We start from the raw sequence: 107500 nt of genomic DNA, 5'->3' as shown, positions 1-107500 counted from the left end.
TTATTTCACAGCTAAGGAGGCCCGTGCTCATAAACGCTTTGCTCTCTCACCACGACTATTTTCAAAGGCCACAGAAATTACTTGTCCAGAGTGTTTCTCCTGTTCATACATTACATAAGGAGGTAGTTTCAGTGATTTTGGAGCTTGGATTATCGTGTGAAGCTAACTTTTTTTTCCTCTCTCTCTTCCACTTATAAGCTGCGGGGAACAGTTACTAAAATGCATTTATAAAAAATAAAAAAAAAAAAGTAAAAATAAAAACAAATTTATCAATTCCATTTTTTCACACGATTTTCAAGTTTTTATATGCCTAGAGAGAGAGAGAGAGAGAGAGAGAGAGAGAGAGAGAGAGAGAGAGAGAGAGAGAGAGAGAGAGAGAGAGAGAGAGAGAGTGGTATGTCAGACAGGATACGAACATAAAGTAATAAGACCAAGACCAACCACACAATACGAACCCTGAGATAATAAATAAATAAATAAATAAATAAACAAATAAACAAACCACTAAATACCCTAATAAATTCCCTGGAGGTAAAAGGAAAACAGACACAAGTACCCTCTTCCCAGTTGCAACCCGTGTTTCCTTGGTGTTCGTTGGTGATGCAGAGGAGGATAAGAGCATCACTTCCTGTGCTTTGGTAAACTGCTCACAACTTCCTGTCTATGGTCGATAAATCACAGCTACTTACCGCGTACACGACCTGAAATTCACACTTGTATTCAGGGCAGCGTGTTCCGTTTCACTGCAAAGTTCACAAAGTCGCGGTAATTTTGCTAGTTGAGGTCAGGTTGGATATGGTACCGCTGCCACTGACGCTCGCTCACCAGTCATGTACTCCCGGCTTGCCTTTAAAACATCCTGCAAATTTACATTAATCTTGCCAAAAGCGTTGACGAATAGCAAGAAACCAAGTTATTTTATTTAATCTGGACAATCAAGGACTTCGGTGAAAATATACACAATGTTAGTTTACCGCACGTTTCAAAAGGAGAGAACGGAATCCATGACCGATCGAGTGAGAGCATCAGTGTTACCAAGTCCGCAAGTACGCAAGTTCCTCAGACACAAACAAACACAGACAGATAGAAAACAGTATCCCACGTATATATATAAACACAAAAGAAGAAAAAGAAAGTAACAGCGCATATAGGAGGAAAAAAAAAAGAGCACGAGAAGACCAGAGACGGTATGAATCATTAACAGCGATGATAACAAGCCGGGGAGCCTCGGTATTTTACACAAGGGAGCAACACATTAACGCAAATAAAGCCAATTTTTCAGCACGTAATCATAGTGTAAGTGGATTACTACGCTAAATTGTGACAGCTAAGAGTTCTGGGTGCGGGAAGCTAAGAACAACCTGTGAAACTAACGAGTGTAAATCTTCGTGTAAATATTGCGCCAAATAATACGGCATGAATTCCAACCTGACACATCCGGGCGGAAATTATGTGCAAGAGTAGCGGATGTACGTACAGCACAAGGCTCAAGTACCACAGAGATGCAACACAACCCAGCCCGCACTCAAAAACGCATTGCCCTCTCACCACGACTATTTTCAAAGGCCACAGAGATGATTACCCGTGTTGATAATGTGGAAATCTTAATAATTCGTCATTAGAACCGTAGAAACACCCTTAAAAACCCGTGTCATTTCAACCAGAGGCTTTTGAAAGTAGTGAAGATACAGCGCAGAAGTGTATCAGCATACGGTCCTGCGGCACTAACAATACGGCTACTGCACAACGCTCTTAGGTCCAATTGTGGCAACAACTACTTGGCTAATGAGATAATAGGGGATGAATCAGTATGCAGCCTCCTCAACAAAGATGCTGCAGCCGTCTTAACTACCCTGGTTGATGGAGTGAATAGCTGCTGCGTGGCTGCCTCGCCTGATCTGGCTCACTCACAGCAGAATACGCACCATAAGGAAGAGCATTCTGTGGCGTGGTACTGCTGCGTGCGTCTTCCTGTGGCTTACCTTACCAAGCGAAGGAGTGATAGTACTTGATGTGCAATAATATACAATGAAGCTTTGTTTTTTTGCTTCTGAAGAACTAGCAAATAAATAAAAGTCCTGCATAAGAACTATCACAATCAATGATACTAACAACAACAACAAAAACAACAATAATAATAATAATTGTTTTTTCCTTTCTAAATTGTTTAAAAGTTTAACAACAACAACAACAACAACAACAACCAAAAATAATTTTTTTTTATTCTGTTTAAAAGTTAAATATTCATGAAGTCAAATATTACTACTGACATACACAGAATGCCTCAATTTTAAGTAGGGAACATATCTGCATTATCAGATCAAAAATTTTTATCGAAATCTTTTCTTTTTTCTTTCTTTTTTTTTTTAAGATCCAGACGTGAATAAAAAATACAAGAAATTTTGCAACTAAAATTTTTTTTTTTTTTTAAATTAGTCAGTCACAGTCAGTCAATGTGTTGTAGGCACAAAGGCTGCACAGTATCATGAGAAGCACAATGACAAACAATACATTACTTACTACACACATTCACATTAAAGGCAACACAAGACCATCACACGCTGACCATCCAACCCATCACCCTGAAAGGCTGAGCAAGCAACACTGACATGGGGCATCTGGCACACTTCCTCCCCTGCTAAGAGAGTCCTGTGGTGGAGAATGCTCTACAATCACCAAACACCTTGAACTGAACAACTATTCCAGCACAACATTTATCTAAGTCCGATTTTTTGCCACAAACCAATAAAATTGTTCTTGATTAACCTTCTTAACCACAAACCAAGAGAACTGTTCATCTTGGTGTATTTTCTAAGCCACAAACCAAAAGAAAATAATCTTAGTAAAATCTTTTTGACACAAATTAAGAAAACTGTGATTTATTAAACATTTTAGCCACAAACCAAGTGAACAGTTCATCTCAGTGCACCATCCCAAGCAGAATCCAACCAGACTCATCTTGGTGTATCTCCCAGCCACACATCAGGCACTCTCCTTGGGGTACTCACCCTAAGGAGCCGGCACGTCGTTTTCTGCCATCTATGCTGCCTGAAATGAAAATGTATGTATGAGGTTTTTTAAACACAGATGTCTTTATAGCTTTTTTACCTCCCCACTACCAAAAAACCCTGCAAAATGACAAATCCTGTGCAGTTTCTCTAGTAATTTGGATCAAAATCATGACAATCCAGTGGTAGTTACTGTACTCTTACCTCTTGTTTTGCATGTCACTAACAGCCCAAGAATTGTAGTCATTAAGTGAGGGAGTACATTCTCTAGTGCTAAAAAGATGCAGCCAGCAATATACTACATTACAATGTACTTCCCTTTCCTTGACTGATTCATACATTTTAATCTACAAATTACTTTCTTCCTCAATATCATTTAAATTACTTTCTTCATACTAGTCATATTAAGGTTTTTTTTTAGCAGTTTATTTATATGGACATCTGGAAACATGCATACACCGGCAACCACTTTAGTCATTCATACTTATGTCCTAATTCAAAGTTCTTGAAGCTGTAAGGCAAGGCATATTAAAAACAGCATAATTCCTAGACCCACTTCCATCCTCATCACCTCACAAACTTGCCTAACCTTCAGCTTGATTTCTCTTACCACTCATCTTTTCCTGCTGATCTAATTTTTGTTATCCTCTTCATACAGGCTGAAGATCTTGATATACAATGAAACACCACCAGTTCGACAACAAGCATAGCATTGCACACACATTGAAGCAGTTTATATACAGAATACATATACCCTAAGTGCCAGGTCTAAATTACAATAAGGTCAGAAGAGATATGTTGCCCTGCACTGCATCACCATCTCACCTATACACCTGAAAGAGATTACGAGAGGTGATAACGGCAAAGCACGCGTACACCAAAGGAGCAAACTGGACTAATATAGGCAGAGACAGATCACAAGTGTAGCTCAGGGGCTGTATACTACAATTAAGAGTATATATCCATATATATATCCATATATACATATATATGTATATATGAAAGTAGTGTATGGTTACAAAGTTCCATATTTCAACAAATCATTTTACTTTCCTGTACTAATGTATTTTTTTTATCATATTTAATCTCAGCATGTCTGCACATTACAAATATTTGAAGCACTGTGTTTCCTCTATCACAGCACCTGCTAGCTTTGCCATCCTGACAGTATATCTCATAAGTGTAGATCTTAACATCAACAATAAAATGAGGCACACATTATCTAAATCCATAAAGTTTATTAAGTAACCAAGAGTAAAATTTCCTTCTCTTTATATTGAGTGACACCACAACAACCTCACACTGATGTCATAAGGGAAGCTGCAAGAAGCCATCAGACTTGCACGTGGCCAGTCCCTATCAGGCCTCACAACACTCCTGAACCCATCACACCATCACCACACACTTGCAGACCACCACTCACAATTATTGAACACTACACTTCAAGCTGTTTCCCACACGTCTGATAACTTTAAGCCTGCATCGCTGCCTTCACTCTAGTGTTACTGTTACCTTATCCATGATGATATGTAATTCTGAATGTTTTTTACAAGTCACAGACAACCCATCTACTCATCAGCATGTATAAGTAATATTCACTCACCTTACTCGTATTTTTTTCTGTTCCCAGCAGCTACACAGAACCAGACTCTAATCTAAGCTTGTTCCATATTTGGTGATAGAAGACTGTAATATCAGCTAGTCTCAGAAATTTATAGTCACATATATGCCAATAAATATGAACATGGATAAGGATATCCTAAAATTCACTCAACCAGTTTACATTTTTTGCCTTTTTTTTTTTTACAATTGTTTAATATTAAAATGTCTGCTCCACATCAGGAGCATAGACATATCCTGACAGAACACTGATGGCTGAGTAACACTGGACTAGCCTAAAGCGAAGTTCATTTCTAAGTCACCATCTGAAGTGCCGTTAGCTGACCACACCAGCCAGTTGTCAGAACACACCAATAGGGCAAACAGACTAGAACAGCCTAACTAAAGCACACTGCCAAACTACACAAACCTTGCCCATTCACTACACTTAACATTATAAACCAGTGAAAATACACTTTCAGTACATTTCATCACCAAAACAAAATAACCAACTCAATTTCAATACCCAAAATTATTTTCTTAAGTAAAATTCTACCTTTAAATAATCAATTATAGTTGGTCTAAACTGAGAAAGAACTTAAGTCATATTTAAATAAACATCTTCATGTTTGGGGTAAGATAAAAAAATAAAATGCAAAATCATTAAGTGTCTTGCCTCTGGCTGATGGCCAATAACTGTCACATCTATCACAGCTGCCACTGTTATTCAACATATAATAATTTACATAATATAATGAATATGCAGTATAAGTGGGTGTGGCACATCACAGACTGGTTGCACACTCACTGGCTGAGTCCAAACACTGCCACACCACTCCTTGCATGTCACACATGCATGTCACACATGGATGGATAGTGGGCATCATGGACCTCATTCTGTGCTCGTATTTCTAGAGTGAGATCAGCAAAATACCAACCCGCCACAAGGCATAAAAGCACCCATGTTTTTCAATGAGTTAATGAAAGCCTGTTCCACTCACAAGCAAAACCCACATCCAGGTTTGGGTTGAATCCTGAACCAGGTCTGTGGCTACTGTCAAGGGATAGGTGACCTGAATCAGAATCCATCTTTTACTTATAAACAAAGATAAATGTTTACAAACTGAATAAAAAATTATTCTCTAGATGGAGAAGACTAAAGACAGGGCAAAGAATATTCCTATGCATTATGACAGGTAGGATAAGGTACTGTAAAAAATGGGTATTATCTGGATGTCTTTTCCATGTTAGGATGCATTCATAATTCTCCAGTTCTACTTGATGTGAACAAAAAACAACTTCACTGGAGCTAGAAGGCCTTGTTTTTGTTGGTGTGTACCTGGACCACCACTGCACAGTACACAAAAACCCTCTCCACCTCAACCACCAATAATGCCACTCATGTCACACATTCTCCTCAATTTTCAGCACATATCTATTCTCAAACAAACCAATTATCCTTATTCTTCATCAAATATCTTCTTCCATTACTATAAAACATAACTAAAGACAACAAAATCCCTGTCCATCCTCAGATATTCTCTACTATTACGAGAAAACACACATAACTGAAGCCTTGATAAGACAGCAGAGAGTGATGCACTGTGGCCACAAGCATCACAGCATCTAGACCAACTACCTACCCATAAGAACTCCAAATCAAGGGTCCTACTAAGCCATTACAATCTTGGATGACTTGAGTTTGGTCACTAAATGAAACCTCCAAAATCACTCCAACTTGTGAACTGTAACCAGATCTAGCTAAATGAGAGAGGTTATAACGCCTTCAATAAAAAGCATAGCCTACAAGATCACTCCAACTCATGAACTGTAATCAGATCTAACTAAATGAGAGAGATTATAATGCCTTCAATAAAGAGTATATAGTTTAAGTTCATGGTGACCAGCCAGTAGGTTCAGCCTTCATTCTTTCTATATCAATTACAAAAGAGCAGTTGGTTAGGTCACAACTGTTCTGTAATAACACATCTTTTACATCACAAACACACATAAAAGTATTATTTAAAGCAAACTTATTTTTTTTATACTTTCACTCTTTCCCTCTCTTCTTTTTGTGAGAGAAACGCATGTACTGTAAAGACATTTGCCTCGATGCAACATAACAACACTTCAGCTTCAATAAAAACAAAATAAAGGGATGAAGTACAGAGGAATGTGAAATCAATATTTACTGTCTATCACAACCACAAGAAAAAAAAAAAAAAGAAAAAGAAAAACTCCCCAGACAAGGAGCGTGTATCAGGATCCTTGTTTACGAGAGGCACAGCAAGCACTTCTCACCTGCCCAAATTCAGGCCAGTCAGGTTTGGGGGATCCCGCACACGCCCCATATAAGTGTAGGAATGTACAGATGATCATGGACATTGAGTTTTTTTTCCCCTCTACACCACATGATATATAGGTTAGGTTATATATATATATACATATATATATATACCAAGCATTATTCCTTTTATGTTCTTGTCTTCCTTCATTTTCCCGAGCCAGTGATTCACAAACTTCTAACCACCGCCTGCAAGGAGAAACTGCCAATATTTTTGGAGGATTATGGAAGGGTAGTGTAAGCAATAAATGTGAAAATTTTTCTCTCTCTCTCTCTCTCTCTCTCTCTCTCTCTCTCTCTCTCTCTCTCTCTCTCTCTCAGGTACTGTTCAAAATTCTGCATTATACAGTGCTAGTTTTTCACTTCTGTATAAACTCAGACTGCACAAGCACACTCTATTCCTTATAGAGTGTGTGTGCCAACAACACGAAACTGAGGTGTTTATAAGATCTGGCGTACTTATCAGATGAGAGAGAGACTGGAGGAGATGAAAGAACTTAAGTATCTGGGAACAACGTTATGTAAACATGCCAAGATGGATAGCAGAATAAGAGAGAAGGCTGCAAAAGGTTACTGCATGTAAGATTCATCTGCAAAGGGTTATTAAAGGGAGAAATGTAGGAAGCAAAGTGATGTTTAAGTATTAGTATTATGCCAATATTGACATCTGGATATTGACATCAATTTGAGCATGGAATAAGCCATAGTGTTCTCTGGCAATGAAGGAGGGCATGATAAAATGAGACTGGAGAATGAGAGAAATGGAAATGTACAAGAGATGCAGTAAGATCATCTGTGCAAATGGAATCAAGTGTGAAATGATGAAATTTTGGCTTCCCTCAGATTTCAATATTTACATGGAGGAATCTTATATAATTTCCCTCCATGTATAAGACTGCCTTCCTAGTAAATTCTCTGTGGCAGTGAAATCTGCAACACTTTTCTCATTTTGGTTAGTCTAGGCCACAGCAAACTTGTGGAGAATCTATCAGTAGTGAAGTGATGGAGGCAGCAAAGCAGTGTCTTGAGATGGACTGAGGACCAGGAGTGAATGAGAGTGACAAGACAAAATGATACACTAGTGCTGGTGTATGTGAGGAAGGAAATGGTAGGAAAGTAGGGAGGCTTGAAGGTAAACAGATTAGGTTCATTCTTATGGCCTCTGATTTGCTGACAATCTTAAAAAACCTGACTAATGATTGATTCTTATCACAAAAAAGGGTCTTACAAGTGAGGCCAAAACACTAATCACAGTGGCAAACTCAGGAAATGCCTTCAGTAACTAACTTTTTGGTAATGTTAAAATCAGTTGTCTTCCCCACGTCTGTTTTGTATTCTTAAACTTGCCAGTATCCTCTCTCTCTCTCACACACACACACACACACACACACACACATTATATAATTACACATCTTCACATATTAATACATTATGTACTATCATCCAACAATTTCTGAAAGGTCAAATGACAAACTTGTTCCTCTCTGACCCAAGTCCTTTCTGCCCGAAGCTCTCCCTACTGCGTGAATATCTAGTGAAACACGACTCCATGAGTGGCAAGGCAGTGCTGCTCTTCAACTCATCAAACATCAGCTATGTACGGTCATGGTCAAAAGTTGAATGACTTGCTGCACTCACTTAATATTCTCCTTTGCTAGCAATTTCTTTAAAACAAAACTTTCAATTAACAAATCATCAAATCACAGACTTGAAATCAACAAAAGTGAAAATGATGGAAGTACATGTGGCAGATTAGTCACCTAATGACCATGACTACACAGATAACCAAGAACTTGAACCTGGTGACGGCAATCAACAGTGCACGTGACAGATGCCTCACAATCCAGTTCCTGTCTGACATGAAGAACAGAAACTCAACTGTGTTAAGTGGTGAGACCATCAGAGTTCCTACAAGCATTTTATAATGTTCACTGTTCTGAAATGAAAAGTCTACAAAAATACAAAAGAAATATATGAAAGAACTTTGATATATCTATCTAACCATATACTAGTCCAGTAATCCCACACGGGTTGGCCCAGACAAAGCACTATACACTCATACACGTCATTCACACTCTTAGCTCCATCAGCCCTTGATGAAATGGAATTCTTTCATGTAAGAGGGCACTGGCCAAGGGCAACAGAAAAGGAAGAATAAAAGGCCCACTCAAAGTCCCAGTCCACAAAACAAAGACAAATGGATCTCCCAGTCATTCAAGTCATAGGAAGGGGGGAATACAGAACCAGACAGGGAGTTCCTGAGTTTACCATAAAAAGGAATGAAAGACTAAGAATACTGGCTAATTCTTGCATTAGAAAGGTGGACTAAATAGGGGTGAGAGAAAGTAGAAAGTCTTATGCAGAGAGGCCACAGGAGGGGAGGCACGAAAACAAGATCAGAAGAGTCCCATCAGGTCCACGAGCCTTCCGAGGGTTAAGGCCAGTGAGGGCATCAACAACATTACTGCGAAGGATCTTAATGGTTAACACGAAGTAGTCAGAGGGTGGAGCAGAGGGAGAAGAACAAGCCCTGAATCACCCAAGGTAGAGTTTTTAGCAAAGCTTTGAACAAAGAGTCCAGCTTTAGATATAGATGAGATGGCAGTGGTGCCATCTGGTTGAAACAAAGGAGGGAAAGATGAAAAAGTAAAGTTACTAGAGATATTTTTGGTTAGGTGCCAGAAGTCACGAGGGAAGTTAGATCTTGAAAGATTTTGATATTTTCTATTGATGAAGGTGTTCTGGATAGTTGGAGAACAAACTTGGCATGATTCTAGGCAAAAATATAAAGTACATGAGATTTAGGTGACGGAAGGCTCAACTACCTTTTGCGGGCCACCTCTCTATGATATATAGCACGAAGACAGGCTGAGTTAAACCAAGGTTTGGAAGGTTTAAGACAAGAGAAAGAGTGAGGAATGTACACCTCCATGCCAGACACTGTTATGCACTCAGTACAGAGAAATGGGTCTCTGACACGGAAGCAGTAGTCATTCCAAGAAAAATCAGAATAATACCTCCACAGGTCCCCCACAATTAAAATGCCTGAGGCACCTCTGCCTTTGGGGATCCTGAGGAAGTGCTGGGACAATAGGTCAATATACAGATGGGGACATTTGTGATCTTCCCAGACAGGGGCTCCAAGGCCAGTGTAAGTCGTCATAAAAGACTTTGAATTTTGAGGGTAGTGTGCGTGTGTGTGTATTAAATGCATGTAGAGTTGTGTGAAGGAAGAGAGTTGTCTTTAGAGGTCAGGCTGTGACTGCCCCCTTGTATTGTGAGACACAAAGGAAAACATTCAGTGTCTCTGAAAAGTTCACAGCCCCCCTTGATCCAGCACAAAGCCAGTGCAGAGCTTGAGACTTCACTGGGAGAAATTGTCGTTTCAGTAGGTGTCTACTGTCTCCTCTACTTAGTAAGCAGTTAGCAAAATCAGAAAAGCAGTAAGTGCAAAAACTCCAATAGAAGATAGGAAGAGATGCAACATTACAGCAAAGAGTGAGAGGCTTAAGACAATCATTCATAGAAGAGGAGTTGATAAAAGGAAATGCTTTTGATTTCACCCTATCTAGGAGAGCATTGTTCCAGCACACTCCATACATAGACAGATAAGGCCCCTGTACAAAGTTAGAAGCTGTAGGAGTGAGAAAAACTGGCAGAGATAGCTCAGAACACCTAACTTCATAGAAGCTGTTTTGGCAAGAGACAAGACATGAAGTTTCCGGTTTAGATTATTAGTAAAAGACAGGTCGAGGATGTTCAGTGTAGATAAGAGGGACAGATGGAGAGGGAATAGCTATCTGGAAGACTGTGTCGAGTTGATAGATGGAGGAATTGGGTTCTTGAGGTAGTGAACAACACCAAATGATCAGACTTCACTAGACATCCAAAACAACAAACTTCTTTTACATGTATAATCATCTTTAAAATGGAAGACAATAAAAGTACATGATACCACAAATTTATGTACAATCTAATCTTATACTAGACAAGTTAGACCCAAGGCAATATAAACAGTAAACTAGGAAAGAAAAAAATCATAACCATCTTTTCTGTAGCTTTTCCCCACAATCACAGACTTGCTGGTAATTGCCAGTCACCCTCACATAGCTCTCCTTCATCTGTCCTCCAGTCAGTGTTGTAACTCCCAAATCTTCTGTGCAGTCCCTCTAATTCAGCCTGCTTTGTCATCTCAGGTACATTCAATTCTATCTGCTCTGCTCTTCACCTTTGCAGTGTCCGTACCATTTTACCTTCTACATCCTTTCCTTTTGCTGTACTCGATCCATCCTTGTCACAGTGAGCTATGACAGGACAGACACAAGCATTCTTCCTTCCTACACCTAAAGTCATTTTGGCACACAATCTTGGGTGTTCCTGAGATTTTCAAAGGTGTTAACAATATTCCAGTGACAGTTTAATAATAAGTACTAATCACCAATAGGAAAAAACACAGAAAAACGTGAATAAGCACTTAAGTAACATAGAGAATACACCTAAAGTGTCCAAAGCATCTGAGAATACTGGCCTATGGAACACAATACGTGGCTTTACAAAATACACACCGTATGAGAAACATGAGAGTTTAAAGAGCGACAGAACACAGGCGTAAGAAACACAGCGAAGCCCAAACAACAACCCTGGCACACAACAAAGGTCATAAACCCTCCGAGGAACAACTCAGGCAAGGAAACCGTATGTAAGAGACAAAAAGATCATGAAGCCCAGCATGGAGGAAGCCCCTGCAGGACCCTGAGGAAGGAACCGCCGGCGAGCCAAGCGGGACCTTAAAATTGGTGCAGGGTCGGGCAGGGGAGCTGGGCCTGGCTGCTCCTCGCACTCCACACACTCCACACACTCCACCTCGTCCTTACCTTGCACCACCTGGGTCGTCGCGGTCGCCATCTCCACCACCAGCTGACACTCACGCCCCCAGCACGCGAAAAGAAGACTACAGACGGGGTTGAGGAATATGAGGTAAACAAAGTCAGTGTTTACAATAAGCCCGACCCGAAATTCTCGCCAATTGCGAGACGCGACAACGAGATCACAGGTAGTGGGGGAGCATGCCGAGTGGAGATGTGTATAAAGTGTTGCTCTGGAATTTTGTAAGTTTTCGTCGTTATTATATATCCTGTGTTATCTTATTTGTATTATAGAATACCTTATAAGCCTTATAAACTGACGTGGTGCATATATGTTATTTATTAGGCCATCATCTGCCTCATCTTGGTGTATGTAAACTATTATAAAGGGATTTCTTTAGATAGAACTCATGCCTATCTACTCAATATTATTTTATTTAATTGTTTTCCACTCCATGATAGGTTATAAGATAATATAGTATCAATATATCAATGATTTGGGTATCCATGGAATTGTTACCGCATATTAGGCTTCTATAAGTTAAAGTAATTGGTAAATTGCTTTCCTGATTCATGGGCCTAATAGTAGTTTGGTCACTGATATAAAGAAGCAACATTTGCACCTATTCGTGATCCTCCTCACGAAAAATTATTTGTTTTATACGGTAATCTGTCGATACCCATTCAAGAAACTATTTCTCCAGTACATTACAATATTTCCTAACATGTTATTCATTATTATTTTTTTTTTCTTGTTGTGTGTGTCTCAAATTTTAAAGAGATACTTTATACTAATACAGCAACTGACGGAAAATAAGATTCAGAGAAAATGAGCAAAGAATATCAGAGACTAAACTAAATCTAAGTATGAGTAAAACTAAATCTAAGTATGAGTAAATGCATGTATGAAGAAAGTGAACTTATTACATTACATGAATGAATAATTAGTGTGTGTGTGTGTGTGTGTGTGTGTGTGTGTGACCAGTGAACACCAGGCACAGGCTTTCCATTACATAATCTAACACTTTATGGATTCTTACCGGATCATAACAGATCGGACCTAAGACTGAAGGAACAAAGGTAAACACAGCAGATCATGGCATACCTTTTATCAAACTTACAATCGAAGGAACAAAGCTGAAGGCAGTAGAAAGGTGTGTGCTCGAGTACTGGCCATGACTACGCAAGTGTCTACATTCCTCAAAACCTTTAGCGCCCCGAAAACGCAGCGATCCTTGAAGATGAGATGACAGTCACGGTATAGAAAGTCAAACATGATGCACGTGGACTGTGTTGGGGATCAGAGTGAGGGATATACTAAAGTGTTTCTCCAAGCATGTGACGGTTTTCTTGACGATAACTTTTGTTCTTTTATAATAAAGGTAGAGATCTGAAGTTACCGTTCATGAAATTATTTGCAGCCTCTTGTTCTAATTCTTGATTTTTGTAGATTCTTGTTGTGAACAGTGGAGAGATTGAGGTTAAAAGAGAGATCACAGGATTTCACCGTGATTATCAAATGCAGTGAAAACTATAGCAAAGATTTTAGGGCATTTTCTCAAACGTTTCGGCATCTCAAAGTAATTTTACTGGTTGTAGTAAAAGTTACTGGGAGTCTCAAAAAATTTTTTTTATTGTTTTGTTTTTATTCTAGTGATAGTTTTCAGAAGGACACTGCATAAGTATTGGAAGAAGCACAAATGAGAGCCCAAGTAATCATCTTCCTGGCTTACAAAAATAATCTTAATGCAAGAACGAAGTGTTTTGTCAATACGGGTCTTCAAGGGGAGTTTTGTGATTCTAATGGCAATATAACAATGACTGCAACACCAACAGGGGAAAATATCCATAAACAAGCTGCAATGGGAGTTTCTGGAGGTTTCAAGGATGTTCTCGTGATTCGAATGGTATAAAGAAGGACTCTGCATCTCCAATATTGAAAAACATCCATGAGAACCCTACACATATATTCGTGGCCTTTAACAAGAGCCCTTAGGAGTACAAAGTGTTTCAGAATATGGACCAGTGTGTTTAACGTCTGCTTTTCGCATTGTGTGATATCCTAAATGTGCGCGGTTTTTTAATACGCACCCTCCAGAGAAAAAAAATCAATAAGAACATAGAGAGCGATCCTCGAGGCAAGCTGTGGAATTCTTTCTTCCAGCACCTGCGTGGCCTTCCAGGAAAAGAGTATTACTTGTAGGAGTCCAGCGCGTTTAAATGAACATTGAGTTATCTTCTGTGTTTTGTTAGTTTATTTTTTTTTTATTTATCTATCTTATTTATGTTTTACGTGTGAAGAAGCTTGATCAAGGGCTTAAAGATTAGCAAAAAAACAAAAAAAAAGAAAAACGCTGAATTGCTGTTCCTAAATTAGATCAAAGGGTTTCAAAGAGGCAGGTCCACTTTGGTTCCAGAGGTGGGTGGTGTCTTGATACTTCTCTCAAAACAGCTCCAGTCAGGGAGAGAAAGAAACACGAGAAAGGGGTCCAGAGTTTTTAGGCACTAGACAAACAGGTGACTTGTATTAAAGTTAGCGTGGGAGATGAGCATAAATTACTCTTAAAGTCAAGCAGTGAACGCAATCAGTTACCTCATTCACCAGCGTCCAAGATCAAACAAAAGCGTGGGCGTAACATTTACATACCCCATGACAAACGGGGGTGAGACTGATGCCACTTTCAGCGAAGGTCTGAGGCATGAAAGGCGAAACAAGCACGATAATTAAAACATTAGAGGAGGAATAAATTTAAACATTATCCAGCAAAGATTTAGTCAAGCAGGGATAAATGACCCAGTTATCTAGAACACCCCTTATGAAAAATGGCAAAAAGGTCATGTACTTTTTTCTATGTAAAAGGGACATTGACCATGAAGAAAGACCCACTGATGTATGTGCCTGTCTCAAAAGCGAGGTCAGAAGGATAATCCAAAATCAGAGGATAAGTGTCTTGCAACTTCCCCTTTAAAAGAGTTCAAGTCATAGGAAGGAGGAAATACAGAACCAGACAGGCAAATTTAACACCAGCTAAGTTCAGAGCTCAACAGGTAAGGGCCACAGTCAACAGCGGTGATGGACAGGATGCAGTGGTCCCCTTTACCTGTGGCCCGCTGACCTGGTCTCGCCCGGGAAGAGATCAGCTTTAAGGAACCGACCAGTAAACCATAACATTGTCTGTCACTTCAGACGTAGAGACCTTTGGGATCAAACAAACACGAATGTCGTTTGAAATACGTGACTAATGCTTTTGCTGACAGACTCTCGCATAATGGAATTTGCTAAGGTATTCAAATGGGTTTTTCGTGATTCCAATAATAGCTCAATAAAGATTTTACGTTGTATTTGGAAGCCTTTTCTAACAGATTCTAGTCTTATAGAAGTTGATAGGGTCTTCAAAGGTGTTTTTCGTGTTTCTAATCATAGTTTAACACGGTTCTTGCATCGTTAATAGGAAGAACACTTATGAGAACCTGACTAATTATATCTGTGGCCTCTGAAAATAAATCTTACGACATCCCAAAGCGTTTATTAATGCTACACTACTTAAAGTGACAATTTAACAAGGATTCTGCGACATCAAAGGATAAAATTAGGGAGACCCGACCAATCATATCTGTAGCCTTTGGCAAATACTTATGAGAACCCGAAGCGTCCCACAAAGTAATTCTACTGAAAACTAGATGAGTATTCTGTGATGGCATGTTGAAATGGTTACCCTGTACTGAATAATGATGACGAAACTCTGAATGCAAACCTGCTCAACGTAAATCCCTTCACAAAAACCTCACTGAACTTTATCAAACATGTAACAAAAAAAATAAATAAATAAATAAACAAAATGAAGTAAAATAGAAATGAAGAAAAAACAAATACTCATAATATACATAAAAAATAGACGATTTACCCTCTCACCCTGATAATAAATGACTAGATAATGACTTGTTGTGTAAGTGTGTATGAATATGTGTGCATAACCTACATTTTTCCCCGTGTTGTGCTGTACCTGATGATCCGCGAGCCGCCAAGTAGCACACAGCCAGATGAGCACCTCGAGGCGTCCTACATTGTACCAGTACGCCTTCACTCAGCCTCACCACGAGATATTGATGGTGGTGGTGGTGATGGTGGTGGTGGTGATAGTTTTTGTTGCGATGATGATGGTGGTGATGCTTATTGTTACAATGATGGTGCTGAGGGGGGGTTCAAAAGATAGATAGATAGATAGATAACTTGAATGCTCGACTGATTGGATGGATGGATGGACACAGATAGATATAAATATAGATGGATAAGTATCGAAATGCATAATAGACAAACAGAAAGATAAACAGGTAGAAAAACATATGAATAGATAAATATATAGATAGATCGACATTTATGAATTGAAATAATATAACAAACAGGGAGATAGACATGTGTGTGTGTGTGTGTGTGTGTGTGTGTGTGTGTATGTGTGGCCGCCTCGCCTCGATAATAGCGTGGCAGTGGGTGGGAAGGCGGCCAGCTCAAAGTAACTGTAAGGAACATGAATGGGGCAATGACCGTGCGTCTTTAGGTGGTGTGGGTGACTAACCTGCCACGCGCTGAAAGGGATATTTAACGGGAACAAACATAGATGGCGCTATCCTTGGGCTTCCTTAACGTTTTGTACTTCTCAGGGCATCACTGAATCATTTTTTTACTAGTGGAGTGTCAATCACGTTCAGAGATGGATAGATGTCATTGTGTTCTCCATTTTTTTTCTCATATATCTTAGTTTCTTTCTTTGTTATTATTATCATTGTCATCATGTCTTACGTTATTTCCATCTACTTACGGACTGTCCTCTTAAAGAACTAGCACCTTCAGTGGGTCTTTTTTTATCTATTTTTCCTTGCCCAGAGTCCCTTCAGGAAAAGAAAGAGAGGAAAAACAACGACTTACGTCTAATGGAAGTTACTAGGGTTTTCAAAGATGTCTTCGTGATTCTAATGATAATCCAACAAGGATTCTACGCTATCAATAAATAAGATAAAATAATAATATTAAAAAAAAGTGCCATGAAAGCATTAGTAATTTATTTACTTTTTTTTTTTATTTATTATTATTATTTATTTTTATTTATTTATTTTTTCATTTTATTTATTTATTTATTTTTTTGCATTTCTTATTTCAGGTTTCCAAAATAAAAGACTTAGCGGATCACCAACAAATAAATTTCTTCTTCCTTTGTATTCATTTGTGTTCCTCTGTGTGTTACGAATGCAGGCCACAGAAGCACGCATTACGAGTCACCTTATTTCTCCTCATCATGTTCTTGCCTCGGGAATGTCCAATGATGTGAAGTGGCACGTCTTAAGGGTTGGTCATCTTTAGGTCTTCTCACGGCGTGAACGCGGCCATCTATACAAGTATCACACAATCGTCCCTTCGCCAACAAGAAGCAATGCGTCACGTGTCTCACTGTCTCTCAATTGTTACAGAATTACGCTTCACTCTGAAAGACAAAAGTTATTTATTGATCTATTTCATCCCTATCAGTAACATTGCAGACTTTATTGTTATATTGACCGTATTTCAAAATATTTGAGGTTCTCATCAGGACTGTCGTCGAAGTCCACAGAGATGATTATACTCAGGTTATCATGCATGCTGCTTTCTCCAGTGACGATGCAGAGTCCTTGCTAAGCTACAACCATTAAAACATCTAGTCACTTCCATTAAAGGCTATTAAAAGTAGATGAAAGAAGACGCCGAACCGTTTAGATATACGATCTCACAGATATCGTCACAAATGCATATTTTCGTAATGAGACGGGAGGCTGTACTTGGCAATTATGTTACGTCACATTAGGTGGAAAAATATAATGATGTTAAGCTCTAATAGAAAAGATCCGCAAACAGATAATGAAGCACTTCGAATGTTTCTTTATATTGATCTAAACTAACCATCACAAACGTAATTTATCCTACAACACAACAGCCAGGAACCCGGATGGCAGTTGACGTAACATCACCCAGAAAACAATGCAAAAAGAAAAAAAATCACATGATCAAGCTAAAAATGCCCTCCTTGATGAAACAGAAGCCAGCCATGACACACTGACACTCATGCAGCCACATACACACACACACACACACACACACACGTACCTGCTTAACTCACCTGGATCGCTGCCTGCATTTCATTAGGTCTGAAAATGAGAGGGTGTATGAAGTTATATCTGTTGTTTTCTTGTTTGGAATGGTGAAAGGGCGAGGTGTGTGGTGTAGTCCAGATCAGGACCTGCTTGTGTAACCTGCTTGTGTAGAACGTGGTGATTGGTTCACGGGTTGAGGGAAGAAAGTGATGAACGGGAGATACTGCTCACTGGTGTGTCGAGCCTTGATTTCGTCCTTGATGTCAGTGTGTCGTTACTCGTGAGGCGTGGAGTGTGTCATAACGCTGCTCCACCACGCTGCATGCGAGCGAATGTGACGCAATCAGTGTCAAAATATTCCATTCAGTATGTGACAGCAACGATGAGTGACGTCGCCATCAATCTGTAGTGTCACAAAGATGGCACACTATTCCGTCCATCTCGGCCCCGTCCTGGGCAGCGGCAGTGGGCTGCGGGAGGCGCCCCGGTGGCCTCAGCCTCGGGACCACTCGTACAGTTACTGCTGACCTTGTTTCAAAGCCGTTGCTCAGAATCTGAGGCAGTCGATATGAATAACAACAATGGGTGTAGTGAATGAAACGTATTTGATTAGAAATTCTCTCTCTCTCTCTCTCTCTCTCTCTCTCTCTCTGTGTGTGTGTGTGTATATATATATATATATATATATATATATATATATATATATATATATATATATATATATATATATATATATATATATATATATATATATATATATATGGACATCTGTGAGACAGACAGGCAAATTATGGAGGAGGCGCCTCACAGGTGGTCGCTTGGGACTACAAGTGAGGCGGGAGGGTAAACAGCGGCTTGGCTCAGGCTATCCCTCTCACCCCTGTAAGTCACGTACTGCATATTGGTTCTCCTTCCTCCTTATACGAAGACCTACGCCCCCTCGTGCATCCCCTCCACCTTGACAAAAGTGTGTTAGGGCGTGAATGAAGAAGGCAAGAAAAACTAAAGCATATTGCAGTAACGTTCCTTTACATTCACGAAAGTTCGTTGAGAACCTGCTATTTATACAATAACACTCACCAAAGCTACACTTAAAGTTCTTTCTTCGCGAACATAATACAAACATTAATTATAAAAGCTCACGTATTCGCATCGCAACAGTGCGTAAAGGCAGCTTCCAGCATTACTGTTATTACATTAGGGATTGCTGTCATGGTATCGACGTCTTGTTGTCTCAGCGCAGTAACCGAAACCAAACTTTGCCTTCTCTCATGTATCACTGAGACACACACATATTTACCAGTCATAACAAAGGAATTTATAAACCATAGGACATCAGCCAGCTTACTCATACCACACCAAGGAGCGCCGGATATCAGTGCAGACGCCCACAGAGTAAAACTTATCGTAATGGGCGTGCACGTACACAAAGACAGGCGATAACACGAGATAAGGGCCACTCACCAACCGCCCCTTCCTCCCTGTGTCACCACCACCGCACTGCTACACAGCCTCACCTACCGGCCTGGTGTTCGGAGCTCCGTGGAGGCCTTGTCAACAGAGGAACGCACCCAGAGGCATCATGGTGTTGAGGTCGTGTGGTTGGGTGGTGGTGGTGTTGGTGGTGGTCTCATCTAATGCCACTGAAATGGGACCTAAGACCTTACTCCCTGATGACGTGTTGTTTAAGGACCAGGCTGCCTTCTGTGAGGGTTGCTACGCCCTCGTGCACGGTAGGCGCTTCAGAGAGCCTTAGCATTGTTGCTGAAAATATAGATAAGTTGACTTGAGTTGGGTCGTTGGTCGGGAGTGTTGTCTTTCTACCAGCGCTGTCTCTCGTGTCCCTTCTCACTGTCTAGGTCTTCTGTTTTCATCCTTCTCTTTCGTTTTCCTTCCTCTTATTACCCAATATTCATGTACCGTTTTTTTTTTTTTTTTTTTTGTTTCTTTAGAATATTTATTTTCAAACAGGTATATCATGAAAGCCCATTTGAAAACTCCACTAACTTCCACGACTACTTATCAAGAGGAAGTAAAATGGGACGCTTAAGTGTCTGAGAAAGCAGTACCGGCCGGACCTAGTGTGCATTGTATCCTGTTGTATCCTAGTGAGCAGATATGGCAAGAGAAAGATTGCAGTACACCTGTCTTGTTTGTGTATTAATATTCAGCCCCAGAGAGCAAATTTGCATGTTGTTGTAACCTAGTCAGTATTGTTGTATTCGTCACCCACAGAGGCGGAGAAGCTGATGACGATGTGGCAGAAGGAGAAAGGTTCCATCGAGGACCATATAGATGCAGCCTTCCTGGCCACGTGCACCACAGACCGCCTCAGGACCTACGTACTCTCGCCGCCCAAGATGGTGCGTCTGTGCTCCGGCATCAGAGGTACGTGCACAATTAAACTCTTTCCCTTTACAGTACATTGAGTTCACCCTTAGGCTGCCCCGCGTCATGGCCGAGACTCCCGTCCCACTGGTGATAGAGGAAGGGTGTCGCCCCTCAGTCGCCGGTAATTGATGGACAGTTAATCCGATTTGAAGCGATGAGGGTTGGCCAGAATCTGCTGGAACGTGAATGCTGGGTTACCACTGCGATCTGCCAAGTCACACAGACGCCAGTAGGCATAAACGAAAAAAAAAAAAAAATAATAATAATAATAATAATTACTATTTTATTTTGTGTTCTTGTTTCAGGCTACATCAAGATTTAAATGATCTTAGTAATGATTTTTTGGGAAGCTTTGAATAACTTTCTTATATTTCTACTCATAATTAAATAACTTGCTGTGTATGGATAAGTTATTTTCAGCACTCCCTTACAAGAAACTGTCTTATGCTCAGACCTAATCTTAATACAAAATAAACCACTAAACCTTACGATACAACACAGGAAGAATATGAAAATTGATAAATGGATATAGAAAAGTAGAGTTACTGAAGGCCATAATGTTGTGAACGTTTGCTAATGCCTTGGTGGCGTGTGACAGCTCACTACATGGATCAGCTGGGCATGGCGGTTCTCAGGCACTACTCAAAGCCCACGGTGCCAGGCGTCGACCAGCTCTTCAAGGACATCTGTGTGAAGGCCATCCCCGCGTGTCCCAAAGGCATCACGCCCATGTCGGTGGCTAGAGAGGTATGTATATATGTATGTATGTGTATAGATATGTTTGTATGTATGTTTTTTTTCTATTATGTAAGAGGGATACTGGTAATGGTGATAAAAAGAGCGAAAAAGTGACTAGTGAGAGTGCCAGTCCCAAAAGAAAGGTTATAAGCATCATGCAGAATTGGAGAATAAGTGTCTTGAAACCTCCCTCTTGGAAGAGTTCACGTCTCACACACACACACACACACACACACACACACACACACACACACACACACACACACACTGAATGTACGTAATGCAAAATTTGTCACGAAAACCTCCCAGTTAGACACAGAAGGTCAACACGCGCTGGATTGACCAAAAGAGATCAGGTCAATAGTTCACGTACTGACTGACCTTTTTTTTTTATGATTCACTCTTGGTAAACGTTAAAAAAGAAAGAAAAAAACAACAAAATTGAGAGTTCCATTACTTTCATAAGAATAACTGAGCGGAAAATCTCTTGTGTTTTTTTTACTGTACAAGTAAGTGGCAAATACTAAATGGTGCGTGCTATGAATCATGGCTTCCTCTACTGAGTGCCAGGTGATAATGACCATGATGGCGATAATGTCCGTGATATAGTGGTATAGTGACGTGTGCCTTTCTTTTTTTTTTTTATACTTGGTTCAAGACACTAACGATTCCAAGGACGGTGGTGGTGATGGTAACAATGACGATGATGATGGTAACGTTAGCTATGGTGATTGGTGTTGACGATTGTTTACGACCATGTGATAATTTCGAGGATATGCAATAGCGACGATTTTAGTGATTTTTAGTGACGATAATAGCCATGCGATAACGATGACGAAGACGGCAACGATAATGGTAACGATAACGACAGTGGCGATGGAAATAAGACTAACAGCAATACATACAACAAAAACAGCGCCTACAATAACCATTCTGGAAGCGACGGGCTGATCATCTCTGTAACCTTTGAAAACAGTCGTGGTAAGAGGGCAAAGCGTTTCTGAATACGGGCTGAAGTGTCCAGCCAAACACGCGCCGCCACTGAGGGTCTGGTATCTCTGGGTGTCTGGCCGAGCGGCGTCGCCCCGCCAGAGTTCAGCAGGTGACATCCGCCCTGAGCCTCCTTGTCCACCGCAAGTATTCCAGGAAGCCACCAGATCAATACTTTGCTGCGCGCTAAGCTACTCACTCCACTATGCAATAATATAATGCTGCAATGTGATGTGTCTATAAGATGCTTAGGAATTACAGCTGCTCATTGGAGGGGCCTAATTAAAAAGTATTACGTGGTCAGTTTGTTCCACCTCCTGTCTGGTGAGCGTGAGTTATCTGTCAGGTTCTCAGATTTTTATTTATCTATATTTTTTGGTGCGCTTCCGTGAAAGTATCATATGGAATTTAGTTTTTCTTGACATCAAACCGAATACCGGAGAGAGAGAGAGAGAGAGAGAGAGAGAGAGAGAGAGTGTGTGTGTGTGTGTGTGTGCGAGCGTTTATTAGTCATTCTTGCTGCTCTCCTCTGCTCTGCCCCTGTGTCCTTCCGTCTCCGTCTCCCAGAACCCGGTGTCAGCTTCCGGGAACGTGATAGATAACCAAGTATTTTCTCACAACTGCATTCCTCTCCCCGGTTCGTGTTGCCTCTATTCCTAATACGTAGAACCTTGATTCCTGAAGGGCTAAGGGTTTCATGGAGTCAATAATCAGGTTGGGTGTTAGAAGAATTTTGCTTCTCAGGAATCATAGCCACCGTAGATTCCTGCAGTTTCTCCTTGTCAGTGAAGAGGGTGACCTATTAAGTGTATGTTTTGTGTTAACATGTGTGACACCTGAGGAGACAGAGCAGAGGTGTGAATAAAGAGGCTGACAGAGAATTGACCACTGTGGTATCCTGTGTGTGGCACTTGAGAAGACAGAACAAAGAGATCTAAATATGACAGAGAAATGTGCACTAAGTAATGTTGTACGTGACACCTGAGGAGACAAAGCAAATTGAACACTGTGTAACATTTCAGGGATGCAATGCTAAACTCACTGTCGTTCATTACATAATTTGCCGTCGCCTTACCAAAGCACCTCGACACAAATACTGAAGAGTTAGCATTCAAAACTTCAAAGTAATTAGAAATGATATCTATCACATTCACCTTCATCTTGCCATTCAAAATTTGCGAAGGGATATTCAGGACAGACTTCCAACGTTACCTTCATACCTGCACTTTGATGTCAATGAAACGCTCTCTGGGTACATCAGCCGCGCATACACACAAGTGAATAGTCAGTGATGTAAATCGTCGACATTTTAGGTCAAGTTAGAGGTCACGAATTAAGCTTACATTACCGTTTCTGATCTATTACCTCAGGCTGAATGAAATTTGGCATCAGCATCAATGGTTTGGGCTATGTTCAATGTCCTTTCGTAAAACTCGATTAGTTCATAGTGCCACCAGTCACTTGTCTATTCAAACACTTCCCTTATGGATATTCAAGGTATACATTGCGCTTAACAGGTAGCTAGAATTAGTAGCACAGCATTATAAGAACTGATTAGAACTGCAGAGGATGGGAGTCACAGATGAAGATGCAAGGGACAGAAACACTGGAAGAGCCTCGTACATGGCGCCAACCCATCACTCTAGGGTATTGACGAAAGGACAAGAAGAAGAAAAAGAAGAAGAACTGCAAAGGATAGGAGTCACAGAGAAAGATGCAAGGCTCAGAAACAACAGGAAGAGACTCATACATGGCGACAGAAGATGACAACTGAGAGTCACAGTGATGAGTAAACTGTGTAAATCAGTAGTGTAATAAGTTCTTTAACAACAACGCACATAAGTTCAGTCGCTAACCTTCCCTGAGACGAGTGAAGGACAGTGGCCAGTGGATCGTCTCCTTACATGGAGGGGTGACTCCTTTCCTTGCATGCGGTGGTAGAGTTGCTTCATTGCTCAAGGTCGTTTCCAGGAGCAGGACAAGCAGTGAGAGAGTGGAGGTGCTGCGCGAGGGGAAGGAGTACCCTGGGTTTTTGTACGAGCTAACCTAACTAAACTGACATAACATAACCAGATTTAACCTAACGTAATTTAACCTAATCTCACCTAACCCAGCCTCACCTCACCTAACCTCACCTACTCGTAGACGATTCTCGCTGGACAGTCGTTTAGTGAGCGGAACTCTGTGTTGTTGTTGTTGTTGTTGTTGTTGTTGTTGTTGTTGTTGTTGTTGTTGTTGTTGTTGATGTTGTTATTATCGTCATCAGATTCGTCATCATCATTACCACCACCACCACCACCATGACCACCACCATTAAAACATAACCATCATTCTCTAACTAATAAAGCTCTTCTCATGAAGCGCGCACACACTCACACACACACACACACACACACAACCTGACTTTCCACATACCAAAACTCCCATCATCATCATCATCATCAACATGAAGGCAAGAATCACGCAGCAGATCTCCCATGACATGACGGCTGTAGGCTCTGATCACCTAATCAATCAGTGCAGGCAGCAGGTGGCAGCGTTGTGGGGAACAGTGGCAGCATAGAAGCACCCGAGGGAACAGTACCGGGGAGAGGTTACGGGGTGTATCCTTGAACGTTGCGCTCTCTCATAAATACTATATCTCAAAGGCCACAGATGCAATAATCCTGGTTCTCATGGTTGTTTTGAATCTTCACAGGGTAGAATATTTGTTAAACTATCAGAGAAATAATAGAAATACCCTTGGAAACCTGTAATTTCCACTACGCTGCTCTCTCTCATAAGTACTACTCTTCAACAGCCACAGATACGATAATTCAGGTCCTCACTATTTTTTTAACCTTCAGATGGTAGAATACTTGTCAAACTATCAAGAGAATCGTAAAAATGCCCTTGGAAACTCGTCATTTCCAGTAGAGCCTGACAAAAGCAGGTGGGACAGCGCTGAAACGTTTTTGAGAATACGGACCTGAGGGCAGAGTGGTGGAGCACATCGCTTGTTCCTGTGAATAAACACACACCTCGCCCACAGAACAGGGCTGGCTGATCTCTCTCTGACCTTTGCCTACACCTCACCTGTCTGCCTGTTTGTTTGTCTACCTGTCTGTCCGTCTGTCTGTCTGTCTGCATCACAAGATTACATTTTTATTCCGTTATATAAAATTCGGTGCGAACTTTTGTCATGAGTCTCAATCCGTCTGTCTGTCTGTTTGTCTTTGTTCGATCGACTCTTCCTTTCTCTGTCTGACTGTGTGGGTATATGTGTGTGTGTGTGTGTGTGTGAGAGAGAACATGGGGGGCCGGGAGGAAGTTGGCAATGAATCTCAATGAGCAAGAAACCAGGAAAAAACAAACACAAAAAAAAAACACAAAAATTATCGCTCTCTGACTGAGAGAGAGAGAGAGAGAGAGAGAGAGAGAGAGAGAGAGAGGAGGTACACCAACGCATTGCCTGTCTTGTGGTTATTGAAACACAGGAACCACGCTGTCAAATGTAGAGTTTTACCTCGACTACATTGAACAGGCAGAAGATGAGATTATTACATCTTTCCAAGGGATTTTCATAAAGAGCAATAGGTAAAAAATCTTCTGTACCTTCACCTGTATTTATGACCTGTCTCGCGTACGTTTTTCACCCTTCAGTGGCTGGTGAGATTCAAAGTGTGACTGAGATTGATGTCAAGGCTGCCAAGGCGCACGCAAGCAAGGAATACGTACAGTATACTTGACGCAAATCGAAACAAAGGAATGAACATTGTATGCAAATTCTTTTACGTGCATACAAAAAGGAGTCTTTACCCAGGCAGAGAAAACAACAAAGCTTTCACCTCCCCCACTCACGCTACTTCACAAAGAACCAAGAGGAGAAAGTAAAAGTCACGTCCAGTTCTGAAGGTAATCGATTTTCTATTTGCTGAGCGAAAACTGTACGTGTGGGAAGATAAAAGATGCTCTCGTTTAGTTTATCCATAGATAGATGGGATGGATGGAAGTTTGACTATGCATAACGTTAATCTTAAGCAGAATAAGGCCAAAATCACGGCTGAGAGGAAAGGTGATGTCCATTTTTTTTTTTTAAACCTTACGTGTGGGAAGATAAAAGATGCTCTCGTTTAGTTTATTCATAGATAGATGGGATGGATGGAAGTTTGACTATGCATAACGTTAACTCCTAAGCAGAAAGGAGGGCAGAATCACGGCCGAGGGAGGTGATGATGTCGATTCCCCCTCCCTTGAGAACCGTACGTGTGGGAAGATGAAAGGTGTTCTGGCGCAGCATACTGATTGATAGATGAAAGCAAGTAGATAATAAAAAAAAAAAATAATAGTAATGATAATAATAATAATAATAATAATACAGAATCTTGGCCAATACTGAAGACGGCAGTATGACTCATAAAAAAATGATAGTAATGATAAAGTGTGGGAAGATTAAAGATGACATTGCGCAGTTTATGAATACAGAGTGACAATATGCGCAAGTGAACTCTCGGGACTTGGATAAAGAAGGCAAAAGAGAAAAAAAAAATGACACGCGCTGGTAAGTGCAATGTAAAAAAAAAAAAAAAATGAATGGAAAAAATACATAAGTTACCTATAAAAATCTAAAAAATAAAGACCTGTTTGGAGATGACAGAGATAAATAATAAAGAAGTAAAAATACGCATAAAAAAAAGAAAGACAGAAAGAACAAGAAAGTGATAAATTATAAAAGTAAAAACATACATAAATTGACATACATAGAAAGCAAACTAGAGCAAAAATGAGAATGAGGTTACGGAGACCCACCCGACGCAGGAGCAACAAGACTCACAAAAAGACTTGCGGCATGAACATAAACGCTGCAGATCAGTAAAGAGATACGTTCAGGGGAATAACGTAAGAAGACTGTGAGTGACGGCATTGTGGAGGGCAACGAGGCGGTGTGAGGAGTGGCGTTGTGTGAGGAGTATTATCTACCCATGACGTGACTGTCCTGTTTGGCTTACAATGATACTTTACGCTGGGATGGGGTTCTCAAAAGTTCCGACTCCTTATCTCGACTCTAGTGGAAGTTATTGAGTCTTTTTGGGGTTTTCGTGAATTAAGTGAAAGTTTATGAAGGATTCGAGTCTTGGCTCACTCGGGTCTCTGCTCATTCGGCCCTTGTCTTGATGAAACCATGTCTTATTTGAACCTTAGCTAAACTAATTCGAACCTATGCATATTTGAATCATATATTGTAGAAATCAAGTTAATCTCTCACTAGAACCGTACCATAAAAACACGCTTAAAACCCGCGTAGCTTCAACTAAAGCCTATTGAAAGCAGAGGAGGTGCTGTGTAGAAGAGTTTCAGAATGTGGTCAGCTTGCTCACCACACCCGTGGACTGATCGTGTGACAAGGTCTTTACACTCAGGCTTCCCAATGTTCTGAAGGACTTTTCCAGGTAGAATGTAGTAGTAGGAAAAGGAAGGAATGAGGAATAGAGGAGGAGGTAAAAGGAAGAGGGAGGAGGGTTTGGAGAGTGGTAGTAATAGTAGGAGGAGGAGGAGGAAGAGGATTTTGAAGAGTGTTTCACATGTTGATAATGTAGAAATGTTGCTAATATGTCACTAGAACCGTAAAAACACTCTTAAATCCCTTGTAATTGCAATTAGAGCCTTTTGAAAGTGAAGGAGGTGTGGCGCAGAAGTGTTTCAGAAGTAGGAAACAAAACAGCGGACTTCTACTGAGTAGAAGGACGAGAAAGGTGTGGCGCACACGTGTTTCAGTGCATGGTCGTCAGTGAGTGGGAAGAGGGGATGTCGAAGCTAATAATACGTTCGTGGTGGAGAAAAGTGACGCATTACAGTGACCTAATAAGAGGGATGAGATGGCGAAGGCGGCAAAATCTCTCTCTCTCTCTCTCTCTCTCTCTCTCTCTCTCTCTCTCTCTCTCTCTCTCTCTCTCTCTCTCTCTCTTCGCATTAAGTAAAGAATAGAAAGAAAAGCAAATGTATACGATATTGCACTCACTTCAAATGACACAACACGTGAAACTTTAACTAACACGAAAACTGACAACTTAACCAACTCTCCCTCCGCCAGGCCCTTGACTCCTTAATTAATCATCCACTCAGTGACCGCTTCTCTTCTCTCCCTTCCTCCCCCGTGACACTGACGCTGTTCGGGTCTCAGGGGCGAGTGGCGCGTGTTTCCTCCAGCGCCTCCGACTCCCGTATTCAGGGACGCTTTGCTCTCTCACCACGCCACGAGAATTTTCAAAGATCACAGGGATGATTACCTGGGTTCTGAAGAGTGTTTCATAATATAGAAATGTTGCTAATCTATCACTAGAACCGTAAAAACACTCTTAAAACTCGTGTAATTTCGACGAGAGGCTTTGAAAGTGAAGGAGGTGCAAAGCAGAAGTATTTCAGAATAATGTGGTCACTGAGTGGCAAGAGGGGCCATTGAAGATAATAATATACCTGGTTAATCGTTCGTGGTAGGAAAAGTGGCGCATTACAGTGACCTGGGGACGTAAGGGGAGGTGGATGGAGTGCGGGAAGAGTGAGTTTCTTACTTAATAAAACAAAATGCCATTAACGTGTTTAAACTGATGTCTGCTTAGTCTGGAGCAGGGTGACGTCATTAGAAGGCTGCGAATAGATTGAGGTGGAATATAGCGATGGTCACACTACCCCACACAAACACACACACACACACACACACACACATCTCGATCTCAATGCCATTCAGAAGGACAGACCGACAGACACGGAATAACTAATAAAGTGATATGCGTAACCTTGCTTGTATGTATGCATGTATGTATGTATGAATGTGTGTGTGTGTTTGTGTGTGTGTGTGTTATGATCATTACGTTTAGAGTTTCTTCTGCGATTTGTTTTAGGTTAAGTTATGATTTTGTGGTCAATTAATTTATACGTTTATGTCTGTCTGCCTGTCTGTCTTGTCTGTCTATCTATCTATCTACCTATTTATCTTAAAACTTAACCATCTACTTATGTATGTATGTATGTATGTACAAATATGTATGCATGTATATATCTATTTATAAGTATGTGTTTATGTATGTATGTATGTATGTATGTATGTATGTATGCAAAAGAAGAGAGAGAGGAAGAGGGACGCTGGGCCAGGATGCCAATAAGCCACACACGAGCGCCTCTCAATCTGATCTTCCTGTCCATTACCACTGAAGACACTAACACTTTTACGGATACAGGCGTGGTCAAGAATCCAGTGGCTTACCGCACCTCCTCCCTCTGAGCTTTGAGTTTCCCCAGTCAGTCTTAATTCCCCTTATTCCATAGTGTCTTTCTGGTGAAGGCAACGATAGGCCTGTACTCTTAAACGTTTTGTTCTTTCATCAGGAATGTTCTCAAAGGCCACAGGGATAATTAGACGGGTTCCAGTATGTGTTTTTTTCAAGATGATGCAGAATCTTTGTGAAACTATCAGTAGAATAATAAAAAAGACCTTGAAAGTCACAATCGCTGTCACTAGGACCTCTTAATACTGTCCAGATGCACGCCGGGAGCTTTGATATTACAGTCCATAACATCTTCTGATACCAAATGTTACACTCTTATGCTCTAATCTATGACGCATCTGTCTATGGTCAGGTTTCGTAAAGAGACTGTGAAGAGATCAGAGGACATGACCTTGAAGAACAATAGACAATACAATGAAAATGCGTGCGGCAAATTACTGTTGAAAATACAGGCAATTATATCTTATCTAATGACACACTGTTACGCTCTCATGTACAAATTATTCATCAGTATTCGTATTTTGTAAGGAGACTGTGCGTAGATCAGAGGTCTTAAGAGTAGGGAACACTGAGAAACACAATGGAAATGCGTGCAACAGGTTACTAGACTAGAATATCTCATAATATCCTACGTTAAACTATTTCTCTTTAACGTAAGAAGCATCTGTTAATCGGCAGGATTCGTAAGGAGACTATGCATAGATTAGAGGACATAAGAGTAAGGAACAAAGGGAAATATAACAGAAAACCGTACAGCACGTTACCAGACTGACGTGGCTTTTCATCAACATTTCGATATATCATAAATTGAGCTAAACTTGTCTCGTATCTTACAGGAGAGCAGGAAGAAGGCAGCAGCGGAGAAGGAGGAAAAGGAGGCGACGACTGAGACTACTCCACCAAAGACGAAGACAAAGAAGGGTAAAGGGAAAAAGAAGACAAAACAGCAAACTTCCAGCGAACACAAGGACGAGCTGTAATCTCGCCGCAGTATGTACATAGTATATTAATATTACAGAGGACCCGGCGTTGCTCTTCTAGTGAGTGAATCTTCCTGCTCCAGTGCTGCGCTTCTGTTGTTCTTAGTGCCATTGTGATTTTGTATGAGAGAGAGAGAGAGAGAGAGAGAGAGAGAGAGAGAGAGAGAGAGAGAGAGAGAGAGAGAGAGAGAGAGACTAGGAAAAGGAGGGAAAAGAAAAGGAAAGAAAAGAACAGTTTAATTAATGTAGTATCGTCAACTCGAGGAGGAAGCGGCGCAGGAGGCGGAAGAAGAGGAAGAGGCGGAGGCGGAAGAGAAAAAGGAGGCGAAGGATGCGGAGGCAGGAAAAAAGAGAAGGGAAAATGTAACGATAAGAATGTGCTGCTTTAATAAACTAGAAATGTTAACAGAGTAAAATTTTCCTTCTGTATCTACTGCTCTCTATTTATTAAGTACTTAAGTTTCCACCCAGTTTAAGGATTAAATATGACTGTAGAACAAGTACAGATGTCCCAGCGATTGGTAATTATAAGAGTAAATTTAGGGCAAATTTAGCTAAAATTTACAGGAACTGATAGCGAGACAATGTGTCATGATAGATACCTGGCCCACTCATCCTTTCTTGACGTTGATCTGACGTTTAACTATGACTTAAGAGTAATCACTCATCCAATCAGTAGTTCTATAGTTTTGCTTCACACACACAAGCACACACACACACACACACACACACACACGTCTCCTCACCACTTTAGTAGAGGGAAGACGGGGAGGTGCGGAGGAAAAGAGAAAAAAATTAGTTATGGGTGAAAAAAGAATTTACTTCCTCCTTGTCTGTACAACAATATTTTGCAAATTTTCCTGGTGTTTCTAGAATGAAACTTAAAGAAAAAACAGAATTAACCACGAAATTAGATAAACAACCCCCAAAATGACTCAAATATGGCTTAGGTAAATTGATGGATGTAACCCCATTCAGTGCGCCCACCATGATAACATCGTCATCAGACCCAAACCAAGACCTCTGTCTCTGTCTCTTCGTCAGTATTTTCGTCAATTTCCAGGGATTTCCGGACAATTCCAGGTAAATTGCAGTAGTAGGAGTAAGAAGACGTGAGGAATGGAGGAGAAGGAAGAAGAGGGAAGGGGGAGGTGGGTTTGGAGTGTGGTAGTAGTAGTAGTAGTAGTAGTAGTAGTAGTAGTAGTAATAGTACTAGGAGGTGGAGAAGGAGGAGGGTTCTCAAGAGTGTTTCACTTGTTGATAATGTAGAAATGTTGCTAATCTGTCACTAGAACCGTAAAAACCCTCTTAAATCCCGTGTAATTTCAAGTAGAGCCTTTTGAAAGTAAAGGAAGTGTAGCGCAGAAGTGTTTCAGAATATTGTGGTGACTGAGTGGGAAGAGAAGATATCGAAGATAATAATACGCGTCGTTAATAAAAAGAGAACGTTTGTGGTGTGGAAAAGTGGCGCATGACAGTGACCTTGGGACGTGTGGGGGTGGGGGACGGAGTTCGGGAAGGGTGAGTTCCTTGCTTGATAATAACAAAATGCCATTCACGTGTCTAAGCTGATGCCTGCTTAGTCTGGAGCAGGGTAACGTCACTAGAAAACTGGGAATAGATGGAGAGGGGGCACGGTAGAATATGGTGATAGAAGGAAAAAAAAAGTTTGATTAACGTTGGTATCATCAACTATAGGAGGAGGAGGCTGGAGCGGAAAAAAATAAATAAATAAATAAATAAATAAAAAGGAGAAAAGAAAACGTAACGATGAAAATGTGCTGATTTGATAAACAAGAAAGTTAATAATGCAACATTTTCCCTCTGTTTCTACTGCTCTCTGCTAATTAAGTAACTGGCTATGCTGATTTTTTTTAGCGAATAATATGAATAATGAACATTACTTTCAGCTTGCAGAGATTCAGTCAGATTTTATACTTTCCTTGTCTTTTTGCCTTTCTTAATGAGGAAACCTTAGTGACTTCTGCTTCAAGACAAAATACTCGACTGAATGTTTCTGGAGTCGCGAGAACTGAGCGGCCGTGGCTTGTACGTAAAGGAGAAGAAAGAATGAAGATGAATACAAAGAAACTGCCACTCTTCATTACTCTCTCTCTCTCTCTCTCTCTCTCTCTCTCTCTCTCTCTCTCTCTCTCTCTCTTAGGACATGGCGGGCCGCGTGCGTACCGAGCCACGTGCCGCAGTGACGGGGGCGCTTCCGCGTTGGCTTCTGCTGGTGTCGTGTTAGCCGCGCTGTCAAAGGATCACCCTACTTGCTTCGCTCTGTATAATACAGCTGCACCTCCCAGCCTCGTTTTTTTGTCACCTTTAAGATGTTCATCTTTACAATTTTTTTTCCCCGTTTTCTTCTTTTTTGTATGTATGGAACAAGGAACACTTCCACCTGTACGTTGAATAATTGACTTGCTAAATGGTTGATGTAAGCCGTTGAGGCATCACCGCGGGGACGAGGCGCTAAATGGCATGGATTTCTGTGTTCATTACGTGATGCGGCATTGTTCTCTGGTTTGGGTTACGCATGACACCTGCCGCGTTGCCATAATCCTCGTGTTGGCCAATAAAAAGTTCCCTTCACACGCTCAGGCTGACGATTATAGCTACATTTGATCACAGGGAGGGAATAACAGCACGCGGCACTTGCGTTACCCGGGACACCCTTGGCTTGGCTGAGACTGCACCCACTTACATCACGTCTTCCTCGATTCTAGTCACAGATTTAGTTAGTGGTGCTCAAGGAATGCAGCTTAGTTTTGATCGAATTAGCTTTGCCACGTCCGGAAAATGGTTGGAGGTGGTTTATGAAGACGCGGTGTCGACGAAGACCTGGGCGTGGTATTCGGACGGTTCTGATCGATGTCTGGAGGCTGGCGGGACTTGGTGGCGCGCGGTGGAGAAGGGAGAGCACCCAGGCAGGCCTCTATCACGCCTGATTATAGATATAGTCAAGTCCGGTATTCTGAAACGCTTTGCTCTCTCATGACTGTTTTTCAAAGGCCACAGAGATGATTAGCCGAGTTCTCAACAGTGTTTCTCCTGTTAATAATGTAGAAATCTGGTTATTCCGTCACAAGAACCATAAAAACACAGTGCTACTTTACTCTAAGTATCTGGCATGTTTGTGGAAAGCTGACAAGGCACAGCTGGTCTGAAGTCCTAGCACTTGTCTTCATTTTATTCAACTTGGCATCTTAATTATGTATACAGTGTACGTACCGAGGACTTCGTACCTTTCCAGCTGTACCAGTGTTGCTTGATATGACTTGCCTCTCAACCCGCCACGCTCTGCCGAGGCTTCATGCAGTATTTAACAATTATCAACCAGAGGTACAGCGATTTGCAAGGGAAGGAAGATTTTGCAGCATTCACTGAGTCGTGGTGACAGCGTGGTAACGTAAAATAGCTCAGTTGTCGCTGTTGGCCTCATTAGATTGTCTTCACGCTTATTATTATATTTACCTACTCTTTAAAAACTGCTTTCACTTTTTTCCCGCTATTCAGTTAATTGCTCTTTCAACGCTCTGTGATGTTTATACGTGAGTGAAACTTTGCATAGAGAAATATTTAGTTAAAGTTGAATAAGAGTAATTTTTATTATGCTTTCATATTTGGCTAAACGCAATCAGAAATAATTTAACCCTTTTTTTCACTGCTGGAGTAATTATCTCTCATCTAAAACCATGTGCGTAATATATTTTATTCCAGCAAATGTATTCATTCAATAATTCTGATGAGTTTGATAATGCCTGATGAATTATTTTTCCCTCCCCGCCATCAGCAGACGAAAGCCGCGATATTGTGAGCGTCCGTGGAAAATATTTAAGAGAGGAGTCTGAATCTCTCCTTGTTAAAAGTCATATTGTATAAAGCTTTGTTCAGGGGAAAAACATGGCGCATGTCGCTTCACGGGGAACGTTTCAGGGAAGATGTAACCTCGTCCTTCAGTTCAGTTCAGTGCAGTTGTTTGTTGGAGCATCGGCTTTGTATCCTGGCGTGTTCCTCCTCGCTGTCTAACTCGTCTGCCTTCTTCCTTCTCTTTCTTCATTTCATTATTTTTGCCTCTTCAGTCTTTTCATTATCAAACATTACTCTCCATTAATGTTTCATCCACGCGATTTAGGTTCAACGTATTGCCAGACTTCGATTTTAACTTGTTCAATGGTCCGGTGGGGAATATAGAACCCTAATTTAGTGACAGCACCCATCAATAACAAACACCTAGCGGATACAGCTCCATAACCACATGTACGAGGATTACCAAAGATTCTGCATCATTTCTAGGAAGAACACTCAGGAGAAACAGTCTGATTATATCTCTAGGCTTCAAAAACAGTGAAGAGAATTCCAAAGCGTTTCAAAACACAGCTCTATGGTCCATATTCTGAAACACTTCCGAGCAGCATCTCCACTGCTTTCAACACGACTTGAAGTGGCACGGTGTTTTTACGGTTCTAGTGAAAAATTAGCAAAATTTCTACATTATTAAACATATAAATACACTTGAGAACCTGGCTAATCATCTCTGTGTCTGAAAATAGTCATGATGAGAAAGCAAAGCGTTTCTGAATAAAGGATTCTGAACAGGTGAATGTGTGTAAAATTTGATGTGTAGAATCATGTTTACTTTTCGATGACGTTACAATCACGCAGTCTCTCGCCTTTCGTTACTTCTTGACTTTAAGGAGACGGATAGACAATTGGAGGGAAAGGTAAGGATGACGGAGAAGTTTGTCCTGCAGTGAAATACGAAAGCGAGATGATAATGAAAGCACATCACATCAATCGTTTCATTTTAACCCTTTCACTACGATATACAATAATCCACAGCACTAAAAGCAATGCATGTTATCTCTATAATCATCTACAAGAAAGAGGAGGATAAAAAAAGATACCATTTGCAATTTCTATCCAGTACAATGTTTAGAGGTGGCTGTGGAACATGTAACGAGGGTCTTAAAGTGGTTTCTAAGGAAAGAAGCTTCATATAGGAGTGAAAAGGTTGAACTGTGAGTGAGTGAGGCGTCATATTCTCGCCTTCCTTACTGCACTGTGTGAGAGCTTGTGTCCTGTCCCGTGGCGGCACCCGCAGCCTTTCGACGCCTGGAGGGACAGGTGAGGCCTTGCTGCCGTAAAATCGATTCACTCTTACCTTGTCATGATTCACGATAACAATGGTGGAACTTACCCTGAAGGCGGCGCAACGTGTAGCTTATGTTTTGTCATGCTGTTGGTGTTGTTGATGTTGTTGGTGGTGGTGGTGGTGTTGGTGTTGTTGTTGATGCGAATACATAAAAGGGCATCAGGGAAAATTTACATCAGTAGAATTTTTCCTAATGAGCAAACATGAGGAAAATAATCTAGTTGTTAAAAAGAAGCAAAAAAGAAAGAGAGAAAAGAAAGAAGGAAAACAGGAAGCACTGGTGAAGGGGAGGAGCCTTGAGGTGTTGTCACTTGTATGAGCTTTGCAGGACAACACACTCTGCGTCACTCCTACACCCAAAGTTTGCACTTCTACACCACTTCAGAGAGACCCGGATCTTGTTCAGGGCGTCGCGCTCTTTAAATTGTGTGGCTGGAAAGAAAAAATCGATTGGAAGAAGATGAAGTAAGGAAGTAAAGAATATTTAGCAAGTAAGCATGACTCGGTATTTAGCATGACAAGAAATCTAGCAATGAGTACACCATGGGTTCATATTCTGAAACACTTCTTCGCCGCACCTCCAGTACTTTCAAAAGACTCTCATAGTTGAAGTGACACTGGTTTTTTAAGGTTGATTTTACGGCTCTAACTGATAGATTAACAAGATTTCTTCATCATTAATTAAGTGAAGAAACACTCTTGAGAACCTGTTTAATCATCTCAATGGTGTTTGAAAATAGTCGTAGTGAGGGAGCAAAGCGTTTTCGAATTCGGGCTACTAGCACGAAGCCTTAGCTGCCGACTGTAGTGTGAGGCGCCCCTGGTCCTCCCATCCCCCAACCAGCCTTCTCTGTCGCCTCGGCAAGGGGGCGTCGCCAGCCGCCCGCCCGGGTGTGCGCGGACCGGCGACACCTGTTGCTTCCCCTCCGTCACGGCCGCCGCCCCTGTGTGTGTGTGTGTGTGTGTGTGTGTGTGCTTCTTATCTTACTGATACTGGAATATTACATCTTTTTATCTGATGTTTGGGGTTTTCAGTGAACACAGTACCTCGTTCTTTACGCCATAAGAAAACTGCAAGGAGTTTACGGATTCAAATCATGGTGTATATCTTTAAAGTTCTGTACGAAAGATATGTCACACACCGACAGGGACATGACAGTTCTATTACAAGACGATTAAAACTAAAGCGATTAAAATCCAGGTATACAGGAGAAGCGTACGTACTTGTTCACACTTTGCACAGAGTTCTGTTAACTGATAAGAGGCAAGGAAGGGGATCATGTCATCAAGTTTGTGTCCCATGCATGGAGTTTAATGGAGTCACGAGTGTTAGTGCACTTAGCGCTGCTCTTCACTCAAAACTTACCAGTGACAGTGGACTCAGGTTATTTGCTTCATTTCTGTCCTCAAACGTGAGACACTTGCCGCCTCGCGTATGTTTCAGGAGCTACCTTGCATGTGTCACTGGGCACTTGCAACTCTCCTTACTTGTCTTCCAATGTTCTTGTACTTCGTCACTCGAGTAATATTGTTTTCTTCACTTATTTTTTATCTTTTTACTGTTCTAATGTGGATCTTCAGTCAAACAGCGGGTACTCTGAACTCTCCTTCCTTAATTTTGTTTCCATTTTCTTACATTTGTTCATCCGGGTGATAATGTTTTCTTCACTTTTTTTTTTATCCTTTTTGCTGTTCTAATGTGACCTTCAGTATTCCCGCTTGCCGTCTATAGATTAAAATTTAGAGTATATGAGTAAAAATTTTCATAAGACAAGTTTTTATTCCTTGTCTGTCATGAAGCATCCCAGCCTCGTCTGACCAATGGAACGTCGGCACAATTTTTTTTTTTTTTTACTTTATTTTTTGCACGTGCTCCCCTAGAGCTCCACCCACTCATTGCAAGAGAAATAGAAGATGGAAGGGAGAGACAAACAGCAGTCTTTTTTTTTCTTTTCTTAATTTGTTTTTGCCCTTGGGTCTTCTTCCCTTGTGCAAAAAAAAAAAAAAGACAGACAGAAAAAAGAAAAAGAAAAAAAAGGAAATTAAGGCAAGAAACACAAGTATTGGAATAAAATAAAAAGAATTCTAGTTTGGTGCACCAAATTACCGTTAGGGTGTCATTGGCTTACGAATAATACACCGAGGAAATTAGACTCAGCAAAGGTCACATTACTTATTCACAATACATCTGTGATTCATCGACGAGGAAGACGAACAAAAGCACTTGAACAAACCAAACAAAAACAAACCAGCAAACACATGATAAAATAGAATAACCTTGCATGATAGAGGCTAAGAATCATGACAAGTCGCTAGGGAGACCAGCAGGAAGTACAGGGCCAAACATTAAGCAGGAAGGAACGAAAGAAGGAAAGAAACCGTTTACTTCCAGGCGGGATCGATATGAACTTGTGTTGCGTGCAAGGACTGAAGGAGGAACCGTAGCGAGTCCACACCAAACCACGCTGCTGAATTAGTGAGGAACGTACCAGTAATCGGTAGTACGTGTGGCGCCGCTCATGTGTGCCGGAAAATTATCCACGGAGAGGGGGAGAGAGAGAGAACGGGGGACGGGGGAATCGTGAAGAAGGAAGGCAAGGATTTACATATTAGCGATCACATCTTGAAATAATTCGTCTTCACGTGGTAGCCGTTTCTTTGTGTCACGCCAGCACTGTATGCTTCGTATACATGATTGATGTGCTGAGCTGCGTAGTGTGTATCTGACCACTTCACCGCCCCTTGTTCGTCTTTTGCTTGGATGATATGGCGCCTTGTATAACAGCGTTTGTTTTGGTGTGATAACTAATTTATTTATTTATTTATTTATTTATTTTTAGGCTTGTTGGGGTTACTACTAATGCTACTGCTACTACTACTACTACTACTACTACTACTAAAATTTGTTTGTTTTCGATTTTTCTGGTTATTTTCATGTATATTTTTTCTCCGGCTTATTTATTTATTTTTTTCAGTTCTGACTTATTTATTTTTTGTTTTTGTTTTGTTTTCCAGCCATTTAATTTTGTCATTATTTTCGTTCTTCATTTAAGTTTTTTTTTTCTTTTCTTTCCAGTTAAGATTTTTGTTTGCATCCTTGATTTTTACCTCTATTTTTCTCTTATTCTTTTCGCTCTTGATTTCTTTTATATTTAGTTCTTAATTTAATTTTAGTTCAGCTTTCTCAGTTCGTGACTCTCTCTCTCTCTCTCTCTCTCTCTCTCTCTCTCTCTCTCTCTCTCTCTCTCTCTCTCTCTCTCTCTCTTGCGTCGTGGAACACAGAGCATGTTTTGAAGGCAAGAACGAGAGCCTTCATTAAAGTCACTCCTGCCTCGCGCGCAAACAGATCGTAACTGATACGTGATGTTATTCACATTTGCCTCTCAGTCAAACCAAAACTTGCAGAAGATAAAAGCGTATTTTGTTCGTCATGGGTTTGCGTGTAAATGTGTCAGAGGTATGTGAGAAAAAAATCAAGAACTTAAAAGACAAAAGGGAAGTTATAAGAAGCTAGAAGGCCTACACGTGGCGCTCTCTGTGTGTTCCTATGCTATACCCACCCATCATCCCTATCATATCTTTATAAAATCTTTTAAAGCTTCCTATTGACTCGCAGGTGATGATAAACAACCAAGTATGATGAGAATATACTCCTAAATATAAATATGAATACTTGAAATTCCCGAAACTGTGGACGTGAAATCGAGTGTAAATACAATGGAATGCTGTGAATTGAGGTGCGATCACGGATACCTTAGGGGTTCACTTATGGAGTCTTCGTTAGAATGAGTAAATGAACAAATAAATACTGTACTAATGTTCTGTTCGTTAAGAAAAGTAATGTTGTAGTTTTGCATTGTGCAGTGGTAAATGGTTTCATGACTCGTGTCACTGTATCACCATTACGAACATTCGTCATGTCATTCCTTTAATATGAATAGTTTGCTCAGTTATTCGAATGCAAATACTTCAATAACAACAATTCGAACACGAACGAGGATAACCTTCAATAGTTTACTGGAACGTTGACAAACGCGAATACTGTAACTCTGTAAACAAAACGGATGGCGCGACGAATTTATTTATTTACTCGTTCAAATACTTCAATCAGGGAAACTTCCAGCGTGCCTCAGCCCAGGCCCTGTCTGGTGCGAGGAGCGTCATTCACTCCCTTCATTGACTGTTACTGCCTGCCCCCAGCCTAGTCCCGCCGCCGCCGCCTCCGCCTGCCTGGTATAGTGCACTGCTGCGTTTGTGTGTGTCGCGACGGAACCCAGGCACGGGAACCCGGAGGCGATTCTTGGGTCGATAACAGAAATAAGGAGGAGAGCGATAATAGCAGCCTTGCACCGCTCACGCCATGCTGGCCGCAGCACGCTGGCCGTTTAGTACCTTCCCCGCCCACTGCCGCCCGCCTTCATGGTAGTAATCTCTCTCTCTCTCTCTCTCTCTCTCTCTCTCTCTGAAAAGCTGCAGGCTCTTAAATGTAAACTCGTTTTGTCATGCCAATTATCAAGCATAACAAACTTCACATTATAAATGTCAGGCCCCAGTGCGTGGCAGACTGGCTGCTGATAGAGGGTGAGCCGTTGTTTTATTGTTGTGATGTAAGTGAATACATCATTTATTCAGCAGCAGCAGCAGCAGTACACACCCGCCTGTGTCCAGAGCAGCGGGCCAAGGTTGGACACCAACCTGTCGCAGAATCAGCTGAGCACTGCGGCGCTGCCAAACGATCGATTACTTCGTGATTCGGTGGATGTTGGCCATGAGAAACTTACAAAACTAAATACTTCTAAATATAACAATATTTTATATTCATACCATATATATGTGGATCAGAGTAACCCTCATTGCAGAAAGAAAAATGTGGTTGTAACGAATGCGTACGACACTCTGAGCCACTGTGCGGCAGCAGATTGTAGTGTCATCTTGTGGAAGTGCGCCTCTGCGAGTCATGTTCCTGAGTTTTTAAAGTATCGAGCTGTGATACGCTTATGGAACCATCTACATCCAAGAACACTCGCCCTAAAGATGGAGAAGTTATCTACCATGAGCTCAAAGACGGTGAGTACAGCTGACGGACGTTGACAGGGTTTGCAGGGTGTGGAATAAGTGAGTCACGGGCCACGGCCAAGACACCAGCCCGCGGTGCCTCGCCGTGTCTATTACCCATATTTATAGATTTCGTAACACTACCAAGTTTTCTCGAGACGCACGCAGATGGTTCACGAGAATGTGATGGTGCCAGCCACATGACAGGCGGTGACGGCGAGTAGAGTGGCGAGTGGCAGTGTTAATAATTATGTATGCATCAAATGCGGTTTGTTGCAGGCAACTCTGACTGCTTATCAGGTGTTGGTGCCACTTACAGATGGCCCTGATGGGACCCTTTTCCCAGTGCCCCACTGCCTGGCTGGCACGGCACCTTACCTGCCAGCACGTGCCCACACCTGGGTGCCATCAGCCGTGCGTCATCACACAATAGGAAAATGATGCTCTTGCCGGGCTGATATGGTGTAGTGGTCAACCCGCCAAGCCGGGCTGGATGGGGCGGGGGCGTGGAATACCACCTCCACTTGCTTCACTAATTCGCTCCGCCCACCCTCTGGCCGCCACCAGCCTTCTTGGTAACCCGTCACGCCCACTTACCTGCTGCCCCACGCCCTTCACTACCTACTCTACCTACTCTGCCCCTCCCCATTGCCCACCGCTGACCTGACCTTCATAGCTGCCGCACTGAAAACAACTCTCTCACACACCTGGCTACCTGACGTGATCTGTGGCCCTAACCTGACGGCCTGCCAGCCACACACCTGCACAACTGACCCATCTCCCTACACCTGGTCCCTTAACCCTTCCCCTCACACCTGTCCATCTTTCTCATGTTAACCCCACTCTCTCTCTCCCTCTCTTCCCCTCTCTCCCCCTCCAAACCTTTCCTATACTTCTCGCTCACTCGTTCCCTTGGTCACCCTTTCCCCCCTTGCATTTTTCCCCTCGACCCTCATCCTTGTCTGTTTTTCAATGCAAGAGCCAGGCGCGAACTGGAGGCTCTGGCACGACCTGTTACTTTTCATTCCCACCTCAGTACATCGTTTGAAGGAAGGATGCATACGTGTGGGAGTGCGGCATGTGGGCGGTGCTTGTGGGAGAACGGGGTGCTTACTTATATGGAAGAAGCACGTGGTGGTGGTTGTGGTGGTCGTAACGGAATGATGGTGAAAAAAAGTGTAAATTTGTGCTTGAGTTCTTGGTATAAATCTTTTCTTCATGTCTAGCCACGCTGCTTGAAGTGACACGGATGGAGTGGTGTGTGTGTGTGTGTGTGTGTGTGTGTGTCTGTGTGTTTGGTTCTATCATTATTGTTATTCATGTTATCATCTAATGCATGTGTGTTAATGTTATTGTTGGGTTACAAAAATGTGAACCACATCAACTATATATACTTCATGTAGTCTACGTTAAGGTTAGGTTAGGTCACAGCCTAACCTAACCTCCTCCCGTCTTCTTCCGGAACTGGCAATTTCAGTGGTCCTTTTATTCCACTCTGTATTTGTTGCCTTAAGCCAGACACCCCTCATATTTTAAAAAAGAAAATATGAAACCTAACCTCTACTGAGCCTTCCCAAGTGTCGCTAGAGTGGCTGACCTTCATGTCTCATAATTTCATAGATGTAGTTGAGAGTCATGTTTTGAATCGGTCGTCATGTTGTTGTTGTTGTGGTGGTGGTGGTGATGATGGTGGTGGCAGATTGGAGAGGATGGAAGACGAGAGGGAGGAGAATAGTGGCGGTGGTGGTGTTGATGGTGGTGGTCACTGATGGAATTTATTGTGCAGGAGTGATGGCGGTGGTGGTGGTGGTGGTGGAGGTGGAGGGGTGCGAGAGAGAGGATAGACGAGAGTGAGTGGGCAGTGGCAGTTGATAGTAGTGATGAAAGATATGGAATGAAGGTGAGTGTGGTGAAATGACAATAAGAGTTGCAGCAGTGGGACAGTGGCAGGTGGTGAGTTAGGAACAGTTAGCCACTCAACAATAACAAGGAAAAAATGCAAGAAACCAGTCCGCTTCACCTTAAAAAATTTCCTTTTCCGTTTGGCAAGAGACAGTCAGTGTTTTTTTTTTTATCCTGCTTTCCTCCCACTGCTTCTACATCCTACGTACGTATAAGAAGAAAGTAGTCTCTGTACAGGACGTGTATATACCCGCCTGTCGCCCCTCTCCGTCCTCTAACTTAAAGAGAAAAAAATATATGGCTCACTTCATGCAAGGATAATAATGTGCCTATTAATTAATACATATAGTGACGAGATGAACAAAGGAATCAGTGAGGGACAGGCAGAGGTTAGGGATGATGTGGTGTTGTGATGGAGTTGGGGAGGAAACTGAGGGTTGTGCGGTATGATAGTTCAGTTAGGAAATGGTGGTGATTTAAAGGTGGGACGCGTTGGTGAACTGTTGTGAGAGACGAGTGACAGTGACAGTAGCAGCAGTAGTAGTGGTGGTAGTGGTGAGGGAGAGAGGGAGGAAAACAGGATTGGAAGTGGAAGCAGAGAGAGAGAGAGAGAGAGGCTTATATTGGAGATGGGGATGTGGATTTTTAAAGACGATTGTGACCGTGGCATTGTTGATGAAAGTTTGATGGTGTGAGGCTGACCCGGTTTCTCTTCTCAACAGAGGCACCCCACGCTCTTCTGTCGCCCTCCTCTCACCCTCCTCTCACTCTTACTGTTCCCCACGCCCTTACTTGCTCCCGTCCTCTGTTCCCCTCCCACACTAGCCAGCCGGTCAGTCTCTCTCTCTCTCCCCTCCACTCATTCCTCGTAATAGAGTCCTGCATGCTCCTCGCTCTGTCTTCAATGTCTTTCTCTGCAACTACGCATCTTATAGCAAGTTGTGTCTTGAATTCGTGTGTTTCTCCTTCTTCATCCCTTCCTCCTCATTATTCAGTGCACGTTTGCTTCTCCCATTTCTTCCAGACACAACTTTTCCTCCTCCATGCCCTTCTCTGCGTCACCTCACCAAGCTTACACATCATTACATGGATCTTTTCCCCAGCTCGTCTCTCTCCACCTCACATTTAAACCTATAATTTCTCTCCCTACTAATATATCAATGCATGTTTCCTTCTACTCTTCACTTCATAGGTACTTACATAAGCACCTTTTCCTCCTCCGTGCCCTGCCCTGCTTCTTCTTACCTAGCATACACGTCTTTACTTCCCTTCCCAAACTCATCTCTCTTCACCTCACATTTAGACCATCCTTTCCTCTCCCAACCTCCCTCACTCGCTCGCTCGTCCCGCTTCACCTACCTCCTTGCCTCACAAACATCTCGTTGCGCCACACACTCGCTTGAGGAAGGCACAGGATATTCTTGGTGTTATCTCGTCCGGTAGCTATGTAGTAGGTCAGCATCGCCCTCTACCAGACCTATTGTCACTGTTACAATGAGCCAAGGGACATGCTAGTGATCCTGTTGGGCTGACGTGGGTACGCGAGGTGGGGTTCCCTTACCGTCATCTACTTCCTTTACCCGGACGCTCCAGAACTGTGTAATAACTCGAGTGTGACGCACTGCCACCGCCGCTGACGTGAAGGAGAGATGTGAACCTTGCTTGCCTCTCCGCCACTGGTGGGCAAATCTTTCTTTTAAATGTCTCGTCAGTTCTCGTTTAAACCTTTTGCGTGTTTGCCCTTCTCTGCCTCCTCCCTTCCTCCTCCTTCTATTCCTCCTAGTTCACCTCCTCCTGGTCTTCTACAGCTTTCTGCTATAAGGTATTGTCTCTCCCTCTACTAGTAAAGAACAGTTACCCAAAGGCGCTATCAAGGGCGTAAATGTTTGTTGCTTTTTGATATTCTTTTGTGTTCATCCTCCCACCCCCCTCCTCCTCCTCCTCCTCCTGCTTCTCCTCCTGTACCTCTTTCCCAATGCCCCCTGACCTGCCTGTGTGTATGTATGTAAGAGAGAACCTGTAGCAACCTCCCTGTCAGGAACATAAACGCGCCAGGTTAGGATTGGGATGGTAATAGTGAAAGGGTTGCTGCTTTTTTTGTTACTTAGTGTTTTTATTGTTGTTTTTTGTTCGTTGTTGTTGTTGTTGTTGTTGTTGTTGTTGTTGTTGCTCGTTTTTTGTTCGTTGTTGTTTGTTTTTGTCATCGTTGGTTGTTGTTGGGGTGTGGGTGGTGGTGGTGGTAGTGGTAGTGGTGGTTACGATGGTAAGGCTGCTACAACAACTACAACAACAACAACAACAACAACAACAACAACAACAACAACAACAACAACACCTACAACACCACCACCACCAACAACAACACCTACAGCAACACCTACAACACCACCACCACCACCACCAACAACAACAAATTTTCACCTTATATATCCACTGGGGACTTACCAGCAAATGTTATTGACCGAGTTTTGTCACGTCACGTTGGCTGGTCTCCCCACTGCTCGCGCCTCCGTGATGTCTCTGTGACGGCCCTGGCTGTGTATATACGTGTGTCCAGACAGGATGCACGTGTTTGTTGCTGCTACGGCTGTTGTCCCAATCAGTTATTGACAACGTTGTGTGTGTGTGTGTGTGTGTGTGTGTGTGTGTGTGTGTGTGTGTGTGTGTGTGTGTGTGTGTGTGTTTCAGAGCAGAGCTGTCATCGCTATCAGCTGACGAATGAGTGAACAGTCAAAGGTGATGCTTACCACAATGATGAAGTCCACTCGTGTATTCTCCTGAAGTCAACACATTCTAGACAACCTTCGTGTGTGTGTGTGTGTGTGTTTATCAGTCAGTGGCTGTTTGTTAAGTGATTCAAACAGAAAAAATAAATAAATAAAAACAGTTCCAACAGTACCAAGTAAGTGCTGCATTTAAAAAGCAAGCACGGATGGCAGCAGGAATACCACATACTAGCAACGAATTTACCCTGAAGTTAGTCAGTGGTGGTTACGACAACAATTCAAAGGCCCATGTTTTTGACGTGACCACCCTTACACGAATATTGAGAAGGCACTTAGGTAATCACCTCATGAGAGTATGACGGAATCAGCGAAGGGTCCGGTCTAAGTCGAGTATTGGAGACAGGAGGTAAATTCTGCCGTTGCACGCTTATCAGGGTTGCCTTGATTACTGATTGTGCACCTCTTAACAGATTCCTCTCTCGTCTTGATAACACCAGGATGTACCTTCCCTAAATCAGGCTTTTTCATCCTGACTGGACTATGAAAGTTATGCCTTGTGTGTAATACAGGGACTGCCACGTGTAAGCCTGGTCGCTTCTTGCAGCTTCCCTTATTTCTTATGTTCTTATGTTCTTATGACTCTTCGCATTAACATACGTATTTTGAAGGTAGTGCATAGATAGGTGATGATGATAGCAGATTTCTTTCTTTCTTTCCTTCATTCCTTCTTTATTCTTTCTCTCTTTTCCCTTTTTATGTTTGTTTGTTTGTTTTTTCCTTTTTTCTCTATCTAGTGTGTGTATGTGTGTTTGTGTGTGCGCGCCCTTCGCCACCAGAATTCTTGATACGTAAAAAAACAAACAACCAAATAAATAAATAAAATAAAATAAATCATATCAAAACACAGCACCACTTTTGCCATCACAAACTCACAGTAACCACCATGAAGGCAGGCAGGAAGGAAGGAAGGAAGCTAAAACAGATTTCTTCTCATGAACCTCAAATAGCGTTCGTTGCGTATATCCACTAGTACAACGCCTTGACCATATCCTTCAGTGCGCCACAGACCCGCCCTGCATTTTTCTGCGGATTCCACACTTACTACTCAACTATTATTTATAAGCGGTGGAGGCGGCGATGCAGAGTGGGGTCCCCCTAGTTACTGTCCCTGGTTTTCATTTTAACTGGAACCGTTGATGTAAGAGGCGCTTTGGCTTAGGGTTATGAGACTTAGGTGGTCCATTGAACGGGTCAGTCCCTTAAGAAGAGAGTCCGCAGTCAGGTTCCTAGCTACATTGTGAAGGTTTTTGCTGCGTCATTGGCGAGATGTGTAGCAGTGATGGCAGTGACCAGTTGCCTCCCGTTCTGTTGTTGTTGTTGTTGTTGTTGCTGATTATTATTTTTCTTATTTTTTTTTTTCAGGAAATAATCACATGACATGGATCATTATTATAGATATAGTTTTCGTACGTACCACGAGATACAACAGTCATAAACATCTCCAGAGAATATTAAAATTAGTCTTGACATATATCATTGTACGAAAATAAGTAGCAAGCTTGCCACAAGGAACCATACTTTCAATCCTTCATTCATTCATCAACGCAAGACTTCAATTCGTATTAATATAATATTAGTGTATCATATTAGAAAAGTATGGTGGATGCAGACCGTAATCCTTCCAGGTATTCGCTTCAGTGTTTATCAGTAGTGAGGATAAGATATCAAGTAATGAGGTGACTCTCGGATCAGTAAGGATATGAACGCTGAGGAGGTCTTGTGAAACTAATCCACATGAATGCAGCAGTGTCTGTGAGTTGCCAGGTTCCCGAGGTACCCAGTTTGGTGCTAAGGACTTCCTTGTCACACCCGTACTACTTTCAAAAGGCTGTATTTGAAGTGACTCATGTTTTAAGGGTGCTTTTACGGTTCTAGTGATAGATTAAGAAGAATTTTACATTATTAACAAGAGAAACATGCTAGAAAACTCTGCTAATCATCTTTGTGGTCTTAAAAAATAGTAGTGGTGAGGGAGTAGAGCGTTTCTCGATATGGACCTGAGAGAAAGCAGCGCAACATAGCGGCAACACTGCGCCGAGGGGTGAAGGAGTGGGAGAAAGTGACTGCGTGCGACTAGGACAAGTTGATGAAGTGAGTGGCTCGTGTGTGTTGCTCTGCTGTGTACGATAAGGGTATGCATGTCACCTCTTCCTACATGAGCGACGTGCTTGAAATTGGTGGCAGCGGTGAGATCAAGGTCCCAGGTAACTTAAGGAGGGAAAGAAGGATAGAAGGGAAGTCGTACACATTTTAAACACAGAATCTGGATCGTGTTTGTTTGGCAGGTAGTGGGAGTATATGTTATCTTATTTATTGATTTTATTTACGTGTTTAGTTGTTTGTTTATCTATTTTTAGCTTATTTAGTATCTAGTTTAGTAAGTTCATTTGTTATTGAGTAGAAGTAACGGGTTCATATTTGATAAAAGTAGACTTAACGGAGAGAGAGAGAGAGAGAGAGAGAGAGAATATAACCTTTCGAATCGGAGGGAGGAGGAAAAGTCGAAGCAGGAAAACTGAAGACATTTTTGGCCAGACTTATTTTTAGTTCCTTGCTTCCTTTCAATTCTCGAATAAAAAAAAAAAAAAAGAATTTTAAGCTTACTGCGTTGTCGACGGGGACTTTTAAATTTCTTTTATTTACTCAAGTTTCCCTTCCTTCAGTTATCAAAGTGCGTGGGTTTCACAACTTTTAGTAATCCAAATCCCGGAACTGTGATTAATGCCCCCTCTGCCTTCTGCAGTGAAACGTCGAGTCTACTGTGTACAATGACGGAGTCACTGTACACAGTCCGTATGTTTCAAAATTTACTATTTTTTCAACTAGGATTGATCCAGATTTTAATGTGAACTAAATAATATTTCATTGATCAAGTAATAGTAAGTAGCTCTGTACGTGGCGTTATTACAGTACACACACCCGACCTCACTGAGTTGTGAGTTGTCAGGTGTGCTGTAAAGGCACATCTGAGGCAGCACAGGCGAGCGCCGCCACGCCCTCGCCTGTGTGCTGCACCTCCACTAACCCCGCGTGGCAAGGGGAGACCTGGAACGCCAAGGCTCGTCAGTCACTGAGCACAATGGTTAGCGCACTTCACAAATAGTAATTTACCAAATATAACATAATTTATCAAATATAATATATAAAGTCAAGTTAGTCAAGTATATCAGAAGTTATGTAATCAAATTGATCGTTAACTTGTTCAAGTTATTGATTAAGTGAATCAATGAGCGGATGCCAGGAGGTCTTCCTGTTGTTCCCTACAACCTGCCCTGCCCGCCTTGGGAGTCTCGATGCTCCCGCCTTTGCTGGTCGTGTTTGTCACTTTACAAGGAGACTCATCAAGCTCTGCATTGCTGTGGTTGTAAGGGCTTCCTCTTAGTCTTGTATTACGGCATGTCCTTCTCGAAACTCCAGGATTTTCTCCCCCTAGATATTTGTTGATGTTTGATCGAAGAACAGCTTAAAGCCAAACACTTCTATCAGAATATTATGTTTCCTCTGACCAGCTTCAAGCGGGACTCCAGCTCAGACGTTACGACACACACACACACACACACACACACACACACACACACATATGAAGCATATTTCCCTCTTCCCTCTTCCTGCTCAAGAATTTTAATGATAGTTGTTTCAGTCTTTTGACCCGAAGATAAATTAAGGTAGATGTGAAGCTTCGATCATATTCCTTAATGTACAGTACATAGTAGACAGCAACGCGTTTAGTCTTATCAAGTAAAGGCTTACACGGTGAGACGAAACTGTTTTTAAGGATATTGTCTTCTTATGCAAGGTGCGTCTCAGTATCTGAGATTACCTGGAGAGATAAGCCAGCTGTGCGACTCAGGTGAACGCCCTGCATGGCATAACACCTCCGTGACACACATCATAAAACTTCATCCACCACTGAAAAAAACAAAAGATAGTTATAACCGAATTTTTTTTACCTAGCATGTCTACTTCGTGTGCGTGCAGTAGTTGTGTAGGATTGTGTGCGTGCGTGCATGTGAGTCAGCGGCTGGGGAAGGAAGCATGAACGGTGTTTTGTCTGACTAGGAGAGGTGTTTGCTGAGCGGTGTTTGCCGAATTTGATTAAGTCGTAATGGTGCAGAAAGATTCAGCGATGAAGGATGTGCGTCACACCTACGGAAAATGATAACTTCCGTTAAGAACTCTGATTGCATTTCCGGCGTAGGCAGAAGAACGTGCGGCGCGGCTTGTCGGCATCAACTCCTTTCTAGCGAGAGAGAAACTAGACACTATTGCTCCCATCTATGCGGATCCTCTCACCTTTTGGCATGTGTCTGAAGGGGAGAGTACTTTGTTGAGGCCGCGCTCTCATTCCTCGGTACATGAGGGATGGGGAATGGTGGGTAGGCCGAGTGAGGAGCGTGTTCATCCTGTCATCTCTAGTTTGTGGCCATGTCTAGATTAGTGTCGCCTAAATGTCACTATATTTACCAGCACTTTATGTACACTGCTTCACTTTTCAGTATTCACCGATGCGAAGTAAGTTTTCTTCCACAGTTGTAAGCAGAATGGAAGAGGTATTTCCTATTATGTGGTATGTGGCAGTTCTTGTGCGCAACACCACCACCACGAAACCCACACACACACACCTCCATCTTTCTCTATATTTCATACAAATCCTCATTTAAAGTTTTGTTTTATATCTTAATATAAAGTTAGCAGCAATTTGTATACACGTAAACCCTTATACGTATTTGCACGGGGTGTCAGTGATTTCCTAAATAAATCCTTAAAAAGAAAATAAAAAAAAGCAGTATACCTTTCCGGGTTAAATATTTCCTATGGCTACATTATGAACCACATTCTGAAACACCTGCGCCGCACCTCCACCGTATTCAAAATCGTTCTTTATTGTTGAAGTTACACTGGTTTTAATTGTGTTCTTATGCTCCTAGTGACAGATTAACAACATTTCTATACACTTGAAAACCGAGCTAATCATCTCTGTGGCCTTTGAAAATAGTCTTGGTAAGAGAGAGAGAGAGAGAGAGAGAGAGAGAGAGAGAGAGAGAGAGAGAGAGAGAGAGAGAGAAAGCAAGGCGTTTCAGAATACTGGCCTACTCGTATGCCCATTGCCTTCCCGTGTGCGTCCACCGCGGGACGCCTGAGAGTGGTGGACGGCGGCATAAAGAGCAGCGTATAGGACCACAAATATCAAGGTGCGCCGTGCTCCCTCCCGAGGCGGCACTTGAAGCTGAGGGTTAAGAAAGGGTGAAGAGGTGCTTGGCAATAGTGTATCTGCAGAGAGATCCATGTTTGGCGGTGCGGCGAGAGTGCGGTGGTCGAGTGCACGAAGACAGGCAGGGCGGGACTAGGGCGGGGCCAGACACACACACACACAAACGCACCTAGATGAACTTTTGCTGGTTTGTTCAACGCCAAATATCCGAATGTCCCTCCCGTGTCTGTGCTCTCAGCTCAGATGTATTAGTTTTCTTTGTGTCTCGAAGTATTACGTCACGTGTATTCCCATTATGAATATATATATACTGTATCTTGCTGATCATCACTACACACACAGATATATAGATATATATTTTATTAACTACAGCCAGGAGTCGCATAACACAGTCTCTAATTAAGCATATGAGCACAACTTCACAAGGTACACACACACACACACACACACACACACACACACACACACACACACACACACACACCATAGCTGCTTGGTTTCCCGGCCCTCACCTTCCCCGTATAGGCACAAAGCTCAGGGACATCAAATAATGAAAGGCAAGGGTCACCAAGGTGGAGACGCTGACAGCAGTAAGGAGAGTCAGTCTCGCTCCACACACCTCTGTCTCTATCCTGGCGGCTGTTCGAGACTCTGTACTCTCAAACGTTTGGCTGCCTTATCGCGGCTACTCGTAAAAGGCTCTAGTATAAACTGAATGGTATTTTATGGGTGTTTGTATGATTCTATTAATAGTTTAGCATGTTTTATACTTTGTCAAGGGGAAAACAGACAAAAACGCATCTAATCATCCCCGTAGCACTTGAAAGTATTGTTAATAAGTGTTTGTATGATTTTATTGATAGCTTAACATGTTTTTTTTACTTTGTCGCGAGGAAAACAGACTTGAAAATCCGTCTAATCATCCGTCTGGCCCTTGAAAGTAGTCTAATGAGTTAAGTTAAGAATGTGAATTTTTAAACACATCACGGAAACCAGAGTGGAATGTTGTGTGTCTAGTGCTGCTTCTTGTATTAGGTACGAGAAACTAAATTATTACACGTGGTTAAGAGAGAGAGAGAGAGAGAGAGAGAGAGAGAGAGAGAGAGAGAGAGAGAGAGAGAGAGAGAGAGAGAGGAAGGTAAGGAAAAGTAAATGTCTCCTGTCTTTCTGTCGGTTAGTCTCTCTCTCTCTCTCTCTCTCTCTCTCTCTCTCTCTCTCTCTCTCTCTCTCTCTCTCTCTCTCTGAAGGAATGAGAAAGTAGACTGACCGATTACTGTGCGTGTGTGTGTGTGTGTGTGTGTGTGTGTGTGTGTGTTTTGATAACAGTAATGCACCTTAGACCGCTTCGCCTGCCCCCACAATAGCTTCACGTTGCGTTACTTACTACCTCCTTTTGCACCGATCATATTAATTCAGTGCCTTATCGATTTGCTTCACTGTCTCATGGTTCTTCAACGCAAAAACCTACTAAGCCCGTATTCAGAAACGCTTTGCTCCCTCACCACTACTACTTGTATATTCAAAGGCCGCGGAGTTGATGAGCAGGGTTCTCAACAGTGTTTCTCCTGTTAATAATGTAGAAATTTTATTAATCTTTCATTAGAATCGTAAAAATACTCTTGAAATACTCTATTCTGAATCGTTTTGCTCTCTCATCACGATAATTTTTAAAGGTCACATGATTTACCCGCATTCTCAATAGTGATTCTCCTGTTGATAATGTAAAATCTTGTTTGTCACTGGGACTGTAAAAGCATCCTTAAAAACCCGTGTAGCTTCAACAACTAGTAGAGCCTTTTGAATGTAAAGGAGATGCGGCGCAGAAGTGAATCCGTATACGATCCTTGCTAAGCACTTGTGTCCCGGTACTCTCACTTCGGCAGAGGAGTGGTAGAGTTGCCTTCCACTAACTTCCCATTACCTGAGGCTCGAATGTCAAGTGGGAGTTTGGCGTTACACATTCCGTATATCCTGAGGCGTTGTTTCCGAAGTACAGGCAGTTTACAGACCTTGATTCCTTGGGTTGTCTCCTTCGGTCTCGCTGCTTGGATTTTGACAGGTAGGAAGTAATTAGTTATATGTGTCGATACGATGAGAATATAAATTATCCTGGTAATATATGCTGAAATGTAGTGAAGGTAAGGAAAACTGGTGTGTGTTCGTGTTTGTTGAATTTTTCTCGTTCTCCCCACTCCTCCTCCTCTCACTCCAGTCTTCCTCCTCCTCCTCCTCCTCCTCCTCCTCCTCCTCCTCCTCCTCCTCCTCCTCCTCCTTTCCCTTGTCATCTGCCGTGCAAAAGAATATCACTAGAAAAAAAGAAAATGGTCCAGCCGTCCTGTCAGGCAGAAGTAGGGCGACACACGACGCGATACAAGCTGCCACTCAGGTGTTTTCATTAGTGCAGCGCATTGAGCGGAGCCTTTCAGCCCTTCCCTGCCATAGCTTCACGTCCAACTGCCTCACGTCATTGGAAGTGAGATGTGTGGTACCCTTAGTTTTCCTCCATTTTTATTTTGTCCACCTCCCTAATGCAAGAGTAAACTAGTATTTACAGTTTTTCATTCCCTTCACTGGTAAATTCTGGGACTGTTTCTGCATTTCCTTTCGTGTTACACCCTTAGATTTCTTCCATTTTTATTGTCCACTCCCTAATGCAAGAGTAAACTAGTATTCACAATTTTTCATCCTCTTCACTGGCCAACTCGAACTTCCTGCCTGTTTCTGCATTTTCTTTTTCCTACGACTTATTTTTATTTTATTTATTTATTTTTTTTTCGAGAGAGAGAGGTCTCAATCACTTCTCTAATGCTGGTTAATCCTTTTGACTCTTTGGGAATTGGTGCCTCAGTGGGCCCTTTTCTTCACATAAATTTCGTTGTCTTTGGTCAGTCATAAAAAATCATACTTGAATCATACTTATTTTCTGCGTGTTTTAAGATGGTTTTCTTCGATTTTCCCTAAAAGTTGAGAGTTTGACGGAGAGGAAGCCAGGGAGGTGCGTGTTAGCGATTACATTCCTGGTCTACCGTCACTATAGCTATGATTTTCCCTGATGGTTGTGTCCTGTATTGGGAAAAGAAAAGGGAGGTACGTGTTAGTGGGTACATCCCTAGTCTATTGTCACTCTAGCTATGGTTTTCCTTGAAGGTTGTGTGCTGGACGGAGAGGAAGGCAGGGAGATGCGTGCTAGCGACTACGTAAGTGGTCTGTTGTCACTCTAGCACAGGTGTGTCAGAACTCATTGGTCTCTAGGCTCCTTTGTGGTGTTTTATATCGTTCATGACCCTTAGCTGTGGCACAGGTGTCTCAGTGCTCATTAGTTTATTTTTTTTTTTGCGTGGTTTCATATCGTTCATGGACCTTTAGTTATCCATCAAGAGCAATCAGGAAATATTACTTCAACTGAGGTGGAAGAGATGAAAGGCTGAGTGGAAAAGAGACATGACCCCGGGAGAGATATGACCCCGGAAGGGTGCATGAACTTCGAAAAAGTTGAGAACCATTGGCCTAACTCACCACACGGCCTCGTTCTGCTATCAGCTCCTTGTATGTTCCTCCTCTATCTGCCTGTCATGCTGTCCTAGTTGCTGTGTTGGTGGTGCTGTGTGGGTGCCAATCTTCCCTCTCCCCTGCACCGGGCGGGACACCTGTGCCCTCGAGGTGCCCGGTGCCGGACGCCTCTTGGCCCGTGCCGGTGACTCAGCATTGGCACGCAGAGCAACCCACGGGGCCGCGCCAGCAGTTCATTGTTCCCACCAGATATCATAGGCGCTGCTCTGTTTTTCCTCTCCCTTCTCTTTGTTGCTTCCTAAAACTCTCCCTAGGAATATTTTCCCTTCTCTCTCTCTCTCTCTCTCTCTCTCTCTCTCTCTCTCTCTCTCTCTCTCTCTCTCTCTCTCTCTCTCTCTCTCTCTCCTCCCTCCGTGCGTCACATCTTGAGGTAGCGCTTGACGAGTGTTAGAACCAGTGCTGACGCCGCGGCAATGACCTCTCACTGTTTCACGCATGTTCGCACTCTCAGTTACACAAGGGATTTATTTCTATAGCTGGTGGAGGCGGTGGGTAGACCTCACCTTTGTCTGGGTGAGTTAGGTGAAACAAGCCACGACGCACTGCCCGCCCCCCACCCAGCATGCGTACCCAAGGCCGTGGTGCAGCCAGCCTATTCTATCACAGACGCAGTGTTCTTAAACACTTCGGACTCAGATAAGAACAATTTTCAAAGACCGCAGAGATGATGAGTAGGGTTTTTATTATATTTTCTCTCATTGTTTATTATATTTCTCTCATTGCAGAATATTGTCAAACTGTCAATATAATCATGAAAGCACGTAACTCTATCACAGAGCCAGTGTTCTTCAACACTTTGGCCACGGAGATGATAAGAAAGGTTCCGGTAATCTTTTCGCTTATCGATAATGCAAAATTCTTATTAATAATAAAAAGAATCATGTAAACACCCTTGAAAACCCAGACAGCTTCCACAATACGTACACAGCGAAACGTTTAAGAATGCTGAGCTGGCCACACCCATGTCTTGCCTCATCCTCTGTGCTTATCCTCGTCCTGTTTTCAACGCCACATATCCACGAAATTAGCGAGGATATTTTTAAAAGCCTTGGACTCAGATAGTCTCTTCCCTCAAAGGCCACAGAGATAATTAGTAAGGTTCTCATGATATTTCCTCACAATGGTGGTGCAGGAACCTTGTTAAACTATCAGTAGATTCATGAAAGCACCCTTGAAAACCACGATAACTTCCACTAAACAAAGACTGCCAAGGCTCGTATTCAGAAACGCTTTGTACTCTCACCATGACTATTTCCAAAAGCCACAGAGATGATTAACCGGGTTCTCAAGACTGTTTCTCCTTTAATAATATAGAAATCTTGTTAATTTGTCACTGCAACCATAAAAACAGCATTAAAACCCATGTAACTTCAACAAGAGCCTTTGAAGGTAGTGAAGGTACGGCGCAGAAGTGTGTCAGAATACGGTCCTGTATGTAATCGAGGTAAGACTTCAAAACGCTTGCGAATACACGGATCTGGCCACACCCACGCCTTACCTCATCCTCTGAATCACTTTCCTTACCTTCCCCGTGCTTATCAACACCACAAAGCTTTCATATGCGGCACGAAAACAGCGGGAGTATCTTACCTTGAAAACCAACATGTGTTTTCTCATCGTGTGCAGTTTCTTGTGCTGTGTAGCGATGACCCTCAGCGGTGAGGTCGCCACAAGGGCCACCCTCGTGAATGTTGAGGCGGCCTTCGATCATCGGGGACCAATAAGAGGGATGGATGAGAGAGAGAGAGAGAGAGAGAGAGGGGATGGGAAGTGAAATCGAATTGTGAATTAATCATTGTGTAATCAATCACTTCCGTCTATCAGTATTTAAATAAGAGCGTCACTATAATAATCTGACCCACTCACCACCAATTACAACGCCACAACAGACTCACAACCCAGCAGTAATTGTTTGTACACCAGGAAACGTTGCAGTTCTAGGTAGCGAATCAAAGGGCAGACACAATACTGCTATGATATTACGTTCGCTGCTCTGAATGTACGTCTAACGAAATAAAAATATATTATAAGTGATAACTGATGGGAAATTACATTATGAGAATGCTGAGTACGAGAGAGAGAGAGAGAGAGAGAGAGAGAGAGAGAGAGTAATGAAGGTGGTGGGAAGGGTAGGAGTGAGATAGCTAAAGACAGGACAAAGGAAAAAAGAAAACGGAATAGGATGGAGATTGAACAAAGAAAGGACGGGAACGGAGCACAGGAGTATGACAGAAAAGGAAAATACAGTTAGTGGTAAGGACGGAAATGGGACATGGCAAGGATAACAGCCAAATAGAAAAGTGTACCAGGGAAGGGAAGCAGACAGGACAAAGGAAGAATGGGAACCAGCTACGGGAAATTGAGGTGGGGACAGGGAAATGGTGTTAAGAGACTAGGAATGTGGAATGTGGTGCGGGGGGTGGGAACAATATGCTATAGTGAGTGATACATGTCCCTATTATGAAAAGTTTTGCTCTCTCACCACGACTACTTTTAAAGGCGATAAAGATGAAGACCCTGGTTCTCAAGACCGTTTTTCCCGTTAAAAATGTAGAAATCTTGTTAATCTGTTACTAGAACCGTAAAAACACCCTCAAAAACCTGTGTACTTTCAACTATAGCCTTTTGAATGTAGTGGAGATGCGGCGCAGAGGTGTTTCAGAATATGATCCATAAAACAAAGGAAGCATGGAAGGTGGAGGTGAAATCAGACACTTTAGGAAAGGTATAGCATCTGTGTGGCTTGAAGGCGAAGAGGCGGCGGCAAAAAGTGACATGTAAGGCTGTATGCTGTTACTGAGATGAACAACTATGACGGATACCTCGTCCACGCAGCATTAGCCTTCCACGCCAGCGTATACATAGGTGCCCGCCGCCCCGCTGTGTGTCCATCTGTGTCAGTGTAACGCCTCGCACCCTCACCGTGTTGCTGTGCGTGGCCGGTAGCCGATACCGGAGGGAAGAGGAGGAGGAGGAGGCGGAGGGGGATGTGTCATATGGTTTTTCACGGTCAAATTCAAGTGGATATGCTGGCTTTCCACCTTAGTTGGCGGCAGCCTTGGCCTCTACCGGCGAGAGAGAGAGAGAGAGAGAGAGAGAGAGAGAGAGAGAGAGAGAGAGAGAGAGAGAGAGAGAGAGAGAGAGAGAGAGAAAGGCTCAATATTCGGTAGCTGGATTGGGGAGAATTTTTTCCAGTTGCCGTGCATTAGTTGTGGCTGACAATGTTGATCTGTATTGGTTAATTTTTGGCTGCTGTTGATGTAACGTTGATTATTCTCTCTCTCTCTCTCTCTCTCTCTCTCTCTCTCTCTCTCTCTCTCTCTCTCTCTCTCTCTCTCTCTCTCTCTCTCTCTCTCTCTCTCTCTTCCCATCGAGTAGTCTCGCCGTCATTGCTTCTGTCTTGCATCAGTACAGCAGCAGGAAGACTTCTCTGTTGTCGTTAAATACTTAGGTATGTTCCGGGAAAGGCGAAGTGTGCATGAGAAATAAAATATACAATACTGCGATGGTTCCGTGGAAAAATATTGGTGTGATCCCGTACAAAAAGAAAAGAAAAAAAAGAAAGGATAGAATAGATTTGGTGTTTCCCTGACAAATTCTATCCAGTTACAATTTATCTTTTTTTTTTTTTTTTTTTTTTTTTTTTTTTTTTTTTTTTTTTTTTTTTGCTCTGTTGTCGCAAAATCTGGTACTAGTTTTTTTTTTTTTTTTTTTTTTGATACTTTTCCAGTTGAATTCACCTCGATGTATTTTTCATTTTTCACATAAAAGAAGGCAGCCAACCAGTCACACGTTCCTCCCTGTTTTGAACGAGTTATGTGCTGCACCCTATCACTGCAGTCTATCATTGCGTGTATGGTGTATTGGCGCAGCGGTTTTGCGTCGTCACTTGAATGCCTGACTTAAGGCTCGCCTCTGATGACTTACTAAGACCGTATTCTCAAATGCTTTCATCATCTTATCTCTCTAGTGATAGATTAACAAACTTTAGTGGAAATTATTGATGTTTCCAAGGATGTTTTCACGAGTTTAGTGATGATGTGACAAGATTTAGCGGATGTTGTGGAAGTTTTCGTTTACGTTTTCATGATAAGTGAAGTCTGAGAGAGGCCATGAGTCATAGGCACAGATAACACAGGAAATGTAAGCGCACTTCACACCAACACTACTGGTTGGAAATTATTCACATGGGCCCGCGTTAAACGTTCTGGTGTCCCATCTCGTTCTTGATCAGGCTCTAATGGAAGTTACGGAGATTTTCAAGGGTGTATTCATGATTCCGATGATACTTAAATATTCTTCACCGTTTACGGAAAAGAAAACATTGTGAAAACCTGATTAAATCATCTCTGGACTTTGAAAATGAAAATAGTCTTAGTTTAGAATGTCTTAGTAGTATCCGTCACTACCTGTCTGCTTGTGTGTCTGTCTCTGTGTATCTGGATGGATGGCTGTCTGTTTGTATGTATGTATGTCGCTCTATCTGTCTGTATGTCTGTCTTATGCATGTATGTCATGTCTGTCTGTCTGTCTGTCTGTCTGTCAACGTGTAATGAGACGCTGCATTCCTTCTTATCAGAGCAGTGTTACTGAGTGGAAATTGTTTATTTAATATTTTAATGGTTCTCATTATCTGATACGTCTATCATGTGTGTAACGTGAACACCGATATTAATATTGTGACCATTTTTTCCACATCACTAAAAGATTATTTCAGGCAAGGAGTCAATTACGTTGTATTTTATGCTAAACGTTTGTACACTTCGTAGAATCCTTTTTTTTTTTTTTCTTTTTCGTTAATTCATGAACATTCAACAGAGTCACGGAGCCACAACTCTTCGTTATCGTTCACATTCAGTCTGTCTTACTTTTACCTTGAAAGCGACATTGTTTGTGGGAGAACATCAAAATATAGAAGAAAAAAAGTAGTGCTACATTATTTATTGTTTAATCTGAAGTGAAAATTAGCATAATATATATATATATATATATATATATATATATATATATATATATATATATATATATATATATATATATATATATATATATATATATATCTTACTGTCTTCATTTCAGCTAAAGGTTATTTATCAAAATATGTAAGAACTGATGACACTTTTTTTTTAGTTCCTTGATCTAAAATAATGGTAAATATAACTCAATATAACTCTTCTTCATTCGATATCTTAGGGTATTTGTTTTCACTAATGAAGATGGAAACTCCCTAACATATTAAATAAGCGACATTCACGCGTACGGTTGCATTTCTTTCATTAGCCCTCCTTACAGCGTGATACAAGACTCAACCCAAGTGTGTTCAGACTGTGTACAATGATAATATTCTCTCTAGCTTGCGGTTAATATCACCATCATTACCCTCACTATTCCTTAATACTCTCGCCAGGTATGTGTGCGCTCACAGTGACACTATCGTTATCATCGTTATCGTAAGCTATCATCCTCATGTTTTCACTATAGCCGCGACTACTGTTACCTTCATCACCACCCCCACTAATACATATCGATCACTCCACCACCGCTATGACATGAAAGTATTGCCATTGTTTTCTCAGGATGAATGGTTTCCCGTACTGTTAAGTTGCGATGTACTGTTACAATATCTCGCCTTGTGTAACTGATATTGTTATTTTTCTGTTTATAAGAGAGAGAGAGATGAGATATGACATAATGCTGGAGAAAAGTCTCTAAGATTTACGTAACACACACACACACACACACACACACACACACACACACACACACACACACACACACGTGGCGTCTTATATCACCTACCTTTTACAAGCTATTGTGGAAGTTATTAGGATTTTCAAGAGTGTTTCTTACTATCTGAGTGATACTTTAACAAGGATTCCACATCACTTATGAGAAAAAAACACTAGAACCTGACTCGTAGTCATCGTAGCTTTGAAAAATACTCCTTGTGTGAGAACAAAGCGTTTAAGAACGCATACGCGCCGCAATGACTACGTAAAGCGAAACCACAATATTTGACGTTACGAATTTATTATGAACTGAATACACTGGACGTATCCCTCACTTTTACTAATATAATCATTACTTTCGTCTGTGTCTGCTTCACAACGCAAGGCACACACCACACAGCTCTCTAAGGGCTAACAGATCTTTTGCTGTTTGTTCATTCTGCGTGTTCCTTTGTGTCTCCGTTCTGGTACATGCGTAGTAGATGCCCTGTATTCAGAAATACTTTGCTTTCTCATTACGGTTATTTTCAAAGGCCACAGAGATGATTAGCCGGGTTGACAAGAGTGTTTCTCCTGTTAATTATGTAGAAATACTGTTTAAAAGTCATTAAACCGTAAAAACACCTTTAAAAACCGTGTAACTTCGACCACAGCATTTTCAAAATAGTGAGGGTGCGGTGCAAAAGCGTTTCAGAATACTGTCTATTATATGAGCTTTTATATAAGAATAGGACGGGTTGCAGGAGTGGTTATGTGCATTGTTAGCTTTTTGTACTGTTTATTGTGTATTATTGTGATGATGGTGGTCAACAGTGCCCTGGTAGTGGTGGTGGTGCTTAGCTTAACGTAGTAGTGATGATAGTGCTTGGTTGTGGTGATGAGCGTGGGAGCGTGGCGCGTATCATGTGCGTGTGGTGATGCTGGTGGTGGTATCTTATTATAGTGGTGGTGGAACTAGTGATCGTGGTAATGGTAGAAGTAGTGATGGTGGTAGTGGTGGTGGTGGTGGTGGTAGCGTTGGTGGTTGTGGTGATTCATGAAGGTGGTAGTGAGGATAGTAGTAGTGGTTGTAGTAGCAGTGGTGATAGAAGTAGTTGTGAAGGCAGAGGGATAGCAGTTGTAGTAGTAGTAGAAGTAGTAGTAGTAGTAGAAGTAGCAGTAGTATTAGCAGCAGCAGTAGTTATAGTAGAGGTGGAGCCACGAGTAGTAGGTGTGAAGGCGGAGTAGTAATAGTAATAGTAGTGGTGGCAGTAATGATGGTAATAGAGACAGGAGCAATGATCGTGGTGGTGATCTGGTAGCGGGTGGTCGTGATCGTGGTCGTGGTGGTGGTGGCGATGGTGGTCTGCTGCGGGTGATGGCGGTGGTGGTGGCGGTGACATGGAGCTCGCTAACGGAATATACTCGCACTGTCTGTGGGTGAGGTCAGTCAGCCGTTCTTCCGCACCCGCTCTTGCTCCCGCCCCGCCTCGGAATCCACCGCCACTAACACCTAACACACTACCACCTCACACACTTGTCTCCTCATTGCCTCACTCCAACATGTCACACTCATCTCTTCACTAAGTCACTAACACATGCTCGTCTCCACGGTCATTCACTCCTCCACTTCACACACTCGTCTCCTCATTGTCTTACTCTAATTCTAAAATATCACTCTTGATCCTTTTTATCTCTAGCACACTCGTCCCATCCTTCTAACCTAACGCGTCACACTCGGCCCACCATTTTATCGCCCCTCACAGCCACACATGCAGACGATACAAGCAGAGGTGTGACGATCATTTCCTGCTTCCTGCTGCTAGATCACTGTGTGGATATGAACTTGTCCTGTCTCGTGGCATTCCCCGTAGACCAGCAGGTTCTTCAAAGTACGGGTCGAGATCCCGTACTGGGTCGCAATCTCTTGTTCACTGGGTCGCCACATTGTAGACAGCTATATAAACAGCAAGTGAAATTTAATAGTGCGTGTGTGTGTGTGTGTGTGTGTGTGTGTGAGTTGGTTCTCATGCTAGAGAGCAAGAAATACAATACAAAGGGCGTACAGGGTAGTATATAAAATCAAACTGGGTCGTGAAAAAAAAAAAAAAATGTACTGATTAAGTACTCTCGTTAAGGCGAGTGAAATGATGTGTTGTAAGTACAGAGTACAACTTCGACTTCAAAAGCATCTAATATAATGGAGTAGTTTAAATCTTCTAGTGCCTGTTGTTTTTCATTTTGGCAATGTAAATCGTCTACTCTTACTCAGATGACGTGAAGTGTACCATGACCTTATGTTGTTTATCTATGTGCTTTATTTCATTGTGTCCTGTTTGTTTAATTATTTGATGATTATAGTATGCGACGCCAGATTACGTATTTTGTTAAGCTGCATCTCCCAATCCACCCAATATATATAAGTTTCATTTACTGCATTCTTAAACGCTCCTGGTTTTCATAATGACTATTTTCAAAAGCCATAAAGATGATAGTCGGGTTTTCATGGGTATATTTCTCACTGATGATGCTGAATCCCTCTTAAATTATCACTGGAATCCTAAAACCGCCCACGAAGCAACAGTAACTTCCACTATAGCATGTTAAAATCAGTCGAGATAGGACACTAAAATGTTTGAGAATACAGTGAGGTACGGTCTTGTGTGTTGCCCTGGGTGACCCTTGGTGTGTCTTAGATTATCATCATTTGTTCTCTTTCATTCTACTTATTTCTTAATGAGGTGCGTCTCAAAACCGAAGGCTTAAAGGGAAAAATGTCAGCCAGAAAAATAAACTCGAAGGTCGTGGGCGTGTGTAAAATACTCACCTGTACCGAGATATATTTCATAACACATGCAGGAATTCTGCCAGTGTCCCTCGTCGGTAGAATCACACCGCAATTCTTATGACTAAACCTTTTACAGCAAGAGGAAGAGGGTGAGTTTTCCCATAAGGTGAAATACATCACGTACAGTTTTGCATGAACCTGGCCGCCACCATGTCGACATCCGGCTGGGTGTTGGGCTCAGCGTCATATTTCAGCAAGTGTGGTGTGTTTCAAAAGTTTTGTGTGGACAGACTGATAAGAGCTTGTGTTTAGTAACGTGTTATCACCTTGATTGATTTGCCAACTGAATTGCCTGCACGGTGGAGGGAACTGAATTTCACTATCTTTCCCTTGACTTCATCAGGACCACCTACCCAACCCCTTTCAGATAAAAAAGTTTTATGGCTATTGTATATCAGTATCTTAAGTTTACCTGATAAGCAACACGTTTTCCTTCGTGTATTTCAGGTGAGGTATTTTTAATAAGTGAAGTTGTCCTAGCATGGGAATGTAATACACTGCCGCTTTTGCTGCATGAAGAGACGAAACAAGGTTGGTGTTGCTGCATTGGTCACACTTGTGGAGACATGGCCATCGCCCGTGACAACACCAGTGCTCATGTTGAAACCTATCAGTACGTATTGAGGTGAAAGGTGTGAATGCTGGCGCGATGAGTGCAGTGTCATGTGGTGGACGAGGCTTAGGGAGAGAGAGAGAGAGAGAGAGAGAGAGAGAGAGAGAGAGAGAGAGAGAGAGTTGGTCTTTCTGTAGTTGAAAAAAAAAAAATATTAATGCAGAAAATATTATTGTTGAACGTACTTCGGTAATTGATTTTACACCAAACGCTACAGCAACAACGTGTTACACAGCTGTGTCTTATCAGTTGAGTCACAAAGTGTTCCCAAGACTTACAGGATTTAAGAGGAAGGTTTTCGCAGTCATGGCTAGGCAAAGTCCGACCCTTTGCATTTAATCTACACATCACTAAATAGCTATAACCGTGATGAGCATGTCTCTCAGTGGGCCTTGGTTAGAGAGAGAGAGAGAGAGAGAGAGAGAGAGAGAGAGAGAGAGAGAGAGAGAGAGAGAGAGAGAGAATAGAAAGAGGTGCTTTGTTGAGGGTTGCAGTGACTCAAGGGAACTCACACAAGCTGAGGCCTCGCGCGGCTCTCTCTGCGTCGCCTGGCCAAGCTGCCTCGTCGCTGTGGCGTAACCAGACATTTCCCTCACAAAGAAAGAGACCACTTGTATTTTCCGTATCTCCCTCCCAGCTATTATTGCAGTAGGCTATTTAAGTTAGGGTACGCATCCAAGTTGACCTATCCTGACCTAATCTAACTTAATCGAATCGTCTGATCTTTTTTTTTTTTTGTAAGTTAGATCAAGTTAGCTAAACAAATCCTGGTTTAATCTCACGTCATCTAACTGATTCCGTCTACATTTTTGGTTGATTAGGTTGTGTTGGATGAAACCTAACCCATCCTGACGCTACGTAATCTAACTTAATCCCATTCCTTCGGTTGGTGCCTAGTCCTGGTTCAATCTAATGTAACCAAACTAATCCAGTATATTCTTGGGTTAGATAAAGTTTGGTTAGCGTGGCTAGACAGGTAAAATCTAACTTATCATGATCTTATCAGATCTAAGTCACTTTTGTTCGGATTACTGGTGATTTTATATGATGTAAACAAACCGAAGCTAATGTGTCCTTACCTAATGTATAACTTAACTGATTCCATTTACGTATTCTTAGGATTGATTAGGTTGGGATGGGTAAAATCTAGTCTATCCTAACCTTATTCAATCCAAGTCACTTCTCTTTGCTTGGTTGGTGAGTTCATGTGATGCACACAAACTTAAGCTATAATCTGTTCCCACCTGATATATTGTTACCCATCCCAACAGTACCGGGGATAATGAACTCCGTGTGATACTTCTTCAGTAGTGGAGCAGCAAGAACGTGGAGCAGTGGAACAGCGAGAACGGTGCTGTGAATTACCAGACGACACTCAAGATGATCTCTACTTTAACTTTACCAGTGTAATTTTATACATCGTCCTGGCTGATTGGTCAATAGGTAAACAGGTAGACACAGGACTGAACGTGGTGGAAGGCTGCCATTTCGTTTGTTTTCGTGTGGGTGGGGAGGTGAAAGAAGTGTCAAGTAAGCATTTCGTTATTTCCTTGTTTATCTACTCATACGAATTCATACTTCCTGGTCAGTAGCAAGCACTTACCCTGAGTGTATTTACCGTCACCTAATACAAAATATCACCGGGAAACCGTAATCACGAAGATAATTGGTGACCATGAGTAAACATGTGCTTATCAGGGTGGCGACGTGAGGGAGGCATCATCAAGGGGTGGCTGTTCCTCTCCCCCGTCCACCTCTCCCTCCGGCTCTCCATCCTATTGACAGTCAGAGGCTTAGCTCACCTCACTCGATCCCTGAGGTCTTGAGGGAGATTCGTGCGTGAGATTAACCTCTCTTCCTCTCTCCCTCTCTCTCTCTATATTCATGTTAAGAGATAAATATACAGTCAAGGCCAAGAGTTGTGGCGTTGGTTTCAGTTATAGACAAGCTGACAATCTCTTACGTATTTCACCGCGGGCTTATCTTCATGAACACGTGCTCTCCCCTCTCTCCTCTTCTTTCCCTTAGTAACCTCAGTACAGTGTCCAGTGTTGTAATAGTGTAGTGGAGGTGTAGCGTGTCGTGTTGTAGCGATGTGGAGTAGCATAGTCCACCATACTAACGGCCACTTTCTATGTTACTTTGACTCGTTTTCTTTGACACGTAGAGTAGAGTAAAGCACGTATAGGCTTTCTGTGTGTGTGTGTGTGTGTGTGTGTGTGTGTGTGTGTGTAAAACTATAATTCTAACAAAGGCGGTGTCATGAGTAATTGTAGCGTGACAAGCCAGATGTTACTAATATAAATAGGGACTTTGGTGTTGCTTACATCAACAACATTCATACCGAGAACTGACTGGCTAAATCAATCGACTACCTGCGTTATAGGTGTGTGTGTGTGTGTGTGTGTGTGTGTGTGTGTGTGTGTGTGTTACGTCCACTGATAAGATGGACATAGCGGCCTTGCAGGTGAAGGGAAGGGAAGGGAATGGGGCATGGAGTGTGTGTAGTGGTGGGGGCGGGCGAGACTTTCTCCCCGGAACCTGCCAGACCAAGTGAAAGTAAAGAGTGCATTTTGGACACTGCAATACGGTGTGAGCTGCTCCGTCGTTTACCTCGGCTGCTGGATGAGATACAGACACCTATTTTGCCAGCCCGTTTACCTGTCTGGGTCTGTCTACCTTCGTTTCTGTATTTCTCTCCATCTGGTTTGTTCTAGTTAGTTGCTCCCTCTAACTTTCTCTCCTGAAGGTAACAACGCAAGGAAAATCTGTGCTGTACGTGTATTAGTCATGAGCATACGTATTACTTTGAGCTGAAATTCTCTCTCTCTCTCTCTCTCTCTCTCTCTCTCTCTCTCTCTCTCTCTCTCTCTCTCTCTCTCTCTCTCTCTCTCTGCGTACATTATTCAAAATATGCATGCGTATTGTGCGACTTATGGTACCGGGCGGCAAACATGCCTGCGTCTCCAATGCTCCCTCCTTAGTCAGGCCTGGGGGCGGGGGCGGTGAAGGGGCGGGGAGGGCGTGGGTCACCTCCCAGGAGACGCGGCGGGTGGCGGGCGGCGGCAGCTGGGGGATGGCAGTGGAAAGTGTGGCTCTGTGGCTCCTCTTCATGGCCGGCGCGAAAGTGGGAACCAAGTGATCAGTCTGTGATGCATCTTGAAGAATAAATGCTATGGCCATGATTACGTGATTCTCTCTCTCTCTCTCTCTCTCTCTCTCTCTCTCTCTCTCTCTCTCTCTCTCTCTCTCTCTCTCTCAGACGTAGGTGCTCCTGATACGTATTACGAGGCGAACGTTCGTCACAGCCTTACATTCAACAACTGTCGTACGTTCCCTTGCATCACTGTAGGCAATAGCACACGCCGTTGCCCCATGTACGCGCGCGCGTGTATGTGTGTGTGTGTGTGTGCTGTCCATACATAGGTAGGTAGATGTTCACGTTCACGGAGGCAGCGCACAAGAGTAATTTTCTGCGTGTACTGCCAGACCCTCTCGCTGTTGCCACTCGCCTCATACGCCACCCAATGATATTTGTACTTTATCGTCATATTTCCCTCGCATTCAGGCCATGTAAGGGATCATGACGAGCATGGTGTGTGGTTGTTGGGCATACAAGGAGTGAAATGGCGTCGAAACTTATTGGAATACAGGGTGGTCGTTCCCAGAAAGCGTGGAGAGTGCGGGGAATATTGTGCGATGTGGCAACTGTTCTCGTATCAGGTGGTCGTGTTGTGACACTCAGCTGTTTCAGTCAGTAGTCAGCTGATCGCCTCGTAGCTTTCGTCGGCGGAGCTGCGTCTATCCATACGGTGCATTTATCTCACTCGTACGCAGGCTGTATACTGAGTACTGTATATATGGTGTGTGGAGTGAAGAGAGAAGACTGCAGTGTGGCTGTAGTAGTCTGCTAAGTGCGCGGGAGAGCAGTGCCAGGCTGCTGGAGACACGGTGTGTGAGTGCAGACGTGGCATGGTAGCAGACTGCCCGCAGAAAATATCATAGCTACCCTTCTTAGGAGACTGTGATCAATATATATGACTAGTGAGTGGTGAATTAGGTGCAACGAATAGTGGGAGGTGATGGTGAGAGTGTGTGACGGATTTCCCCTCCTGTGTATGCAGTGATAGTGGCGTCTGTTCTTTATCTGGTTTCGTTCATCCAGCCGCCACAACACATGCAAGGGACTCACTCCGTGACCTGAAATGCGATCTGCATTTCCCTGATCACCAGGGTTAACAGGTACCAGCAGCCTCACCGCTGCAGAAGGTTCTAGGGACAGGAAGTTTGCATAAGTGGGCTTCTATGGAAAAAAGGAACACTTAGATCGGGCTAAAGTGTGTGGGCGTGAAATAGTGTGTGTGTGTGTGTGTGGTAGAGAGAGAGAGAGAGAGAGAGAGAGAGAGAGAGAGAGAGAGAGAGAGAGAGAGAGAGAGAGAGATCAGTAGTGGTGTGAGGTGGTGCAGGAGGCGGCAGCACCAGCAGGCGACATACAGCCCACGCCTCGCTGCCGTCACCCTCACCCGACACGCACACCGCTCCTCCTCTCGTGGCTATTACGTCCTCCCACTCACGCCACCTTACTGTCATGAGGAAGCACCACACTAAGCAGGGATTGCATTCAGTGGAGGCAGGGAATGAAAGGAATGGAGTGCGTGATAGGAAAAAGTGAAGGCCGGGTGCTCGTGGCAGCCGTGCCAGCAACGAGGGACGGGCGCCGCTGCTCGCAGATGACCCACTTTCTCGGCACAGTTCCTCATGCGGGCGGCAGACAACGGATCACGTACAGTTAGACAGGAGCCCCGTGCGTGACATATGGCCTCCCTCCTCAACATTTGCGCCTCAACACGAGATGCTTCTTATCCACCCTCGGTTTAATAAAGTAAAGATGAATGTGCACGAAACATGGAGGGGCGAGACATTGGAATAATGGGTGTGCATTCCCTGTCAGGGTCACTCTCACTGGTGGGCATGTCCCCTCCGGGGACACCCTTTGGCCTCCCGTAGGTGAAGTGATGGGATGATTAATTATACCAGGGAAGATGTGCTCAGTTAGGCGAGGCATGCAGTCTGTTACCGCTGACTGCTGGACGTGGTAACAAGGTGAATGTTATCAGGTTTAGAGGTGTCTTCGCTGCGCTTAGTGGGTAGCTTTGATAACAGGTGACATGATAAAACCATGTTGCTCATGATGCTTTATTTACGTCTGTTAAATACAACGTGTGTATCCTACAGAGCCACCAAGTTTAATACAAAACTAGAACAAGGTCGTCCTCACAGTGAAATCTGTCCCGGTGTCTCAAGTGAGCGGCGACGATACTGAACACAACACCAACACCAGCATACAGGTGGTGCCGGCACTGGTGCAGGCGACGGTCTGGACTCCTCGTGGTGAGAGTGTTTGATGACCCACCCAGACCTCCACCGGCAGCCCACACCGGCCTTTGCCTGCAACACACTTTAGACTGACGGGCCTTACAACAGTTGCTTTGTGTTGCGGTTTATAGTGACCACGCCTTACGGACACAACCAAGTATAGTGGCTTTCCTCGTGGGACGCCCTTTCTCGCCGCCATCATCGTGACAACAAGCAGCCGCCATGGGCGTGCACAGAACAGAGGAGCCTGGAGGAGGGTTAGGGATATTGGAGGAGGAGGAAGAGGATGAAGATCTGGGCATGGACAGGTTCTATCCTCATTACCCTCACCGTCAAGACTCAGGAGCCAGCAGCACCAACAGTGACGTCCTCAACAACAACCAGGTCGATGGAGGCAAAGGTAAATAAAGCAGTGACTTTTCTTGTGTCTTAGTCTTTGTTAGTGAAGGTGGTGGTGGTGGTGGAGGTAGAGAATGTGTGGGGGGAGGGGAGGGGGATGCTTTCTTGGGAAGATACCTGCGCATCTCACCTGCCACTACTCTGCTGGTGGTGATCAAGAAGAGTAATCAAGGTGTGCAGTGATGGCTGACTTGCATATTTTGGCTTTGTTCTTATAGGTTGTTTGTTTGTTATTGTTGCTGTTACTGTTATTATTGTTATTATTATCATTATCATCATCATCATCATCATCATCATCATCATCATCATCATCATCATCATTGTTTAGCCAGCCCCAAACATCCCAAATACAGGTCCCATGCATAATGAAAGGAACCATATGACACTTTTTAACGGAAATGTGACGTCTTGGTTCACGTCAGCAGTACAGGAAAAGCAGCTCTTTATGAAACACTGGCCGGGGTTGAGGGCCACCTGTGGGCTTCCGGAGGGGGAGGGGTCGTTCCCAGCAGGTGTGTGTTCCGTACAGTGGCAGCAGGTGTGTGGCCGCTGGTTTGACTCGGGGCGTCCATCAGCCTCTATCATCCACACCAAATGTTCCCTCCCCGAGCCCATCTTTTGGTGAGCAGCTCTCTCTTTCTTCACGGCTGACGGATCCCTAGCCTGTACTTTCTCAACACTCAATAGCGGCACGCCATGCTAAGCGAATGGAGCTGGAATGGTTGTGTGAGCTGCGTGAATTGTACTTTTAACATCGTGCGAAGGAATGGATAGTTTTGGTAACCGTACTATGTAATCGCTAAGTCAACAGCGACACTCCGTGCTAAGCAAATGAAGATGGATTGGTGGCATGATCTGTGTGAATTGTACTTTTTAGCATCGCACAAAGGAACAAAGGACAGGGTTGCGGGGATAACAGTATTATGTAATCGCTAACAAGTAATGCGCTTGTCATTTGTCAAGAAGAGAAGAGCAGCGTTCTGATGATGTCTTCAAACACGAGTGGGCAAATCCTTGGCTTGTTCTGGCGTTGGAAAGTGTTCATGGCCACGGTCTCGCCTGCATCCGAGGTCTTTCCTACCTAGCTGCCATTTCCTGCTTTGTCTTCCCCGACTTCCTTAACTTCCTGATACTTGCGTGAACTGTACCCCAACCACGCGCACACACACACACACACACACACACACACACACACACACACACACACACACACACACACACACACACACCTGCCTTTTCTGCACGTAATTACTCGTCTCATCCGATGGGTTCCTTTCAGATTTGCCTCGTAGAATGTCATTAAGATCTTATCCCTGGCTTTGTAGCGGAAATTAGCGGTAAGTTGATATCAGAACACGTATCCTCTGGCTTCTTTTTCCTGGTCTCAGCATCTGTCAGGACATCTTTGTATAGTCACACAAGTAAAGCACAGGTATTGCCAAGGTCGTAGAGTGGAAGCTATACTCCTGAGTGTTCCTCGTGTGATACAATATTTTAAAGGGACTATAATTTCTAATGAGTCTCTTTGCGGTTTGCCTCGATTTCTTTTTTTTTTTTTTTTTCGTACATGAAACTTATCAACTTTCAACTTCTTATGTTTGTACTTTTCGTACGTTTTGAAACATGTTATAGTTCACCACATTGCAATGAAACTGGCCCTGTGTGGACGACAGCTTCCGTGTCGCTGCAAGTACCATGCATCCAGACGTCATCATGGGTCAAAACATTTATACTCAGCTGAGGAGCGCTAGTCCCATCAAGGCCAGACTTCAGCACGTTGTTTGTGAGCTTGCAGACGAAGAATTATGTTATTGTGCAAACTAGTGACAGCAACAGTGGTGGTGCGTGAGTTGGCAGGGAGTCCCGAGCACCGTCATTACAGCTACGTGCCGCCACCTTGCAGCCTGCCCACCCCGGCGAGGCCACGACCTAAAAGAGTGCCATCTTTTATGTTTTGCTTGCATGTGCCACAAAAATGTGTTTCAGAATATCATGTATTAACGATGAACCGTTAACGTGCGACAGATAGGATAAAAATAAAACGCCTGCATTATTCATTGACATTTAATAATTTCTTGTGTTTTCTTCATTATTTAAACTTGAAGACTCTTCTCTGGAATATTCTCCATGAGACTGACCCTTGCCGCCGTCTGGTCTGGTCTGGTCTGAGCGGGGGCGTCGCCCCGCGCTGCACAGCGCGAGATGCACCTCGCCCCCTCGCCTCTGGTCGCCGATACTCCTTGCACGTTGAAGATGTGGTGGTAATCCTTAAAGCCTCGCCCAGCATGTGGCGGCCCTCGCCATCATACACCTGCTCTCCAATCATTGCCATATATATATATATATATATATATATATATATATATATATATATATATATATATATATATATATATATATATATATAGTATTTATAAGAAGAGGTCGAGGGTAGTGGTGCCTCCTGTGGTGGTTGAGGGGACTTCTGACCCCTCGACCTTCGCCGCCGGCCTGCCCTCAGCCTGCGAGGAAGACAGGCGGGTTCAGTGAACACACAGACAAACACACCTTGCCTTCCCCACACCCTGACACCTGCAAAGCAAACCTGTGCGACACTTTAGATGTGTTTCTTTATCTGTCTTCCGTCTTTCTATCAATAGATTTCCTTGCCTCACCAGTTTCCTTATCGTTTTTGATAACCGAGTGCTGGATAGTTGTACACGGGGTATTTGCAACACCGTACCCGCTGGTGTGTCGGATATTTCCTGTCTCGTCCTGGCTTCGTGCAATCCACTAGTCTGGATGTTGCTGCTTCTGCTGCTGTCTGTGGACGCGTCGCGGGGAAATACCTACCTCTTGCGTCACAGGGAAGTTTGGCGATGGCTTAGGCGAGAGTGAACGCTTTCCTCCCTCATCTCTCTCTCTCTCTCTCTCTCTCTCTCTCTCTCTCTCTCTCTCTCTCTCTCTCTCTCTCTCTCTCTCTCTCTCTCTCTCTCTCTCTCTCTCTCTCTCTCTCTCTCAGCAAGACCTCATAAAGTCAGGTGCTGAATGACCACGTCCCGGAGGAGCTGAAGTACTTACAGGCCGCCTGGAGAGAGGTAGCGCTGGTGGGTGGGTGGCTGCGGTGTGAGGCGAGGCAAGTGAGAGGTGCCATGACTAAAGAGATCACTGGGCTGGAAAGATTTCACCTGTTAGCAGAGGAGAACAATGGCGAGGGTTGCAGGTTTGCGTGGCACAAAGGAGACGTCCACGTACTTAAGAGGTGGTGACAAAAAGAAATGCGAGACAGGGCGTCAGCGGTTCACACTTGGTCTCGAGAGCTTCGTGATGTCAGACTACCTGTCCGCCTTAAGGGTTATCGCCCAGTCTCTCTGTGCACCTCATCAAGACATTCCCAAGTGCATCCGCATATTGGTAATAACAGCAGGTGGAAAACATATTTGCCAGGGGAGGGAGGGAGGAAGGTAGGTTGGGGTGGCTGGTCCGTGTGTTGACTGTGCTCCACCAGGAAATGTCTCCCCTCCCTCTCTCCCTCCCCCGCTCCCCCAGCACCTCTCCTCCGCACTGTTGGGGGGCTGCTGCGGTGAGGGTCGCTCCATTTGCCTTCCAAGTGACCTAAGGATTCCTCGTCGCCATGAGATAAAACCCAAGTGAGGCATGTCTTTACCATCTCGCAGAACGGGTCTGAGGAGCGGGCAGGTGACACAGATCGGGGCATGTTATCGGCTCTGGAAAGGCTATAACAATATTCTTAGCACGTTGGGATGGAGGTAAAGATGAGAAACGAGTGATGGCGGTGGTGATGGTGGTGATGGTGATGGTGGTGGGTGTTGCTAACTCGTCAGCCTTGTAGGTGACGGATGGGCCACGAGGTCCGCCTCCACAGTGGCATGTGGCTGCCTCCCTGATGACCCCTCTTCCCTGCGTGGCCGGTGTGTGTAGGAGCTTCCTGAAGTGCCGAGTTGGACACTGCACTGCAAATTTATACGAGAGAGAGAGGGGGGGGAAGTGGATCGCAAAACCTGACAGGGAGGGAACCGAACATAAACATCGAATTACAGATACTCCGAGAAGAAGTGAGCTGGGAGGTTGACTCAAGACACAAGACCATCACTGTAGCAACAAGAGTATGAATGCAACGGCAGCTGCGGATAAAGAGTATGAAGAAGCTGGGAATATTAATGACGTCAGGAGTATAACGTTAAGTAAGACGCCGCTTCTATCGACTGCGTACAAACCGCCCTCGTCATGCACAGGGAGTAGTAACCCGCCTGGTGAGGGGGCGGGAGCAGCAGGAGGGGGTGGCAAATGTCGCCACTTCACAGCCACGGCTCTGTGTTGGCCTGTTGCCTCCCCTCTCCCACTGCTTCCTGGAAGGTTCACGTTCTCAAACTCCGGGAAGCCCATGAGCGTGCGTCACTCGGCCAGCGCGACACAACCTCGTGTAGGGGAGTGTGTGGGTCACCCAGGAAACGTTACACTTATTGTAATTTCCAACGTTATCTTACACGATCGATCTCGTCATGTCACTGAACTGCCATGCTCGTGAATTTGGCGAGTTTTTGTTGCGGCACCAACACGCTTTTGTAAGCGTATACACTTGCATATTAGATATGACATTATATGATAATTGTCAGCTTCAAGTAAAGCGTTGGTCAGATGTCAGCTCGCTGCATGAGGCAACGTTCGCACCAACTTGGATACGATGCAGGCACGGCGTGTGAGACCTGGTATGTTTATACATACGTTCTCCCCCCTCCCCCCCCCCCCCCTCTCTCTCTCTCTCTCTCTCTCTCTCTCTCTCTCTCTCTCTCTCTCTCTCTCTCTCTCTCTCTTGAAAGACGGCATTATAGATGGGCTAGGCCAAACATGTATAATGTCTAAGTATGTTTTGAAGTAGGATAGTCGGTGTATTAAATATGAACTCTGTAACGTCTTGCCTCATGTCAACAAATTAATTTGTCTTTCCGGGAAGGTTATTGTCATGGACTGTGAGGAGGATCTCCTAGTTAGTGTCATGGACTGCGAGGAAGGTCTGAGTCACCTGGGTACTTACATCCAGGCCGTGGCGACGCGAACATGCCGCAAGTGGATGAGGAGTCGGGGGAAAGAACAAAATACTTTACACAGGCTGGAGACGCTGAGCATGTTATGAAAGTCAAGCACAGTCTCCCCACACCTGCGGGAGACCTTGACGACATTTTTTACTTAATGGTTTGAAGGTCTGATACTGGAAGCTGAATAAAGAAGTCACTTTGTCAGAATGCTGGTGTCATCAATGTAGCACAGCTCCCCAACTATGAAGAGTGGGAGAAGATTAAGACAGCGCAGTGAATGCCGGGGTGACGAAAGGGTCTGGGCAACGGCCAGACTCTGTTGGCAGCGTCGGCAACACCATTCCTGAGAAACAACACTGATTCCGCCCCAGCGTTGTGGGAGCACGCTGTTTGGTAAGCAAGGAGACCAGCACACGTAGGCGGCGCTTCAACACTGACTAAGGACTGTTTAAAACAATGAAAGGCTCATAGTATTCTATATCAGGACTATGAGAAGTAGATTGTAAAGCAAATAAACCACGCGAGAACATATTATTATGATGCTTAACAAAAAAAAAACGCTGTGCACTCTTTTAAAATGATATGGTGTATACAACTACTGCAGGATTTTTTGGTGGTGCTTGCATCTGCCTCCTGCCGTGTAAGGGTGAAGGGGCTCGTCGCCTTGTGCTGGCTGCTGCTGCTGCTGCTGCTGCCCCCTGTCCTCGCCTCAAGGTCTCCCAGGATGAGTCACAATGTGATATTTTGTACTTTCGTATTATCTTGTTATCACATTTTATCACTTCCTCATTACAGTCGATTCATTTCGTGTCTCAAGAAATAGCAAAACAGTGCCACGTAATGCGAGGTGAAAGTTGTCACACCTCTGCTGCGTTGGGGGCATTTTCTGCAGTAGGAAGTGATGTTATCGTACAGTGTTGGTGAGAAACAGAGTGAGGCAGGCTAGTGCTGGCCTTAAGCTAACACCACACATCAATAGCGATATGGTTGCTCCTTACTTCTTTTTTTTCGTGTATCTCATTGATCCATAGCATGACCTTACGCTGACTAACACGGTCATCACACACGTAACTCCATATAATATTACACTACATTCCTCATGGCAATCATTAAGTGGGTCAGTGGGGCAAGTATAAGACCTCTAGAACTCGCTGTCAGTAAGCAAAAAGGTGCTTGTTGATAATAGAGAAATGGTTTGAAGTGCTTAAGTATATTATCTTAGATGCCTCAAGCAGGACGCGCACGTATGTTGTGAGGCGTGAAAGTCAGACTCCCATGCTGATATTTATACTGAAATCGAACGTTCAAATCTGTGAATGAAGGAGAGGGTTGGTGAAGGAGGAGAGTGGCTAGAACCAGAGCACAGGACGGAGAAAAAGGAAAGTGATAACCTCGAAGCGAAAGCAGCTACAGCGGCGGCAGCAGTGAAGGCAAGGGGCGGGGTGGGCTAAGTTACCATCACCGCGGGGCAGCGGGTCTGATAGAGGAGGAAAAGGAAAGGGAATGTATAGGGGAAGCACTGAATGATGTTAAGACGAATTGTAAGGAAAGAGTGAGGAGAGTTGGAGGTTACAAGTAGGAGAAAGTTTCCCAGTGAAGCAAATGTGGTTTCTAACACGCAGCGCTAGGCCGTGTCCACCCCGCTGGTCCTGCTGCTCCTATCACATACAGATGTCCGCGCAGTGCCATGAGTTTTGTTGTGAATGCTATGTAAGTAAGAAATGTTGAACCATCTCCCCTAAAGAGGTATGAGGGAAGTGCACGTCACGGCCGTCGCGCCCCCACACTCGCCGGCCTTCACGCCGCGGCTGTGCTGCTGTTGGTGCTGGTACTGGTGGGGGATAGGCACATCAAAACCTTCTGTTGCGGGAGAACACTAATGCGCTTGTAATCAGCTCAGAAACAGCATTATTTATCCGACTGCACTGTAGCGTCAGGACTGCTAAGATTATGGTAATACTTCCTGGAGACACGTATAGGTAAGCCATTCAGGTATCAGTGTCCTCGGGAGTCGCTGACAGAACCGCCACCTCCTCTCAAGGACGTCCCTGGGTGTTCTTACCATACAGCTTTGGACAAAAACCTGAATTATCATCCATATATTTTCTTAAAGCAAGGCCAAGGCGATGGAAGGATGAGCCGCGCCTGTCGCTTGAGAACGCTAGATGGAAAGGAGCGATTAGGTATAATGCGAATACGAGCTGTGTGTGGATGGTGGGTTCTCTCCTTCCTGACGTATTCGGCTTTTAGTGTGAACCATTTCTGCTTTGTGATGATGGTCACGACGACGATGATGGTGAAATAAATGTAGTCGTCAGTATCTTGCCAAAGCCTTTAAGTTCTGTGAAAAGAGCTCCAGCGAGGAGGGGAGGGAGTGGCGTCACCGTGGCTGTGGTACACTCCTGGAGTGAATGTTCCTGGCTGGTGCAGGTTTTCACAAGTAAGAGAGGCGACTGAGGTTGCGCAATACGCCCTTCACCTACTAACGCTCTTCCCTCACGTTTTTGTGGCGAATGGCATCGTACAGAATCGTCCGCAGCCCACTCACACCCCAGGATGGTAATGTGGCAGTAACGCAGCTGCCAACTGTCTGGAAATGAGGATGTATCGTTTGGTAGCCATTCCCTGTTTACCTTACAGCACAAGATTGCCTTTCACCTGTCTCGCAGGGGAAGGGTGGGGGCCTTGTTGCCACACTCCGTCTCGCCTCAGGTCCTTTGTGTGTGTGAGCTGGTTCCCGAGGGTGCGGGGCCGCCGGCATGAGGACCCAAGAGTCCAGGCAGTGCGTGCTCTGGGGAATCGTGCCACATTACTTCATCGAGGGTTCTAGTCCGAGGCGGCCCTCCCTCCCTCCCTCCCCTGCCGTTCGCCTGACCTACTGGCCCAGTCTGACGCGCCGCCTCTCACCCGCCCCTTCCCACCCTCACACCCATCACTGCCTCGCTCGACCTCGCTCCCTCACCTGCATGAGGCTGCTCTACTTTGTTACTAATCGCACGTATCTGATTGCTGACAGAGTGGAGTTCTTTCCTTTCAACAATATCTGATCTGTTCTCCACAATGACAATGAGAGAACTTGCCTCTTCTCAGCGCCGTGCCTCTGCCCGCCAACACTCCAGCACAGGAATTTTGGACCTTTCCTTTCATGAGCCATTCCATCCGCCACACTACTTTCTCCTCGACTTTTACTCTCTGTAGTTTCTCTGTTTATCGTACCGTCGCTGCCGTGCTCACTAGGCCAGCGCCAAGCCAGCTCCGCCTACTGTTCGCTGGCGATATGGCCCTGGCAGAACGCATATATTAACCAGATAAGCCACACTACGCTGTTGGCTTGACGGATGTGCACCAGGAAATACCCTACTTTCGTTACACTCCAGCATGAAAGTACTGGATAGGAAAAACAATTAATTTACTGTAATGAAAAGAAAATATTAAGGTATTACTTAATTTGCGTTTCCAACAGTATACTTTTTTTGTAGTGGTGATGACATAATATTCCAACATTGATGTAGAGATGGAGTATGAGAATTATGTGAGGTAGAAAGTTTATTATGCATTTCAAGGTAAGAAATTGTGAATATGTCGGCGATAGAAGGTGCTATAGCAGCGCACTTCACTGCTGGTTAATGTAATATTCCTACCCTGATACATAAAATAGTTGGGAAGGTGGAGCGTGAGAAGTATGTCAGGCAGAAAGTTTATGCATTTTAAGTGAAATTGTCAATATGTCGGCGATAGAAGGTGCTAGCGGCGCACTTCACTGCTGGTGGTGGAACAATGGAAAAGTGACGAGCAGGTGTGCAATGACGGGTGGCGACGAGTGAGCAGGGCGACGCGCGGCACACCACCAAGTGGAGGGCCGCGGGGATCGCCACTCGAGACGTAATAGACGATGACTTGCGTAGTGCGATCTCTTGCCGGCCTTCTTCCCCCAGACCCTCCCCGTGAACCTTTATTACTCTCATTATCCGAATTTAGAATAAAAGTGAAGCATCAAGGCTTCTGTGGCAGCACAGGGGACGTGGTTGTTGACCTACTTGTGTCTAGGCTGTTGATGTTCCACTTTACATGACCTTTCCTTGTGGCGGCCGTATCGTCCTTGTGGAATCAGTCTGCCGCAGGCTACACAGGTGCTCTGCGTAAGGTGCGAGGCAGGTAGCGGATGTTGAGTTGTGCCTCCACCGCCGTCCCCGCTCCCGCCAACACCTTCCGGCTCTTATCCCCGTCAATTATTATGATTTTTTTTATGTTGCATGAATCTTTTATCCACTGCTTCGTAATGTAATAAAATGCACTAAGTATTATGCTGCCTCATTACGCTTTATTTCCGCATAATCCGTCTTCTACTCTTGCTTGAATGTAACAAATAACTTGCTTAGTTATGTCATCTTTGTTTCATTAATAGGAAAAAAAATTTGATAATGAAAATATTTAGTGGAAAACCATCGATTTTTAAGAGTTCAGTATTTTTCCCAAACACTATATAGAAACACCAGTAATTGGAGATTGGTTTTCTTATACAAGAGAGGCACTGGCCAAGGGCAACAAAAAAAGAAGAAAAAAAAAAGACCCACTGAGGTGCCACTCCCAAAGGAAAAGTTGAAAGGATCATCCAAAAAAATTAAAATGACCCCAATATATTTACGTCGTTGGTGTTTGGGTCATTTGTGGCGTCTTCCTGAGAGGTTGCACGCGGGGGACAAGATCATGACCCAAGGACGCCCGTTGGTGAAAGCCGGTGACGGTCTGCGGGAGGCCTCGTCACTCCTTGCCGCACTCCACACCACAGGTTTGCCGAAGCTCACCCCTCAGCCACGGTCCACGGTCGTGAGTGGTGGGGAATTAACAAAACCCTGGACGACGGGTGAGGGGACGCGCAAGGTTACCAGGAAGGACACCTGTGAGTTGGCGTGATCGCTTGCGCGTATCCGTGAGCTTACCGACGCTCGCTGCACCGTCTGTCCGTCAGGGTTGAGTGGATGTTTGATTTAGATGGTACTTGATGGTACACTTTTCGGGTGTGAAGCTCTCTCTCTCTCTCTCTCTCTCTCTCTCTCTCTCTCTCTCTCTCTCTCTCTCTCTCTCTCTCTCTCTCTCTCTCTCTCTCTCTCTCTCTCTCTCTCTCTCTCTCTCTCATGAGTGCAGAGAGCGCGTGCCTCTTTGCCACCAATACATTCTTCACGCCTGTCATACAACAAATGCGGCGCCGTGGAGTGCAGCTCGGAGCGGATCAAGTCCTCCACGACAGCTTCCTGCAACATGTACTCCTACTTAGTCGTTTTACTACGCATTTTGTCCACTAAATTATCCACTTCCTTTATTTGTAATGTTTATTGAGAAAAAAAGTTAATTATGAGCATATTAGTGGCTGATTATGAAAATAACCATGAAAGGATGCAGTACGTGGCAACAACCTTGGCAACGCCAGACCCTTCCAGCAGCGTGCGTGTGAAAAACTCTCTGGATGTGGCGGCTGAGACCCTCCCTAATGTGGGGAGGCCAGGCGATGGTGGAGCTGCGGTGGTGGTGTTGGCGCGGCGGCCTTGATTAGGACCAGCCCAGCACGTGCTCCCTCCTCGGTCATGCAGTGGCCTCCGCCGCCCCCGCTGCCACAGCCGTCGCCACCGCCATCACTGCTGCCACTCGTGTTGCTGCCTTATCACATGGCTCTCTTTGTTTCTCTCGATGAACACAAACATATCTGTTCAGTATCATCAGCTTGGCACGCCTGTCGTCCCAGCCTAAAAATACCTTTTTGATAGTAAGACTGGCAATGTGTGAAGGTGAGCAACACCTGTGGCGGGAGGTGCCGACGGTCGCCTGCTCGTGGAAGTCGCATCGCTTCAAGGTGTCAATAGTACGAAGAGGAGGTCGACGGGGCGTGTGGAGGCTTGGAAGAGCAAGGAATGCGCTATTAATACTCTGCCACAGCGAAGGCTCTTAAGAGGGGAGTAGCTAGGAAGCTGCACTAGCGAGAGGCATGCCACCTGATTGACCCTCCAGCTGACCTCCCCGTTAGCCGGCAGGTCACCACGGTAAATCCACCAAAACCGCTACTCCAGTGCACTTCCTTCCAGGCTCACCGCACCTCAGTCCTGGTGCTCCTCGCGTGACTGGAAGCTCAGGCCAGTGTCATCTCATCAATAAAGTTACCAATCATTGAACAGCGGGATCTCTTTTTTCTGACATTCCTCGTATATCAGATGCGTGTAGTGTAAGCCAAAGATTTCCCGAGAGTGACATGAGAGAACACTCGAGCAGCTGTGCTGGCGGCGTCAGTCTGAGGCAGGAGGCCACTTCACCCAGGCACCAGCTGCAAATAATTGCTGCACAGACCCTTATGTCCGAACACACACACACACACACACACACACACACACACACACACACACACACACACACACACACACACAATGATTAGTACTTACTGATATGACTGATGAAAAAAAAAGCATTAAAACGACAGCAATGAATTAAGAAAAGTATTCTGTGATAATAGATGACAGGTTACCAGTAACATCTTACACTGTGACTTCACACCACGCTGTGCATTTGTTCCTCAGTTCGATCATTCGTGCGCACAAGTGTCTGCTGTTGTAGTCCCATCAAGTTACACACGCGGAAGTGTTGAGGACTAACAAACCCCCGTAAAGGTCACTATTTCTCCCCGAGTACTGGTGACATTGTGCACGTCACCACCACGCCAACCCACGGTACAGTACATATGGACACACCTTCGTTCTTCCTCACACACACACACACACACACACACACACACACACACACGTTCTTACTCCCTTTAAAACTCAGACAAGTGCTAATGAAGGAGGGATGGTGGACAGGGAACGGGGCAAAGTTGAGCTGACTCAGAGGTGTTAACAGCTATGATGTTTTTGATAAGTGTGTGTGTGTGTGTGTGTGTGTGTGTGTGTGTGTGTGTGTGTGTGTGTGTGTGTGTGTGTGTGTGTGTGTGTGTGTCCGTCCACGCGAAAGTTTGACACGTGTAGTCAGATGAATATATTAGGATCTGTGTGTGTGTGTGTGTGTGTGTGTGTGTGTGTGTGTGTGTGTGTGTGTGTGTGTGTGTGTGTGTGTGTGCTGGCGCGTGTGTGCCGGCGCACAGGCTCTTGCCACACGTAACATATCAAGAGCAAGAACCAGAGCCGTAAATAAAACAACCAAAACCAAACACTGACAGCAGCAGCAGTACCATCACCACCGCCACTACCACCACCACCACCACCACCGCCACTATCAAAACAACAACAACAAAGCGAATATTTAAAGCAAAGAATCACCAAGCACAGGCCCAATGCCCAAAACTAACAATATTACACATATCAAGCGTGTGCCTTACAAAGGTTGGCCAATGATCGCATAGCTCCGCACGAAGGCAGCGGGGAAGGTGTGTCTTGGGAAGCGACCAAGAGTTTGAAGGTTGAGGAAGGGGGAACTGGGGACCGGGTTGACGCTGCCTCGTGTCCTAAGATCGCCTGCTGCTATTACATATTGATTGGTATTATTTATGCACGATGTACCACCACGACAAACAGCTCTCTCTCTCTCTCTCTCTCTCTCTCTCTCTCTTTCTCTCTCTCTCTCTCTCTCTCTCTCTCTCTCTCTCTCTCTCTCTCTCTCTCTCTCTCTCTCTCTCCAGTAATCGTAATAAGCATACAAAAGAAAAAATAAAGAAAAAAAAAGATAAGAAAAGAATGAGACGTTTGTTGGTATTAATGCCTGGCGGTGGATGGATGAGGGGAGGAGCGGCAGGCAGGCAGGCAGGCAGGTAGCAGCAGTGGCGGTGCATGTCACCACGGCGGTGGGTGTTGGGGGAGGTTGTCCTTGATATTAACCTACTTCCCGCTCCTCGTCCTTCTTGTCTTTGTTTGCTTCGATTAATCTGTCTCACAACAGTGTCCCATGCCAGCCGTCTTGTTAGTAGAACCAAAAGTCCCAAGGGCCACGAATACTTAGGAATCTGGAGAAGTTTTCTTCTCGCTAGTGACCAAGATAGGGATGTGAAATCTTCTTGCCGAACCTCCCTCCCACATTAGTAATCGGCCTTCAGGAAGCGGAAATGCCTATCGTACAGGGAGCAATGCTGTGGGTGAAGTTTCTCCGTGAATCCTGCAGTTTATTGGCACACTGGTAATTCTGACGGGGGGAAACTTCTGAGAATCTTTCTCAGCGGGTAGGGACTCGCCTTGACACATGGTGAGGAGTCTCCTTTCCTCCGCCACCTCATGACCAGAGCGTAGGAGATGCAGAATACCAAGGGGTCGGGAAAGTGGGTCAAGAATTCAGTACGATCGAGGTCGCCTCGTCAATCCAGAACGCGAACCCTGATGGCATAGTGCACGCGATGTACCTCGTAACAAAAGATCCCTATGTATCCAAGCTCCCAGAAACCCCATTTGATTTTCAGCGCTTTACATTAGCCATGGACATACTGACATAGATAGTAACGGCTTAGATGCTTCACCGCACATCCAGGAAAGAGTGGCGCAGACTATCCTTACAAGTGTAGCAAGTAATGTCGGCCACTGATACACAAGTTGTGGGGAATGTTTGTTGGTGAGGGTCTGAGTGGTCGCAGTATGGGAAGATGACCTAGTAAAACACCTGGTACGGACGGCAAACAAGGACACCAACCTCCTTTTCTTTGTGCGATTTGTATCCTCCCGTCATTGTGTATGTATGAGTATCAAGGGGAACTTAACATATATTCGTTCTGGATTTACTCTTGTGACTAGAAACTGTATAATGTACGAAAGAGGCTAGATTAATCAAATATAATAGACTCGTTCGTATGTTAGTAGTTGGAGCGGTGATCTTTGTGTTGAGTGAGGCAGCATCACCGCCAGGCTCGCGACGACGCACGGGCCTCACTCACCCACGCCCTCCCAGCCTCACAAAAGCCTGCCCTTCATCGCCCGCGCCTCACACACGCGCCGCCCAGACTACGCCGCCTCTTACGTATTTGTGTGCTTTGTTGTCTTGGATGCTAACCAGACTTAATGCCACTGTGTGCCGCGGGACAAAGGTGATGCTGATGTTTTGATGATGTTTTGAATTGTTGTTGTAGTTGTTGTTATCATTATTATATACTATTGTTTTGTGCTACTACTACTACTACTACTAACCACAGTATTTAATAGCAATAGCTGTTAGCAGCATCAGCAACAGCAGTAACCTCAACAGTAGCAGTAGTAGTAATATTAGTAGTAGTGATAGTAGCAGTAGTAGTAGTAGTAGTGGTAGTAGTAATAGTGGTAGTAGTAGTAGTAGTGGTAGTAGTATTAGTGGTAGTAGTGGTAGTAGCAGATAACAGGTTCAAATATTACAACGTTGTGTTCTCTTTTCAGTCAACCTTACGGGGAAGGGCCGCGTGGACATGGCTCACTTCGAACTGCTCAAAGTTTTAGGGACTGGAGGTAAGACACCGCTATTTTTTCCTATTTTATTTATTCCTGTTGTTGTTGTTGTTGTAGAGGAAGTCGCGGTATGTTGGCAGATGTCCAGTGACCTCCGCTACCATTCGTGATGTCATCCTGGCAACAGCTGGCATGAAGTTTCCTTGTTACATGGAGTCCTCTTTGTCTAGGCTTTTTGCGCTATCATTTCGCCACTCTCTTGGTCACTCCTTTGTGCTGGGTTACTTTCTCGAAATATTGTATTATAATTATTATTGATTGGTCACTTTTCTCCTTGCTAGTTTTCCTCTCTTATTTATGTGTGTGTGTGTGTGTGTGTGTGTGTGTGTGTGTGTGTGTGTGTGTCAGTAATTTGTATGCAGATATTTGTTGCTTCCTAGAACGGTTGTTCTTCTACTACATATTAAGAAATGCTCAGACACAAAGGAAGTATTCCCCAAAGTGAACGCACTTCCGCCAGCCCACCAAACCCCAGGCACCCACGCACCGGGTGAAGGCCGTCAGCATGCGTCTTGGCGGGAATTCAAATACGTATCTCCCACTGTCGCCTCTTCATAACAGAGAAAAGAAGCGATAGACTATTAAATTGTTTCGAGAAAAAAGCTAAGTTTCGGAGAAAAGCGCTCCTTCCCGTGAGATGGCCTTTCCTAGAATGTGTGTGGTGGAAGCAGCCCCGCCTCCTGGCAGTGCTGTGTCAGACCTTGCCCAGTATTGACTTTCTTCCTCCGGGAAACAGGACAGTAGGTACGACTAACTTATAGTAATGTAATGACGTTTATTTAGGAGTGATTCTGTTATAATCATTTACTACATTCATACTGTGATACTGTAACGTTATCAGTGGGAAGGTTCGGTAAAGGCTCGTAGCACGGTAAATGACACCGCGACACTGTTTGATGTAAACAAACCACTTATTGAAGTTATCATTCATACTAAACTATTTTCAAAAGAGATGTAGTGGAATATGTATATTTGTGTACCGGATATACATATACACATATCAGTTTCTACGATTCCACCGCAGGACAAAGAACTCCCAAACTTGATCCGCTCATCAGCTATGTCCCCTGCCTGTTTATTCCATGCCACCCAAGAAAAAATTGACCAGACAAACATTTATTATCTTATATGACTCCATGCTTATCTATACCTGATAGTTCTTAATGGGAATAACCTGTTTACACACAACTTTTAATGGTGCTGGGTTTTGCTTCCACTCCCCGCGCCCGTCCTGTCCATTCTTCTGGAAAATACGTGTCGTATTTTCCTCACCCTTTTCCCTCAGAGTAACCCTCTCCAAATGGGATGTACCGTTTTATTTCCACACTCTATGAGTCAAATATCCAACAACATTCCTTAGAAATTTAATGAGTAAATTCATTATCGGTACACAAAGGGTTAAGTTGTCTTGTGTTGACAAATTGAGCGCAAGAAACACAGAAGACAAACACGAGACTAATAAATCATACACTGTTACACGAGCTGCTCTTATAGAAGGGGAATACGTAGTTGTACATTACGTTAGATAAGACCAGTTATTATGTTTATAGTTTGTATTTAATGTGCACATAACACACCATTTTCATTGCATACTGATAAGAAGCTATAAGCCCACACAGATATCAGTTTTTAGAGAATCGTGCGACTTTTACATTATCACTACTTGTGAACACAGGAAAAAACAATGAATCATAAGGGTGTTTCCATCAGTGAATAAGTAAAAAAAGTGTGTGTGTGTGTGTGTGTGTGTGTGTGTGTCATCAAGCATTTCGTGGTATTTACTCTTGGCTCCGCGCATTTATCGTAAAGCCCTTGGACCACCACTACTACCACCACCACCGCACCCAACTAATCATCTCTGCGGTCTTTGAAAATAGTCCTGGCGAGAAAGAACATTGTGAGGGAACAGGCAGGTGTGGGCCGGCGCGGCGCTGCTCAAAACATCGCTAAAAGTATGATGACCTGTATGTCCAAACTGAGGTTCTAATGAATAAAAGAGATCAGGTGATGCATGTACCCTACAGAAACTCGACTACCTCTTTCCAACACAAGATGACATGCATCATAGATCACACAAGATTGATTTAGACCTGTTATTATGAAACACTTTACTCTCTCACACTACGATTTCAAAGGATCGTAGTGACGATTAGCTAGGTTTTCAAGAGTGTTTCTCACGTTAATGATAATAAAGTAGTAATCTTGTTGATATGTAGAAAAGCATCCTTGAAAATCCGTTTAATTTCAATTAGAGTCTTTTGAAAGTAAAGGTGCGGGCAGAAGTTTCAAAATATGGTCCTTGCATACACATACGGACATACTCATGCACGTATCCGTGTCGCCTATTAGTAAGTCGGCTTCAAATAAACAGTTCTACGGATATGACGCCAGCGCCTGTTGATCTTGGCTGTCTATGATGTGCCCGCTCAGAAGCGCCACTTAGACACAAAACTAGGTCCACACTTGCTTCTAGGATAAATGTATATGTGGATAAATACTTGGATAAATATAGATAACAGTACATATATAGACGGGACTGGGCAATTGTAGCTCAGACTTTGTAAATCACACACACACACACACACACACACACACTGGACAAAAGAAAGAAAAGATTAGACACTAAAAGCATTGACCACCATTACTCATACAAACTTACACCGAGACTATACATTATTCACTTCTTTTGTCAGTGCATCCTATAAAACACCAAACATGCATTATTCACTTCTTTTGTCAGTGCATCCTATAAAACACCAAACATAGAGCATGTGATTGCACATACAGCATTTTTCTATTCTCTACCCTTAGGTGCCATGACAGAAAAGAAAAGAAAAAAAAAAGAGCAGAAAGTAGATCCGTGAGTATGATACATGAGGCAAATTCAAGATGAAAACCCTAAATGAAATTAATAGACAACATGTCAAGAAGAGAACAAAGAATATAAAAAATCTATGACCACAAAAAAAAAAATAGGAAAGATGTAAACTATTAAACCCTAGAATAGAAAATAATGACATAAAACAGGGTGACAGTTATGGTGATGAAAATGGTGGAAGCAGGAAGAGCTTGTAAGGAATGGGAGAAAAGAAAAGGAAGAATGAAGGAATACAGAGAGAGGAATTCATGAGAACTCTTGTGGCCATTTTCCCTTGTGAGGAATGGGAAGAAAGGGAAGGAAGAATGAAGGAATTCGAACATCTAAGAAAGGAATGAAAACTTCTCTAGTGGCCATTTCCTTAGAAGAGTTTTTCAAAGCAGGTGTTAGACTGTATTCTAAAACGCTTTGCTCTCTCACCACTACTATTTTTAAAGGCCACAGAGATGATTAGCCAGATTCTCAAGAGTTATTTTCCTGATAATAATGTGGAAATCTTGTTGATTTGTCACTAAAACCATAAAAATATCCTTAAAACCTGTCACTTTAACTAGACCCTTTTGAAAGTAGTAGAGATGCATTGCAGAAGTGTTTCAGAACAGGGACCTTAGATAGACAGTTAGATAGATAGATAGATATATTGTGCTTTGTAATATACTGTAAGAGGTCTTCATTCACCACCAGAACAAAGGCTAACTTACAGGGATTGCCACATGTAGGCCTGATGGCTTCTTGCAGCTTCCCTTATTTTCTTATGTTCAAATGTTCTGTTCATGAGACAGAGGCAAGTGGTATACAGCCATTCCCCATTTGTTTTGTTAAGTCAAGATTTTCTCTCCTCACAGCTTATGGCAAAGTCTTTCTGGTGCGGAAGATATCAGGGAAGGATGCAGGGAAGTTGTATGCCATGAAGGTTCTGAAGAAAGCGACCATCGTACAGAAGAAGAAGACAACTGAGCACACCAAGACAGAGAGGCAGGTGTTGGAGGCAGTGCGGCAGAGCCCCTTCCTCGTCACCCTTCACTATGCCTTCCAAACTGATGCTAAACTCCACCTCATCCTTGGTTAGTATTATCATTTGTGTGTCTGTGTGTGTGTGTTTGTATTTTCCCTCTCCCATGGTGAAATTGCCTCATTTTCAGCTCAGTTTCTCAGTGTTTATGGAGAATTCAAGGAGGGAAGGAAACTTTAATTGTGCATTTAAATCAATGTTGATTTTTTTGTTATTCCTTTTTTTTTTATATCTTTCTCTGTTGCATGATGAATTTATTGTTTATTTTTGTGTTGCTGTTCAGACTACGTCAGCGGAGGAGAACTGTTCACTCACCTTTACCAGAGAGAAAGGTTCCATGAGGATGAAGTCCGTCTCTACATTGGTGAAGTCATCCTTGCCCTTGAGCATCTGCACAAAGTAAGCCACATTGAGTACCTCACATTATGTACCATTGGGAAAACTCTAACCTGGTATAAGAAATTCATGAAGAAAAAAAAATTGGTAAACTATTTTGGGAGCATAGAAAAGTTTAATCCTCAATTAAAAAAAACTTCAGACACACACACACACACACACACACACACACACACACACACACACACACACACACACACACACACACACACACACACACACACACACACACACACACACACACACACACACACACACACACACACACACACACACACACACACACACACACACACACACACACACACGCACACACACACAGGGGCAGTGTTGCATTTTTATCACCCGGACTTACACCAGGTTAAGAGTATTCTCAATAGCGATTACAGAATACGCAGCTCCATTTTAACTGAAGGTTTTCTGTTTTGTTCTTTGCATTTGTTTAACGACTAGGATTCATTGCAGCTTGGTATCATCTATCGAGACATCAAGCTTGAAAACATCCTCTTGGACTCGGATGGCCACATAGTTTTGACAGACTTTGGCCTCAGCAAGGACTTCCTCTCTCATGAAACGGAACACAGAGCATACTCCTTTTGTGGCACAATTGAGTACATGGCCCCCGAGGTGGTGCAGGGAGGAGCTCACGGCCACGATCAGGCTGTGGACTGGTGGAGTGTGGGAGTGTTAACATATGAACTGTTAACTGGAGCCTCGCCTTTCACGGTGGAAGGTGAAAAGAATAACCAGCAGGAGATTTCAAGGTAAGAGTCTGCACTGAGCTTTCTTTTGGTTGAAAGATAAAGGTATGGGATGTGATAGTTCAGTAAATATCAGGCTAGATATGCTCTATTTGAACATTATTATTTTTTACTTATTTTGTTTTATTTAACTAGATTGCAAGTTTTAATGGAATGTTTTCTATTTTCACAACAGACGAATCCTGAAAACACAGCCACCGTTGCCCAGTGATCTATCGCCAGAGGTCAGAGACTTAATTTCAAGACTCCTCGTGAAAGACCCTCGCCAGCGGTTAGGGGGAGGGCCACGGGATGCACTAGAGATTAAGGACCATGTATTTTTTAAGGTTTGTATTGAGGCTGCTCACTCATACAGTACAAATTTAGCTGCAACATGGGTGATCTGAACTAAGCTGGTCATCCTCTCTCTATACCTGTTCTTTTATTCACTTTCCTTCATCCTTTGCTTACCAGTCTGTAAATGAGAAACAGGAATGGAGGAAGAAATACCATCCTTTCATATTTTCCTTTTAAAGATTACCTTGAAGTCATGTTGTGTCTTTAGTAGTGGTTGTGACCTAATGACCAAGTGGTTTATATTGATGCAAGTTTTAGATACATTTAGAAAGAAAAAAAATTGATGTAGTTTGGTTGTAATAAGTGGTAATTCCTTTTTTTCCTGACAGAAATTGAATTGGGATGACCTTGCTCAAAAGAAAGTACCTGCTCCCTTTGTACCAAGAATCAGTAATGAGTTAGATGTTAGTAATTTTTCTGAAGAGTTCACTGCAATGATACCACAGGATTCTCCAGCAATCGTTCCTCCAGATGTTGAGAAAATGTTCAATGTAAGTACCCAAATAAGACTTAATTGTATATGTATGTGTATATGTATATGTATGAATGTACGTATTTATATGAGTGTGTGTACTCGTCCAAAGATAGTATTGTTACATTATTATTTCAGGGCTACTCCTACGTTGCTCCATCAATTCTCTTCACTGACAATGTCATCAGCGACAGCCTTTTCAAGATGTCACCAGACAGAAGACCTTCCACAACCAACCTATTGGCTTGTAGCTTTAAGGTTAGTACCCAGTTTCTATTCTGCTGTTGCTGATTTACTTGTTAATTTTAATTCTTCACTATTAACTCTTTGAATGCTGTGTGCTACATCTTTCCTTAACCACTAATCACTCTGAGACATTTTTACTTGTTCTACAGCCATCTCTAATCTTTAAACTGGGTACAAATTGCAAAATCTATTCTTTTAATCCCCTTCTTTCATGTAGATGATTATAAAGATTTCATGCATTACTTCTGGTGCTGTAAATTGTTTTGTATCAGTGAAAGCATTAAAACATACTTGAATTTTTGGTGAATTGTCTCAGCGTGATTTTGACAGTAAGGGTAAATTGTCATAGTAGTAGCAGTAGTAATAATATAAGTATGCATGGCTGATGTCTTCCCCTGTGAGGGATAGACTCATTGTAAGAATAGATATATAGTTTAGGAGTTTCCCAGCTTCCTCATCTTATTAGTTTTAGTTATGTGTGAATTATATTTGTGTCTAGTTGTATGCATACTTTCTCATTTAATTATTACAGTACTTGTGATGAAAAAAAATGTATGAAATAACTCATAGACATGTATTTTTTTCAGGACTCACCATTTTTCCAAAAATATGAACTGAATCTCCGAGATAATATACTCGGAGACGGCAGCTTCAGTGTCTGTCGGGAATGTGTACAAAAGTCCAGTGGGCAACACTTTGCTGTCAAGATAGTGTCAAGAAGACTAGACTGCCAACAAGAAATCAATTTACTCCGGGCTTGCCAAGGACATTCCAACATTGTCAACCTCCATGAAGTTTTCCATGATGAGGTAAGCATCTGTTCATGATTTTCAACATTGGAAGCTGAATAATGAAAGTTGAAAATGTCTTCCATATATGCCTTTGTTTTGTGGAATTTGTTTATTGAGCACTATGTAATACCTACCACTCTCAGTTATGGATAAACACTGTTGCACTAGAGTGATTCCTGCTTGAATACAGTAATTTCATCAGACCACTCTTCCTCTACTATCTTTTAACAGTCATTGACATTCTCTCCATCTACCTATTTCTCTGTTGCCTCACTCTCTGTGGGAGCATCCCCTGAGGAGGTGGCCACAACCAGAAAAACCTCCATCCTCCTTATCTAGACCTTTCGTTCTTGCTTGTTCAACTGCATGATGTCTTTAACACACACTTCTCTACCCCATCCAAGTACTACCATCCTACCAGTAGCTTTCCTCACCTATCAGTACTTTCAACTTCACTCACTCTTTCTTTTGGATATGTCATTGATATTACACAAAATAATTTAAGTAAGAATTAGTTTAAGATCATATTATTTTCTTCTCCTTGCATTTAATCATTGTATGCCTGTATCTAATTCATGTTGGTTTCACAGGCACACACCTACATTGTGATGGAGCTCCTTGGAGGTGGAGAGCTGCTTCAGAGGATCAGGAAACACGAGAGGTTCACAGAGGCTCAGGCTTCAGTCATCATGAGGAATCTGGTGTCAGCAGTTCACTACATGCACAGAAAAGGCATCGTTCACAGAGACCTAAAACCAGAGGTGAAGAGTTAGGAGAGGGAGAGGAAATATGTTGGGAATTAATGGAATGGGAGGGAATAAAAATAGAAAAGTGGTTGGTGTTGAGGATAGACAGAAAAGAGAAGAAAGGAAAGGTGAAAAAAAGGAAATTTTTTTGCATTGATTTTCCATCAGCTTATTTTAAAGAATTTATTGCATGGAATATTGATCTCCATAATTTGTATGGCCTTTATAAACTATGAATTTATTCCATTTAGATATTATCCTTCTCCGAGGCCATTCTAATCTAAATATCTTTTCACAGAATCTCTTGTTCAAGGATTCTTCTGAAGATTCAGTTATTAAGATTGTGGATTTTGGGTTTGCACGTTTGATGCCTGACAAGGAAAAGGATGGCAGCATGAAGACACCGTGCTTCACTCTTCACTATGCAGCGCCAGAAGTGTTGCGGCAAGCAGTGCAGAAGGGAGCAAATGGCTATGATGAAACATGTGACTGGTGGAGCTTGGGTGTGATTCTAGTAAGTCCAAAAATAAATCTTTAGAGGATGATGTCAATGAATGTAGCTCATAGGATCTTGTCAAGTGTTCACCATGTTCATCTGTACTAGTCTTCACAGTTAGTATTGTGTCTAGCTTTTATATTAGATCATCATATAACCTGAAGTAGAGACACTGACCTAAGGTAACAAAAAGGAAAAAAAAAAAAAGGGGGAGAAGGATTCACTGAGGTGGCAGTCCCTAAAGAAAGGTGAAAATAGGATCATGCAAAATTAGAGGATAAGTGTCTTGAAACCTCCTTCTTGAAAGAGTTAAAGTCAGAGGAAGAGGGAAATACAGAAGCAGTCTGGGAGTTCCAGAGAAAACCTGTTGTATTCTAATCCTTTCACTGTGACTTACTGCAATTCATATCCCTAAATGCATTCCACAAAATATTTACAAGCATCTACAAGAAAAGGATTTAGTCAGTTTTTCAATATCAAGGCAGTAAAATGTTTTGAGATGGCTGTAGAACAAATGTCTCAGAATGGTTTGTGATTATTAAAAAACAATATGCTGAATTGCAGTATAAGGTCTAAGATTTGTTATATGATTAATGTTGATAGTATTTATGAATATTGTTCTAATTACTTGTGCAATTTCATTTCAGTACACAATGTTGTCAGGGAGAGCCCCATTCCAGTCAAGAAGTAAAGATGACACCTCAGCATCAATCATTGCTCGGATAAAGGATGGAAGTTTTGACATGTCAGGACCAGAATGGGTCTCTGTCTCCTCACAGGCTAAGAAACTTATCAAAGGTAAAATATCATTCACAGTTTTGTTGTTTGATTTACTCCATTTCTTATCTAATGCTTTTTCTAGATTATAAAATACATCTTTTTTCTTCAACTTAATTTGCAAGCAGTTTTTCAATTCCATGAATTTAAGATCTCATTTGTATAACCACTCCCTGTCCCTCACTAATTTTGCTCCTTGTTATATGCATTCTAATTTAGGAATATTATTATTATTACTGTTTAGTGTTATGAAAGTGTACTAGCTGTGTGACTAACCCCCGTAAAGTGAGAGCTGGGTTACTTTCTCTTCTCTGTTGGGTGCCAAGGGACAAGAGAGTGGTGTGAATGAGTGTGAATGTGAAAATTGTGTGCCTTGTCTTGGCTACCCACCTTTTTGGAAAAGACAGCTTTGTTATATGTATGTATGTATGTTATGAAACTGATATGAAGTACTAATCATATCCTTCTCCTCCAGGGTTATTGACGGTAGATGCTTCAAGGCGTCTCACCATCACTGAGTTGCTGCAGGATGAGTGGCTTCAGGGAGGCCCTCCTTATTTATTTTCAGCAACTCCCCTCATGACACCCACTATACTCAGTGCTCGGCCCACACTCACTGGACCAATCTCTGCTGAAGCTGGAGTCAAACAAGCTTTTCATGCATTCCACATGGCAACTAGGGAAGGATTTCGCTTACTAGTAAGTTTGATTGGAGTTCATGATAAAAATTCAAACATATTGGAGTTCATGATAAAAATTCAAACATAATCCTTTACTGTAGGGTAGAGGTTGTGTTCCTTAGTAAACATATCCTACAGTTGTCAATTTTTCTACAATGGTGCATTACAGTGTGCATTACATGTCAAAAAATGGTGGCTATACAAGTCCCTACTTGCTCCTGTCCCACCATCTCATAATCATACAATGAACATAATAATGCATAAGTACAATATATATATATATATATATATATATATATATATATATATATATATATATATATATATATATATATATATATATATATATATATATATATATATATATATTTTCCTTATCCTCAGCAGACCTCCATACTTTCTTTTTCTTGCTATTCAAAGATAAAGCTATAGAAAATATGGACACATTACTATAGTGTACATGAGGTCTATCCAGAAGGTACTTAGCAATGTCATGTTTATGAAAAGTAGTCTACTTATGGCTGTGGCCTCAGTCCTCTTCAAGGTACTTTCCTTAAGACTTTATTACACTTATCCCAGTGTGGCAGTCAGCAAACTTCATAATTGCTGCCAGGTGACTTGTTATGTCATTCTTCCTTGGCCTGAAATCTTCTCCCTTTTGATGGAATACTAATATTGGGAAAAAACAGAAGAGTTGTATAGGAAATAAAGGAAGGCTGACAAACATGGCTGCAATAATCTGTGGAATTCTTAGAACTTATTCTCTTACTCTGTTGCAAATTTCCCCTGATTGCAACCCACAGTATTAAAAATCTGTAGGATTTCTACTTGTTGAAAGTTTTGCAGAATATAGATGACTTTCAACAGATTCTCAGTCAAGTTAAAAGCTTTGATACTAAAACTGTATCTGGACTTTGCTCATTGAATTGTCCATCAAAACCACCTTAACCATTCAAGTAGTATTTGTGGACAATTGTCACTTTTAAGGAAAGCATGGAGTCAATCTTCATTCTACAACCTGCCAAAAATATGGATAAACTTCACAGATGGAAGCAAGGATCACATTGGACTATCCTTCCATGAGCAATACCATTTATTACAGGCATTAAAATGCTTAGCAGTTTTAAAGAGAAATTTTTGGAGGAAAGAAAGCATAATGTCAGTAAATACAATAAATATTTAGATGAAAAGGAGACATATTGAGTAAAAACAATAGCAGAAATTGTGCTTGTAATCTTTGGTTTACTGGTCAAGAAAATGATAAAGCAGTAAACATCCACTCCGGAAAAAACTAAAAGTCACGATGTCAAGGCATGTATGGAAGATGAAATTCCTCCTCTCAGCTTCTGCTTCATAGACTTACTCTGTCCAGATAGTCTAAGCTTTGAAGTCTAAATGCTATTATTGACTAAGTTTCACAATGTCTGCATAAAAAAGAAACAATGCAGTTTCATATAAAGCTACAATTGTGGTAACACTATCACCTAAAAGGTATTTTGTAACATTGGTGGAGTTTTAATGAGTAATTTGAATGTGATGCTGATGATTTAACATTTTCTTCAAGGATGTGAGTAATGCAAGACTTGCTCAGCGTCGAAAGAACAAGAAATCCTCCACAGATGCCCGAAGCCATTCTTCTACCTCATCCCTCTCCTCTACCTCATCTGCGTCTTCCCTTAACTCCACTTGCACACCAAGCAAGTCAGACCGCTGCAGTTCCTCATTAGGTGCAACTCCAAAGAAAGAAGAAAGCATATTTGACTTCGGAGAAGCAAAAGTGAAAGCATATCTTTCAAGCATAGATTCTCCCTCTGAGACATCTTTCCCAGTAACTCCAAGCATGGTTTTGACATTACCAAGCCAACAATCAAAATCCACAGCAGGCAGTGGTCATGGATCTTTTGACTTCCCCAAAGAAAATAGGACTGGTGAAACTGTACCTAAACCTAAGAGTAATGCTAGTGTGCCTCCAGAGGAAAGTTCTTTAAGTGCTTCTAAGGTGTCTTACAACAAAGAACAGTGCCTTGCATTTAAGAAACAAGATGGTTGTGATATGGAACAGAATGTATTACATTCTAAATGCTCTGGGAGCTTACAGAAATTCTTCCCTAGTGACTTTACTGGACCACAAACACGTTCACGGAAAAGAAAGTTGGAGAAAATGAGTGAGGGTGATGTAACCATAGTCAAACACATGTTCAAAGGTAGAAACACTAGAAGTAAAAGATTTGATACTATTGTGATTGATGATTGATGAGTGAGAAACTTCTAGGCATTACAAAAAAAAACTTTCCAGATTAGCTTTAGAATTTTATCTATATCTCTTACTATTTAAAGATCAGAGAAAAGTTTATTATATACAAGAATACTATATTATGTAACTGACCTGATGTATTATATTGTGCAATCCAAAAATACCAAAATAAAATGCACTTTACAGTAAACTTACTATTGCATATCTTAAAAGACCAAGTTGAGGATGAGATGTGTGTGTGTGTGTGTGTGTGTGTGTGTGTGTGTGTGTGTGTGTGTGTGTGTGTGTGTGTGTGTGTGTGTGTGTGTGTGTGTGTGTGTAGTGGCAGGATGTTCAAGACCAAAAGAAGTCCACTCTGGCTTTGGTGATCATCTTAGCCTGATCAATAAAGGTGCTGGACTCACATTTCCAGGACTGTCCTGGGAGAGGTTTGATCTCCAACAAAAGCCATTCATGGCCAATTTATCTCACCTTCAGATCAACTTCTCAGTATCTCCATATGTATGTGTTTGTGTGTAAGAAAAAATTGGGGTGTGTTGTCTTGGATAGCATCTTTGCAGGACTGTCAGCCTGGAAACGACATGATGGTTGGGCAGTCTCCTCATTCCTTCACCTCTGTTACATCCTGTTATTTATAGGTACAGGTTATAAAGTGGGTGTTGTGCCCTGCAACCAGAGATGTGGCCATTTCCTGTATGTGTTCCACTATGGCATTCACCAGCAGTACCACACCATAGAGTGTTGTTTCTTCCTTACACAGACCACCTAAAGAACATTCACAAACTTAAACATTAGCAGTGCTTCTTTCTGTTTAAGTCCTGTTACTCCTCTCAAAACCTTCAAACAGTGCTAAAAAGCCTGATATCTTCATGGTACCACTTGAACATTCATGCACTAGTTGAGTATCTTGTGTGTAATTTTATGATGAAAGGTTTCTAGTGCAGGGACAGTTATTTATAGGCATTTTTACATTATTTTTACTGTACAACCATCCAAAAGGCATTTAGCTCAGTGTTAATGCAACAACCACACAGTACTGAATGTAGGGTTTCCTGTTTCATTAGAGATTTCTCTGCAGTGGTGTTTTCAATACAAGGAGTGTTTTCCATAGTTATTTTCTTTATTTTGAGGGCTTGCTATATCCTGCAGAACTCTAAAAATACATAAAATTAACTTCCCACCAAAGCACAATATAGACACTTCCATCAGCTGTAACATTACTGCTAATACTGCAACATTCTTCCTGATGGGAAGCACACACATTAACAATAACACATGTTACAAAAAACTACACCAAACATATTAAGCTCAACATTTTTGTATAATAATTTTTATAAACATGAATGAGCAAAAATGGTTCTAGGATAAAAGAGGAAAAAAATGACAGAACACTACAGCATAACAGTACAAATGCCAGGTGTGTCTCTTTTCTCTTATTCCTTATTTACAAGGATTAAAGCTGTTACCTTAGAGATCATAAGAAGTGGGATGGTACAGTTCACTAAGCTGCCGGTACACATAGGATGGTGCAATACCTCGACTGAAATAAAAGAGATTTAAATGGTCAGCAGCCATTATTTAAAGCTAAGTGAGTAGATGTGCAAGATAAACAGGGTACAGTAAAATCCCTCTTATCCGGCATCAACAGGACCGCCGACATGCCGGATACCTGAATATTGCCAGATACTTGAATAGAAGTGAAATTATGTCCACAATCACCACCCTACACTCACATATCTTACCATAACAAAGATCAGCTGATCTTAATCAGCAGCTGATCTGATCAGCTGCTTAAGTGTAAGCACAACACACTTCCTCTTTTCTAGAACTTTAGGCATGATGAAAGCATCAGGTGATAAACAGTGCACACGTGGGACTGAGTCACTGAGTAAACACAGTGCAGTGGGGAGCGGGTGGCGCGAAGCAGTGCGCTTTGGTGGCGAGGGTACAAAGTATGCCTTGCGTGGGAATTTTAATTGATTTTATGAGTACACATTGATTTTTTATTGATTTTAAGGCTCGGGGAAAAATGTGCCGGATACTTGAAGCTGCCGGATACTCGAATGCCGGATGAGAGGGATTTTACTGTATAATAAATTGAGTAAGTTATTTATCTCACTCATAAGTAAAACATAAAGGCCTTTCATTTTATGCATTTAGGATCAGAAGTTTTACTGGGAGATGAAGCACAGTGCTAAATAACAGTTTCTGCATAAAGTTGACAAATACTGATGTCTCCTGAGGCCAGCCCAGGCCCAAGAAGAAAAGCAAATAAAAAAATTAAATGAACCCCCAACATCACACCTTGAAAGGACCACACAGTCATATGAACAACAGAAACTCACTTGTTAGTTATGAAACTGGTGACATTTTCTGGAGGAACGTAATCTAGCTTAGTCAGTGCAGTATTTACAGATGGCGAAAACTTTGTTCCCTTTGGGATAATAGAAGTGCTGCTTTCGTGGCTTATTTCTTCACAGCCCATCAAGCTAAATTTGTATGTGGGAGTGCACACATACAGCTGAAAATAAAGATTTGTGACAATAAGCAAAATGCACAATTCATGCCATGATTTTCAATATTATATAGGTACTGATCTGACAGTATCTAGCTCCACATGAGATAGGTTGAGGTTTGAGAAAGGACCATCCAATACTCAAGACGAGGAATGTATATCCACCTACATGAAATAAAGATGTGGAAAAGGAATGTATGAAAAACTGGAATCAAGAATTTCTGTGAGAATAAAATGGTATGTACTTTTGTGATACCTTCCCTTTTCAATTTGCAACGATAAATATGTATCAAATACTGCCCAAGTGAAAGAGGTATCAGGATAATGACTAACAAATAAAACTTACTGGAACAGAATAAAACTTTGCTGCTGAGGCAAGAGAAGCTGCACCAACAAAGGTCTTAATGCCTCCGTTGCTCACCACTGTCTTGGTGCCAATGATGACCTTGTTGACACGTGACATGATGGGGAACACTGCAGAGTCTTGAATTAATGTTGTCTGAATTCCAGCAGTACATAAAGCTTTTGCCATTGGGTGACCCTGCACAAGTAAAAGATGTATTGAGAACATTAGAACATAAGAAAATAAAGGAAGCTGCAAGAAGCCATCACCCCTACATGTGGCAGTCCCTGTGTTATGTATTTTGCATATCAGACATGATGATGTGAAAGAGACACATAAAACATCTTACATCATATTTAGGGGCACATTCAGCAACAATAACGTGGAATTTCCTTTGTTTGGCTGCCTTGGTCAGGAAGGCCAAGACCAGTGGACACATTCCACACGTCATAATGACCTCATCATTGTGAATCTTGCTTACACCTTGGGCAGCTATCAATTCTTGGCTGAAATAAAAGGAATCAATATAATACTGGTAACAAACAATGTAAATGTCCCAAATGTCACTGTAATCTTTACTCTATGATTACTACCTTTGTTCAATCTCAGCTTTCTGTTCAGCAATGGCCTCAAGTACTCTGTCCTGCAGCTCTGGAATAACCTCTGTGCATTTTGGGAGATCTCCACATGCAGGGTCTACTAGCATGGACTGTGAGAGGCTTGGGTACTCCACACCTTGGTTCTCACCACGTAGTGTATTGTATTCATCAATTACTATCTGCGTGAAGAATAAAAATAACTTAAAATATATACTTCAAGAACTAATGGGAGTTTAAGACAGCCTATCTTATCTTAAACTGCAACATTGGTTGGGGTGAAAAATAGAACCTTTTGCCATAAGACAAAAAAAATTTATTTTATCAATGCTTAAAAGTGTGTTCTAATTTCATGACATAATTAGATTACAGTAGTGTACCAAAGTACAGGTCAACCATCACTAATACAGCAAATCTTTGCTGGCGTAATTTAAATTTTCCTGGGTTGCCACACCAACCTGCTGCTACTACTATTTATTGGAATGATAAAATGTACTAAAATCTTTTAACACAAAGTAGGGAAAAATGGACTGAGAAAGCAGTGTAATAGAGAAACAGAAGCAGTACAAGAATAACAGAAGCAAGGAGTGGATGACCTAAGAAGCGTTATGAAGCAAAATAGGTCATAAAAAGAAACTACTTGCTGGCATCACTTCCAAAGGGAAGCCATTCCAATTTGTTTTTCTCCATTTATTGTTAAACCTGCTCAATTTTAGCTCCAGGCATGGCTCCAGTGATTCAAGGAGATACTTCTCAGCGTGTAAAACACAAACACTGTACATTACCTACAAAAGATAAGACTGAACTTCTGGAAACCTAACATCAGCGTGTCTGTACAAAGCTTGTGTGAATTATACAGCACTGGCTCTTCGACAGTTTACGGCATGAAGAAAATGAAAGAAAAATTCCCTAGTTTCTTTGCTAACAGTGTTGGCTGTACTGATACTATTGGTATTGGCCATAAATTAAGTATCAGTATTGGCAGAAAAAGTGGTATCAGTACCTATTAATCAACTTGTACTGATTTATGAGATATTTTAAAGGTAGGATGTGGTGGTTAACAGTTGAGTTAAATGTATCCTAACCTCTCTATAATCTGGCAAAATCACTAATCTGGCACCCTACAGGTCCCAATGATGCTGGATTAGTGATAGGTGACCTGTAATAGCAAAAGCAACAGTAATTTTTTAAGATAGTATTACTTGGTATAGATTTTATTTTTCAGATTTATTGTGAAAAAAATTTACCACTGTTTGTATACCTATTTCATATTTCTATAACTGTGTGGAAGAAAAGCCGAAACAAAGGCCATGGATACAACAGCAGACAGTGAAAGGTTTGTGCACTTACTTTTATGACACGTTGCACCATGTTACAGGGTGTTGTTTCCCAAGGCATTTTGGCCTGTACCGAGGTTCCCACATTGCGAAGTAAGTTTAGTAGGTCACTGAGAAGAATGCATGGTATTATTTTAGGAGAGGATAATAATGCTTTACACATTTATGAGTACTGTTTTTTGGATACTGAGAAACTTACTACTGATGTTCTTGTAGCAAAGTAATAGTTTCCATGATATAGGTAATTTGTGTTAGGTGATGCACATAGGTTAGGTTAGGCTAGGTTAAATTAGGTTAAGTTCAGGTGAGGTTAGGTTAGGAATGCCTTCTTTAAAGCTATCATCTCCATTCAAGTACTTAAAATTACTATTATTGTGTTCCCTGCTCATAAAACCTACTTCCCAACAAATCCCCAAGATTATAGCAGGATGAGGGGAGGACACATAAAATGAAATATTATTGAGTTGCTTTATGTTCAAAATCGTCTATAAAAAGAGAAAGGACAATAACAAATACCATAATTTTGTACTCGAAATGCAGTTTGGCCCTATTGTAAAGTTACCGAACACGCATCTCATTACACAGAAGTAGAAAAAATATATTTACAGAAATTGATAACAGCAATTGCTAATTATTCTCCCATCAATTCTACCCTTCTCTCTTTGTACAAAATGAGCGTAGCAACTCACCTTCCAGTCTTCCAATGAACGCTGCCAACTATACACTCCATGAGATATAAACTTTCTTCTGCCTTTGCTTGTTCAGTATCATATTTCCTGGAAAAAGAAACATCATCAGCCCTCTTCTCACAGTCCACAGACCAACAGACAGGAAGGATGTCTACCTGTCATGGCCTACACCAGTGTGTACAAGCAGATGGAGATGCTGGGAACTTGACTGTCCTGCTAATATTGTGCAATCCTGCGTTTAATCACCTCTCGTAGTGTTTGAAGTAAGTGCCAAGTCACACAGCATACTTACTCGAACCTAAGCTTATCAATAAACTCCCTTTCTGAAAGCTGGGCCATGCTGAGGGATGTAAACACAAGCTCTAGTATTGTTGCTGATGGTGAAATGATCCCTGGTGCGAGGTGCGAACACTCCTTGCTCTGAACGGTGTGTAATATAAGTGTGTGTGTGTGTGTGTTCACTATTATCTTTTTTTTTTCTTCTCCTGTCTCTTTCTTCTCTTTTTATCTTTCTCTCCTCCGATTCTTCCTTCCTCATCTTTTTCTTCTCTACCTCCTCTTCCTTTCCCTTCCTTTTCCTTCCTGTGAAACATATCTACATGGAGTTGAAGGCAAACTAGTAAAAGTGATTCTGTTAAGGCTGCTGAAATAAGGCTTACTGCATTCATGGTGGAACACAGTATAAGTTTCCGTGTGGCCGATCATCTGTGTGAAGTCCTGAAAGGTTGCTTCTCTGACTCCGCTATTGCAAAGGAATTGAAAATGAAAAGAACAAAATGTCAAAGAGTGTGTGGTAATGTTATGGCACACTCTCACAAACAAGAGCTCATTAACATCTTGAAGCAGAACAAGTTCAGCATTCTTGTGGATGAATCCACAGATATATCGGTCTCTCAGAATTTATGCATCATGGTAAGAGTGGTTGAAGGAAATGCTGTTGTCACCAAATTTTGGGATTTAGTGCCGTTATTTAGTAGTGATCCTAGTAAAGCTAATGAAGGTGCTACAGCTGCCAGGTTGTTTTCAGAGATAATGAAAACATTTACTGAAAATGGTATACCTACTTCTAATATCATTGGCTTTGGTTCTGATGGATGCAGCACTATGATGGGGCCTAATAACTCTGTGAGTAGCAGGTTAAAGGAACTTTACCCAGGAATCTTTATTATGAAATGTGTGTGCCATTCTGCCCATATATGTGCCTCTGAAGCATGCAAACAATTACCTGATGCTATTAAACAACTAGCTCATGATGTCCACAACACATTCAAGAACTCTTCAAAACGATTGGCACAATTTGTAGAATTTCAAGAGTTTGCCGGGGCTCAAAAGCTTAGGATTTTATTGCCATCTAGAACGCGCTGGCTTTCCTACACGGCTGTTGTGAAAAGGATGCTTGAGCAGTGGAGCCCTCTTCAGATGTTCTTTACTGAATTAAATTTTCAACAGACGAAAACTTGTGGTAGCACAGTTAGAAGTGCTTATGAACAACTGCACAATCCATTTACCAGGCTTTACTACTGCTTCCTTTCTTCAGTATTACCAAAATTTACTCAGCTGAACCTTTTATTTCAAAGTGAAAGAGTGGTCATAACTGAATTGCACAAGCAAGTTTGTAATTTATATAAAGTATTGCTACTGATGTACATGAACCATGAATACATTGTGAAAACCATGCTTTCAAAAGTTGATCCAAGATATCAACGTGAGTTCCTGATGCTAGAGCAGGTGTATTTGGGTGCATCTGTCTTAAAAACAATAACAGACAATCCAGAATTAAGCAAGCAAAAAAAGGAAATGTATGAGTTTCGCTTCCACTGCAGATTATTTTGGATAGTAGCAGCAGAACAGATCAGGAAGAGATTTAATTTCGGAGATGAAGTCCTTTCAAGAATGCATATGCTGGAGCCAGCCAGTGTTCTAGGCATCCAGGGCAAAGTGCAAGAGCACAGTTTGGTGCCCCTCGCGACACACCTTCCCCGAATCATTGCCCAGGATGATTCTACCCTCCAGCAACTGGACGATGAGTGGAGGAGGTTTGCCGTAGAAGATTTGCCTGAATCCATTACCAACATGGCGAAAAAAGTGGACAAAAGCAATTACAACCAGCCTGATAAATTTTGGTGTGCCATAAAAACTCTGGAGGATAGTGATGGAAACCCCAAGTTTAAGCTTGTTTCAGACTTTTCACTAGGATGTCTTTCTTTGCCTCAAGCTAATGCTGACTGTGAGCGCTGCTTCTCTAGTGTAAACCGTGTGACAACAAAAGACAGAAATAAGCTAAAAACAGAAACCGTAAGAGACATCATCCTAGCGAAGCAGTGTGTTGCTTCCACATCAGCAGTGACTGTACGACCTTCAAGCCATCAAAGTCAATGATAAAAAACATGACATCAAGAGTGCTATATTCCTCCAATGAAGAGAGTGCCGGGCCTGCTGACGACGTGCCGGATGTATATATAGAAGAACAAGACGCACACACACACACCTCTCTCCTTCGAATTTGCTTAAAGGAAATGCAGAAAATTCCTGTAATACTGAGTGCTTCTCTGGTCAGGCTATCCTTCACTGAATATTTAGAACGAAGCTTCGAGATACGAGCTGAGAATCCGTTTTTAGTGTTTTAAGGCAGTTCTAAGTGTTTCTAGGTGTTTTTTTAAGTTGTTTTAATATTGTTTTGAGTATTGTAAGCTTGTGGAAGGAGGGAGAAAGCTTACATACAGTAATAAGGCCGAAAAAATGCTTAAATTGAGAGTTTTAAGTTAGCCTAGCGTATATTAAGCTGTTTTAAGTATTTTAAGTTACCAGAAGAGAGGAAGCTTAAGTTTAATGCTAGGATAAGGAAAAAGTTTATTTCTTGCATTAGGAAGAGAGAAAAGCTTAATATTACCACCTCCCCCCCCAGTGAGCCAGTACCCTAGTGGCAGCCCTGATCGTCCCCCTCCCTCCTCCTCCTCCTCCTCCTCCTCCTCCTCCTCCTCCTCCTCCTCCTACAGCGAAGAAGACGTATAATCACTGGTGGAAAAATAGTATTGTTGTTGTTTTTGTTGTTTTGTTGTTGTTGTGGTGGTGGTGGTGGTGGTTCGTCTCTCTCTCTCTCTCTCTCTCTCTCTCTCTCTCTCTCTCTCTCTCTCTCTCTCTCTCTCTCTCTATCTATCTATCTATCTATCTATCTATATATATATATATATATATATATATATATATATATATATATATATATATATATATATATATATATATATATATATATATATATATATATATATATATATATATACACGGTCGTCTGCTTGTCACCCAGCCGACGACCGTAGGTGAATAACACACACACACACACACATTATTGTCACTGTCATTTCTGGCAGTGTTATTCATTTATAATTTTTGTTGAAAATTATCATTATAACTAGTGTGTATGTGTGTGTGTGTGTGTGTGTGTGTGTGTGTGTGTGTGTGTGTGTGTGTGTACGACTGGGTGATGGTTGTTAGAGAGAGAGAGAGAGAGAGAGAGAGAGAGAGAGAGAGAGAGAGAGAGAGAGAGAGATTGTCAAATTTATAACAGTTCATAATAGTTTCCCTAAAATGTCAACACTTGTAATCGTGTTTTGTGCAATACATATCCTTGCCACCTCTATCATCTTAACGTCCTACATGAGACAACTGTCAGGATAGTCACAAATACTAAATACCCACACTCGCTGCCCACACACTCAGTAACACTTAGAAACAACGGTCATCATCTATTTAGGCACAACCAGGCGGCTTGCTCGCGGCGGCCACCATCTGTTAATGTACGTAGGAAGCAAGATATGGAACAATTACGTCCCCATACACATTAAACACATTACAACTTTATCATCTTAAAAAAAAAAAAAATAATAATATATATATATATATATATATATATATATATATATATATATATATATATATATATATATATATATATATATATATATATATATATATATATATATATATATATATATATATATATATATATATATATATATATATATATATATATATATATATATATATATATATATATATATATATATATATATATATATATATATATATATATATATATATATATATATATATATATATATATATATATATATATATATATATATATATATATATATATATATATATATATATATATATATATATATATATATATATATATATATATATATATATATATATATATATATAGTTTTTTTTCATTTTCAGTTTCAGTTTCATTAATTACAATATTGATAATATTAATAATAATAGTAATAATAATAATAATAATAATAATAATAATAATAATAATAATAATAATAGTAATAATAATGATAATTATAATGATATTATTATTATTACTATTATTGTTATTATTATTATTATTATTATTATTATTATTATTATTATTATTGTTATTTTTATTATTATTATTATTAACAAAAATGTTATGTTGGTATATTTTTTGTGATAAATGTAGTTATAAAAATTTAATAGTTTCAGTTTTGTTTAATAATTGAAGCCATTCTGTGCATGATGTTAACTTTTTCCTGGTGATACCTTCGTTGCTTTTCAATTATATATGTTGTCATTAATTCTTATATTCTTTTTTTTTGTGCTTTTTTTTTCGTTTATTTTATTTGATGTATTCATTTACTTTTTTTTTTCAATGATGGCATTGAGCTGTGCTTATTAAGGGGTATTTTTCAACATAACTGATTGGCTGTCAACCTATAACAAGCATATCGTAGTATTTAAAGAGATCATTTCAACTGGAGCCTTTTGAGGGTGTGGGGACTGGTAGTTATGAGGGGGGGATAAAGAGAGTGGGAGGGAGAGAGGAAGAGAGAGAAAGACAAAGACAGGGTGGTACGCGGCCTAACGGATCCCTCCATTTCATTTCAAACCGGCGAGCGAGCAGGTGTGGAGTGTTGCCGCTGGTGTGGACTGCTGGCGACCTGCGTGACAAAGGAAGGTTTGGGTGAGTGTAGAATTGAATTGTACCTCTCTGTTGCCAAATGTCCGTTGGTTTGTGGGTGGACTCCACTCTTATCACCTTTACTTATCTTATTCGTCGGTATGTTCTTGTACTATTCTATATGTTGAATTATTCGTGTGTGTGTGTGTGTGTGTGTGTTGCTGTTCTCTCCTTTCTGTTCCTCCTCCTCAAACCTCTGTTCGATTTTTTTTTTCTCTCCCTCCTTTTCCTCCACCATCTTCTTAGTACCATCTTCTCTTTCCTCTTAATTCCTCCTTTAAATAATAGAAAGGTTTTTTTTTTCCTTTTACTTTCATTACAAGAATGATTGCGCGCTTATGTTGATGTTTTGAGCGTTTTTTTTTTCCTGTTTTCCGTTCCCTCCCTTCTCTTCCTCCTCCAGACCCCGCTGTTCTCATTCATTTTTTTCCTCCTCCTCACTCTTCTTTCGTTTTCTTCTTTCTATTAATTCTTCCTTCTCCTCCTCCCATACTACGCTACCGGTCGTTAAAATTTAAACGCTAAGGCAGAGAATGTTGTGCCTTTATTTATCTTTACAAATTACAGCTTAGAAAGCGATAAACAGACAATGTGAGTAGTGTTTGCAAGTGCTATGACAAATTGTGTGGTGATAGTGCAAACACCGAGACGATTAAAACTCTCTCTCTCTCTCTCTCTCGCTCTCTCTCTCTCTCTCTCTGTGTGTAATTAACAGTCATTGTGGACTTTAATGATTCCAGTGATAATTTAACAAGGAGAAACTGAAAAAAAGACATTCTTGATCTAATTAATCATCTGTGGCCTTTCAAACGAATAAAAAATCCTGGAACACCACACACACACGCGCACACACACACACACACACACACACACGCGTGAAGTCATGTGTGTGAGAAGGATCCGGGTCAAATGTTGATGAGTTTTCAGTGTTTACAATAGGTGGCATTTGTCAAGCAGGGTGAGGTGAGCAGAGGAAAGGCTCCAAGTGACTGCAGGTGTGTGGCACGTGTGTGGAAGTGACTGCAGGTGTGTGAGAGACTGTGTTAGGTCAGGTGTTCACTTCATATTCATAGCATAAATCCCCTTTATTGTTATTATTATTATTTATTATTTTTTTATTTATTTTGTTATTTATTTTATTTTATTTATTTATTTTTTTAATGTTTGGCCAAAGTGAAGTGCGTGTTGTAAGGCCATGTCTGAGTCATCTCCCAGTTTTTCTCTCCCCCCTCTCCCCTTCCCACAGCTGCTAACTCAGTACAGGGGGAGTGAGGGGAGGTGTTCCACTCCTACCGCTCTTGTAGACAGGATGAAATGAAAAGCTTTTGTGTTAACTGCTCTCCTCTAAGTGACTGTCTTTAGCCTGGTAGTGATGGTGGTGATCCTGGTGGTGGTGGTGGTGGTCCTGGTGGTGGTGGTGGTCCTGGTGGTGGTGGTGGTCCTAGTGGTGGTGGTGGTCCTAGTGGTGGTGGTCCTGGTGCTGGTGGTGGTCCTGGTGGTGGTGGTGGTCCTGGTGGTGGTGGTGGTGATGGTCCTGGTGCTGGTGGTGGTGGTGGTCCTGGTGGTCGTCCTGGTGGTGGTGGTGGTGGTGGTGGTCCTGGTGTTGGTGGTGCTGGTGGTGGTCCTGGTCCTGGTCCTGGTGGTGGTGGTCCTGGTGGTGGTGGTGGTGCTGGTGCTGGTGGTGGTGGTCCTGGTGGTGGTGATGGTGGTGGTCCTGGTGGTGAGGGGAGGTGTTCCACTCCTACCGCTCTTGTAGACAGGATGAAATGAAAAGCTTTTGTGTTA

General features: G+C 42.4%; 4 protein-coding genes across 15 annotated transcripts in view; 2 read left to right on the top strand and 2 right to left on the bottom strand.

Moving 5' to 3' along the window:
* Positions 1–11990, bottom strand: part of LOC135111254 (aryl hydrocarbon receptor nuclear translocator homolog) — a 114244-nt gene extending 102254 nt beyond the window's left edge. For 4 of the 5 annotated variants that reach the window (XM_064024459.1, XM_064024461.1, XM_064024460.1 and 1 more), the window contains exons 1-2: positions 11826–11990; positions 3009–3048 (exon numbers count right to left, since the gene is read on the bottom strand). In XM_064024459.1, coding sequence (XP_063880529.1) covers positions 3009–3048; positions 11826–11856 — 71 coding nt within the window. In that variant the 5' untranslated portion in view covers positions 11857–11990. The remainder of the gene's footprint in view (positions 1–3008; positions 3049–11825) is intronic. The other variant, XM_064024463.1, reaches the window with a different exon arrangement.
* Positions 11991–19290: 7300 nt separating this feature from the next.
* LOC135111253 (uncharacterized) lies at positions 19291–30490 on the top strand. Its single transcript, XM_064024439.1, has 4 exons — positions 19291–19669; positions 20172–20324; positions 20926–21074; positions 30154–30490. Exons 1-4 carry the CDS (start codon positions 19519–19521, stop codon positions 30295–30297), a joined length of 597 nt encoding a protein of 198 aa, XP_063880509.1. The 5' UTR covers positions 19291–19518; the 3' UTR covers positions 30298–30490.
* A 4868-nt stretch (positions 30491–35358) lies between these two features.
* Positions 35359–95429, top strand: LOC135111251 (ribosomal protein S6 kinase alpha-5-like). Of its 8 annotated transcripts, none has more exons than XM_064024432.1 (15): positions 40349–40522; positions 68385–68925; positions 83326–83394; positions 87118–87336; positions 87568–87683; positions 88146–88444; positions 88617–88767; positions 89107–89268; positions 89388–89507; positions 90083–90304; positions 90877–91047; positions 91331–91546; positions 92176–92326; positions 92781–93004; positions 94550–95429. In XM_064024432.1, exons 2-15 carry the CDS (start codon positions 68748–68750, stop codon positions 95237–95239), a joined length of 2988 nt encoding a protein of 995 aa, XP_063880502.1. In that variant the 5' UTR covers positions 40349–40522; positions 68385–68747; the 3' UTR covers positions 95240–95429. The 8 variants fall into 8 exon arrangements, with proteins under 8 accessions (XP_063880506.1, XP_063880505.1, XP_063880502.1 ...); XM_064024430.1 differs by lacking the exon at positions 40349–40522 and adding an exon at positions 66822–66961; XM_064024429.1 differs by lacking the exon at positions 40349–40522 and adding an exon at positions 66834–66978.
* A 911-nt stretch (positions 95430–96340) lies between these two features.
* Positions 96341–101167, bottom strand: LOC135111252 (translation initiation factor eIF2B subunit beta-like). The gene is made up of 8 exons (XM_064024438.1): positions 101012–101167; positions 100720–100806; positions 100044–100140; positions 98691–98875; positions 98447–98603; positions 98101–98295; positions 97585–97760; positions 96341–96779 (listed from the first exon to the last, which is right to left on the bottom strand). The coding sequence occupies exons 1-8, from the start codon at positions 101056–101058 to the stop codon at positions 96707–96709; spliced, it is 1017 nt and encodes a 338-aa protein (XP_063880508.1). The 5' UTR covers positions 101059–101167; the 3' UTR covers positions 96341–96706.
* Positions 101168–107500: the final 6333 nt, after the last annotated feature.

This window comes from Scylla paramamosain, chromosome 21 (genome assembly GCF_035594125.1).
Source record: "Scylla paramamosain isolate STU-SP2022 chromosome 21, ASM3559412v1, whole genome shotgun sequence".
Taxonomy (NCBI): Eukaryota; Metazoa; Arthropoda; class Malacostraca; order Decapoda; family Portunidae; genus Scylla; species Scylla paramamosain.
This window is presented reverse-complemented; position numbering and strand designations above follow the sequence as displayed.

Coding starts and splice junctions, on each gene's coding strand:
- LOC135111251 (XM_064024432.1), top strand. CDS start 68,748: ATGGGCGTGCACAGAACAGAGGAGCCTGGAGGAGGGTTAGGGATATTG. Junction 90,305..90,876: donor ATGAAGTTTTCCATGATGAG/GTAAGCATCTGT, acceptor TTGGTTTCACAG/GCACACACCTACATTGTGAT. Junction 91,547..92,175: donor GGAGCTTGGGTGTGATTCTA/GTAAGTCCAAAA, acceptor ATTTCATTTCAG/TACACAATGTTGTCAGGGAG.
- LOC135111253 (XM_064024439.1), top strand. CDS start 19,519: ATGGTGTTGAGGTCGTGTGGTTGGGTGGTGGTGGTGTTGGTGGTGGTC. Junction 19,670..20,171: donor TTGCTACGCCCTCGTGCACG/GTAGGCGCTTCA, acceptor CGTCACCCACAG/AGGCGGAGAAGCTGATGACG. Junction 20,325..20,925: donor TCTGTGCTCCGGCATCAGAG/GTACGTGCACAA, acceptor GGCGTGTGACAG/CTCACTACATGGATCAGCTG.
- LOC135111252 (XM_064024438.1), bottom strand. CDS start 101,058: ATGGCCCAGCTTTCAGAAAGGGAGTTTATTGATAAGCTTAGGTTCGA. Junction 100,807..101,011: donor ATTGATAAGCTTAGGTTCGA/GTAAGTATGCTG, acceptor TTCTTTTTCCAG/GAAATATGATACTGAACAAG. Junction 98,604..98,690: donor AAAGCTGAGATTGAACAAAG/GTAGTAATCATA, acceptor CTTTTATTTCAG/CCAAGAATTGATAGCTGCCC.